General features: G+C 37.7%; 2 protein-coding genes across 2 annotated transcripts; one reads left to right on the top strand and one right to left on the bottom strand.

Annotated features, from left to right (window-relative positions):
• The first annotated feature begins 27158 nt into the window (after positions 1–27158).
• On the top strand, positions 27159–105467 carry VWDE (von Willebrand factor D and EGF domains). Its single transcript, XM_087820872.1, has 29 exons — positions 27159–27297; positions 28885–29069; positions 32076–32307; positions 40152–40217; positions 43272–43519; positions 44048–44137; positions 45699–45843; positions 47663–47880; positions 48128–48201; positions 49886–50156; positions 51905–52113; positions 52272–53227; positions 53593–53729; positions 56490–56618; positions 56734–56838; positions 58907–59021; positions 60932–61176; positions 62671–62890; positions 68444–68995; positions 70300–70395; positions 70476–70571; positions 71544–71639; positions 72478–72573; positions 74441–74536; positions 78128–78223; positions 78328–78423; positions 79150–79245; positions 82135–82238; positions 105381–105467. Exons 1-29 carry the CDS (start codon positions 27159–27161, stop codon positions 105465–105467), a joined length of 5295 nt encoding a protein of 1764 aa, XP_087676998.1.
• A 9745-nt stretch (positions 105468–115212) lies between these two features.
• TMEM106B (transmembrane protein 106B) lies at positions 115213–132613 on the bottom strand. Its single transcript, XM_087821186.1, has 8 exons — positions 132512–132613; positions 129616–129837; positions 126193–126256; positions 124695–124854; positions 123781–123921; positions 123491–123540; positions 122498–122551; positions 115213–121540 (listed from the first exon to the last, which is right to left on the bottom strand). Exons 2-8 carry the CDS (start codon positions 129833–129835, stop codon positions 121402–121404), a joined length of 828 nt encoding a protein of 275 aa, XP_087677312.1. The 5' UTR covers positions 129836–129837; positions 132512–132613; the 3' UTR covers positions 115213–121401.
• Positions 132614–144179: the final 11566 nt, after the last annotated feature.

Raw genomic sequence — 144179 nt, 5'->3', positions numbered from 1 at the left:
ATCCCCACTGTCTCCAAATGCTTTAAAAAATTTTGCTGAGTTTCAAACAATCTTGCACTTGTTACATTCATGCAGCTGCAGTTGGCAGCAAGGTCTGTGGATTATATAATTCTCTGTGAGATTTGAATTTATCCAGAACTGATTTCATTCTGAAATCCCTCATTCCAGCTCTCATTTGCCTCCCTAAACACACCAGTTCATTGAAGAGAAAGCTTGAATTTTCCAAGAACTATTCTAAAGATGTAATTGACGTTCAGCTACAATTTAGCTGGTTTGTATTTGCATTTGTGATTTTCCTGTCATATGCGGACTGTTTTGCATTTGTCCTATTGAATCTCATTTTGGAAAGAGAATTTTAGTGAAGAGCTCTTTCTTAGATCTGGGAAAAGCTAATGGAGAGTGATACGGTCTTGAAGTTAATAATTCATTGGCTTGTTTAGAGGTCTGGGAAAGGCGCTGGCCAAATAGAGAGATGATTTTCAAATTAAGCAATCTCTGAAAGCTTTATTTAAAAAAGAAACCACAATATCTACCAAGAGACATTGGATATTTATAATCCATTAAGCAAATTTCAATTTAGACAACTTCCAATCAATATATATTCTTCTAAATGCTCACATGAACCTTAAAAACAGGCATTCCTCCAGTGGAGTTTTTGTTTCGCTTTTCCTTTGAGTAACATAGTAAGAGTCGCCTGATTCTAAGATGAAGTTCATAAATTGCTCCAAAAATTAGGATGAACTTTAAATACTGATATGACCAGGTGTTTCCCCATGCACAGAGATCAGCTTATTTAGTTCCCATTGGTTTTAACTGTACAAATGTCTGAATTTTTAAGACAAGCACATTGAATTGCTACTACTTTCCTGTGCTTTGGTGCTTTATGAATTACTAAGATGACTGAAGCTTGTTTTCATTTTTTCAGTTGAAAATATTTTTGTTTGCTATTTTCCACTACTCTTGCTTAGGTATTGAAGCTTTGCAGAGAGAATCAGCTCTAAAGACTGAATCCATTATTGGGCCAAATTAATCCATTGGATTGGTTTATTTCTATGAAAAACACTCAAAATGTTTTTGGCCTTCTGTAAAGAACTGACTCAAAATTTCACTTACAATCTCTCTTGTTGTCATTATATGGTCATTGGAGGTATAAGGAGGAGTCTGTGTAGCTTTAAAAGATACCTTTTCACACATCGGCAGCATTTGGGCCACTCTCTCGTTGCTCAGACCAGACTCCAATCACTGAAGAAACAATGTTTTAAAGTCTGTGCAATATGTCTTCATGTCTTTTTATGTTCAGTGTAGTTCTTTTTTTATGTTGCGTTGATTTTGGTATTTGAATAGGTTGTCTGTGTGAATTTTAAGCTTGAAGACAATTTTTTTTATTTAGTCTCTGGGTTTCCTCGCCAAGTTTCTAGAATAGTAAGAGGTGTGTGACAGAGAATCAAATAGAGGGAGTGTCAGGCTCATAACCCTAGAGGTCAAATCTGTTTCCACATGTTTTATGTTGCATTCATGGGTTGTTTTCTGAAGGGAAAAAAAGTAGACACCAAATTCAAATAATAGAAATTAAGGGAATTTGCTAACCATCTTCAGGTTTGACAATAATATATCACTTAATTTGCCATAATATATGCAAATATATATTTTATTTTAAAATACATTTTAAGCATTGTTCTACATACTTACTATTATTTAATACTTAATGAAAAACTATGGAATTATCTCATTTGATGAACACCATGAACTTCAAACACTGAAGCTTCAGCATAGTGTAAGTAAGGATTTGGCCCTGGCTGGTTTAGCTCAGTGGTTAGAGCATCGGCCTGCAGACTGAAGAGTCACAGGTTAGATTCCAGTCAAGGGCACGTACCTCGGTTACAGGCTCAATTCCTGGCCCTGGTAGGGGAGTGTGCAGGAGGCAACCGATCAATTCGTCTCTCTCACATCGATGTTTCTCTCTCTCTCTGTCTCTCCCCCTTTCTTCCATTCTATCTAAAAAAAATCAATGGGAAAAATATCCTCAAGTGAGGATTAACAACAACAACAAAAATAAAGGATTTGAGCCCGGCTGGGCGTGGCTCAGTGGCTGAGCGTCGACCTAGGATCCAGGCGATCGGGGTTCGATTCCTGGTCGGGGCACGTGCCCGGGTTGTGGGCTGCAGCCGATCAATGACTCTCTCATCATTGATGTTTCTATCTCTCTCTCTCCCTTTCCTCTCCTCTCTCTGGAATCAATAAAGATATATTAAAAAAAAAATAAAGGATTTGAGTACAGACTCACCCTGTCCAGAGCCCACTTTGTTGACCAAAACACAACGGTATGTTCAGATTGTAATACTTTGCTTCACCAATATTGTTAGAGAGCACATGTAAAATCAGCTGGAGAATCCTTCCTTCCCTGTAGACATTAATAAAAAATTAATTATAATCCATTTGCTTAGGAGCACGTCAGTGAAGCGATGAAGCCATGGAGACCCTGTATTATTAGCATATCTGTCTGCATCGGTTGCCATGGAACCAAAGCAGCAAATAAAACCTAAAAGTAAGTATTCAGTAACTATTGTTATTGACTTTTCTATTTCCAATGAACTGGTACAACTCAGTTCATTGGAAGTTATAGAATTCATAAAAACCCTATTAGTAGGAGAAAGGAATCAGATTCCACTTCAATCATCCCAGTTTTATAGAGAAAGATATTTTGGAATCCTAAAGATGAAGCAACTTATTCAAGGTTTAAATGAGTAAAAACTGGTAGAACTTGTGTAGGTCATTTCACTTTTCTAGCGTTACATTTTTTCATAGGCAAAACATATATATAGGGGGGAAATATGAATATTTATCATTTTGATTTTGTCAACATTTCAGACACATATTCGGTCAAAACCTTGAAGCAGTTGAGCTGCCTTTGTATGAGTTATACCCCAGCATTTCATGATCCATTAATTAATATATTGAGTTAATGTCCTGCTTATGAGCCAACTCTTCTCAACTCCCCCCCATACCAGCTGATATCATAATGTTTATTATAATTCTACTTTAAAGACATTTGTCTGTCCACATTTTAATTTGTATTTCTAACAATCAGTGAATGAGGGGTGGAAAGAGCTCAATTTCTCAAAGAGACTTTAATTAAGGACTTCATTATCTCTTTACCACATCACTAAATTTCAACTTTCATTATTCTCTGGGACAGTTTAAACAAACAGGAAATTAAACATGCAATATTTTTGCAAGTTGCATAAAGATGCAAAATGTAAATTAGTTGCTATTAACTGCCTAAATATGACAGACATGTATCTAAGATAATAGAAGGAAGAAAAACTTGGGAGAAGAATATTTTAGTTCTTTTATTGCAACTGAGTAAAATATTAAACAGTTTAACAGATGCAGACAAAAGAAGAAGGGATTAGTCCAAAAGTCAGAGAAAAGCATTTAGAATGGCGTAGCAACAAACGTAAAACATATATTCTATTACACTTCCATACTGAAATGGACTGTGGCCACCTTCAGATGCCTGGCATTCCTTAGAACATGCATATACAGCAGAAAATAAGGCAATAGCATAGATGTACTCCCCCAACTGAGACTTTATAAAGTAATTTATAGGCTAATAACTAAATGGGATATAATTAGATGATACATTCTTTACCAAAATACTGAGTGCGAAAAGCTCATTTTACTTTTTAAAATGTCCTAGTATTTGTAGAAAAGTTCTCTCTATTGTCGAGATAGAAAACTATAGCCTTGAGAGGTTAGATAGCTTACCTAAATTTAACCAGACAATCCATGACAAAAGTAGAAATAAGTCTTGAGATCCATACACACAAATTGGTATTTTAGGTACACTAAGTCACAGTTTCTCCATAGTTGATCTATTTAATACGATGAAATATAAAACGAATACATCTCCAAATCATGGTTCAGAACACACATAATACAAAAAATAACAGGAAAGACGGCTATCATTTATCCCATTTCAAAGACCAAATAGTTTCAATAAATTTGAATAAACATGCAATGTTTAGATATTTTGAGCATTTTGTCCCTTCTTCAGTGTGTTTATATCCATCTTTTCAACATCTACTTCATATATGAGGTGCCCATATTCCAATGTAAGACCCTTTATATTTCTGGCAGTGCTCTGGGTTCAAAAATGAAAAGAGAGCAATTTGATGAAGAATGATATATTTGTACTATTTTCTTGATCTGCAAAGATAAATTCTTAAAAGGAAAGATCTGTAGCAGCTAGAGACCAATCAGCAAGCATTAAAATTCCAACGCCATCATTTATCTTCTTTAGCTATAGAATCATAGTTCGGGCTGCCCATAATTCAAGATCAATTTCTGTCCTTTGGGTTTTATTTTCCACATCCTTTGTTTTTGAGAGGTTTCAAAAGCTTATTCAAATGATTTTTTTTTTTTTTTGGACTGAGGTCTAGCTGATGTTACCTCGAGACAACATTTGTAGAAAATAAAAAGCTTTGTGCCCAATTTCAGTGATACTGACATTTCAGGAGAAATCCTGATGAATTGAAGTGGGAGCATATGAACCTTTCAGAAAGTCATATGAAGCAATTCATCTACAAGCGGAGGAAAAGTAGTACAGCCCCTCCTTGATTTACATATGGATGTGGCCAGGTGGGCCTTCTGTGCCAACGCACAGAAAAACAGATGATGGTCACAGCAATGTGTGTAAATTGAGCCTTTTCACAAAAGGTATCCACATATAAAAATGCCAACACTTGTAGGAGGCATATTTCTTCTGAGCCTGAAATACCAAGCTAGTATACTTATGACTGTGACATCTAAAAACTAGGGGATAAAGTGAAAATGTTTCCTCTTCCGAGATTACATTTTTGCGTGTGTGCAGCAGTAAGTATTCTTAGTACCATTCTGCTGATTCTGCCCTTGGAAATATTATAAGGATTGAAGGAAATAGGTTAACTCTGGTTGATTTTGAGCTTTGAAGACTGGATTTTTGGAATTGAATTTTTCATTTGGGTTAGATGGTTGGTTTTTTATTTGAAATGCATATATTCTGATTCTCTAACATTTTGGGATCACTGGTGATAGAGGAAAGTGGGGGAAATTCTTGGCAGACTTTCCTTTACATATTTATGCTAGAGCAGCTCTGTCTCCAAGTGAAGGACAGTGTGTGTCCATTCACTGTAAACCTTGCAAATTAACATACCTCTAACTGTTGTATCAAATCACTCAGTAGTTATCAGTGATCAGTCAAATAAATAGGATTAAATATGACCCTATTTTTTTCTAGGAAGTTTAAGAATATATGTGTTAAAAAGGTAACTCAGTATAACCATGGATTCTATTACAAAGATTCCTCTACAAAACTGAAAGCAAAGTTTATGGCTAGTGTCTCTTTATCATTTCTATTAATAATATGGTTATTGGTATTTTAAATTTCATCCCTGTGGTCACACTGTAGCTTTGCAAAGGTCTGCATTCAATCACCACATTTTGAATTAAGGTTAGCACCACATTAGCTTGGGAAATAAGCATCTAAATCTGGTTACAGCCTTTATGCAGGTCAGCAGGTATCAGCATGTTATACTGCTTTCTAAGTCCAAATTAGATTCCCTTCTGCCCTGGTCTGTCTCCTCAATGATCACTGGCATGGACAAGTTACTTATGAATAAATCTTCATATTTTGGTTATGAGAATGTTTTCTATTTTTCTAGCTGACAGTATCCCAAATGAAAACTAAATTTTTAAATCCAGGTTAGTCATAGTTCTAAGAATGTAAGCCCTAATATTATTAAATATTTTGTTGTTATAGATTAATGATTAATCTAGGTCTAGAATAACAATTGCATAAATTTTCAATAATCTTACATCTTATAAAAATTTATGTTTTTATTGATTTCAGGGAGAGGGAGAAGGAGAGGAGGGAGAGGGAGAGGGAGAGGCAGAGGGGGAGGGGGAGGGGGAGGGGGAAGGAGAGAAACATCTATTGACTGCCTCCTGCATGCCCCCTACTGGGAATGGAACCTCCAACCCAGGCATGTGCCCTGACCTGGAATTGAACTGGCAACATTCTTTTGAAAAGAATTAAGTTGTTATCATCATTCTATATACATTTATTGTAAAAAGATTCCATGTTTATATGTAGCACATTAATAACTGACAACTTAATTCATTGATACAACAGCTTAACTCTCTTCCCACTACATTGTGAACATTTCTCCCTAAACATTATCTCCAATAGGCAAATAAAATTGGATAATACAATCATGCAGTAATTATTCATAATTTGTTAGATGTTTAAGTTGTTTCCAATTTTTAACAATGTAATATTAAATAGGACATTTTTGCAGATGATTGTCTGATTTCATTTCAGATTCCTTAGATTGGGATGTATGAATGGAATAAAGTATAAGACTATTTTTAAGTTCTTGAAATTTATTGTCATATTGTTTCTAGGGAAATTGAACTAGTTTACATCCCATCAGCAGAATATGAGAGTTTCTGTTTACTGTACATCCAGCAGCATTTTGTATAATCTTTTAAAGATATTTTCTAATTTGATATGAAAAATGGCATTTACTTTTGATTTACATATTTAGTAGAAATGTGGTTGACCTTTTTTAGATATCTGAATTACCAACCTAAATTTTCTCTTCTGTAACTCATCTGTCTGTTTATATCCACTGCCTGGGTTTTTTTTGTTTGTTTTTTTGAATTGACAAATTTGGAAACTTCCTTTCATCTTTCTGTTCTAAACAGTTTCTTAATCAGACAGGCAAAGTTAATTCCATATTTAATTCTATATAAAGTTATTATGTAGTTACATGGCAGAATATAAACTCATTGCATAATTTGTAAAATCAATTCCAAAGCCATTATGCTTTGTTTTTTAAAATCTGTTTCAATACCTTTCAATACACTGTCTACAGATGGAGCTCAGAGTACACAGGAAATCTGATAAATTGAGAAGGGCACTTAAGGTTGGTAACATATTCTGTCAAAAGTTTAAGCTCCTCTTGCTTCTTTGGGCTTTATTTATATAGAACCTTATAGATTCATGATGTGAGCAGTGTTTTATCAAGTTCCTTCAAGCTCATTTCACTGTTTGTTAATATTAATATCTCTACTAGAGAATAGGGAATAAAAAAATGGTGGAATTTTGAACAATTCATTTTCTACCCCTGTAATACTGGTCCCTTAGGTGAGGAAAAATCTTCAAAGTAGTATCTAAAATTAAGTTTCTTGAATTATCTATAGATTCCATCAAATTTCTTTTACTAAATCAGAAATTTATCATTGCTAGGTGAAAAGAGTGCATATAATCAAACCATATTTTAAAAAATACATCAGTTTCTCTACTTCTCTTGAATTAAAAACAAAAATATACAACTTTTGTACAAGGTGTCTGCTGGTGCTTAGTGTGTTTTATGGTGGGCAACAGATTAGATGACTCCTGTTGAACTGCAGATGAGACTATGGATCCCAAGGTATGATGCTCTTCTGTTGTGGCAAATGGAGTGAATTTCCTTTCTAAGGACTAATTTGCTTTTCAGAAAAGCATGCTGAGGGTCAGTCAGAATGAAGATGAAATTAAAATATTGGGAAGGGCAGTGAAGCCATCCACATATATATGAGTAGAAACGGAGTGAGCTGAATACCTTATGGACACCGTAAAACTCATGTCAAAATCCTGTTTCCAAACTTGCAAATATACTCTTGTTTTTCTGTGCACTTTATTAATAAGAAGGTGCAGAGACTCCTTTTACTTTGGTCTTTTGAAAAATCTCACAGTAGGAACTTACTGAATTAAGCCATCTCAATGTCCTCTACTTACCCGGCTGGCATGGCTCAGGGGTTGTGTCGACCTATGATCCAGGAGATCCCAGTTCAATTGCCGGTCAGGGCACTTGCCCAGGTTGCGGGCTCCATCCCCAGTAGGGAGTGTGCAGGAGGCGGCTGATCAATGATTCTCTCTCATCATTGATGTTTCTATCTCTCTCTCCTTCTCCCTTCCTTTCTCTGAAATCAATAAAGATATATTAAAAAAAAGAAAAATCAATGTCCTCTACTTGTCCCAAGCAGTGGATGTATGAATAAGTTACAGAGAAGTAATAAAATGCTCTTAGCTATTTCAAGTGGTTTTAACCATTCTTCTTATATAGCAGAGTTCAGATAATTTCACAATATTAAAATCATATATTGTTCAACAATGAACAAACTTTTTTTCTCCTAATAAAACTACTTTTTAATAGTTTCTTTTTGGTTGAAGTGTATACTTATTTTAATTTTTTTTTAAATTTATCTTTATTGTTGAAAACATTACAGGTATCCCCATTTCCCCCCCCCCCATTAATCCCCTCCACCCTGCACCCATCCCCCCATCAGGCCTTCATCACACTATTGTCTGTGTCCATGGGTTATGCATATATACATAGAAGTTCTTTGATTAATCTCTCCCCACCCACTCCCCCACCACCACCTTCCCACTGAGATCCCTCAGTCTGTTCCATGCTTCTATGTCTCTGGATCTATTTTGTTCCTCACTCTGTTTTGTTTATTAGATTCCACATATGAGTGAGATCTTGTAAAACTGCAGCAGGAAGAATCAGAAAACCTGAATAGGCCAATAACAACTGATGAAATAGAAGCAGCAATAAAAAAACTCCCAGCAAACAAAAGCCCTGGTCTGGATGGCTTCACAAGGGAGCTTTCTAATTCTTTAAGTTGTAGGGTTAGATACTTTTACTAAAAATTTTTCTTGCTTTTTGAGGTAGGCCTGCAGTACTATGAACTTCCCTCTTAGGACTGTTCTCACTGTGTCCCATAGATTTTGGGTTGGTGTGTGTTCATTTTCATTTGTTTCCAGGAAGTTTTTGATTTCTTTCTTGATCTTATTGATACCCCATTCATTGTTTAATAACATGCTATTTAATCTTCAGGTGTTTGAATGTTTTTGAGTGTTTTTACTGTAGTTGATTTCTAATTTCATGCCATTGTGATCTGAGATGCTTGCTATGATTTCAATCTTCTTGAACTCATAGAGACTTGTTTTACATTTAAGGTTATTATTGATAGGTACTTATTTATTGCCATTTTAATTCTTTATGCCTATGTTTCTCTCTCTCTATTTCTACTTCTAGTTAGAGCAGTTCCTTTAACATTTCCTGCAATGCTGGTTTTGTAGTGATAAACTCCTTTAGCCTTTTTTTGTCTGAGAAGCTCATTATTTCACCATCTATCTTGAATGATAATCTTGCTGGATAGAGTAATCTTGGTTTCAGATCCTTGTTTTGCATTACCTTGAATACTTCATGCCATTCCTTTCTGGCCTGTAGAGTTTCTGATGAGAAGTCAGCTGACAGCCTTATGGGAGCTACTTTGTAGGTAACAGATTGCTTTTCTCTTGCTGCCTTTAAGATTTTCTCTTTGTCTTGAATTCTTGGTAGTTTAACTATGATGTGTCTGGACTTTCTGTGCCTCCTAAACTTGTGTGACTTTTTCCTTCACTAAGTTAGGAAAGTTTTCTGCCATTATTTCTTCAAACAGGTTCTCTAACCCTTGCTTACTTTCGACCTCCTCTGGCACTCCTATGATGTGACTATTGTTACATTCGATGTTGTCCCACAGCTCCCTTAAACTGTCCTCCTGTATTAAAAAAAAGTCAACTTTAAAAAGGCGTCAATTGTTAATACCAAGACTGATTTCTATGGCATACCTTCTGAAACTGATTTTTTTCCTGCAGGAAAGCATCCAGACACAATCATGTCCACTACATGATTATTAAAAACAGCTTTATGGTATCATATAACATAGGTTCATAACATTCATCATGCTCAGCAAGCAGTACAACAGAGCTGACTTATTGCTCCCTCAGTTAAAGTGGTATTCTGACTTGTTTTACTTGTTTGTTTGTTTGTTTGTTAACTAACACATTATCGATCTGTTTAGATGAATTGAACGTAAAAGTCAGAATGCTTCTTGTGTGTCTTAGTTTATAAAAGTTCTCATTTACATTTTGCTTGTACATTGTACTTGAAAGAAAATTATAATAATTATAATAATTTTTAGAACATAAAATATACATTTTCTTATGACTTACTACTTTTTTTGGTCATAATCCATGATAAAAATACAGATATTTTTATAATGAATTATTGTATTTTTCTTATTCCATAACTAATACAAGAATATTATTTTAAATTTTATTAGTAATTGGATCATAAAATAACTAACTCTGTGATATAATAAAAGAGATTAGTAAATTTTACATATCAAAATAATACTTGAAATTGCTGAAATGGAATATTTATAAAGATAAAATTATGTACTATGGTTTTGTTTTTGTCCTCACCTGAGGATATTTTTTCCATTGCTTTTCAGAGAGAGTGGAAGGGGGGGGAGAGAGAAAAAGACAGAGAAAGATTGATGTAAGAGAGACACATCGATTCGTTGCCTCCTGCATGCGCTCCGACAGGGGTGGAGCCTGCAACCAAGATACATGCCCTTGGCCTCAATCGAACCTAAGACCCTTCAGTCAGAGGGTCGATGCTTTAACCACTGAACCGAACCAGTTAGGGCTGTACTATGTTTTTTAACCCCACTTATCTAATCTTTATTTTGTTTAAAGGTACTTTGTATGTACAGGATGACACATATTTACATGAGGAAGGTTGTAGTTCCTGTTGTGTCTGCTTATACATTAGATCATAATACTGTAGGTAAATGCAGGTTTTCTTCTATGTAAATAAGTGAGATTATGGGCCTTTTTACTAAGCCATATTTACATGTATTATCTGAATTTTTACTAGTGACAGTGAATCTAGTTAATAGCTGTAGTACTTTATGGAAATGTATATTGAAAATTTAAAAATACCATATAAACAGAGGGAATTATTATTGTAGGTGAGTTACTATTTATTAGCAGTATTGTTTGCCCTCATTTTATAAACATATGATCATAATTTAAATGCTTTCTTAAACTTATAGTCCAATATACTGAAATACTGAAATAATCTTTGGTATTGAAAGAGATCTACTTAGCTGAGCAAATATTCATGAAACTATGTGGATGCTTTGTGCCACACAGCTTTGTCCATGTCTATGAAGAGTTCTCAATTTTGGGTGAGAGAGAAATTCCAGAAATCTAGCTTTTGGTAAAACAAAATACAACTCTCCAGGCTGAGGTGAATTTACCAGAAAGCTAATCAAGCACAAGCTTCAGAGCCTCTTACTATCCATGGCCATTTACTTCCAAGATCTTGTAAGGGACCCTAGCAATGCTGGGGGGTGTATATACTTTTTGTGACATTTGTAAAAGTAAAACATTTTACCTGAAATCCACTAAAACTGTTCTCTCTTACTTTGCCTTCTTTATACTTTCCTCATGATGGGTGGGACTGAAGTGACTACAGGAATTTTTGAGATCTGACTAAAGGAAATTGAGTTGGGGGTGATGCACTGAGATTGAATTTAATATGATGCAATTATGTGGTTCACAGCCTCTTGCGTGAACTCTACATCTTTGCTGGCTGTCTCTCTGTAGGGATGGCTTTCTAGCATCCATCATGCTGGTGTCATGTCTCAAGGATGTTAAGCAGCTGAGTAAAAGGCACATTACTTTACAAACATGTACAACAACAATCTGACACTAGAAGTGCAGAAATGGAGAAAAACATTGGTCTTGAAATATACATGTTCAAAAGCTCTGGAAATTTGTCCTAGCCTTATAGCTTATGAATAAAGGAAAGAGCAAACCTAAAACTTTACAAAATAGCCCTAATGGTGAGCTGGGAATGTGAAAGAAATTTTGAATTTTCTTTGAAAATGAGAAAGGTGGAGAAGGAAGAGTGGAGGAACACAAAGAAGAACATGGGAATACCTTTGATATACATTTAATATGATTAGAGTGACTGTATTTATCACCTGAACCATGGCATTTTTGAGAGGAAAATGGAGAATCTATAATAAATGCATCAGAACAAGAGAGCCATCTTGGCCAAAACAGGATGTCACTCTAATTGTAACAATTCTGTGATTTGGCAAGATAAAAATAAATGTTTAATGCAAAAATAATAATCAGTTGTGAACTATTTGCTTCTCTGTTCCAGCCTCACCACTGGGACAAGGAAGGGAGCATGGCCCTCCTGCTCTCCAGCCCATGTACATGCATCATCACTCTCCTTTTTCCACTACCTGGTCAAGTGGCATATGTTTTGCAAGGGGTACAGAGGTGCAAGAATGCCATTCTATCCACAGAGTACAGATATTCCTTATGTGTAGTAATTTGCTAAATTCTCCTATGAACTTGTGTAATTAAAGCAAAAGCTGGAAGATTCTCAACATATCCCAGCTTCTGGTCTCAGAACTCTCCTTAAGGCAATGAACACAGAGTAGACTATGTACTAAAATTCTGAGCAGATAAAAGGCAAGATATTAGAAGAAAGAGAAAGAAGATAGAATACAGTAAAAGTAATGCTATGTGTAATAAGCCAATAAAATAAGGGGGAAATAAATAATATTATTCTAGGTCAGTTTAAATCTTATTTTGTTACTTAAAAATGCTTTCCTTTGCTGTTTTCAAAATTTATAGATATTAACTAAAAATAAAGCAAAATTTAAAAGACTGAAGATACATTAACTAATTATACTTATTTTCTGTCTAAAGAATGAACAGATTAAAATTACTTATTGAAACCACAACCTCTTTGTGGAGCCTATTGACTAAATGGGTTTTTTTAATTTCTTTTTCTTTTTCAAATTAAATGTATTGGGGTGACATTGTTTAATAACATTATATAAGTTTCTAGAATATTTTAAATGAAAGAAGGATTGCCAATCTACAAGTAATATAATAAACAAAGGTGATTTACAGCATGTCACAATTGAAAGTATGGTAAAATAAGCCAATTGCATAGGATAAATCAGAGTAGGTCACAGGAGAGTCAGATGCCAGGTCTATAAGTTAACATGCTTCATCTTTTTATGGAGTATTTATAGATGTGAACTAACATCTGCACACAAAAACACAAACCTATTTTCTCCTTACTCTGTTCCATCTAATAGAAATGTTCTCAGATTTCACTGTATTTTTTTCTTCAGGAATAATTTACATTTATGATTTAAGCAATAATTATCAATCATATCATTAATAAAATAAAAGTATGACTATTCAAATCATAAATGCAAACCACTGAAAGATGATATTACTGCACGAGGTATTTCATAATAAAATGATTGGCAATGTTAACTCACCTATCAGAAACAAGAATCTAATGCTGATTTAATCAACTAAGATAATGTTAATACTTTGTTCTTCCAAGCAGCATTAGGGAGGGGAAAAGTCCTTGGTAAGAATTATGTTGCTGTTATTGCTGCAGTGTTGCTGTTGCTTATAACGTTGGTACTAAGTTATTACAGAGCCTCATTACTGCTTCTAGTGTAAAAGGAATTGGAAGAAACTTATGAAATAATTTTATGGATAATAAAATTTCTCAAATTCACATAGTATGTTGATATTGGAGAAAAAGCCTAAGGAGTAAGAAAGCTGGCCAACTTAAGTTTATTTACTGAAGAAATGATTAATATAGATAATTTGACAAATATAAGTATCTAGAATGTGCTCATTATGAATGTAGACACTGTAGCAGATATAAAGTTTCTATTTAAACCAAACAAATACTATATATGGAATTTTAACAGCAAAATATTTTTGTGCTTCTCTCTCCCTTTAGAAGAAAAGAATGCTCGTCACTATTTGATTACTGGCACCCTCAAACTTCATAATTATCCTTGACCTTCATCTTAGTAAACTATCTGTTCTTCTACCTAGACTTTCACTCTCTAGTTTTGTAGATTGTTTATTATGGAAACATTTTCTAGGTCTGTGATTTCTTTGGGGTTTTATGACAAAGGGAAAGCATCAAGTTTTCTTTCCTAGATTGTACCTATAATGGAAATTAATCAAAAGCAACAATAGGCTACTTGTGTGACCTGATTAAACAAAAAATTAATTCCACAAATTACTAATGAGCGGCTTTGACAACAACAATGTTATTGAATTAATTAGAAACAGCACCTGACTTTTGGTATAACAATTCTGCGGAATAGGCCTTTTGGTGCTGGGAAGAGATCTTGGGACCATGGAGAAAAGAATGATCCTCAGGAACTAAGTGAGACAGTTGCACTGAACATTTATTTGGTTTACATAACGACCTAACTCAAAATTTTTGCTTTGCACTATAATTGTAAACTAAAGCAGGAAGCCCTGAAGTACTCAAAGACATAGTCAAGGAGAAATCACTAACACTGCTTTTGTCACCGATCATGTCCGAAAGACAACCTGGACCACAAAAATGCATTGACTATAGTGAAAAGAGCGTAAGATTATGGAAACAGGCTGCTGATAGCAGAAGTTCCTTCTTTTTTCATCACACTGAAAATATACCTAAACATATACCTATCCATGTACATGTCAACTATACAATATCATTTTTCTATCTATCTATCTATCTATCTATCTATCTATCTATCTATCATCTATCTATCTATCTATCTATCTATCTATCTATCTATCTATCTATCATCTATCTATCTATCATCTATCTATCATCTATCTATCTATCTATCTATCTATCTATCTATCTATCTATCTATCTATCTATCATCTATCTATCTATATCTATCTATCATCTATCATCTATCTCTATCTATCTATCATCTATCTATCTATCTATCTATCTATCTATCTATCTATCTATCTATCTATCTATCATCTATCATCTATCTACCATCTATCTTTTTCTTTTTGTGAAACTAGTATTAAGAATACTCTTAATTTCTATCTAGAGCTATATGGAGTAAATATCCTTTGACATTTAAAGGTCTATGGTTCAAAAGAAAAATGAGTGAATAAGAAAAACGTGTGACATATGGGAGATTATCTTGATACTCATAATATTCCAAGAGTTCTTACGAAATGATAAGGAAGAAAGTAATATGACAATGGGAAAAAAAATATTAGAACTCACAAACAAGGAAACTCACGTGGTCAAAAAATGAAAAATTTCTTACCTCACCAGTGGTTGGAGAAATGCAAACTGAAGCAATGTGATTATGCACCCATCAGATTGGCAAGAGTTAATAAGAATTTTTCTTCCCGGTTTTGTCATGAAGATGAAGAGAGAAAACCTTGTGCGTTGGTGGTGGGAGTATATTTTTTAATGCCATTTTTAAGTGGACAACTCAGTAGAATTCATTACATTCAAAATGTTGTGCAACCATCATCACAATTTCCAAAAATTTTATCACCCTAAAGAGAAACTGCAGCCATTAAGCAAAAAATCCTGTTAACCCCTTCATCTAGCCCCTGCTCACCTACTTTCTCTCTCTTTGACTATGCTTATGCTAGATATTTTATTTAAATGGGATCATATAATTGCCCTTTATGCCTGGTTTACTGTGCTTAGCATAACGTTTTCAGGGTTCATCCGTATTATAGTATGTATCCCAACTCCATCCCTTTTCCTGGCTTCCCTGGCTCGTGGGCTGCATTTGGTTTAGCCAGTCCTGTGTCAGTGGGCCCTTGGACTGTTTACGCCTTTTGGCTCCTGTGAATGATGCCGCAGGGCACACCGGCGACAAGCATGTTTCTGAATCCCCGACTGCAATGCTTTCGGGTATAGTATGCCTAAACGTAGAATTACTAGGTCATGCGGTAATTCAATGTTTAACTTTTTTGCGGAACCACCAAACTGTTTTCCACAGTGGCTTCACATTTTACATTCCCACCAGCAATGAACAGGGTTTCAATTTCTTTAAATCCTCACCAACAGTTGTTATTTTCTATTCTTTGAGTTTTTTAATAACTAAAGCCATCCTCAGATGTATGAAGTGGCATCTCGTTGTGCTTTTGTTTTATATTTCCCTAATGGCTGATGATATTGAGCATCTATTTACATGTTTATTGGTCATTTGCATATCTTTTTGGGAACAATGTCTATTCAGATCCTGTGCCATCTAATTGAGTGGCCTTTTTGTTGTTGAGTTGTAGGGATTTCTTTATATAGTCTGATGTTAAACATTTATCAGATATATCCAAATATCTCCTCCCATTCTTTAGTTTGTATTTTCACTTTTTTGATAATATCCATTGAGGCACAAAAGTTTTTAATTTTTAAAAAACTCAATATATCTATTTTTAAACATTTTTGGTTGCTCATGCTTTTAGTTTCATACCTAAGAATGATTGCCAAATACAAGTTCATAAAGATACCCCTACATTTTCTTCTAGGAGTTTCATAATTTTAGTTTTTTTTTAAAGTAAGTTCATATATTTATTTTTTAAATATATCTTTACTGATTTCAGAGAGAAAAAAGGAGAGGGAGAGAGAGAAAGAGAGAGAGAAACATCAATGATGAGAGAGCATCATGGATTGGCTGCCTCCTGCACGCCCCCTACTGGGGATCGAGCCCGCAACCCGGGCATGTGCCCTGACTGGAATCAAATCTCGATCTCCTGGATCCTAGGTCGATGCTCAAGCCTGGCCGGGCATAGTTTTGGTTCTTATATTTAGGTTGTTGATACATTTCTAGGTGATTTCTTTATATGGTGTGTGGTAGGGGTCCAAGTTAATTTCTTTGCATGTATAAATCCAGTTGTCTTAGCACTATTTGTTGGCAAGAATATTCTTTCCCTATTGAATGGGCTTTGAGACCTTGTCAAAAATTAATTTAACATAGATGTATAGGTTTATTTTTGGACTCTCAATCCTATTCCATTGGTCCATATGCCTATCTAGTGCCAGTATACACTATTTTGAATATTGTAACTTTATAGTAAGTTTTGAAATTGAGTTGTAAACCCTCCAACTTTGTTCTTCATTTTCAGAATTTTTGGCTACTCATATGAATTTGAGGATCAACTTTTTCATTTCTGCAAAAGGACTATTAAAATTTTGATAGGGATTACAGTGAATCTGTAGTTCACTTTGGTTAGTATGGACAGGTTAACAATATTCTTTCTCGCCCAGCTGGGGGTGGCTCAGCGGTTGAGCATCCACCTAGGATCCAGGCAGTTGGGATTCGATTCCCGGTCAGGGCACGTGCCCGGGTTGCGGGCTTGATCCCCAGTTTGGGCGTGCAGGAGGCAGCCGATCAATGACTCTCTCATCATTGATGTTTCTATCTCTCTCTTTCCCTCTCCTTTTCCTCCCTCTGAAATCAATAAAGATATATTAAAAAAAACAAAAAACACACACAAAAAAACAATATTCTTTCACCCATGACCATGGGATGAATTTCCAATATTAGGCCCTCTTTAATTTCTTTCAACAATGTTTTGTTATTTTCAGTGTACAGGTCTTACACTCCTTTGGTTAACTTCTGTTACTAAATTAAAGATTACCTTGTATTATGATACAAATCCTTCAGAAGATTTAACTAATACTTTATTAGAAATTAATTAATAAATACTTCAGGAAGACCAAAATGAAAAGAGTGATAAAAACTTGTGAAAGAGCTGAAGAAAAGTTCTTCTGTGAAGAGGAAAAAATGTTACCCCAAACAAATCTAACCAACTTCACAGTTTCACTCAGCGACCATCAAACAAAAAGACAGAGGCCAGCATGACAGACAGACTCTAGGCAGAACAGTCTGGAAGGAGTGAGAAAATGAGTCTTTGTAGGTGATTCTGGAGATACTGAGTAATCAAGACAGAAAAGCACTCCCTTCAGGGGTCTCTCAGCTTAACAGGTTGTGTTCTAGTCCTCTTAGTATTCCTGGGAAATGAAAGCTTATGTAGTTATTTTTCATGTAAAGACTCAAATATAAATTAGAAAGTATCATTTTAAGCTTTGTGATCAATTATATCTATGCACAGACGATTTACCCCTTAATTTTAGGGCCTTTCTGCCACCTATGGGTAAGAACAGGGCACTACAGTTTGCATCAAGACTAATACGCACCAGTGAGTTATACAGCAGTGAATGTCAGAAGTAGCTTGAGTTTCATACATTTTAGATCAGTTCGATTCAGTTCAAACAATATTTATTATCAATATCAAATACTGAATTTGGCACTGGACATTTAGAGGTAAGTAAGCAAGGCTTTGATCCTTTAGTCTCTCAAGGTTTAAGTTGAGATAATTTGTAGAGTAAATAAAACAGCTTTGAGAGAAAGATGACAAAGACAGTGGGTTCCCCTCCACCTGTCACCCACACAAACACAAAGATACATGGCTATGCTCCAGCCAGACTCCTCTAGATTTGGAAAGGGAGAAGAGAGACAGGTGGGGGCAGAATCTTTAACAGAGTGGCTCAGGGCAGGTCTATGCTGAAAGGCCAAGGTCACCCTAAAGAAAGTTTCCAAATAGTTGTGGAGCAGCAGCAAACTGAGAGAACCAAAGGAGCCATGATGACCACGGCAATGTCCACCGCAGGGGATGAGCAGAAGAGCAGAGCCCCCACCCTGCCAAAGCCTCGCCACGAAGTAGGGCTCCTCTACCTTGACAACACCAAGGCATTGTACCACACACAATAAAAGCACTCTCCTGTCTTCCAAACCCCCTACGTCAAACACACACACACACACACACACACGTTAATAACCATTTTGTTTTATTGAGGGTGTCATTCCTCATTTAGCCTCACCCCCCCCCCCATCATTTAGAGACTTATTAGAAATTAGGCATAGTACCACATCCCTTCTTTGTCATTTCAGGTGAGAGTAATATATTGACCCTTTAGTTGCTGTTCTTTATTTTTACTGAGTTCTGTGAGCTATTCAAAATTTATAGCTATGTGTATTATCTCAGAATTTGCCATTTATTTGCTCCATATTTTACTAAATTTGGGACATATTTTTCATAGGTTGATATTCAGGAGTGAGGTTATTTGTGAGTTATATATTTTTTTTAATTTGTGAATTTTTAATGTCAGTACATAAAAGTATATAAACCTGAAGTATACAGGGACCACATGAGTACAAAGTGAGCCCCCTGTCCCAGCACCTCGGTCAAGAGGAAGATGCAGGGAGCAGCCCCCCTTGGACTCCTCACCCCTTGCAGAGCTGGAAAGCTTCACCACAGATAAGATTCTGGTTTATGTGTGTGAGTCACTCATGTGGCTGCTTCCTAATTCTTTTTTCTTTCTCCCTTTAAAATAACATAATTTTCATGCACTAAATGTACCCTCTTTGTGTACATAGTTCTGAGAGTTTTCATAAACATAATTAGTGTGCACCAGCTCTATAAGCAAGGTAGAGAACAGAAATCTCCCCACAAATATACCTTCTTGTCCATATGAAATCAACAGCTGTCTTGCGTGCCGTCCCTGGCAACGATTCCTCTGTTCTATGACCAGGCAGCATTGCCTTGCAATAGCGACATGCAAGCGGAATCACACAGTACGCAGCCACGTAAGCCTGTCCACTTTCACGTAGCTTGGTGCCACTGAGGCTAATCCTTATAAAAATGCCATATTTGCTTTACGGCTCTAGTACCGTCTGTTCAGCAGCATTTTGTTTTCCAAACACAGCCTGCCAATGTTGCTTAGTTACAAGAAATACATCATATTTAACATTGGGGAGAGACATATAAAGCTTATTAAAACAGCTTGGCCATTACGATGCAGCTATAAATGAAGATTAATGGGTGCAACAATGAGGGGGCTTAGAGAGCAAAGAATGTGACACTGTAGAGATGGCTGACTTTCCTCGGCAGGGAATTTATAACTCCCTCCTCACCGGGTGTGCTGCAGCTGAATCGTGAGGAGGGTCTCCCCAGTAAGGAATAGCGGGAAGGAAACGGGGCGAACAGGGATACGGCAGTGTGGGAACGTGCGGTACATTTCCACGTCACAGTGCAACACGGTGCAGCTACAGAAGGGAGTGCGAGCCAGCCTCAAGTCCTAATCCCAATACAGGTTGCCCTTATCGCCTGGTATTCTGTAGTCCAGGTATGATGCCACCAGGCTGTGTCATGCTAAGCAAGTGTAACTGGAATCGATTATGCTGTGACTTGAAAAACACCAGAGTCTTGAGAATGTGAGTAATTAACTCAGCGTTTTGTTGACCCGGTAGGCAATTAAATCCAATTGGAAATGCTTGCATGTCAGCTTCGGTTTTGTGTTTTGTTTTTTAAATATTTCCGGGGAAAACATTAGAGAACAAAGCAGGTGTTTTTAAGTAGGCTGTTTGGTGCCCTAATGGAGGGAAGCCAGGTCCCTGCCGGAGTTGCAGAAGCAACTCTGTCGTTTGAAACTAATAGAGGGCCTTCTTCCTAACTCTGCCACGAACCCGCTGAACAACGCCGTCCTCTCAGACCCTGGACCTGCCCTTCCTTAGCAGCGTAATTCATGCTTCTGCTGTATTCCACTTAATGCAGCAAGGACTTTCTGGTGTCCTCAGTGCCTCGGCCCCTGACCCATCCTCTGCGGATAACATGGTGACCCGCACAATCTTTTTCAAGGACCTCCCAGGTTGGTGGGCAGGTAAGGAAATAAGAATTTCATGCAGCCTTGGGGGGGGGGGGAACAGGAGCGGGGTGGAGAGAGTCAAAGGGGAAAAGAGGGGGGACATCTGTAATACTTCCAACAATAAAGATAAGTTAAAAACAACAACAACAAAACATCCAGCAGTGGGTAGAGACAAGGAGCCGTGAGAATGCTAAGCTAAATAATTCTGATTTATGTAATAATTTTTAGAGCTATGTATTCTATAGATCCAGAGAGACAAAAAATGCATATATGTGTATGTATAATCGTCATGTTTACCAAGGGATACTCACCAGTCCTGTATTTTCTTAACACCACATATCAAAATTTTCATTACAATCTAAAATTTAATAATAGCTCCATTTATCAAGTGATTATGATATACCAGGAATGAGCTAAGTGCTTCCCATTCACTATCTCATTTAATCCTCAACACAAACCTATGAGGATGCATTTATCTCTTTGTGTTACAAAGGAGAATGCTGAGACATAGCAGGGCCCAGAGCTGGGATTTCCAGAACAGATCTGCCCAACCACAAAGTCTACATTCTTAACCACCATATTATCAGCCCAGCTCTCTTGCCAAATCAAAGACAATGGATTAGTGAAAAGTGCATTTCGCTGGTGGGTGGACCAGGACTTCCACTCACACATTAGTGAAAGCCTTTGATACATACGATTTTCTTTGAATAAATTATCTTAGATAAGCTTAAAAACCATTAACCTAGATGACTTCTCCAGTTCTAGATTAGACTTATTTAGATAAAACTAGAATATATTTTTTACTATTTTTTTATGTAGGTAAGAAAACACAAATTTTAAGGTAGGTTTAAAATATTTTAATAGAACAAAAAATAAGATCCTACATTTAAACATTAAGGAAGAAAGAAATTCACTATGTCCAAGGCAAGTAGATAATAGCATATGTAATCTTTTAATTATCTGTGAGGGATCTGCAAACAATGGCCCGCAGGTGAAATCTGACTGAGTCTGTTTTGGAGGATAGTTTTGTAACACAGCCATACCCAATTATTTACATGTTGTCTACGACTAAATACAGTAAAGCTTTGGTTTTCTTTTGGTGTTCTAAGCAGCATTTGAAGTCTGAAAGGGTTGCTAATAGACAAATCATTCATGAAGAAAAGCAGCTGAAAATTTCAAGAAATATTTGCAATATTTTCAGGTGCAATATATATAAGAGCATGAGAACCTTTTCAAGATTGACTTCAAAAGGTGTCATCTCAATTTCACACAAACGAATCTTTAGGGGGTTTTATTTTACTCCATTAAATATCAAATAGAATGCATTGTGATTTTTGTGGTAGTTTTATAAAAAAATCATGGCTTAAGGTATTATAAAAGTTTGCCAATGAAGTTTCAAAATTAAATAATGGAAATAAACAGGAGACCTAATTTTTCGATCAAACAATTTCTGAGGGATTTTTGTTTAGAACTACAATAAATAAAATCTGAGAAGACATGTATGATATGCAAATTTATTTTCCCTCTTAAAGCAAGTTTGTTTGGAAAACAATATTGACATTTCTTTCTTAATGAAACAAAGACTTATCATATGACCCAACAACTCCATTGCTAGTAAAATTCTGACTTAGTTCAAATTGGATTAGGGTGGGTGTTTGAGACAGTTGGACGAAAACTATATTTACTGACATCCATTAGGTTGTTTTGTAAATCGAACTATTCATGTCCTAAATAACATTACTGCTCTAATAGTATCAAACATTCCTACTTTAGTTATAGAATTTAACTAATTATATGTTACAAGTTATAATTGAGGCTCAAAATGCTCTATGATTTAGAAGAGGATGGTAACATAAATCATATAAACAAAAACAGGAATGTCACACAGCTTTACCACCTGCTACAATATTTTATTGAAGGTAGCATTCAGGTATAATCATGACTCTTACTAACCAGCCATTTCAATTATAAAGGTATTTTATAATATATATTTAAGATGCAAACAGTATTGCTTATGTCCATGGATGAAAGGGAAAATATACTTGTTTCCAACTGCATTCAAAGGAACTTCAGTATTTCAATCTTATTTTAAATCATATTGTGAAGAATATTAAATTGAAACACTATATTAAAAGTTGTCTTTATTGTATAAAAATGACAGAAACAAAATCTTTGAAAAGTAACTTCTCAGCCTTCTGTACAATATTCCGATCTATAAGATGGGAACATTCCTTAGCTGGTAAAGCTTATGTCACCATGTTGCAATCTGTAGTTTTGCATGGCCCATTGACACGTAATCCGTTTGTCAACCTCTATGATTATGAATTTATGTCCCAAAGTAAACTTAATCAGGGGTAAAACCTTTCCTTGAGATCTGTTTATATAAAGGGCTTGCTTTCCGGCTGATGAGTAAAAAATTCATTAAAAAAATTCTTTCCTATTGTGGCAAAATATGCAGAACATAAATTTACTATTTTAAGCATTTTAAAATGTATATAGTTCAGTAGCAAAAGTATATTCACATTGCTGTGCAAATCACCACCATCCATCTCCAGAACTTTTTCTTTTTCTGAACTGAAACTCTGAATCCATTAAACAATAACTCGCCATTGCCCCCTCCCTCCAGCCCTTGGCAACCACCATTCTATTTTCTATGAACTTGACTGCTCTAGGTACTTCCCTTAAGTGGAATCATACAGTATTTGTCCCTTATTTTTTTTAAATCCTCACCTGAAGATATTTTTTCCATTTTTTTCAGAGAGAGTGGAAGGGAGAGAGAGAGAAAACAAAACAAAACAAAACAAAACATCATGTAAGAGAGACACATCTATTGGTTGCTCCCAGCACTCCCCCCCCCCAGGCCTGAGGATGGAGCCTGCATGTATGTGCCCTTGACCAGAATCAAACCCAAGACCAGACCCTTTAGTCCGTGGGCCAACACTTTAACCACTGAACCAAAGCGGCTGTGGCCTATTTGTCCTTTTGTAATTGGCTTATTCCACCTAGCATAATGTCTTCAGGGTTTATCCATGTCTGGAGCTTGTCAGAATTGCCTTCCCTTTAAAAGCTGAATAACATTCCGTCATATGTATATACCACATTTTGTTGGGTTCCTTCCATGCTTTAGCTATTATGAATAGTGCTGCTATGAACCTGAGGATAGAAAGATTCATCCTCATAGCCAGCATTCATGCCAGGCACGCAGCTCCCAGCTCCCAGCTTAGCCATATTATTTTCTAAAGGCATGCCACAATAAACATTATAAAATTCACAGTTAAAGGAAGTTCTCAATAAGTTTTCTCTAACATATCGAGTCTCTAGTTGGCTCCTCTTTTAACAAAAAGGAATATTCTGTTGCTGAGAGTGAAATGTCTGTTTCATTTAGTGTCTCTGGGAGCAATGGCTTCCCCAATACAAATGCCAGAGCCAAGGCATTAATTTGTGAAGCTCAAGTACTGAGCTTGAGATCACCCTCTTCCCTGATACCATTTCTATGAACCCCCAAAAAAGCTGTATCAGGAGAGCAAGAGTCTCTCATTCAGTAAAACACAGGCCAAGGAATTCCTGTTATAGAAACGTGTGTTTTCAGTAAGGGCACTCCAAATTATACTGTGTACTGTAATAGGACAATGCTGGAAAAGATACACCTTTATATAATAACAATGTATAAAAGAAGGTATAATTATTGGTATTGCACCTTTGTGTTAACAGCAAGCTATTATATGCATTCATGTTTCCTACTCTGTGCCAGCCGTGTATCTAAGTGCTCTTTCCCAGGCCCTTCCTCCCATCCCACCCCCCCCCCCACACACACACTTTTGTTTCTTAAACTCTATGGGGGAGGCGTTATTACCATGATACCAGAGTACAGACAAACGAGGTTAAAAGGAGTGAAATGTGCCATCCGAGGTTACACAGCCAGTAAAGAGGTAGCAGACCTGGGATTAGAAACCAGGTGTCTGGACCCCAGGGTTTATACACTTAAGTTGCTGTGTCTTTCTGCCCCCTGAATTTGGGGGTTTCGCCCATACAAGTTCATCACCATTTTGGAAATGAACCTGACAAGAGCGGAGTGATTTTTTCCCAAGGAAATCATCCTTTGAAATTTTCTCCTGATAGGCTTTTTTTTTTTCTTTTTTCTTCATTTAAGTTATATTGTACTTATTAGGTCTTTTCTTTTTCCCTCAACATTCTCTCTTGTTTCTCTTTTGGCGATATTTACTGCATTTTACAAGTACCATCAATATGCATAATTTGGATAGCATGCAGCTATTGTTTTTTTCCTCCTTTTTAAAAATAAAGTTAAACCCCAAATTTATGCAGACCCAAAGCCAGTTTACATAAATTTTCCATGGAGATTTAAAAAACAATTTAAATTGTTTTCAGTTTTTTGGGGTTTTTTTTCATCTTAACTCACTTACGTGGAGGAAAGTTGATTCTTTGCCTATTATATTCACCAACCAAGAGTGGAAGGGAAAAATAAGACCTGCTATAATTTAAATTGTATGCTCAGGGTTTGTTGGGAGTTAGGTAAGAGACGTGCTCTGAGAAAGTATAAACGTTGATTGCCTTTTTACAGATATTGCTGGACAACAAATTTACAAAAAGCCTGTTATAATTTAGTCCTGATTATAGCCATTTCTTTATTCCTGGTGATTTCACAAATAGACTGAGACAATTACTGTTTACTTTTCTATCCCTGTTTTATTAGGGCTTTATAAGCTGAAACAAAAGACAAGCACTAAAAATCTCTGTGACTTCATCCTTCCCACTCACATTAAATTGTTCTTCCACAATTGGATTTTAAGATAAAAATCATCTGCCTGCCCCCACCAAAGTTACATTTCATTTTTGTTCTAGAAGACTGGGTGCTTTCTCTGCATGTAAAAGGGGCATCCACACAAGTTTTGTGAACCACAAATAATTTTTTTCCCCCAAGATGGGTTAATGCTTCTACTTTTGGAAACAGTTTAAAAGGTTTTAAACTTTTAAATGGCAATTTCTCTTTCAAATAAAAATAATGATAAATGACTTTTAAAGTAACCCATTTCTGTATTTGGGCACTTCCTGTCTTTAGCACCATGTCTGGTCCAAGCCTCAGTCTCCAGATCCATGGGTGGAACTGTCCTGAACCCTGGCACCCAGTGGAGCCTCTGTTGATCGGTGTCTTCTTTCCCCTCGGGTTCAGGCTCTGAGGGCAAAGTCCCAAGTGGCAGATAAGGGGACCCTAGACCTGAGACTGCCAAAGGAAGACCTAGGGGAGGGAGGCTTTACTTAATAACATAAGGCAGAATCAGTTTGCTTAAAGTTGGGGACTCCCTCTGCAGAGGCCACCGCACCTCTGAAGAAAACTTCAGATTGGAGACCATCCCCAGGGCAACCTTGGGAGCCATGTGACCATGTGCTGAAGGGCCCCGAGTCCCTGGGTCACCATGAGACCACTGACAGGGCTCTGGGAATGTCAGTCAGCAAATCCACGACGACTGACACCGCGTGCTTGGACAATGCCTAAATGGCCCCTTCCCCTTTGACAGCCTGTCGCAGGGGGGAGGAAGGGAAGGACTCCTGCTGCAGGGGTCTCTGACCTTCACCTCTGACCCTGAGGTGGCAGGCCCAGCTTCAGAGCGGCATGCGCGCCTTTGGGGAGCAAGCAAGCCACCGGGGTTACCAGGTTGAAACTCCGCCGCAGGTGCGACCTGGGCACTGCCCCTTTCAGCAGGCCCTGGCCACACCTCCTTCACCAGAGGGGTGTCACGCCGTATCCCGGGAGTTCGCTCCCTGGACGCGCAGCGCCGCCGACCCCGGGAGCCCGCCCACAGCCGGCGCGGGTGGCGCCGTCTCTCCGGGACACGCGGGGCGGGCTCCTTGGCGCGCGGGCGGGAGCGGGGAGCCGGGAGCTGGCGCAGCGGTGCCCAGAAAGGTTGGCCGCACGGAGCGAGGACCAGCGTTGGCCCTGCCGGCTGAGCAGGGACCGCCCGGGGAAGTCCCGTGACAGGAGGGCCTAGGCGCTGCGGTCTGCCCGTCCTCGGTGCGCCCTCGGCGCGTTCGTCCCTCGGCGCGGCGGCGATGCCCGGCGTCGTGTGGGCGCTGGCGCTGGCGCTGCTGCTCCCGGGGCCGGGCACCGGCGGGCCAGGTAGGGCGCTGGCGGGGGGAGCGCGGGGCGCCGCCCGGGCCTCCGGGGACCCGCGGGGCGCCCTGTGCGCTTTGAGGGCTGCATCTGACTTTCGCCCCTCGGGCTTCTGCTCTGCCCACCTGCTGTCCTGGGCCACCTACAGCCTTGGCGCCCTTCAGTTTTCCTTGGTGCCCAGGAGCTTGCTGCCTCATTTGCTTTAAGACCCTCGGTTCTGGTTTTTATTTGTTTGTTTGCGCCTTTGTTTCCTGCTGACGTCCTGCTCCTGGAGGTCCCTTTAATTTAGCGTAGGAAACTTTTCCTGGACGGGGCAGGTATCCCAGCTGCACTTGGACGCGAATTATCCGAAAAGGGTTCAGCTCCAAACTGCACGATTTCCACCCGCCCCGCCTCCCGCCGGAATATTGGTGGGTGGGCACTTTATCCCCACAGGGAAGCAGCAACTCAAGTCTCGTGGTGATACTTTTGCATACCTGTTAAAATCCGCTTTTGCTGCGGTGAACGAGACCCCTGCGGGGAGAATAGCGCCCCTCCCACTTCTTTATCCGCGACAAAGAAAAGTTTAAAAGACAATGACGTTAAAACAAAATAGGCTCCACCGAAGACTGGACACTGCGTTTCCCCGGCCAGAGCTGAAACACGCAGACGCCGGGCAGGAGCCGCGCCGCGCGCAGCGGACCCGCGCGGAGCAGCGCAGAGCGACCTTGGACAGTCCCGCAGCCCGGCAGAAGGGGCGGGGCCGGGGCGGGGCCGGGGCGGGGCCGGGGCGGGGCTGCCTGGCAGAACAGGGCCTGGCCCGGGTAGCGTCACTGTCCTGCGGATTTACCGCAGCCGCGCAGAAGCGCTGTCCAGCTGTTCACAGCAGCGCTGTTTTCACAGCCAGGGTGTATTACGGTTGAGCGGTTTGCCCTAAATAAACTTTCCTTCTTCAGCACACCCCAAACTGGGGACTCCTGTTGGCCTTTAAACTGGAGCCAACCTTCTGTGGACGTTCCGCGGCTCCCAGCGTGGTGCTCTGGAGCCTGGACTAGATCTCCTGACACCGCCTGAGCATTCCCTGTGCTGGACTTGTGTTCCTGGCGGCACCTCAGGGTCTGGGGAGCTGTGGATTGTGGCTAATGGAATTGAACTTGAGACTAACTGAATATTTACAACACCCTGTTGGTTGGTTAGGTATCATTATCCCTAAGTTCAGAGAGGTTAAATATCGCTTTCAAGGTCAGCCGGCCTTTGAATGGGAAAGCCTGGGGTGAAGCCCAAAATTGTCCAATGCTCGTGTCAGAGTCCCTCTGGATAAGCCTGTTTTTCAGCCTCATACAAGCCCTTGGCATTTGTCGATGCAAAGACAGGAGGGAGCTATTGGAATGACGGTTGTTTAGTAGCCTTCAGTCTTGGGTAGAGGTGCAATGAGACCCTAGAATGCGAGGCTCTCGGGGGTAGAATTAACTGTTGTCTTCCCTTTGGGGATACTGAGTGTGTGATTCAGAGCTGTGAGAGGTAAGGTGTAGTTGATACAGGTAGCGATGGACTCCCATGTCACATGGTTGGGCTGCTTCTGATGGCCCGCACGTCTGTGCCAGGAATCACTCTGGAGCACTGAGAAACCACCCCACATGTTTGCCTTGGGCCACATTAGCAGCTAGAAGAGCAGACCATGATTAAAACTTTTTAGGATGTGGGAAGTGGTGGTAAATTCAATCGTATGGCCAACACCAAAATGCACCCAAGCAAATTTACTGCTCTATACATACTAGCAACCAAGACAGATTTACTTCTTCAATTACACAGGTGTGCCAGACAAACAGTATTTTGAAAAAAGTGAGTACTCTAGACAAAGGGACCATTCCAAACCCACTGAAATCTCTGGACACAAATTATTACAAACACCCAATATGCCAATACATTGATGCACAGCAGTAGCTTCAAACACACCAAACTCCTCGAGCATCCTGATTTTCTTGTCCAAAAAATCCACGTATATCCTGGGAATCACATGCCCACTTCAACTTAGATAGGGAGAAGGAAGACAGACTGGAATTTTTTTGAGGCCATATCAAACCAATTTATACATTAAGGACATCAAAAAGGCATTCTAAAGGGTTTGTTGATTGGTTTATTACATTTAAGAAAAGTTCGAGTTATGTCATCTTTGACTATTAAGAGACCCTAACATTTCAGGTGGTCTTTATGTGCAATTTAGGCTGATTTATTTTTCTTTTAGGGATTAGTTTTCATTGAGGACTGAACCTTTTTAATGAAGAACACACTTACATAAAAACACCTCTCTTTCCATCCTAGCTCAGGAGTGCTTTCCTGAGGGACACCGGTTACTTCAGAGCCCTCACAGAAGTGTCCATTTTGACTCATGGCACCTCCAGCAGTCAGCCACTCAGGACCTGATATGTGACCATTCCCTTGCTGCTGGGTGGTATCGATTTCTCATCTTTGACAGACCTGCTGAGATGCCAACCAAATGTGTCGAGGTATTTCAACTCGCTAAGAACTGTATGTGCTTTTTCTTATGTATGTTTTTCATAGGAGAATTGAATCTTATTACCACCAATTTATTTCTCATGCTGAATTATTATTTTAATTTTGTATCAAGATTAAATTAATCTGGAGTATTCCCATGTTCATTATATTATGTAATAAAGATAGTAATAGTTTATGCTATACTTGTGCAGTCCTCCAAGTATCTTTAGCTACAGTATCTTATATCGTTTTTACAGCAACTCTAGGATATAGTTCAATCATTATTATTTCCATCATATAGTGCAGGAGACATATATTCTTAGACATAACACCCCTAGAGTCACCCAGCTAGCAGGCCAACCAGCCAAGTTTTTTTTAAATTTATCTTTATTGTTGAAAGTATTACAAATGTCCCCCCTTTTCCCCCATTGATCAACCAGCCAAGTTTTTATCACAAGTCGTTATTCTTCAAGGCTCAAGGATTTAACCACAAGTAACCCCCAAACCTGCTTCTGTTCTTGTCAGTCATAAACAGAAGGCCCATGTTCCTTGTTGTTACCCACATTTTGTGAATTATGGAGAAACAGGAATTATTTTCCCTTTTAAGCATGTAACTAATGTGAAAAAAACTCAGGAAAGATATCCAAGTTTTAAGTTGTGACACTATAGCTGTCTTTTTTCCTTTCCTTAATTTGCTTGTCACTTTTGTGACATTTCACTTGCAATAAGCTAAAAAAAAGAGAAAATCAGAATTTGAAAGTAAAATTTGAGGAAATCTACTACGTCCTTAAATATTTGTGTTCTTTGGCTAAATTAACTATAATCGATTCTAGAAGGTCACACAAATGTGAAGGTGAACTGGATCTTCCCCTGGAGGTCATCTGTGCCCCATGGGGAAGTGTCCCTGACCCCATTCTTTCATACCCTCTTGAATCCAGCCTTGGGACCATTCTGCTAGACAATTGATAGAATTTTCCTTTTGTCTACAGGATAATACAAGTCTGTGTAAATAAATTTCTATTTATAATGTTTTAAGTAATTCATGTACATTATAGAAAACTTAGAAAATAAAGAACATTCATTCATAATCCACCCACACACTCATTCTACCATTGACATTTTGCTATTATTTCCTCTTATTTATAGTGTTTTGTGAGGTTCATGCTATATGTTCAGTCTCATAACATGTGTGGGTTTTTTTTCAGTTACAGCTATAGCATTAACATTTTCCTGTTGTTAAAAATTCTTTAGCCCTAGTCAGTTTTGCTCAGTGTTTAGCGCGTTGGCCCATGGACTGGAGGGTCCGGGTTGGATTCTGCCAAGGGCAGGTACCTTGGTTGCGGCCTTGATCCCTGGCCCCAGTTGGGGCATGTGTGGGAGGCAACCAATCAATGTGTCTCTCTCACATAAATGTCTCCCGCTCTCTCCCCCCGCCCCCTTCTGTTCTTTGAAATGCAATGGAAGAAATATCCTCAGGTGAGAATTAAAATATATATATATATTTTAATATATCTTTACTGATTTCAGAGAGAGGAAGAGAGAGAGATAGAAACATCAATGATGAGAGAGTCACTGAGTTGCTGCCTCCTGCATGCCCCCGACTGCAACCTGGGCGTGTGCCCTGACCGGGAATCGAACCCCAATCTCCTGGATCCTAGGCCGGCGTTCAACCGCTGAGCCACGACTGGCCAGGCAAAAATTTTCTTTATATCAGTTTGAAAATAATATTCTCTTGTATATACACCATATTTATTTAAACCATTATCATATGTGTGTACTTTCAGGCTTTCACTATAAGTGATTATTCAATTAGCAAATGTGCATATAAATCATTGTTTGATTTTAGTCTTTTTGAGGTTTTAAATACATATAGTTAAATTGTTTTTCAAATATATAATGCTAATTTTGAATTCTGGTAGCAACAGGTAAAAATACCTTCTCTAGTACTAAATATTCTCAGTTATTCATTAGACATTTGTATTTATTCTTTAAATTATGTTTGTGTATTTGTCCCATTTGTGATCTTACAATTTTTAAATGGATATTACTTGGTTAAAATAAAATAATAAATATAATAATGTAACAATATATACATAGTTAATATATACAAAATATAATGCTATTAACAAGTAATTTTCTCCTTATTTAACTCTTATTTGTCTTATATTTTTAAACTTATTTAACCTATCAATCTTTTCCTTTATGATTTTTCCTTTGCTTTTAAGCATGGAAATAATAATAATAATATTAAGAATTATAATCTGGCTAGTGATTATGGAGACATTGCTATGTAGAAGTTGTGCTATATACGTTATTTTACTTATACTTCACAGCATAGTGAGGTGGGTGCTACAATTAACTTAATACAAAAGCTAAGGATGTTAGTTGCCCACAGTCATGCATTTAATACATGCCTCAGTTCTTCCCAAATCACATATAGTCTCTTATTTTTCCTGGGTTAATTTTCTATTTAGTTCTTTTCTCCATCTGAAACTGATGTTAATAATCTGCTTCAAGTGAGGCTTTACCTTCATTTTTTCCATATTACCAACCAATTTTTTCCTCTCCCCTGATTTTTTTATGCCTCCTGAACTGTACATGAACTTCTTACATATACTATTTCCAGTAATTTTTCAAGAACTCTCCAAGATTAGCTTATTTTTGTGCTATATGTTAAGATGACTTCAGACTGACTTATTTGGTCTTAGAATGTATCAGCTATTTTACTAAGTTGTCTGATACTGAATTTCTCTTGTTCGTAATACAAATGTAGCAAATGGAATAAAGGTATTTAAACCAAATAAGATTGTATTAATTATGAAAACTCTACCTTTAAGTGTACTATTCCACAAAGTTACTTTTTCTTTTGTAGTACAGATACAAGTTATTATATTTTTAAAAATATGATTGATAATCAAGTATTTTAAAGATTGCTTAGAAAAAAATGCAAAATTGCTTTATCTGCCATATATAAAAATAAATTGGATTTTCAACTTTTGTTTTCTCTGACGTAAAAGATGAACCACTGCGGAACACAGGCTCCCATCTGGCTGTCTCTGGGAGACTCAGAAACACTGCCTGCACCTGGGGAGATCAAGCAACTGACAGCTTGTGCCACATGGCAGTTCTTGCTCAGCACCACGAAAGACTGCTGTCTTTTTCAAATCCCGGTGTCTGTAAGAAACTGTGGACAATTTTTTGTGTACTTACTACAACCCACTCAGGGATGTATGGGATATTGTGCAGAAGGTAAGAAAACATGGGTAATGCACATGATCTGCTAATCATGGGACTGGGTATGTTGGTGTGTTTGTGCCAGTCTCTGGATAGGTTGTATGGAGCTAATAAGAAGCTCAAGAGGTTTGGTTTACTATGATTGCTCGGGTGAAGCTAAATTTCTGCTTTAAATTGGCCAGATTTGTTTAGGATTCTTTGCCAAGATCTTAAAATCCTCAAAAAAATTTGTCGATGTGAAAGTATCAAAGGTTAACATCACCAGTGATAATGTACGTTAATGTCATTTATTTACTAATAATAAGAAAACTTCTCCTTTATGGTATTCTTCCTCAAAAGCCACAAGCCCAGTCTAATCATGAGCAAATTCATATGAAAGACTGCAAATCCTTGAAGATACTGTTATAGACCAGTGTTAGGCAAACACTTGCAAATAATAATAACTATATGAGTACCACCTATGAACATTTTCATCCCGAGGTTGTTAGACTTTCCAAACTAGGAAACCCCAAATAACACAGGTACAGCAAAACAGATGCAAAGAATTTACATATAATCACAAATTGCAATTAACGATATAGATGAAGAGATTAAAATTTGCTGTAGATGAGAATCCTGGAGGGGAGGGGAGGGTGCAATTTGTAATGAGATGTCACCAGCAAAAGCCTCTTCTGAGAACAGAGCCTTAACCCTGAGAGTTTGAGGGTAAACCGTCCTTGGTCAGATAGAGTGAGGGGAAGAACATCCCAGAGAGCAACAATACATGAAAGGCCTTAAGGTTATAGGACTGTGGTCTCACAAGAGTGAAAGCAGGACGGAGGGTGGATCTCCCAGAACATAATAGGATATGGATTTGGAAGGGGAGCAGGGCCTGACATGTAGGGAACTCTGCATTTTATTTTCTATGCATTGGGAAATCTTTGGACAATGATCCCAAGAGAGTGAGCCAGTAAATCTTCACATTTCTTACACAGCTGCTGGCCGGCTAACCCTGGCTGAAAGCAGCATGTTCAATACTTGAGTTGAGCATCTGCTCAGTTAATAGAGTGTCACTGAGAAGGAGAAAATCCAGAGAGATGGAGCAGCTTCACTGGGTGGCCAAGATGAGAGAGTTTGAAAAATGTCTCTTTGGTATTTCTCACTACTCTTGTCATAAAAAAAAAAAAAAAAAATAGTGAATTTTGTAAAATTTCAAATAATATTACCAAATGTTTGTAGAAAATTATATAGGTGTCTCAATGGAAAGAAATTATCTGCATTAGTTTAAGAAACAATGACAACTATTAAAAATGAAAACAAAACTTTCACACAAGAAAATACCATAAAATACAATAACATCAACAGAGATATTATTGTTTACATTAAATTTTAAAATCCAATGCTTAAAACGTGCAATTTTGTGACATGCTTTTAAAACTCAAAAAAATATTTCCTGTTTTGTAATGTCACTACTACCCACTAAATTTCTCAACTTTGAATAATCAAAATTATTTCTCTCTTTTACCTTATTTAAGTGCTCCTACTGGTTTTAGGGAGAGGGAATTCCTGGGAAGTGATTTTTATTTTCACTCTTCATGTATAAGTTATTAATCAGACATATATACATGAAATATCCTCTCTGATTTGCCAATAAAAACTTACCTTAAGATACCATTTAGAACCTGAATCGGACTGCATGGATAGCAAACTAAAGTGACAGTCACTTAATCCAATTAAGGATTTCTTTTTTTTCTTGCTTACCATGAATCTGGAGCAGATAGTCACTGCTGATGGTGATGTGGCCACTTTAAAATGTCAGGCTAAGGTCTTCATGAGTCTCTGGCTTTCCTTTTAGGGTGACGGTTTTAGCGTTCTTATCAGCATTGTAGAGAGGGTAAAAGGGAAAGCCCAACGGGTCAAAGAGGGCTTGCGCTGAGGGAAACTTAATTCCTCTTATGGAGCTTATTTGGAAAAAGCCTTATCACAGGTACTTAGAAGAATTTTCTGGCTCATCTCTACCTTCAAAGACAGTTTATGAAAGGTAGTTTTTTACTTGGACACATGGCTGCCCTCAACCAATCACACCTTGGTGGCTTTTGGAAAGACAACAATCAGTCACATATATTTTTAAATCATCAAAGCAGCAAAAATTAAAGAAAACATGTTACTTAGAAATATATTCTCATGATTTTTGTGTTTTTAATAATTCATATATTATTTTCATACAGTTTATTTACTGTCAGAGACTTCTAGAAGCCAAATGAGAAAATAAACATTAATTCAAGATACTTGTGATAAAGCCACTTAAATGAAAATATTTGTACATGCTATTTATTTAGAAGAATCCATGGGGAAATTGTTTTTACATTTTTCATATTTCTAGTTAGCAAGCTAGTTAAGCCTTTATGCTATACATGAGGAGGCATCATATCAAATAAATAAACCCCAGAGCACCTCCAAAAATAAAATATTATAGTTAATCAGCTAACAAAGAAGATAAAATGAAAGCATAACATATACTTAATTTTTTTTTTTAAAGATTCAGAGAAAGGTGAAAACTACCAATAGGACAAACAGAAAACAGATAGCAACATGATAAATTTAAATCTTAAAATATCAGGAAGCATATTAAATACAGGGGTAGCAAAAGTAGGTTTATAGTTGTGAGTATGTGAAACACAGAATTTATTCTTGTATTATTTATTAATTATTGTATTATTTTCCATACAAACACTGTAAACCTACTTTTGCCCACCCCTGTATATGTGGCCTAAATGCCCCAATTGAAAGTCAGATTGGATTAAAAAATAAAAATAAAAAGCAAGACCCAACTACAGGCTGCCCAGACAAACCACTTTTATAAAGAAAAATGAGGTTTTTAACCTCATATACTTTAAAGTATAAAGATAGAAAAATATATACCTAGGTAACATGGATCACATGAAATCTAGAGTGGCTATATCCATACCAGACAAAGTAGATTACAGAGCAAAGGATATTACCTGGAAAAACAAGGGTCATTTTCTAATGACAGCAGTTTCAACTCAACAACAGGACATAACAATTATAAATACTTATGTAACTAATAACAGAGATTCAAAATACATGAAGCAAAACTTATAGACATTTAAGAATAGACAAATCTACAGTTAATGTTGGAGATCAACACCCATCTGACAATAATTAATTGATGATGTAGAAAAAAAACAGCAAAAATGGAGAAAAATGATCAGCCAACAAGGTCTACATGACACTTACAGAAGATTCTCCCAACAACGGCACGTCAATATTCTTTATAAGCGCACATGAAACATTTACCAAGATAGAATATTAGAAAAAGTTTGAAGTTAATTTAAAGAAAACCCCACTAAACATCTATATTGGAAAATAAGAACGGTCACAGAGGAAACGAGATGGCGGCCCAGGTAACAGCTGCACCCGCCGCCTCCCGCAACCACATCAGAATCACAACTAAAGCACAGAACCACCGTCACTCGGAGCCTCCTGAGATCCGGCTGCACAGAAGCCCCACAGCCAGGGGCTGAAGGAGCATCGAGACCGTAGGAGGGGCGGAGACGCGGGCGGGTCGGGGCTGGATCCGAGACACGGCCTCAGGCCCACACCCAGGAAGGAATCTCAGCGGCGGGGTTTCCCAGAAGAGTGAGGGGTCCCAGCCCTACAGCAGCCCCCAGCCCAGGGCCCCAGGGCCGGGAAGAGATGCCCCCACAACTCCAGGCTCTGAAACCAGCGGGGACTGTCCCTGAGGGTCGAGGAGGCTGCGGGAGCCCCAGCAGCTCCTCCTAAAGGGCCCGGCACGGACTCACTCGGACGCTCCCTCTGAGCCCAGCGCCGGGCAGCAGCCTGAAGGGACCTGGGACACTCGGGGGGGAACTAACCTGCCTGAGATCCGGGCGAGAGGCGGAGGGCGGCTTCCTCCCGGGCAGAAGGGCTGGCGGAGGCCATGGCTCCTGTGGCGAGTCCTCCCCGCACACAGCCCGCAGGCAGGCGCCATGTTTGAGTCGCCAGCACCTGACTCACACCTTTGGCCCCGCCCCGTGATTCCCAGAGGCCCCGCCCCCCCCACCTGCAGCTCATCCAGGCCATTTCCAGGGGCTTTTCTGTGCAAGTGGCCTCTCGAGCCTCATGCTTAGGACTTTCCTAAAATCTCTCAGACAAGCAGCAGCTGCCCCACACGGCTTGATAAGGGGCCCCAGGCCTGGCACTAGCGGCAGCTGCACTGGCTCATAGCTTGGCCTCTCCTGGGCACCTCCAAGCCCAGCACAAGGAGCAGCCAACTACGGTTTGCTGAGTAGCTCATGCTGGGTGGCCCTGGGCAAGGCTCTGGCACAGGCTGACTTTGCACCTCCAGGGAGGCCCCAGAGACAGTGCACCTGGTGGTGAGACTCGACCACATTGGATTACAACCCGACCACATCCACGAGTGACACTCAAGGGGCGCACTTGGTGAACACCAAAGCCCCACTGAAGTAAATCCTGCTCCATAGGGGTGTCTCCAGCACAGCAGCCCTTTGGCTGTAGCTGCAGCTGGTCCTCACAGCCGATTGGCCTGGGGGTCAGTTCCTCCCAGTGATGCCAACAGCAACCAAGGCTCAACTACAACAGGACAGAGCACACAGCCCACACAGGGAAGCACCTAGAAGGCCCAGCTCAGGGGACTGGGGAGGCTGAGCCACTGGACCCTACAGGACACCTACTACTCAAAGCCACTCTACACATTCCAGGAAACATAGCAGCTCTACCTAATATATAGATGCAAACACCAGGAAGCAGCCAAAATGTGGAGGCAAAGAAACATGTCACAAAGGAAAGAACAGAAGAAATCTCTAGAAGAGGAACTAAATGAAATAGATCCAAGCAAGCCAATAGATACAGAGTTCAGAATTTTGTTTATAAGGATGCTCAACCATATTAGTAAGAGTTTTACAAAAATAACTGAGAAAATCGATGACGTAATAAAGTACCAATTTGAAATGAAGGCTACAAGAACTGAAATGAAGAATAATTTACAGGGAATCAACAGTAGAATAGAGGATGCTGAGAATCAAATCAGCAATTTGGAACATGAGGAAACAAAAAACACCCAACCAGAAGAGCACAAAGAAAAAAGAATCCAGAAATTTGAAGATAGTTTAAGGAGCCTCTGGGACAACTTCAAGAGGCCCAACATTCATATTATTTGGATGCCAGAAGGAGAGGAAAGAGACCAAGAAATTGAAAACCTATTTGAAAAAATAATTACAGAAAACTTCCCCTACCTGGGGAAAGAAATAGGCTTATAAGTCTGGGAAGCACAGAGGGTCCCAAACAAGAGGAACCCAAAGAGGCCCACAGTAAGACACATTATAATTAAAATGTCAAGGGTTAAAGACAAAGAGAGAATCTTAAAAGCAGCAAGAGAAAAGCAATTAGTTACCTACAAGGGTGCACCCATACCACTGTCGGCTGATTTCTCTACAGAAACTTTGCAGGCCAGAAGGGAGTGGCAAGAAATATTCAAAGTGATGAAAAACATGGAACTACAACCAAGATTGCTCCACCCAGCAAAGCTATCATTTAGAATTGAAATTCAGATAAAGAGCTTCACAGATAAGAAAAAGCTAAAGGAGCTCATCACCACCAGACCAGCACTACAGGAAATGTTGAAGAGTCTTCTTTAAGAAGAAGCTAATGAACAAAAGAATCTGATGAACTAAATAGATTTAGAGACACTGATGCAGGCAACAGACGATCATATTTCAGAGGAAAGAGGGAAGAGGGGTGGAGGGTGGGAAGAGATTAACTAAAGAAGTTATATACATATATGCATAACCCATGGACACAGTCAATAACGGGGTGAAGCCCTGGGGAGGGGGTGGGAGCAAGGTGGAGGGGGTCAATTGGGGGGGAAAATGGGACACCTGTAATACTTTCAACAATAAAGATTAAAAAAAAAAAAAAGGTCACATATATAAAAACTCAGCTTATACACATTAAGGGGCTAGAAGAAGAAGCAGAAATGAGACCCTGAGTAAGAAGATAAAAGGAAATAATGATCAGAGGGAAAACCAATGAAGCAGAATACACAAAACAGAAAATTAAAGAAAATCAAAAGTTAGTTCTTTCAGAAATTCAATAAAAATAACACTCTATCCACTCTCATCAGTAAAAGAGGATCAGACAGAAATGATCAACATCAGGAATTAAAGAGAGATACAACTACAGATTCTACAGATACCAGAAGAATTTAAAAAAGGATTATTGTGGAGAACTCTGCTAGTACATTTGACAAGTTAAATAAAGTGAACAAATTTCTTGAAATACACAGAAAACCAAAGCTCACTCAAAAATAGTTAGATAGCCCTGGCTGGTGTGTTTCAGTGGTTAGAGCATAGGCCTGCACACCGAAGGTTCTAGGGTTTGATTCCTGGTCAAGGGCACTGTACCTGGGTTTCAGGGTTCACTCCCCACCCCAGTCAGGGCATGTGGGGAGGCAATGAGTCCGATGAGACACATTGATGCTTTTGTCTCCCTCCCTCCCTTCCACTCTCTCTGAAAAGCAATGGAAAAAAATATCAGGTGAGTATTAAAAAATAATAATAAATAATTAGATAACCTATTAAAGAAATTGTTTTTTTCTAATTAAAATCTATCCCACTGAAAAACAAACAACAACAATAAAAAACCCTACCACCCCACCAAGCTTAGATGGCTTGGGAATTCTTCTAAACATTTAAGAAGAAAATAATACCAATTTTATACAGTTCATCCAGAAAAATAGAGAGGAGTGACTACTTCTAAACTTCTATTAGGTTAACATTATTCTGAAACTAAAACCAGATATAGACATTACAAGAAAAGTATGGAAAAATATCCCTCAAGAACATAAATGCAAATGACTTAATCATCTAGTTAGAAAATTCAGTGGAATCTACAAAACAGCTACTGGAGCTATTAAGTGAGTTTAGCAACACTGAAAGAAAAGGTCAACATATAAAATCATTTATATTTCTTTATACTAGCAATAAACAATCAGAAATGTAATGTAAAATACCAATAATGGTGCCAAATATATGCAATACTTAGCAGTAAATATGGAAAAAGTGTACAAGAACTATACAGTTAAAACTATAAATTTTTGCTAACAGAAATTATAGAAGTCCTAAAATAATGGGGCAATAAACCATGTTTGTGAAATCAACCACTCAATGTTAAGATGTCAATTCTCTTCAAAATGATTTATAGTTCCAAAACAGCCCTAATCAATATTCCAGCAAGTTTTAGTATGGAAATTGATAAGTTCATTCTAAAATGTATAAGGAAATAGAAGTACCTATAATCCCCACACTACTTTGACAAGGAAAAAGTTGGACAACTTACACTATGTGACTTTGAGACTTATTCTAAAATTACAGGAATCTACAGAGTGTTATGTTGGCACCAAGAGAGACAAATAGATCAATGGAAAAGAATAGAGTCCAGAAATAAACCAACAATGTGACTGGATTTATAAGTATCACCATGACAACTGTCGACACATTTCTGAATCCTGTGCATGACTATGGGAAAGACAATTCCCAAGGAACTGACATCAAACCAACTGTTGTATAAATTTCTGAAGAGTGTAACGTTTCATTACTTAGTGCAGACTAAAATTTAGAAAACAAGATGTAAAAGCTATAATTGTTTAAAAATACAATCCCAAGTTATCTCCATTTGATCCCATCCTGAAAAGGAAAAAAATTTATTATAAAAAAGGAAATGTTTAATCTGTATTAAAACATACTCTCTGAAGAATTGTCATCTCATGTATATCACATATATAAATATATTTACATCTTTATGCTCAAGTGGATAAGTGTAAAAGCCTCAATCTTTTGCAGCTATTTCTGATGCAAAATTACACCCATGTGGCCCTGACGAAATTGAAATTGAAGGTGACTGTGTTCGTAAGTATTAGATTTTATTTTTAATAATGTATTTATAAACTAATAATTTCAACAGGATTTTAGGTTCTGTGACTTACTCTAGATGTTTAATTGTGCTAATATTTGACAACATCCCAGTCTAGTGGGTATCAAAAATAAAAATCACTTCATCATGCCTTTAAGAAATAGCAGTGGAATCAGCAAAGGTGCAGAGTTGGCCATGTTCATACCCTACAGACATGTATGTATATCGGTAGTCATTTTATGAGAAAATTTGGCAGTTTATCTCAACAGTCTCAAAAATCCACATGTATTTGTCCCTAGCAAATTGACTTCCAAAAATCTAGTTTAGAGAAATATTTAAAGAAGTGTGCAGGTATAATTTTTATAACAGCATTTTTCTAATAATATGAAACAATTGCAACTATCCAATAACTGCTGATTGGTTCAATACATTTGATGTATCCATAATGATAAAATATTCTGTAAACAATATTAAAATGCAGGAATGCATTCTTTGATATTAGTAGATACTCATGGCATATTGTAACTAAGAAATCAGGTTAAGCACCACAATCTCATTTTTGTCTTCTAGGGATGATTGCATTTGTACCAAATAAGTCTTGAAAGATAAACAACAAAAGTGATAATGGTGGTCATAATTTTTCTTCTCTTTTCAATCTATAATTTTCATTTTCTAAGTTAAAATTTTTAAATTATTTCAAATATTAAGAAACCGCTTGCTATAATATCCCTCAAGACAAATCACTCTAAATAGATTGTCTAATAAAATTTATGATATCTTCCTAAAGGATGGGCAGAAATAAAAATTATTTATTGAAAAATTAGCCTTCTCTGGGACCTGTTGTCCAAATGTGATATTCTAAATGAATGTAGGATTATTGACATATAATTAATATAAGTAACAAAGATTTTTTATGGTGAAATAAGCCATAATGACAAAACAAATTAGGTAGATTATATAATATTCAGATACCATGCCTAAAAATTAATATGACTATTATAATAACCCTCAAAATAAATACTCTGAGTTGCTTTTCTATGCCCCATTCCAGTTATAAATGGATTTCCCAGTCCTCTTTTCTAGCATTCTTTCAACAAGCTAGTATTTTGTCTGAAAGTCTCAGTGTACTTAGACCCTGTGATTTAAGTTCTTAAGAGAATAAAATAATATTTCTAATAATAGTAATTTTAACCATAAAGGTGTAATAGATTTGGATTATCTTTATCACACACATATGTTGTAGTAAAATCACTTTTCTCCCTTGAATGAGCAATAATTTAAGCTACCTGTTATGCTATTCAGAATGTTTATGCAATTAACTGGAAAAAATGCTATTCAAAATCATACGCAATTTGGGCAAGTAACACATGCATAAAAATGAGTCAAAAGTTAACAGGTAAAGCTTTATGATAAAATAGAGACTATATTAATGTAACACTTAATATATGCTAGTAGTAGAATTGGCAAAGCAGTAATACTTGTGCTTTTCCTTTTTATTGAATTTATTGGTGTGACATTGGTTAATAAGATTGCGTAGGTTTCAGGGGTACGATTCTACAATACATCATCTGTACATTGTATTGTGTGTTCATTACCCCAAGTCAAGTCTCCTTCCATCACCATTTATCCCCATTTTACCCTCTCCTACGTGCCCCAGTCCCCTTTCCCTCTGGTAATCACCACACTGTGGTCTGTCTAGGAATTATGCTTTTCAAGTGGAAATAATTTACATGTCATTTTTGAAATCTTTAAGTTTTTTTTAAACAAATTTTCTTTGATCTACACTGTTGTGAGCAATGATCAGCTCACCCAGATAGTTAATGCTATTTAAAATTGTGATTCAAAAGTTTTAATTTTTATGACCTACTTACTTTTTCGTCATTTTTCACTTTATTCCTAACCATTATTTCTGCAATTAGTTTTTCTATGTTTAAAAAGAAATTCAACTTCTTTTTCCTAGTTTATTTAAGAAGAAATTTTAGCTCAAATACATTTTTTAAAATATCAGTACAGACTCATTACTAGTCTATTATTTCCTTCAAGACTTAATGTAATGATTTGGTCTAATGTTTAAAATGTTTGGCAAAATATTTGTTATTTAGATTAATTTGAAAACAATTGGTTTGTTATTGGAATTTTGTAATCTGATCTCTAACAAAATAACCCTTTAAAATATTTGTAAGTACATAAGTTTCCCCCCTTCTCACATTTAGGCTAAGGTTTCTCAGAATTTTTCAAAATCTACATTATAGGGCTGAAAATTACTATTTTGATTATCAAAAAATAGCCATGTATACCATAGAAAAATATCTGTACATTTTAGGACATTCTAAAAATCTTTTAAAATTTATCACTCAGATATTTTTTTCTTTTTCTAAAACAACAAAACAAATTTTAAAACTTATTTAGGAACATTTTAGATTCCCAGATTTCATCTTACAAATGCCAGAGATAAAAATTGTAAAACCTCCCTCCTGAGTTCCTGGAGGAATCTTCAAACATTTTGAACCTCAGAAAAATGAAAAGAATAAGGTTATTTTTCACTGGTATATTGCACTAAGACAGTGTAATCACTCCCATAAGAAACAGCTCTTTCAACCCAGAGTAACGAGGAGCTGAGTTATGAGTAAAACAGTAAGTCATCTGATTTTACATTATAGTGACTATTTTTCTTTATAACAAGAAATTATAATGTAAAAAACCTTAATTTTTTTTTGTTTGTTATATATTTTAGAAAAGGTAATAGCTGAAAAGGAGGTAAATTAACTTTTTTGTTCAAGAGCTAGACTTTTCAAGGGTAGACATATTCAGCATACATTAATATAAGCTTGATTAGCTGATTAATTTCTCTGCTATCAATATTTATGTGCTTATGGATCGAAATAAGAATGTGCTACTTTGCTGATTGCTAGCGAATAATTATTTTTCTAAATGTATTTTATTTTCCCTTAATGTAAATCCCTGAGTTACAGTCTTTGTCAGCTTTTCCCATAAGCCAGTCTCCATTTTTTTAAAATGCCCAACTAAAATTATGAATTTTCTCCCACCAGGTCAGCTGTCTGCCTCATTGCCACCACCACTTCCAGGAAGGCCCAAAGTTGTGGCGGAGCTGATTGAGTCCAGGGTTTTCTGTAGGTGTGCTTTTGATGTTTCCCCTACCAACAACTCAGTGGGATTTCTCATAGCGTGGTCTAGGCTTTCTGCTCAGGAAGTCAAAGAGGAGCTGAAGCAGGAGACCACAGTTCAGGCATTCTCTCTTTTAGAACTGGATGGCATAAATGTCAGACTCGGAGATAGGGTATGTTCAAAAGCAACCGCATTTTCTTCTCTTTTCCTTTCATGAATGTGTTAAATTGCAAAAATGATTTTTAAATCATATCCTAAAAATAGCTTTTGTCTCCATAAAAGAAAGCACTAATGTTTTTCTTTTTCTTTTTCCCTTGATTAATTGTGCCAACTCTAGTGATAACTGATGAGTCAGTAATCTTAGTAACTATGACTATCTGCTTCTAGCAATTTGCTGATTATTATAGATGAAACCTTGTAATTTTATGTCCCTTTCTGGTCTTAAAATGATATATTTTTATTCTAGAAATAATGTTTTCATTTCAATATATCTTAAATACAAAGTCTACTTTAATTTTGTTGAGGTTTGAGTAATATTTTATAAAGATAGAATTTTTCTCAATATTTAAGCAAATTCTTAATTATTGTCTCTTAAGTGCTATGTAACAAAAATTAAAATTAAGCACTTAAATATAATAATTTTCACATATTACCTCCATAATATTATTGCTAAATGATTATTTGTTAACAATACTTATAGATATTCTGTACGGCTTCCATCTTTTTCTTGGAGAAACCACATGTAAAAAGTTCAGCCATTGAAAGCCAAGAATTTTTTGCAGGCATTAAGGTATGTAGCAGTGGGGATGAATGAGAAAGTTTATTCTTCTGGAACTGTGTTTTTCATACTGTGATTTGTGGATGCTGGTTACAGGACCTCATCACAGACTGATGTTGAGACCCAAGAGTCTGTATTTTTGAAAAATAACCTCAATAATTCTAATGCACTGCAAAGTTTGAGGGCCCTGTTAATAAGGGCCCTGTTGGAATATACTTGCTTTTTCCCCAAAAAAAACTAGTTCAAGTTAGAATAAAGCATAAGTTCTATCCTCATAATTTATTCCATTGTGTAAGTAAAAGTTAGAGTATCAATATTTAGTTATCATGTATTTTGGAAGACGGGTACCAGGTCAAGTACTATAGCCTCTGGCTAGAGTAGAATTGGCCCAGAAACCTGGACTTAGGAACTGCAAAAATTGCGCTATCTAAACAGGCAATATCTATGGTGACTTCTGGTAGCACTGGGGTTCAAGAACTGATGAGCTATTCTAGGTAATGGCAGAGAATCCAGAGTGGTGGGAGTGGAGCAGTACCAGGAGATCTAGGCAGGTGAGCACTGCGCACCCACTGAGGTCTCAGCCACGGGACTGGAGTTTGACCTGGGCCCATCTCTAGTTCAAGAACAAGACTGGATAATTAATAGATTGTAAGAATAGGACTCAGAACCAGTACAAAGCCTGTTCTTAAATGAAGACCATTTATACACAACAGGGAGCAGGGAAGAGAGCAAGAAGAATGAACTAGGTTGTCAGAATGGCATAGTCACAGTGGGAGGGGAAGCAGAGCTCAGACCTTGTGAACACAGAACCTTTGGATCTCTATTGGTGAGAACTCAGTAGACTGTGAGGGCCAGTGGTCAGCCCTCAGGGACTGTTTCTGATTAGGCTAACAGCGAGAGTATTCTGAACTAAGAACTGTTTGTTTTGAAAGCTAACCAAGACCAGAGATTGTCTAAAAACTTCCTGCCTCAAAAAAGGATTCGCCTATGAACTAGAATAGGACCAGTCCTAGGTTTCGGTACTCAGCAACTCCAGCTGTGGAAAGCAGAGGCTGAGAAATAAGCTTAAAGTTGAGATATTTCAGGTAAAAATGATGTTTTGATTTATGTGTTAAAAATTATTTAGATTTCTAATTTATATCAGGGATAATATTAATCTCTAAGGACAAACAGACTCTTCCATTAGTGTGTCAGTAAACATTAGCAAAGCAATGGACGGATATAGGCATCCTTCTGTCTCCTCCATTCTCCAGCGCCCACCACAAAACCAGAATCACTGAGGCAGGCCCCAACCACTCTGACTACCGTGTGTTGGAAGACCAAATACCCAAACTCAGAGCAGTACAGCAACTCCATGTGTTCTTCTGTGTGTTGCTGATGTTTTTAAGGGCTTGGTTTTACTGATCTTATGTAATTAAAAAAAAATTCAAGTGTTTAAGTTATTACTAGCAGCTCATTTAGCAAAAGATGACCTGCTGAGAAAAAAACAAAAACAAAACCCCTTTAGAACTTATTATATCACAGAAATACATTCTGTTTTTACATGACTGTTTTACATATTTTCCCGTACCAGCTACAGCCTGAATCCAGCACTATATCAGAAGATGGAAAAGAATACCAGCTGAGGATAGAGAGCACAGTTCCTGTGGTTTGTTCTGAATTCAGTGAGCTTGATCAGGAATGCAAAATCTCATTAAAACTGAAAACTGTTGATCAAGGTAATATACTAAATCCATTCAATTTTATTATTAGATTTCAAACAATGACTAATGTTTTTCCCCCCTAGAATAAGTCACCGAAGCATACCCATATAATTCCTTGTGTTGCATGTTTACAGCAAATTATAGCTCAAGCATATTAATAATACTGAGCCAAAGGCATGATTGCCAGAGAAATCCACACTGAAGTCCACGCTTATGCCGCCTGGGCCCAAAGGCTAAAAATAAACCCAACATAATACTGCACAGCAGCCTCCTCCTCGCCTCTTCCCCCTCTAGCTCTTCTTTTTTCTTCTCTCCTTCTCATCTTCCTTCCTCCTGTTACTCTTCTCTTTGCTTAGTTTTCAAAGATTGAATAACATTAAGATTTTCCAAATCGTGTGAGTCAGGGGAGATGTTATGCTGAAGGTTTACTCTTGTCCACCATGGATCTCGTGCATTCTTTGCACTCCTCTCCCTAATGTAAGCTTATGTTTAAGATCCTTTAAAATTTCTATTTAAGTTACTAATTATATAGATTATATAATACATGGCCGCATACATGTCACTGTCACAACCATGTACGCACCTGAAATCCTTCCACAGAACAAGATAAACTACGAGGGGCCGAACCATGTAGAGCAGTGATAGGGTTGGTTGGGTCCTTCTGCCCTCCTGTCTCTGAACTAGAGACCAAAGCAGGTAAGAAACACATAATTTAAAATATAACCTTTAAGAGAGGTTATAATTCTGTCAGCATAGATTTTCACCATAAGACATAACATTTTATTTAGTAAATACACCAAATAAAATTTATCTAGGTCTTTATGTCTATATTATTTCTAATAAAATTAGAGAAACAAAAAGACAAAAATGTTATGGGAGAGAGAGAGGGGCTTATGGGGATGGTGCACCCAGGAAAAGAAACCAAGTGGAGGTAGAAAGAGGAACAAAGGCTAGTCCAAGATACTCTACAGTAAACAGGCTTAGCAGATAATGCCCAGCTACCCACCTAAACTTCAGGAGCACCATGAGCAGCACTATATTTTGAAAGACAGCCCACAAATATGAAATTAAACCCTCTGTCTCAGATGGTTTGACACAATTCTACTTCAAGCTACCTCTGAAAAGCATATTATGCAAATTTGGCTACAGGTTATGAGGCAAAATAATATAATTCAAAATTATATTAGACAAAGGTTTCCTTCAGTTACAAATAGAATTATTATATTTTGTTCTTTGCTCCATAGGCAAGGAAGCATCTTGAGGTTCTGAACATATTGAGACATTTGGGAGGTGAAAAGAGATAGAGTTTATTACTAGTGTGGAATTACCTTAATGTGTTTGAATTTTTCTATTTTTTAAGATGATGAACCCTGCATCAATAATAATTGCTGTCACTCAATGGATAAAACATGAGTGCGAACCTAAGGACTGTGAAGACATACCTAGATCCAAGGCCCAATTCTTAGGCAGAAGAAAAAAATCAAATTATGCTACTCAGTGCTAGAATTACCAATTTTTTTTTACAGAAGCAAAGATCCACTTTATATATTGCTTTTTAATTTTATCCAGTGCATATGTGTATAAAACCTTATTGGAAATAGTAATATGCACACACATATATATGTATATATTGAAGTTGACTAAGTATTTGTAAAGATCAGGTAGAGTTCAACGACTTTGCTTTTATTTAGACAAAAATTACAACCATATTTTTAAAGTAAGAAAAAGTAATTTAAGAATAATCTCTCAATGTAATGTTCCATGTTAATCAACTGATTACACACTTTGGTATATTCCCTTAAAAAAATTCTCATTGTATTTTTTTATAACATAGGTAAAGAACAGCTAGGCTTAAATTTGGCACTGTCTTCCTGTCACGTGGACCTTCACCAGACACCGTCCTGTGCTAACGGAACCTGTAGCCATGCTCTTGTGTACTACACTGCGGTAACAGATTTTTCTCGAGATGGAAATAGGGTTACAGACATTCTGGTGGAACCTATAGTTAATGAGGATTTCCTGTGGAACAGCTACATTCCAGACAGCATCCAGGTTGACAAATCACAAAAATACCTTTATAACTTAAGCCTTAAAAATGATATGTATAATTTATCACCATACCTTAAAAACTTTTCATTTCAAAATTTTTAAATGTTATTTCAATTTTTAAATTACTTTATTTTCAATAACTATGATAAAAATAATTAATTGAAAAGTTTTTAATTTGCTAAGCAATTTATTGTATGTCACTAAATAACAATTAATGATAATATTTACTGAAAATATTTTTGCTTTTAAGATCAGAGTAAAGGATGTCCCAACTGCTTACTGCTATTCATTTACTGACCCACATATAATTACATTTGATGGCAGGTAATTTCCTCTAAGTTTTTTCCTTTAATATTTTGTGTTTCTTTTGGATTTTGTTGTTTTTTTAAAAAAATTATATGTATATATATACACATATATATATAATTTATATATATATATATATATAAAATGTTATTTTTCTCAGTCCTATTCCCTGAAAGATTAAAAAGGTAGGCATGTATGGACATCACTGGCTAATTTCGAAATACTAACTTATTTGTGTGGAATGTTTTTCCTTTAAAATCTAGTTCTTAGTAAATATATTGATTAGCTGTGAGATGGAATTTGTAAAAATGAAGATTCTACAAATACAATAATTTTATCTTGACTATTTTTAATAATGATATTATTTGTTCTAGAGATATATACGGTATTACATTTCTATGTGACACTGAGATAATCTTTAAGGCTTAAAGCAAGATGATTAAACAAACATGTGATAATTATTTAAAAATCTAATCCCTTCTAATTCATGGCAAGGATATTCAGGGGAAAATCTATCGCAGTCATCATGAATACCTGGATATCTGCCTCTGATCTTAAAGTAAAATAGACAAAATGACCAAAAAGAAATGTAAACTCTCTTACTATTAACATATGGATAGACGGATTTAAATTCCGTTTTACTGTTCTGGGGAATTCATGATTTTAAGATGTCCCTAAAAAATGATGTGAACACTTCAGTGTTGAATCAAAATCTTCTTCATGATGTGAGGTAATGTATTCTTTTTTAAAATTATAATGTGATCATTGTCAGTGAAATTATTCAATATTAGTGCATAGATGCACGTCCCCTCCAATAATGAATGATACTCCAAAAGTTTGCACAAGTATGAAAAGTTGTAGGAACTGATCCCACATGCAAGAATCCTTTATGGTCATAATTAAAAACTTAAAAGTTTTGCCCTAGCCAGTTTGACTCAGTGGTTAGAGAGTTGGCCCAAGGATGGACGGGTCCTGGGTTGGATTCCAGCCAAGGGCACGCACCTTGGTTGCAGGTTCAATCCCTGCCCCGGTCAGTGCGCATGCGGGACGCAACCAATAGATGTGTCTCTCTCACATCGATGTATCTCCCCACCCTCACCCCTCTCCCCCTTCCACTCTCTCTGAAAAGCAATGGAAAAAATATATTCTCTGGTGAGGATTGGAAAAAAAACACAAAAAATACTTAGAAGTTTTAGTGGGAAAAAACTTCAGGAAAGCACAGTGGTGACTAATGTAATCCACTGTAATCCAACAAGATTAATTGTGCAACAACTAAGTGACAGACCATATTCTAAGTACTAGGGGGCATTGCAGTGATAAGACAGGCAAGCCTACTCTACCCTCAAGGAGCTTACCTTTGAGGTATACACAGTTAATAAACAAAATATATAGTGTATCTGAGCAAGATAGGTGTTATGAAGAAAACTAAAGCAGGGGCGGGAAGAGAAGACTGGAAGCAGGCGTTGACAGAGCAGTGCAAGGGTAGAAAACAGTGAGAGATTTAGGTGTTTATCGCTACGTGTTTCTTTCAGTGCTCTGCGAGAAAAAGCTCATGATCTATAAACCTATTAGACATGTAGACTTTTCATTCTTGCAGCAAAGTGTACTGAATGCATAAACTTAGCACACACCTTTGGTTTATAACATGCTGTTGGGGTGTTTTGTACCAATTCTTAATGCAGCTGACGTTTGTTAACGACAGGGTGTATGATAATTTCAAGACCGGGACGTTCGTGCTTTATAAGAGCCTGTCGCGTGACTTTGAAGTCCATGTACGTCAGTGGGACTGTGGGAGCCTTCACTACCCCGTGTCATGTAACTGCGGGTTTGTTGCCAAGGAAGAAAGCGATGTAGTTACTTTCGACATGTGCGGTGGTCAGCTGCGTGAGTCACGGCCGTACTTATTTCTAAAGAGCCGAGGTGAAACCAGCAATATCAAGATAAGCGAATCTTACTTAGGAAGGAAAGTCACAGTATGTATGATTATCATTAAAAGTATTGGTTTCTTTACAGATTTGGGATTTATTCTGAACTTTTTATCTCTATTAAATTAAAAACTATCATTTTCAACATTAGGGTTTTGTTTTCAAGAAAATAACATTTAGATTAGCGCTGATCTTAGGAGGAGTAAAACTTTTTTCACTTACCGCACACAAACGGACACAATTGTTAAAACTTTGTCAAATCTAAACTGCCTTATTTAAGATTGCGATATGATAATTTGGTGGGTTATTCATAAAAAATATTTTTGGCAGTGCCTAATAAATGGTATATTAGACAGAGGTTAAATATATAATTAAGAATAAATATTCAGGAATAGCTAGCCAATTTTTGAAATAACACAGGTGATTCTGCCTCAGGAATAGGCTCCTAGATACATGGAAGAGATTAGAAAATCAAGAAACATCGAAGATTGCATAGTTATTAAGATACATCACTAATGTATGATCAGAACGTCAATTAAACTGAGCAATTAAACAGGCAATTCATAAAAGAAGTAAAATTGATAAATATGTTCAAAAGTACAAATAACCAACAAAAATATAAAAACTTCAACTTCCCTAATAATCAAAGAAATGCAGATCACATATTTCTCATACAATATTGGCAAGAATAAGTAGTACAGCCTTTCCAGAGAACATATATATGTTGAACTTATGCATGACATTTTCCAAGAAGTTTTTTACTTCTGAAAACTTACCATAATAAAATAATTAAGGATGAGGAGAACCCCAGTAATGTTCATTGCATCTCTCCTTTTAAGAGGGAAATGTTACAATTAATTAATCAATGATGAATGAAAGAGTTTAATGGAAACCCTAAATATATATCAATGTCACATAATGAACACTTCATAGTCATTAAAGTTGTGGCACACATGTGTGGTTATTGACAGGAAAAGAAATTAATGAAATACAGGAGAGGCTTTTAAAGAATATGTGCCAAGATCCTAACATGAGCTACCTCAGATTGAGTAGTAATATGAGCTTGATTTGCTATTAAAAGAATGTTCTGTGATGAACACTTACCATATTTTTCTAAATGCAATTTTTAAGTCTAAAAACATTAAAAGGGGAAGTACAGTCAGAAGAACAGACAGACATGTTGTATCTTCAGTGATTCTTAGAAGACAGAGGTTCTCAACACGTACATCCAAGCATCTGATCTGGGAGGGTGATGCTCCTGCGAGCAGGGTCACTGTTAGATGACGCAGGCTATTAGGACGATTCAACAGACCCCTGCTCTCATTCCCAGCTCCCCAAGCCATGTTCCAGTTATAATTGGCCTTCCGATTCTGTTTGCCTCTTGGCAGCAAGCGAATGCTGATGAGGAATATGTACCCTTGTGGAATTACATTTACATGTGTAAATCAATTACTCGGCAGTCTAAGTCAATATGAAATAATTACTACCAGAGACATTACTTGGTAAACATTATTCTCAACCTTTATAGCTGTTTTAACTGTATAAAATGTCTCACTTTAGTTCAAATTATTTAAAGAAAGAAGTTTGAACAAAATATCTCAATAAAAGGATCTATGCAGACATCAAATTTTAAGTCAGCAAAAAAAAGTAAAGGTGTAGTCTAAGAAAAATCAGTATTTTATTTTCCTTTTATATTGAGGGAATAAATAAATTTCTTATTTTTTTAAATGCTGTAATAGTTTTTTTTCTTCATCTATATTGAATAGTATTTTAAATGACTTACTTCTCTATTTCAGATCTGGTTTTCTTCTGGAGCATTTATCCGTGCCGATCTTAGTGAATGGGGCATGAGTCTAACAATCAGAGCCCCTAGTTTAGATTACAGAAACACTCTGGGACTCTGTGGTACCTTTGATGAAAACCCAGAAAATGATTTCCATGACAAAAATGGCATCAAAATTGATCAAACTTTTAATAATTGTGCTGCTTTTATTAATGAATGGAGGTAAGAAAGTAAATTATGTTCACTTGTTATTGTATTAATATTTGACTTAAAATAAGTGATGACTCAATATTCCGCTTTTTTTTTTTTTGCAATACCTTACTGGAGGGACAGAGTGTTTTCGTCCAAATTACTGTTCTTTTCTCTTTTCCATCTGGAAGGATTTTGCCAGGAAAAAGCATGTTTGACACAAAGCCAATTTCTCTGCCATCGCCTGGAAAACGACCCTATTGCAGCTGCTCCTTGGACACAGCTTCACTGAATCATCTGGTCGGTGTCTCTCAATCAGACATCGATTCTGACTGCAAAGACCTCACACATATTAAATCCTCTCCCTTGATACCAGAACTAGATGTCACCTCTAAACATATTAATTCAGAAGCTCTTCTCAGAGGGATAAACAAGCATACATCTCAACGAGAAAATAGTTCGAATTTCTTTCCTCAAGAAAAAAAGCACATGAACCTAACCAAACTGGACTTCAATTTACAAAAACATCCAGAGAATGAGAAACAAGATGCACCAAAACCTTTGGACAACGGGACACACGCAGGGGACCAGGTTAGCCACAGCCAAGCAACAGGGTGGCGTGGACAAAACAGATGGAAACGGCAGAACTTTCATGAGTCTCTTCCTTCGTTTGCTTTCCAAAGTCTCAGCCAGAGTGACCTGGAGGGGTTGACTTATTTTTTCCCCGAGGACCACGCTGAGGATGTCCAACAGGAGTTCCCCCCCACGTGGCCCACGCCCTCGGGCCTCTCGGAGCGCAGCGCCTTGGCGCTGTGTCAGCAGGCCCTGGCCAACTCCAGCATAGGGCGGCACTGCCTCGGCCTCCTCGGTGAGCGGCTGCACAGTGCTGTGGAGATGTGCCTTAAGGATGTCCTCCTAAAAGATGACCTCAGCTGGGCAGACGCGGGGGTGGCCCTGTTAGAAAACGAATGTGAAAGGAGGATTTTGGAAGAGGGGAAGTATAACACAGAAGAGTATGGCAGATGGATGGAAGACATCCTCTTGCTATTGAAATGCCCTAACTTATGCAGTGGCAACGGGCAGTGTATGCAGTGGGGATGCATGTGTTCCCCAGGCTTTAGGGCCTATGACTGCAGTGATTCACATGGTAAGGAATGCTCTTCGACTGTGACATTGTGAATATTTTTTTATTATGAAAATATCTTTATTCTTTTTTACCTTCAGTATTTTAGCAGGGTAACACTAGCCTGTAATTGCTATCAACATTAATTAAACTTGTATATTTAGGACTGGTGGTATCTGTAATATTTTTATTGGTTCAATGATAGTAAATAACACTTTTTTTTAATATCAGATCACTCTTAACATTTAGTAGTTTAATTAATGTCCTGAATAATATTTGGTGTAGACTTTGAAATATTATTTTACATGTTTTTAATTTGGGCATTGGAAATAATTAGTTTTGATCTGGAATTAAAGAAAATATGTCTTATTTTGTTATCTTTTCCAAAGACAAGGCTCCTGAAATTATAGAGCTTGAGAATGCTGGATTCTGTAATGTTCGAAAATACGATTGTATGATGGTAAGAGTTTTTGGTCAAGGCTTCAAAGAATCACCTTCATTTAAATGTGAAGTTACTAAACTGCAGGTATGTTAATTACAGAGTTAAAAAGCAATTTAAGCCATGGACGGCTTTGCTTACTGGTTAGAGCGTTGGCCCGTGGTCTGAAGGGGCATGTACCTTGGTCACAGGCTTGTTCCTGGGCCCTGGTCGGGGCCCCTGCGGGAGGCAACCAGTCAATGTGTCTCTCTCACATTGATGTTTCTCTCTCTCCCCCTTCCACTCTCTCTGAAAAGCAATGGAAAAAATATTCTTGGGTGAGGATTTTTAAAAAAAAAGAAAAACAAGATTATGAGTTACTCAGATTAATTTTATTTTGGATTAATTTGGTGTATCAATTATCAACACAATCGCAAAGACGTCATATCCATATATGAACAGGAAAATAATTAAGTTGCTTAACCTTTAAGCTTCCATATTTGTTAACTCTAACTATTTTAAATAATTAAATAATTTTTATTGTGGTTTTGGCTCACTGTTTCAGTCATAATAAGAAATATCAAGGTTAATATATAAGCTTCTTAAAATGTAAACACATGAAGAATGGAGATCATTTTTAATATAAGACATCCTGCATGAATTATAGGATATAGAGATAGGAACAATTCCATTTGCAAACCACTCACCCTTATATTTCCCTGACTGTGAATTTCATACTGAAAAATTACAGAAAACAAAACAAAAAACAGTGTTTTTCTTTCTTGAGGCCACAAAAAAATGAACATGATCACTGAGTTTGCATATTTGTATATCAAATAGTACCTTATTTTTAAATGATAGTTATACTTTCTTTGATTCTTGATTATAGTATTAATAAAAATATGTTTTATTTGTCTATTTCCTCTGTTACCTCTTTTCTAAGACTATGCCCAGCCCATACAGATACTCACAAAATATTGATGACTACAAAAGGACTAAAACTCTGTTTATTCCTCATTTTGGGTAGGCTCCTCAAAACAGATGGGTGGAAGTAATCCCTGCACTCCCAGTCATTGGCTAGAGTCTTATTTCAGCACACAAAAGCAAAAGATCCTGTATCCACCTAAGTGTCGGTATCATGACTACCCCGAGACAGTGCTGTCAATTCCCCTCTACTAGGAGGCAACTATCTGCTAGGCCAGACTGTATTCCCCTTAATTATGGAGATTTGTACTGAGGCCCACTCTCAGTACAAATGACCAAATCTTCAGCAAGATAGTTTCCACTAGCCACAGCATAGCATATCCTTGCCTGCCTTCCCTTTTCCTATTGACCTACAATACTGAAGTAGCAGTAGGCCCCATGACCATTTCTGAGTGACTGAAAGCATTCTACAGTCATAAATTTTAAAAAAGTCTAAATCTAAATTTTGGCAATAAAATATATCCTTTTAGTTTTCTATGTGGTTACACTACTCAGAAAATTATTCTGCTTTTTCTTCTTTAGACAACATGGCATTTTCAACGCTGAAAAATAATTCTTAATGTGTAGGCTAAGCATGATATACCACTGAATTATTAAATAGTGTGAATTAGCTAGAATTTATTTAGTTTCAAGTTACAAAAATTTATGTGAACTAACTTGAGCAAAAATGTTTATCATGACATTATGTTTCTCACAGAATCAAGGGTAAGAATACAGCTGAATTCTCAGGGAAAAACTTGAACTTGGGACTTGAACACTGTGAAGACTCAGCTTGTGTGTCTTGTGCATGTGTGTGATATGCCTGTTGGTCTCAGTTCTGCTTTTCTCTGTCTGGGGACTTTGTTTCTCCATTTACTAGATACTGGCTTTCTCCACATAGTGAAAAACATGGCCACCAACAGCTCCATAGGTTTGTGTCTTGCTACTCAAGCCACCAGCAGTGGACTGGCCCAACGCCCTCTAGTACAGATTTAAAATATTTCAAGCAAATAAAATAAAATAAAATAGACTAACTGAAATGGCTCAACAATTAGCAAAAATCATTTATATGTGAAATAAAAAATGTAAGAATCGATTTAGGAAAATAAACATTAAGAAAAATATTTAAAAATAAAAAATAAAAAAAATATTTCAAGAAATCTCAGCGTTGGCTCGGCTTAGTTCACTTCTGGAGCAATCAAGTGTAGTCAGGGAGGCATCTCATATAGGAGCAGGAGAGGTCCCATGGGAACGCGGTGATGGAGGGCCAAATGGGCAGTTTCAAGTAGAGGCAGAAAGCAGGAGCTTCTTCAGGAGAAATCAGGGAGTTGGTGGGCAGAAAATCAATCCACTGTGTGTCAACTGCACAGTCAAGTGTGCTTCCTCTGGCTACAAAAGTCATTACATAGCGATTCATTATGTATGGGCAATACTAGTAACTGCTTTGATTTGAACTGCAAGCAACGCATGAGTGATTAGAAGCAGTTTACATCAACTAAATATGTATACATTTTAAAAATATATATATGTTTTTATTGATTTTTTAGAGAGAGAGGAAGGGATAGAGAGTTAGAAACATCAAGGAGAGAAAAACATCATCGATCGGCTGCCTCCTGCACGCCTCCTGCTGGGGATCAGCCCGCAACCTGGGCACGTCCCCTGACCTGGAATCGAACTGTGGCCTCTTGGTTCATGGGTTGATGCTCAGCCACTGAGCCGCACTGACTGGGCAAGACGTATACATTTTTAATTATTCTGAAAGGAACTATCACTGTCACTTTTGTTTATTCAGTATATATTCCATTATAGCAAACGTGTGTGTTTTTTAAATTTGTATTTTGATTGTATGTAATTGACTAGCAAACCTTTCCCAAGAGGCTGATTCCTTTCTCACTGTGCCTTCAGCACAATGGCAGTCAGTGGGTCCTTGGAGAAGCCGCGCCTTCCCGTGCTGTGTTTCTAAACCGCAGAACGGCCGACTGTCGGCTGCCCGCCCCCACGGGTGAGCAGCCACTTGTGAAGTGGCAGTTAAAGGTACAAAAGAAAACATTTCCTCATGCTTATAAATAAGTAAACACATGTCACAATCCCACAGTTTATGAAGGCACGTTCAGAACAAGGTACCTTATTATAGAACCGCATCTTACAGGTATCTAATGACGGCTACAGGTTCAGTAATCCCAAAACAATGGTCATCTACGATGGGGCATGTCAAGTGTGCGGTCTCTATGGAAAGGACTCATGTACGGCAAAGGTATGTATCTTTTCACTTATTTTCACCATCTTCATGTGTCTTTATTTCCCATGCTGTTGGGGTATTAATGTAGTTTTTAAACCTTTGTGTCAGAAGTATTAATACAGAAAATCTTTTCTCAGGTTTATACAAGATTAATTAAAATTGTTACTCTGCCCATAACTCGTTTTATTTATTTATTTATTTATTTATTTATTTATTTATTTATTTATTTATTTATTTATTTATCTTCATCTGTGGATATTTTTTCCATTGCTTTTCAGAGAGAGTGGAAGGGGGAGAGAGAGAAAAGAACATTGATGTGAGGGAAACACACCGATTGGTTGCCTCCCACATGTGCCTGGATGGGGGCTGGGGATCAAGGCTGCAACCAAGGTGTGTGCCCTTGGCTGGAATTGAACCCAGGACCCTTCAGTCCACAGGCCAATGCTCTAACCACTGAGCAAAACCTGCTAGGGCCCCATAACTCTTGTTTTAAATGGCAAGGAAGAGGTTTCTAACTTTAACATTTTAAAGTGGCAGGTTGTTTAATCCTAAAAAAAAAACAACACACAAAAGAGGAGGTTCAGATTGCATTTGCATTCTTACATACATTGTTTTTAAAGTGATAATAATGATTTTTCAATAAGATACTGATTCGCAATTGCCTAATGCTCTTTGTGGCAAGTTTCATGCATTGCATAGAGTTTGTAGAAAGTGTAAGACTGGAGCTTTTATGGGGAATTTTTTTGTGTGTGTGGCAACTAAACTCATTGAGCCATGCAAATACCTACCACTTGGGTTAAAGAACAGCACAGCCTGACCTGAATCCTCACAGCCACACCCTCTTATCTATATCTAGTCTATGGGTTTATCTCCCTCACGTGTCAGTTGCTGATTTAACAGATGACATGGATCTAATACCATTTGATTCTTCAAAACTGAGGAGCAGATCAAATAATATTTATGTATATGAAAATTAAAAGTATTATTATTCTAAAATTTTTTTTCTTGATTAGCAATCAGATCCTATCAATAAGTTTCTCTTCTTTGAGAAGTTGATTTTTATTTTCCCTCAAATATTCCATCTCCACATGTCCTACAATAAGTACTTTTGAAATGTTATCTGTGGTTGTTTTATCCTATTGGGCTGTTTTGTTCTTATTTTTGTGCAATGTTCCGAGTGATGTCTTAGGTGATTTTCTAAAGTGAGCTAAGTTCTGCCTGGCTGATGTGGCTCAGTGGTTGAGCATCCAGCTAGGATCCAGGAGATCCCAGTTTGATTCCCTGTCAGGGCACATGCCCGGGTTTCGGGCTCAATCCCCAGTAGGGGGCATGTGGGAGGGAGCCTATCAGTGACTCTCATCATTGATGTTTCAACTCTCTCTCTCTCCCCCTCTCCCTTCCTCTCTCTGAAATCATTAAAGACATATTTTAAAAAATAATTTAAAAAAGAAAGTGAGCTAAGTTTATTTATGCTGAACAACTTTTGGTCTTCCAAGATTAAAAATGATTGTTACATTAATATTATTTCTGTGCACGTCAGCATCTCTTTCCACTATTTTGTGTAATATCCATTGTGATTTATGGATAATTATGCTATGGGTCTGGTGTAGTGTGCTGTGTACACAGGGCATAGTGGGCTCCTACAAGAAGAGAGGATAACTATAAACTAATGTGATTCTATAAGATGTGTTGGGCAAAAAGGTCTGTTTCATTTTTTTTATAGATAAAGCATTCCTAGCATGAATTTAGCAGTAAAAAAGACCAAAAAAAGAGATTTTCTTTCATGTATTGATAAGCTGTAAGTTATAATTCTGTACATACAACTATAAGTATTTTCTTATTTCCTCCACATTGATCCATTCCATAAGCATTAACACATAAAGGAAATTGTCTGTTTTCTAGCATGCATTTATGACTAGAAGATATGAAAAAAGATTTCCTGATCAAAAGATTTATAATAGAATTTCATTGGAATCATCAATATATATGCTGCTATTCTTCTTTGTACAGGTTTTTCCCCCTATTTACTATAGCTATAACTTGATTGATGTTTTCCTTTAAATGTTTTTAAATTTTCCATTAGGAAAATGTTTGCATTATTGATGGACTCTGCTACATTGACGGGGCTAAACATCCTACCAGACCTTGTTTGATTTGTAGGCCTAAACTTTCAAAATTTACTTGGTCATTTTTAGAAAGTAAGTTATTCTTTATTAATACAAATATTTCCTCTACAAAATATTTTTAAAGCGATTTTAAATCACAAGTTACATAAATGTGCTTAAGATGAACAATTGTATTTTAATTTAACTTCTTTCCTAACTGAATAATTTACTTTTCTAGAAGAAAATATAAGATACAATGTTTTTATTTTATATAATCTCTGTGATTCATACTATAATAGAGTACGGGCTTTTTATTTTAATATTTGATAAGGAAAGCAAATGTGAAATATTAATGGAAGAAATGGGGAGTTTAATTCAGCTACACACAATTTATGCAAGTCAAAAAACTACTGGCAAAATAGCCACTTATGCACCACTTAAGTAATAAAATGTCCATCAGTCAAGGTCCATGGGTTTAGCGGAGAGAGAGCATTACTTTGACACCAAAGGTTTAAATCCTATTCTTAGCCTTTCCTCTTCTCAGTTTTGTGACATGACATTTAACCACTTAAGTTCCAATAGCCATGCATTCATCACCTGTTAAATAGGATTATCTGGACTTGATAATCTATAAAGTACCTTCCAGACCCACCATTCTGTGACTCTCTGAGTATAATATTGGATACAAATAATTTCTGGATTCTTTGTTCCACCCCCAAAATACTCTAAATTGTAGATATGTACTATATAATTTCTTTGCCTCCTTAAATACAGCTATGTGATTCCATCTGAGTGTTCTTCACATTCTTTTTACTCAGTCAAAAGACCAGGCATCACAAGATACAAGATATAATTACTCCCTGGCCCCATGTAATTTTATCTAAGGGAGTCCTAAAACCTTATATTTATACAGTGCTTTGTAATATCACTCTATATGTCATTGCATGTGTACATTTCATTACTATGTTAGATCATATGTCAGATGATTCATTGTTCAGATGCAAGACTCCTGGGATATTATGGGAAGACAATGGAAATTTGGGGAGAAATTTAGTGCAAGAGATAATTGGAAACAATATAACTTCTGACTTGGTGTCTATGTTGTTAATGGCTTTGACATAACTGATTCATCACAGACTCACAGTGTTCAAAGATATAATGGGTCTGGCAGTGTTATCTGTTCCAAACCCTTTGTATTGAGGGTGAAAAAATTAAAGTCAGTAAATTGTATAAGAATATATATTCAAGGGCAGAATGGGAGCCAGAACTATTGTCTCTTAGCATCAGTGCTTTGCTAATGCAAAGTGTCTGCGCCCAGTGTAATGAGTTGAGGCTATTCTTTCTATTTACTAAGCATGTGGGCAAGAAAGGAGGACATTTTAAGATAAAAGACAACACAAAATATGTTTTAAATCCTTTCATGAGCAAAAGGAGAGCACTCCTTGTCCCCTAAAATAGCTGCCATTCCAGTGTGTGAGCTCACTAGAAGGACTTCTGAGGAGGAGATTGGTAATGACTAAATGGCTCCCATTGGAGAGGCATGTACAGCATAGAAAATTCAGGGGAGCCAAATAAATAATCCACTCATGGACAGGAAGCGAGAAATAAAGGAAGGGAGATGTAAAGAGGGAAAGTAGGGCTGAAAAGGACAGATGGCAAACAAGAGCTAGTGGAAGAGCAAGCAATGAGACTGTCAACACTGAGTACTCTCAGACAGAAGAGAAGGTGCTTCCAGTCTGGGCAATGAAAATGTATTTTATGCTCTATTCAAGGTGTTTTCAAACTCTCATAGCAAAGTCTGAAGTTTGTACCTGTCAGTTACTTTTACATTTTCTACGAATGGAATTGATTTATTCACAATGTTTAAAAAAAAAAAAGTGAAGGCAGGTAATAGAAATTTTACAGAGTTCAAACTTGATCAAAATGCTTGTCTCAATGGGCTCTCTGTATCAAAATTTTCCTTTTTTACACAGGTATAAAAGTAATTGTTTTCTCTATTACAGACAACCAACCCCCAATGATCCAAATACAGCAAGACAAATTACAGACATTTTATGGGGAAAACTTTGTGTACCAGCTCATGGCCTTGGATCCAGAAGGCTCTGACATCCATTTTACCTTGTACTCTGGTCCTGAAGGAGCAAATGTTTCCTCTGCAGGACTTCTTATGTGGAAAGCACGAACTCCCCGGCCATTCACTCTACACATTAGCGATGACTGCAATGCTGAAACTAAAGTCACAATTGAGGTATTTTTTATAATTGCATAAATGTAACTCAATTAATTAACAATATTAAAAACTTTATTATAAATTTGAAATACAATTTATAGTGCTAATTTATGAAGAGTAAATTATTAAACATTTCATGAAAAATAAAACTGCCAAAATTTTGACTATTTTGTAAGAATTTAAAACCTTCTGGAGAGTCTCAAGTCTAGAGCACAGATCTACATTATTAACTCCTAAACCATTTTCTCGGCACTGAACTATGACAAGGATAGAGAACTCATTCATGTCCATCTTTGTGAAAGACCTGTGATTAATGTAAGATTAATACCTGTCAACAAAAGGTCACTGCCATCCATCTAATGCCAATAGGAGTCCCCAATCCATAGGGTGGTAAAAGGAGACACTTTATTCAGGTAAACAGTTTGCAGACCAGGAAAACACAGCATGCAGAAGAATCTGAAAGTGCTCTCTGCCAGACAAGGGAAGGTCACTTTTGTAAGGTAAGTCGTTGTCCCCGCCCCCATTGGTTCCATTCTATGCAAACACTGAATCCAAATTTGCCCAGTCTGATTGGCTCAAATAGCACTGCCCTGATTGGTCAGAACCATGTGTTCTGATTGGCCATTATGGAGCAGCTCTGATTGGTCAGGAAAGATGAAAATGAGGCTATAGCTGTGCAATTCTGATTGACCAGGGCTGGTCTCAGTTCACTGGGTGAAAAATGATTCCAGGAACTCGCTTGTAAGGCTCAGCTCAGATGGCAGGAGCTCAGTGCTGGAGGCTAGCAAGTCAGTCTGCAATTTTTTCCCTGAAATGCAATGTGCACAGGAGTCCTCTACCCATAGTGGGGTCTCCATTCTGGTTATGAATTTGAGTCCATTTAACTGCAAGAAGCCCTTCTTGGCAGGTTACTCCTTCTAGGGGTCAACATACCTTTTTCCTTCAGGTGAAGGAATTTTAGATGTTGAATTATAAATCAGAAATATAAATATAAGCTTTGAAATAACTAATTGTGTTATATTTTCTCATTTAAATTGATTATTATTTCGATTATATCAGTTGTAAGCTCCCAATACTGTTTTTTGTGCTCTATATTTGCTCAAAACTTGAGACACACTTTCACACAGTAGTGTTATGAAGGGCAGTTTGCACTATGTCAGTTAAACATGGTAATTCAAGTGTTTGCTTACTCTCTAGATTGATGACTACCAGCTTTCCACCTTAAAGATTTTTTTTTCTAGTTCTGCTTGCATTACAGAAAACTGATCATCATGTAACTTTAAAAAAATATATTTCTAACATTTATATTTGGCTATGCTCTTGAGAATGGGCATAATTGCCTTATTAAACTATTTTTAAATACTATCGTATATTAAATATACATATATTTGCAAAAATGCATGATCTGGCCCTACTTGCACATAAACATACATTCCTATCATGATTTCTGGGACGTAAACTGAAGATGACTTAATTGCAAATAAAGCATTTTTGTTGTTGTTTCTTTTTCAGTTGACTGTAAAGTCTTGTGATTGTTTGAATGGTGGATCATGTGTGTCTGATACAAAATTTCCTCCAGGAAGTGGAGCATATATGTGTATCTGCTTGCCTGGCTTCCAGGGCAGTCTTTGTGAAGTAGATGTCACTGAGTGCCAATCAAATCCCTGCAGCCTTGGTAAATGTGTTAGTGGTTTTCACAGTTATTCCTGTGATTGTCCACCTGAGCTCAAAGGTAAGTTTGGGTTCCTCATGAACAAAATTAGTATATGAACAAATAAGAAAGAAAAGCTCCTTGGAAACTTCATGTACTCAAGCAAATGTATTATCTTAAATATTTTAACATACATTTAAAAATTCTAGTAAAAGTCATCACAAATAAATTTGTTATCCATATTTCCTATTCATTATAAATTGCTTATATGTGTACTATTACAATTTTACCCATTTTTATCATTTCAATAGAAATATTCTGTTTTTACATCATGTTTTGCATGTTTCTTAACATTTCTATCTGTATTTGGTAGGTAGAAATGTATTAACACATATTACTATTAAAATATAATATGGAATAAAGAAACTTGCCATGGGAAATATAAAAATTTTCATTCAAGAGAGGTTTTATTAATTTATTAACTTGGAAATATCATGGTATAAAATTAGAGTTGAAGTAAATTGAAATGTTAACATACTTGTTAACTCATTAATGGTCCTTAAATATCTGATTTCAGAGGCCCCAAAGAAGTATATAACTGACAATCTTTAACCTCCCAAGGCTTTTTAAAAACTCCTACCATATTTAATTTAATTTAAATAGATGTAAGTATTAAATGAGTAAATATGAAGTTATTGAGCTGATATTTCCCTTGAAGGCATCTATTTAATATTATAATAGGACTAAGAAGGTGCTTTCTGGTTTTCTTCAGCTTTTTAAAAGAACAATTTTAACATTTGGGACTCTTATGTTACACACTACACTTGCAATAATTCAAATATTGATTGCCTCATGAGTTTTTACTGTAAGAGTTACCACCCATTGATTACTATAAATTCATTCATTTAAAACAGTAGTTACAAAGAGCAACACTTCACCTCAAAACATTTTATTGAGGAAAGACTGACTGTCCTGGCATAGTAAAATGTTCATAGGTTTTCACAGCCAGTGCAATAACTGGACTGAATAAGTTGTCCTTAAGCTAAGCAGACAACCATTCTAATAACTGTTGTTGTTTTTGTAAAATCACTGAATTTTTAAACAAAGTTTAAATTACTACTATAATATGGTAATTTTTTTGCCTTAAAATATTAATGGTGCATATATGTGTGTCTGCTTGCCTGGCTTGCAGGGCAGTCAAGTAGATGTGAAGTAGATGTCACTGAGTGCCAATACTAAAGTCTTCTTATTTATAGGATAAATCTTATTTAACTGAAGGGTCTGGTTTAATGTTACATAGAATCTAATTAATGACTTTATCTTTAATTATATAGTAAATTATTTAACCAGTATACTTCCTCTTCTTAATGTATACCAACCTTTTTGGAGTTCGGAGGACATACATAAAGGGTAAAAGAAATCAAATAATGAGCACTTGATTGGACATATATTGGTTTTCAAATTAAATAATTTGAACTCTCAATCTATATTTCATTTAGGCAAAAATTGCGAGGAAGATGTTAACGAGTGTGAGTCCAGGCCTTGCTTCCCAGGAGTAGAGTGCCTCAACACCTTTGCTTCTTATCATTGTGGTTCATGTCCTAAAGGATTTTATGGGGATGGAAAAATTTGTCATGGTAAAAGTCCCTATTTTCTGCCATAAATGTTTTTTGCTGAATTTAATTAATGCAGATCACTCAGTTCCATTCTCCTTTTTACTCATGCATTTATTCAGTATATATGCATTAACTCGTATGCTTTGAGCTAGATGCAGAGAACGCAAAAATACAAGAATGGGGCAAAAATAGGTTTATAGTTGTGAGTACATAAAACACAGTTTATTCTTGTATTATTATTTATTAATTATTATATTATTCTCCATAGGAAGAACTGCAAACCTGCTTTTGCCCCATACTGCATATAAGCGATGTCCTCTGACGTGAGGGGTTAGAGTATAACAACACGGAACATGACATGTGATCACGTAGTGCGATAGGCGCTCTGTGTCTTTTGATAGAAGTGCGTAGAGAGAACAGCAGGGGTACCACCCAGGGGATCGTGTCCACCTGGAGGGATGCTGGAAAGTTTCCAAAAGGCAGTGTCTTCCTGTCCTCCCTCCTGCCTTCCCTCTGAGACCTGTCCGTCTGTCTCATGCTTCCATGTCTGCGGTCCTGTCTTGTTCTTCAATTTATTTTTTTCCTTAGATTCCACATATAAGTGAGATCATGTGATATTTGTCTTTCTCGGACTGGCTTATTTCTCTTAGCATAATATTCTCCAGGTCCATCCATGCTGTGCCAAAGGGTAAGAGAACATATACGCACAGCCCATGGACACAGACAATAGACAGGGGAAGAACTGGGGAGTGGTGGGAGGTGGGGGGAGGGGTAAAGGGGAGAAAATGGGGGACATCTGTAATATTTTCAACAATAAAATAAATTTTTTAAAAATGTCTGGGGATTCATAAAAAAAAAAAAAAATGCAGTGTCACTACAGCTAAATCTGATGTGTTGGATCCAGAAAGAGAAAGGCATTCTAGGTAGAGAAAACAGCAGGAGCAAAGGTACAGAGGCGTCACACACAAACGTCCCAGCACACCTTGGGCACTGTGAGTAATTTGGTATGCCCGAAGTATGGGAGAAGGGAGGGTGCTACCGGGGTTGAAGCTAGAGAGGCAGCCAGTATCTGGACCACTAAGACACTGAGAAACAGGGTAAGGTTTACACTTGAGAAAGTCTATTTAAGAGCGGTATAGAGGATGGACCACTTGCAGGTCAAGAGCTGTGTAAGTCTGAAGATGGAAAGAAGGGTTAAGACAATATCACAAACATATAGGAGAGACATGAAGATATTCTGATCTAAGTGAGGGAACAACACTAAAGAAGAAAACTGATAATACTTGGTCAGTGACTGAAATCAGGAGTGGGTCTTTAATTTTATCAAATGGTTTTGCAGTATCATTTATTAAGTTGCTATGATTTCCTTTAACATTTTCTTAGACTAACTTATTCAGAATGTTTTGATGTATCAAATTACATTTTTAACATTATTTTAAATTATTTTCTTCATTAATATCTTAATGTGACTATGTAATGTAATTACATTAATAGAGATGCAAGTCTATTTAATCCCAATGCAGAAATATAGAACCACACTGCTACATTTGATTTACTAGTATTTTAATTGTTTATGCATATTTAAAAATAATATTTAGTATAGGATTATGCCACTCTGATCAAATGTCTGTAAAACTTTTCATCTCTTTCTGTGCATTGCAACAATTTTGTAAAATATTCTTTCCTTGGTCATTTGGTTAAAGTCTTCCCGTTAGATCATCTGTCCTGACTTCGTTTTGAGAGGTGATTTTAGATTATTTTCTGTTTCTTTCATGGTAATTATTATATCAACTACTCAATCACTTTTCCAGTCAATTTAATCATTTATATTTTGGGGGGAAAAAATCATGTTTTTCATCAAGATTTCAAATTCTTAGTTTAAAATCACATCTAGTATTCTTGTATAATTTAAAATTTTCCTTATATTTATAGCTTTTTCTCTTTTATCTCCAAAGTTGTTTAGTTTTATCTTCCCACTGTTTTTATCTGGACAGAGCTTGCCAAAGGTTATCTATTTGTTTTTGTTTTTTTATATACTCATTTAGATTTACTTCTCTGTTGTCTGTTCATAACTCCTATTTGACTTGTTGTTGATTTGTAATAGTAATTTGCATCACATGTTCATGAAATTATCTTATTTCAGTGGCTTACCTTTATGTTGTCTTTTTACGCAGAAATATTAAAATTTTATGTAGTCAAATACAGGTATCTTTTATTACAATTTTTATTTATAGCTTCCATTTTCAAGTATTTAACTTCCAGTTATGCATATAATCTTTTCAATTTTCTTATAGCTATTTATTACTTTGTATTATTTTATATTTTACATTATAATGTCCATCTGGAATTTATGTTATGAGTTAGAGAACCAATATTTTTTCTTTGGGATAAATAAGCAGTTATGTATTATCACTCATTAAAATAAGCCATTCTTTCACACTGAATTTAAATACCATGCTTTTTATATTAAATTCACATATACACTGAGATACATTTCTGAGCTTTCTATTATGTTTTTATTACCTGATGGGCTTTTTCTATGCCAATAATGCATTATTTTGATTAGTGTGGCTTTATAACACACTTTAATATTGCTAAGGTAAATAGCCCCTCACAATTCTTCTACTTTGTAATTTTTCAATATTTCTAATGCATACTTTAACATGAACCCTAAGATCATTATAATAAATTTCAAGAGAAAACAATGTATTTTACTAACGTGCATTTGCTAATATGTACTCCTCCCTTGATTTCTTCTACTATATTTTTCATAATCTGGAATTCCAATTTTTCTCTACTTTTTCCTTCAATTCTAACACCAAAAACTCTCCTAAGAAGGTGATTCCTCTGAAGCAGTTTGGGTCAGGAAGGAGCCGTCCTTCAGTGTAGAAAGGCTGGGGAATACACGCTAACTTGTCTTAGATTTTTAATCAGTTCACCCAAGGATTGATCCAGGGTCCTCTTGACCTTTGTACTTCGATGACTGCTTGGTCCTTACTTTTGTTTCGGGCTACATTTGGTATACTCTTGTTTCTCTATTAGTCTGAACCCCTATGCTTTCTGTGTTTTACAAAGTCCTCAAAATTACCAAAAACCTTTCATTGCCCTTGTTTTTGTTTGTCAGTTATGTTAAGGATTATTTTTTATTGTTGTTTTTGTTTGTTTTCTTCTGTCTTTTCCTGGTTTTGATTTGTTTTCCCCTTTTTTCATATTGTAAGGGATTTGAGAAGAGCTGTGCATGAAGACAATGGAAAAATTAATTCTGAACTGACAGTAGAAAATATAAAAGGGAAACATGTCTAATCACTGCTTAAAATTATCCAATATTAGATTTTTCCATACCAAAGAAACTTTTTAAAAGAGTTACTGGATAAGCAAAATAAAGTACCTTGGAAGAGAGAAAAAATGATGTCCCCTCCCCCTTAAAAAGAACACACACAAATGTTTAATTGGTAAAATGATTAGAGCCACGGTGTTTTGTCTCTCCTACAACATAGCATTTATGTAATTATCAATTAATTTTCATATAAGCATTCCATTTCTGTCCTCGCTTTACCAGGCAAAATAAGCTGTTCACTATTCCATGGTCCTATCGGTTCCATAGCTGTCACTCTTACAGTAATCAAAGGTCATTAACATGAGTTGCTGGCATGTCTGTATCCTTGACAACACCAAGTTTCTCGGGGATGGAGCTGTGCTTTCTTTTGCTTTGAGTCTCATGTATTAGGTGGTAATAAATGTTTGTTGACTATTTCTAACTCTTCATAAAATTATTAGTTATTATTCTTTAATTGTTATAGCATTTAACATTCTGTGGTACCTTGTTTAGTCCAATAGATTTTAAGTTTCTTGAAGGCAGGAGTTGTGGGATGACTCCTCATTACTGCACGGTTCCTAGTATACTGTATACATGCAATAGATATTAAATAAAGGAATGAATTACTTAATATTAAGTACTGTGGGTAGAGCAGACCCTTAATAAATATTATTGACTAACACTTCTTTTTTTTTTTTTTAGATGTAAATTTTCAGTCACCGTCAACAGAGCACTTACTAAATGGTGCAAGTTTTACCCACAGTCCAGCTACTATCAAAACCAGTGGCATCTCCTACTTCTCATTAAAATCAGTTACAACTCGAATGAAAAATTCGAAGGCAATTTCTCATCAGATATCAGGGGTGAAACACGTGGCTCACACTCTGAGCACAGATCTCAGTCTGGGGGAGTTAGAAGTTGCCATGCACAACCACCGGTCTATAAGTATTAACCCAAACCACCCCAGCGAGGGAGTGAAGGGCGCTGCCCAGGGCACCATCCAAACAGAGGCAAGAGGATCTAGCTCTCCAGTTTACAAGCCTGCCCAAGGCTACGCACAGCATACGGGTGGGTTTGCAGCATCCGTTATTAGAGCCATCACTGTTTTGCCAGAAAAGCCCGAGTCCACCAAAATAGCAAGGTGTGCAGAATCGCCTTGCTTTGTGGGTGCTTCCTGTGTGCCAGCCACAGGCAGCCACTTCCCATGCGGCCGCTGCCCCCTTGGATATTTCGGAGATGGTATCAGTTGCAGAGGTAGTGTGAAAACTCTTCAGAAGGTTCAAAGAAAACTGTCTAGTTCGCATTAAAGTAATTACGAAGATGTTTTCTATTTATTAATTTCTAATTACTCCATATTTTTTTCATACTTAGAAAAATTAACATGGGAGTTTCTGGGTTATTTTTTTAAAATAACATTATTATTAAACAGAATTATCACTATCTAATATATTTACTGAGTACCTACTGTGTTCCATGGTCTGTGGAAACATTATCAATTCTGTCATGTAATCTACAAGGACCCCACAAACGGGGTGTTGTTTTCTCATGATACAGATGAGAAAGCAGAGCGTTAGGGGCTAACCCACTTCCCTAGAGTTAAGCAGCTGCAGAGATGAACTAAGGGTGTGAACAGCACTGTGGGCTGGGTTCGTTTCAGTTCACAGTAGGCATATGGCCCTTTCAATGACTAATTCTGGAGTATTTGCTTATTTGTATAAACTAGGCTTCTCTGTAATTCCTCCAGCTCTCAAGAATAAAACAAGTTGGGCATCACATTAATTCTGAAAAAGTGTTTACTTTGCACAATTATCAGCATTGTTTTCTCTGATTCAAATCATATTTTTGGCTTGGACAACATGGAAGCTATTTTTTGTTATTGTTGTTTGGTTTTGATTTGCTTGAGACCTACTGAAACAATAACACTGTTAGAGTAGTCCTTTGTTCTCAGTATCCCGAAAGGAACTCTTGTTTTGTTATATTTTGTTTTCTGTAGGAGTAATGGTAGTAATAATCTTCAATAATTGCATGTGTATAATACAAAACCTATTTTATTAACAAATGAAGCAAAACAGCTTCATGTATTTCAGTCACCTCAGAAGTGTTAAATGCCTAATAGAATATATCAGGTAATTATAGAAGCTTAAGGAGTACAAGCCTGCAAGTTTATTATGTATCCCTGGTATCTTGCTCTTTGAAATTTTGATTATCCTTGCCATTCACGAACATTCACCTGATTAGTATGTGACACCTCCTTGCCCTCTGGAAAAGACTGTAATCCCATTTATGGTTAGCAGCCATCTCTAACATCAGGTTTTGTTATGGGAGGAATTACCCATGTGATTCTTCTTTCTTACCCTTTTCATCATTTTCCTGTCAGTCTAGTAGTAAAACAAATATAAGGGGGGAAAGGATCTCATGGATAAATGTAGTGGTTATTATTTAGTAACAGTATCAAAATTTTCAAATTCCAGAGAATTTTACTTTTATTATGACTAAGTCAATGGGCAACATGTACATACTGTGTCAACAACTCAGCCTTTTATCCTTGATTTTTGCAGCCATTTGTAGACACCCATGTGGAAAAGGGAGGGAGTGTGTTGCCCCAAACATATGCAAATGTAAACCTGGCTACACTGGTTCTAACTGCCAGACTGGTAGGTATAGCACTCCTTAGTTTGCAGAATTAATTTAATTGATAATTGATATTTCTAACCGTGAGCTTTATTTTATACAGCTATATGCCATCCTGATTGTAAAAACCATGGAAAATGTATTAAACCTAACATTTGTGAATGTCCGCCAGGACACGGTGGAGCAACCTGTGATGAAGGTGGTAATTCAAGTTAAAAATAAAATAAAACAATTTTAAAAAAACATTTTTAAAGATAGTTTTACTGTATACATACTAACATATATTCATTAATGCTGGTGAGGGAGTCAAAATTTTTAATGTTTATTTAAAATAATCTATTTAAAGATTTTAAAAACTTAAATGTCTAAAATCAGAAATCCAGCCCTAGCAGGTTTTGCTCAGTGGTTAGAGCATCAGCCTGGGGACTAAAGAGTCCCAGGTTTGATTCCAGCCAAGGGCAAGTGCCTCAGTTACAGGCTCGATCCCTGGCTCCCCGGTTGGGGTGCGTACAGGAGGCAACCAATCAATGTGTCTCTCTCATGTTGATGTTTCTTTCTCTCTCTCCTCCCCTTCTACTCTCTCTGAAAAAGCAATGGAAAAAACAGTCCTCATCTGAGAATTAAAAAACACACACCCAGAAATCCAAAGAGCAATAGCTTATTTGTCCTTGGTAAAATTATCTTCAGAAACATTTTTTTGAGATTTAGTTATAAGTTGCCATATCCTTACAAATATTTTACCTTCAAGCAAAGGACACCTGATTATTGAATGACTTGTAGAACATGGTTCCAAAGAACTGTGAAATACCAAACAATTAGAAGATGTCGGGTAGTAAGAAGAAATCTAAAAAGCAATTTTTAAAAAACATGTCTATAAACACATAATTTCATCGTTCTGGTTGAAATCTTAAGTGGAGAGTTTATAAAATGGTATTCCTAAAGTGGATAATATTTTTAAAACATTGTTATTTTGAAAATAATACTTTTAAAGAATATATGTTGGTAGATGATACTATTAGTGAACCCCACAGAACCAAATTTCATAGTAAAAGAGAATTGAGTTTATTATAATTTGCTCTTACAAGAAACTTTTATTGTGGCTGTCCTTCATAAACATAAACTGACTTTGAAACATTGCGAGCTGACTTAATGACATAATCTGTGTCTGCAGAATACTGTAGCCCACCTTGTCAACACGGTGGCACCTGCCTGGCTGGAAATCTCTGTACTTGTCCTTATGGTTTTGTGGGACCAAGGTGTGAAACAAGTAAGCAAAGCTCTCTGGGATCTCGTATAATGAAATTGTTTCTTTGAACAGTTTATGACTTTAATTCTAGCTGATATAAACCAAAACCCTGAGTAAAAACCACACACTCATGATTCATTAAGACAGTTAATATTCTGCATACTGCTGGGAGTGCTGGGTGCCAATACTAAGACAAAGGAGTTTCTTCTTAGAAGCAACTCTCTTGTTTACCTTATCCATGACCATTTCTTCATTTTTATTTTTTTTGAGACAACAAGAATTCAGTTTGTTGAACTGCCCATAAATTTATCTCATTTAATTTATACCTGTGATTACTTTCATTAGTAAGTAATAATTCTTTCAAATGGCCATTTCTTGTTTAACATTCAGCTCAATGGTTTTCTACTTTTCCCATCTCAGTGGGCAAAAAAATAAATAAAAATAATTGAATGTGGCCCTAGACAGTTCTGTTCAGTGGTTAGAGTGTTGGCCCGTGGACTGAAGGGTCCCAGGTTCGATTCTGGCCAAGGATATGTACCTCGGTTGCAGGCTCGATCCCCAGCCCCAGTCGAGGCCCATGTGGGAGGCAACCAATCGATGTTTCTCTCTCTCTCTCTCTCTCCCTCTTTCCCCCTTCCATTCTCTCTGAAAAAGCAATGGAAAAAATATCCTCAGGCAAGGATAAAAACAACAAAACTGAATGTGAGAATGGGGGACCATTTAAAGCCAAAGGATAAATTATTTTTATCTTTCCGTCTGATCTTATTAATTAGAAGATGTAATAGTCAGGTAATAACCAATAATATGACCAATTCCAAGCCTAATCTACTTTTCTTTTATTTTTGTCCTATGACCTTAGTGGTTTGTAACAGGCACTGTGAAAATGGAGGTGAATGCCTTACACCAGATGTTTGCCAGTGCAAGCCTGGCTGGTATGGACCCACCTGCAGTGCAGGTAAAATCAAAAATATTTTTAATAAATGTCAGTTAAAATAAATTTTTTTTTTATTATTATTATTTTTTAATCTTCATCCAAGGACATGGTTAGAGAGGAAGGGGGAGAGAGAGAGAAAAACATCGAGAGGTTGCCTCCCATACCAGCCCTGAGCTGTGACGGGAATCGAACCCGCAGACCTTCCAGTGTGCGGGAAGACGCTCCAACCAAGAGCCACACTGGTCAGGGCCAGATATATTTTTTAAAACCTATCTTTCATCTTAATTCTTTTTCTTCTTGTATTAGACCATAAACTGTATAAGAGCTTTAATAGTATCCAACCCAACCAATCCTTTTGTTTTTAATGGTGGAGACAGATCAGTGTAGTATCTTCTAGATCCCTTTTAAGGTTTTTTGTTGTTGTTGTTTTACCACAGACATTCTGTTTCATTAAACATTCAAGCAGTTCTGAGTTAAGTGGGCACCGTCACATGACTCCATTTATTTATCACAGTATCAGGCTTACTTCTTGGCAGCAGTGTTTGCAATTATCTATGTCTAATCTAATGTGTTGTGATCTAATGACTTTTCTCAACATAGATCTAATTCAACGTTGATAGCTTGCCAACTATGTGTGCAGCATGTTGCAAAGGGAAACAAAGATCAATTTGATATTGCCCTGATTTTAAGGAGGATATCACGAGTGAAGGAGACACAGGGTACAATTATAAAAAAGACTATGATACAAGTTGAATTATAATAAGCTATGTAATTAATGAACAGTTCCTTAGAGGCAGAGAAGAGAAAAATTGATTTTGGCAAGTGCAGTTTGGAAGAAAAAAAGTATTTGAGGTAGACTTCAGAAAATGGATAAAATCTGGGTTAAAAAATGGATAAGGGTTTCACTCATGTGGGATATAAAACAAAAAGCAAGAAACGAACAGACTTGCAGATACAGACACCAGAATGGTGATTACCAGAGGGGAAGGGAGGTAGGGGAGAATGAAGACGGTAAAGGGGGTCAAGTACATGGTGATGGAAGGAGACGAGACTTTGGGCGGTGGGCACACAATGTAATATATAGATGTTGTATTATAAAGCTATGCATTTGAAATTTTATAATGTTATTAACCAATGTTATCCAAGTAAGTTAATTTTAAAAAAGAAAAATGAAATTGGGGGTATCTTTTAAAATGGAGCAATGGTAAAGAAGAAAAACAAAGACCATTTTTGAGTGTGCTAGGACTTGGGTGCAGTGCTCCTTTTTGAATTGGGAAGGAGACCCATATATGTTAGCAGATTGCAGACCATCCTGTTTGAGCTTTTCAATTGTCGTCTCCTAACTTCTAGTCATTCTTTCAGCTTACCAAGGGCGTTCTGAACTCTAACCACAGTCTCCACATTCGTATCTTGGTATTATTTGTAAGCTTAAAGAATAGACTTTCAGCCCTAGTCACTTTGGCTCTGTGGTTAGAGCATTGGCCTGGGGACTGAAGGGTCCCGAGTTTGATTCCAGCCAAGGGCTCATACCTTGGTTGCAGGTTGGGTCCTCCGCCCTGGTCAGGGCACATGCAGGAGGGAACCAATCGATGAGTCTTTCTCACACTGATGGTTTTTTTTTTTCTCTCTCTCTCCCTTCCACTCTCTCTGAAAAGCAATGGAAAATTAAAAGTGAAGATTAAAAAAACACAACAACAGACTTTCAAAGCTATTAACCAGTAATTTCATTCCTCTTATGTTTGGCAAAATCTAATTAATTATAGGTTATGGGTTTTACTTGCAGTAAAAATAAAATATTTCGTTATGCACTATGTTGTACTTTCTGTGCAGCTTCCATTTTTTAAATAATAAAACTTTTATGGTCTCTCTCCCTCTTGCTGTTCATTAGCTTGGTGTGACCCTGTTTGCCTCAATGGTGGTTCCTGTAATAAGCCAAACATGTGCCACTGTCCCAGTGGATTTTTTGGTGCACAGTGTCAGAATGGTAATTATTCTTTTTAAAAAAATAAAAAGGCAAAGGAAAAGTTAGATATAAATAGAGCTCTGAGTAAATACAAAGAGACAAATTCTGAAGGGAAGATGCTATTCAGTTTTTTTTCTCTATTTCTTATGAAGTTGCAGGTTTGGCCACCAAAGGATCACACCAAATATATCAGAGTTATGATACATATATTAGGCTCACAACCATGGAAGTTGTCTGTGCAGTTTTGTAGAACTAAGGTGTAAAACAAATAAGCAAAGTTTTCTTGCAGTCTATTATAATGAAATGGTGCCATTTTTGTTGCCTTCACAGCAAAAACGTTTGACTTGTGGTCAATCTAATGTCTACTATTATTTCATGATCTCTCTTGACTTTAGTTTTATTTTTATTTTTTTAAATGTCTTTATTGATTTCAGAGAGAGGAAGGGAGAGGGAGAGAGAGATAGAAACATCAATGATGAGAGAGTCATTGATTGACTGCCTCCTGCACACCTCCTGCTGGGGATCGATCCTGCAACCCGGACATGTGCCCTGACTGTAAATTGAACCACGATCTCCTGGATCATAGGTCGATGCTCAACTGCTGAGCCACACCAGCCAGGCTCTTAACTTTAATTTTATTAAACATTTATGAAGAGCCAGCTGTGCGCAGCACTGTACAAGGTGATGTGGGAACATAAAGATGCATCATTTTCCCCTTTATGACCTATTATTTTAACACTTCCCTCATAATGTTCATGCTACAGGTTTTTTCAGAATAATAGGATGTCCTGAAGCTATCAGTGTAGGCATGAATTAATGTCAATAAATAAAATTTAAAATGTATTTTCTGATCTTCATATTTTTGAACTTATGCAAAATGTAGGGTAGATTTTTTTTTTTAGTAAAGCATATCAGAACATGTCATAATTTAATTTCTAAAATTTATACCTTATTTTCCATGTTACACTTTGATTTTATTCCAATTTTTCATTTGGAGGTTGGCTAGGAGTCTTAGGTGGCAATTGAGGCAGAGAAAAAAGCCACTGTTTTAATACCAGATATGTGCATATAGGAAATGAGTTCTTATAATTCAGATTTCCTATAAGAAATCAGAGAGCAAAATAGAAGAAAGTAAAGGCAAAGTTAAGGCAAATCTTGAAAACTAGAAGACTATGTTGAAACCCATGTTTATGAGCTATAGTGTTGAGTGGAGAATATAAGAAGGGAAATGAAAAGCTTACATCTCTTATACTACTTGAAGTAGATGTAAGATACAATTTTAAAAGTTCTCTAGCCCGGATGGCATGGCTCAGCAGTTGAGCATCAACCTTTGATCCAGGGAATCACGTTTCTATTCCCGGTCAGGGCACATGCAGGGTTGTCGGCTTGATCCCCAGTAGGGAGCGTGCAGGAGGCAGCTGATCAATGACTCTCTCATCATTGATGTTTCTATCTCTCTCTTTTCCTCTCTCTTCCTCTCCCTGAAATCAATAAAGACATATTTAAAAAAAAAAAAAAAAAAGTTCTCTAAAATTTATATGCCAACTGTATAACTGGGAGAGAGGGAAATCTCTAAATTATCAAGTAGAACTAGTTATTATCTATTGAACATAGGTCATGTTAGCAGGTTTTGGAATTAGCTGGTCTCTACAACTCCCTAGCTGACATAATTTTGGAAATTTACTTAAAGTTTACTTACAGGGTTCAACCATCTTAGCTTTCAAGTTTGAACCAGACAGTTACTGTGAGGCATAAGTGAGACATACAGTCAACTACCTGCACATAAAAGCAGCCAGATACTATTAAGCAATAGTGTTATTGTCATTAAGACTTGTTACAGAAATGCAGAAGAAATAAAAACATGATCTTTATTTGTATTAAATCACATGCATTATTGAGCCTGATGTGAGCCCAGCCGGCAGGAAGGAAAGATGGTACACACATCAAAAGTCATTGAATAAAATTAGGCAGACTGTGGTTAAAAGTAAACTATGAGCAGTATATATTGTGTGTTCTATGGGAGTTCAAAACTGAGCTAGAAACATCATGAAAGAGTTAAACTACACTATTAATAAGCAAGGCTTAAAACGTGTGGCTGGAGAGATGGTTAAATACATCTTCCAGTTTCCTTCATCCTTGAATGCCATAAACCTGATCCGCACAGAAGGTGAGGCCAGATTACTTGGCTCACTTTGGAGTTTGATGGAAAATTTATCTGAAGCCTAGAGAATGTCTTAAATATTTATGTGAAGGTGAATTTTCTCCTAAATCTCCTTTTCCTAAAATGGGATTTGGGGTGGGCATGACCAAGCCTAACTTTTATGCCGTCCATTTCTCTATATTACTTATATTAGATATACTTTTTTGTATAACTGTAGTATTTATCTCTAGACTCAAGTTTTGTGGAATGGATGAGTATTGATTATAGCAAGATTACCCATCATAGATAGGTCTTCTGTTCACTTAATTTCTTTAATTTTAAATTTCTAACTCTAGGTGTTTCTTATGGTGTTTTTGTAATAAAAAGAATACATTTTTTTCTTTATAAATATAAATAATCTTAAATTGTATAAAGATTAAGAAGCAGAAAGTATATGAGTATTTCTCCATAATAATAATAAAAAAGCAATAATAATAGCAGAGAAAGTAGACTCAAGCATTAACCAGAAAAAGCTCAGTCTAAAATAATGAAAATTATTCATTTGTTATTCAGTTATATTGTTTTTATACATAAAGGGCTACATTATTTTCATTTATAAACCCACTGGAAATCAGTTAAATTTTTCTTATAATGTTTGGAAATTAAGATAGCAGCTATTTAAGATGGATCTAATTCAAATGAGGAGTCAAGTCAGCAACATCCCCATTATCCAAACCAATTAATTTGACATTAATTTTTGAAACACAAACTAAAATTTAAAACAACTACATTTAATTGTCATATCTGGAAGAAACATGAAACAATAATAATCCTCTCATAAAAGATGATAAATATTAGCTTCAAACTTCATAGAACAGAATTATATATATAGAAGATAGTGTATTCAAGATTACTCAGTAAATATTCCTAACAAAGCTGAGGATTTATCATTAAAAAGATTTTTACCAAACAATCATAGAAACATCACATATAAAGCTCTGCATTCATTACCTCAGTAGGTATTTAAAATTTAACCTAAAAGTATTTTTTAAATATTATGTGAGGTTATTCATATTTTTCTAATTTCCATAGGAATAGATATATTCTTACTTTGAGCTAGGTTTTGACTTATTTTCTTGGTTTTGACCAGATCATTTCACTCTTTACTTCCAAGTATGGTAAAACATAAGATTAAGTTCATAATATCTGCACTATAATACCAAAGACTCCATTGTTATGAACACTTCACCAATACAGTGCAAATTGTGCTAACCCACTAGCAGCTTATAGCTCTAAGGATTGTATTGTATGATTTAGAAGGGTGATTTTAGTGACTTGCAGTTGTGATCTTTTATTTTAATAGCACATCTCTCTGCCTTAGGGCCCTATAGATAGCAAGCTCATGATGCAATATGTAATATATAATAATTGAATATGTAATATTCACAGATTGCTGCCATGTATTCTTTTAGCTATCTGTCACCCTCCCTGTAAGAATGGTGGCCACTGTGTGAGAAATAACGTGTGCATCTGTCGTGAAGGATACACTGGTAGGAGATGCCAAAAAAGTAAGACACCACTACGTGTATTTGCCAACTACAGGTAAAGCAAACACATAAAATAACAAAACTATTACTATTTAAGAGCTGACATTTCATGTTTTTACCTTAAGGTATCTGTGACCCCATGTGCATGAACGAAGGAAAATGTGTGGGACCAAACATCTGCTCTTGTCCTTCTGGTTGGAGAGGGAAGCAATGCAACACACGTAAGAGGAATACTCAAAATGCTAAGGCCTGTGTTACCTTGTGAATGTGAATCAGAGTTTAAGACAAGTAGCGTTTTCCTTGTTTTTGTTTGTTTTTACTTTTGTTTCTTTGTTTCTGTTTCAGGTGATATCCTTTTGAAATAGAAATCTGAGTAAAATGCCAAGTCCTTTCAACTCATTCTTTCGATTGAGCAGAAAAGGAGAGTATTCTGTATTTTCTAGTCTGTTCACTACAATTGCCAGGATAAATAGCAAATCTTTAAGTCCTGGTTTCCTAGTCTGAAGTAGGAGTCAGGGGAAGGTTTTAAAAAATTACCGATTCCCATCTCAGATCGACCAGTTCAGAACCTCCCAAGGTTGGGTGCCACTGCTTTCAAAAATGATGGCAGCTCTCCTCATTCAAATGTTTCATTTTTCTTTTTATAAATTATTAGTTCAGATTAGCAGCTAATATAATGTATTGCTCAAAGAGAAAAACAAGAAACAACATAAGTGTCTAACATTTGGAGGGAAGTTAAATCACTCTATTAATGGAACATCACACAACCATTAAAATCATGTTTTTCAAGAATAAGTTGTGACAATGGAAACATTCTGGATAAAATGTTAAGGGAAAAGATCCTTTCATCAATGACTTTTAACTGTCTTTTTTCCTCTAATGAACATTTTTATGGCTTATGACAGGATTTTACTAGTAAATTATATTTTTAACATTTCTATTTGCAGCAATCTGCTTTCAGGAATGTAAAAATGGTGGTGAATGTATTGCTCCCAGTATATGCCTTTGTCCTGCCACCTGGGAAGGAATGCAGTGTCAGCTACGTAAGCCTACAGCATTTTTTTTCTACTATAGGTTCTGAACCTCCATCTTTTAAAATTATTAGCTGGAAAGCAGGGAAGAACCAAGCAGCCACCTTGGGTTTCCTATAGCCCCTACTATTTGTTGAATTTACAACCATTGTTTACCCATACAATATACCCTAGAAGTTTCCATCACTTATTTTGCAATACTTCCCATGCAATTTTAAATATTTTGAGGTGTTCCAGGAACCCTCTTGAAATACCACCAAGTTATTTCTACATATATTGTGATTTTAACCTTTAAAAATCTCAATTTCTAATTAAAACTAAGTAAGCAACTAGCATTCTTTAACTTGGACAGTTTATAACCTCTAGAAATATTATTTATAGACCTAAAAGTCAATCATTAACATGGAATTATTTTTGTAAATCCTGGGCAAAATAAAGACATGTCTTTTCTGCTTAAACCAACCAAATGTAAGCTAGCTTTGATTTACTAAGAATTAATCTTAGATCACATGAACTTGAAAAGCTTTTGTTAGCTTCTTTCTGAGAATTTTAGAATACCCAATTCTCACAAGCCCTTGCCTTTAAATTAAATTTGTTAAGTTTATTTTTTATCGTTGACATTATTGCAGATGTCCTCTATTCCTCCCTCCCCCTCCCACCACCACCACCACTTCCCTCCTCCACCCACAATACCATCCGGAGATAGAAAATTATCTCACATTTACAACATAGGCTGACACAAACAGAACCCTCCTAGTCATGAGAAAAACTCACCAGTTTATGAAAGAACAATTAGATCCAAATTTTCCCTGGAGGCATTTACAACTTACATGTGTCCTTGACAAGCCAAGTTCCAAATGCCCCCCCCCCCCCCCCTTTAAAGCTAGGACAGACCTTTCTCCCGGGCTCCAGGAGGCTGCCCCGAGATTGGCTGTGCTATGCAGTGCACTGTGCCCACCTCTGCTGCTTGGACTCAGGGGTGAGGTCTGAACTGTCCTCACCCCTTTGGCCCTTTGGGTTGGGGAAGCAGCGTCCTTTCTCTTTGGGAACTAATGAGAGTTCAGTCTCTCATGTAACCAGCAACACTTTTGCTCAGACTCTCAGCAAGCAATCCAATTAAAAAGTGGAAATGAAAAGCGGCCACCTTTTTCTTTTTCTCTCCCTGGGCTACCTCAATCCTTAGCCACCTTGAGGATTTTCTAGGAACAGCTTAAATAAGCCATGGCCTGCTGCAAGGAGGCCCACAGTTCCGAGAGAAACTCATCGAGCTCACTTGCGAAAAGCAGGAGGCCGGTGTGGTCCTGGGTGGCCCGGGCTTCTTCAGAATCCTGACCCACTACGTCAATTCAACGACGTAAGAAACATCCAGACCTGTAGAGAGTTTTTATGAGTTTATTTGAGCCAAACTTATGACATATGCAGGGAGCAAGATGTCAAATGCTCTCCCTTTATGTGTATTTTTAGAAGTCCCTTTCCTCAAAATGCTTTATTTTCAACTATCCAGAAACTGTCTAAATATTGATGACATTATTTGAGCAAGGTGTTCTACTGCCTTTTTCTGGAAAATTGTTTAATAAGTATTCAAATCCGTGATGTCAGTGATGCAAACGAACAGTGCTTCCTCAGCTATGCAGTTTTGCCTTACACAACCTGCCCAACCATACACAACAGTCCTGGTGAAAACCTAACTTTTAAATGTTGCATTTATACCAAAAGAAATATTACCTTGAATTATACCAGTTTCCACTATGAGCTGTTGAAGCAGATACTTCTCTCATGAAAAATAACTGTATTGTTTATAAATTTATATTATGCTTATTTTCACTCAATATAGCTTTAAAACGTTTCCATGTCCTTAAAAACATAACTTTAAATGATATATTAAATTCCACAATACTAGTACTATAATTCACTTCACCTTTCCTTTTATGTGGAACATTTTAGTTATTTAGAAGTTATTGCTATAATAAGAATTTTCTCTCCATAGGTGGGTATATAGATAGATGACAGATAAATAGGTAGGAAGGTAGGTAGGTAGGTAGATACATAGACAGATAGATACTGAGATATAGTGAAATAAGGATATTTTTAAATTTCATTGGGAGAGATTTTAAGGAAAAAAAAAATTCTAGTACAGACAGTGAAAATCTTTAGATTGTTTCCAATAGAGTTGTTTCACTTTAAATTTCTAATGATGGTGCCCGGCCAGTGTGGCTCAGCGGCTGAACATTAACCTAAGATCCAGGAGATCCCAGTTTGATTCCTAGTCAGGGCACATGCCCAGGTTGTGGGCTTGATCCCCAGTATGGGGCATGGAAGAGGCATCTGATCAATGACTCTCTCATCATTGATGTTTCTGTCTCTCTCTCTCCCTTCCTCTCTCTGGAATCAATAAAGATATATTAAAATAATAATAATAATAAATAAAATAAAGGGCGGAGTCCTTGCCTAACTTCAATAAATAAATAAATAAATTTCTGATGATGGTAAATAAAATTGTCTGGTTTTTCTTACACTGGCCTGTACTGAATTGTCTTTTTAAAATTTTTGCTAAATTGATAAAAAGCAAATTGTGAATGTCATCTTATATTATTGATTTGAATCTCCTCTCTAAAGATACCAAAAAGATATATTTTAAGTACTTGAAAATGTAGTCAATGACAATTTTGTTTACTTTAGTAATATCTTTATAGAATTGTAAAACTGTTGTGTTGAGTTTTGGGTGGTTTGTTTTTGGATGTGTGTGTCTGTGTGTGCATGCAGTATGGTTGCAGGAAGACAGGAGTGCAGTTGGTCATTCATAGATTCTTATGACTATTTTTGTAGCGGAGTTGTTAAATAACCTAGGACCACAAGTACTTGCGTCAAAAAATGGTGATTATAAAAATTTGTGTATTGCAGCAATTTGCAATCAAAAGTGTCTCTATGGAGGCAGATGTGTACTTCCCAATGTGTGTTCTTGCCGTACTGGATATACTGGAGCCAAATGTGAAAAGAAAATACAGGTATTTAAATTTTAAAACAGAAAAGAAATATTAGATATTGACATTTGCTATCTACTTAGTAACTGATACCTATCTGTTAATATTTTATTTCCAAAATAAAAAACATACAAGGATTTACTATTTGCCTTTAAATCTAAACATATTATTTTGTGTCATTGTAGAGTTATCTTATTATACAAAATTTTGATGTGCACTTAAGGAATTTCAATATGTAGATACAACCATCAAATGTTATGGAGTATTTTATGGCACTGGAGCTGAAAGAGAGGAAATATTCTATAATACAGATTTAAGACACCATTAATTTATATGTTCGTCAAATATTATATAAAAAGACAGCTCTCAGGGGCAGTGTGTTAGGGGGCTGAGTGAAAATGTGAAGAGACTAATCAAAACAGTAACAACAAAACTCATAGACACAGACAATGGCATGGTGGTTACCAGAGAGAAAGGGAGGTAAAGGAGGTAGAAGAGTGTAAAGGAGGGATCAGTGGTGACAGAAGACTTGACTTTGAGTGCTGAACACATAATACAATATACAGATGATGTATTATAGAATTGTATACCTGAAAAACCTATGTAATTGTATTAACCAATGTCCCTCTGATTCAATAAAAATTTTTAAAAAAACCACATATGACCACCCTCACTCCTCTCAAAAAATCTACCACTTTTAAATCAATCAATCACTATTCATTGATATGAGGGTGGCCCTAAACATTTTCAGTGGATCATGTGCCACTAATGACTTGTCAATCCTTACTCTTTTCCCTGACAGTTCTTTCTCTTTATTCGCTCCCTATTAAAATCCTTTTCAGGAAAAGCAATAAAAAACCTCTTTGCATCACAAAAATTAGGATTTATTTGTATCTCAGAAATCAAGAAAGCCAAAGAAGAATAGAAGCTTTCTTAGAGTTTCTGAAATTGCCCCACCCTTACTTATAAGGCCAGTGCTATATAAATATCTATTTTAACATTTTCTGTGATTATATCTATAAGGTTAAGCTTCATTTTGTTTGGTCCCCAGTCTTAACTTTCTAAATATTAACAGCTGAGATTAATTTTTCAGTCCTAATTGCTACACATACCAGGGTGACTCTAAATGAGTACAACAAAAATTGCGGCATAACTCTCAAAAATTGCTTAAAGTTCTGAATGTATTGGTTTTCATTTTAAAAGTAATTATATTCTATTTAACACTTCAAAAAGCTAAAAGGTTATAAAGTATGCTGGTGTACTAGAAGTTGAAAAATAATAAGCGCCTTTCTTTTTTGTTGGTTTTTTTTGATCCTCACTGGAGGATGTTTTTTCCATTGCATTTTAGGGGGGGGGGGAGAGAGAGACACAGAGAGAGAGAGGGAGAGACGGAGAGAGAGAGACATCAATTGGTTGCCTCCTGCACTCACCCCAACCAGGGCCTGGGCTGGAGCCTGCAACCAAGGTACATGCCTTGGCCAAAATCAAACCTGGTACCCTTTGGTCGGTGGGCCAACGCTCTAACCACTGAGCCAAATTGGCTAGGGCAGGACTTTTCTTTTTGAAGGGTGATGCTGAATCAGCCTGGCCTAGAGACAAAGTGGGTATATATGTGTGTGAGTGTATATATATATATACATATATATACGTTTTTCTACTAATGCTAGTGTTCAGCCAGTAGGACCCCATTTTGAAAAACACAAGATCATAACACTACCATGGTTTGAAAACCAGAAAACAGAAATTACTGAGTACTTATTTGATCAGCTATTGTTGAGAAATATAAAACATTGATTTCTCTCCTTTGGAAGACAGATTAAATATATGTATTATTTTATTTGAGACTTTTATGGCACAGAAATCCCTATGACCTCAAAAGTTTTCAACTCTAATTTGACATACTAAACTAGGTTACTTCTCTATATTCTAATTTTATGCATTTCTTTACCAACTTCATCCTTTCTCATAAGATAAATGGCAAATCATCTTCATCCCCATTAATATTCTAAGATGGCAGCTGGAACCATATTAAGAAAAGAGAGAACAGAGGTCTTGGGAAGGAAAACAAAAAGACTAGCTCAAGGACTGCATGTCCTGCGTTACCAAAACCTGCTCTCCCAAGTTCTTTTTTTTTTTTTTTTTTTTTTAATATGTCTTTATTGATTTCAGAGAGAGGAAGGGAGAGGGAGAGGGAGAAACATCAATGATGAGACTCATTGATCGGCTGCCTCCTGCATGCGCCCTACTAGGGACGGAGCCGGTAACCTGGGCATGTGCCCTGACCAGGAATTGAACCTTGATTTCCTAGATCCTAGGTCAATGCTCAACCGCTGAGCCATGCTGGCTGGGATTTCCCAAGTTTTTTAGTTCAATTTTCACTCTAGCTTTATTCTATTGCTCATTGGTGTTATCAGTTTCATTTGTTTTTAATATTTCTTTGGCTCCTAGAAATAGAGGGGGGAAATAGAAGAAGACCAGGAGGTGATTTAGCCAGCCTGATCTCTCCTTTGGGATGGTAGACAAGAGAGGAGCAGGAGAGGAAATAGCAGGAAAAAACAACAACCAGCATTTATGGGCATTCACAGAACCATTTCTATTTCCTTTTCTGCTCCTCTCTTGTCCACCATCCCAGAGGCTGGCTAAATCACCTCCTGGTCTTCTTCCAGAATTTTCAGGTCATGGGTGAAAAAAAGAAATGGAGGATATTGATTGGATTGAAATCAATGAAATCTTTCAGTGAAAAAGACAGGGAATTACTGGCTAGGAAAAAATGACACAGAGAGAGGGGAAATGGGCAAGAGAGGAAAGAGAAGCTGAAGAGTGTGGGCTGATAAACAGCTTTGAGGCTCATAACCTGCTAACTGCTAACCTACCATTGGCCCTGCCATGTGTTCTCTTTGTGAACAAAGCATTGGACCCCTCTGTTTCCTCATCTGTAATATGGGGCTAATAATAATTAAACCTAATCATAAGGATTAAATACATTAATATATGTGAAGTACCTAGAACAGTGCCTGGTATGCAGAATAGTACATGTAGTATTCAAGCTCCACTAAGTCACAACTGCTTTGATCTTTAAATATGATTTTGATTACATCTGATTTATGAAAGCAGTATTTAGTCTCTAGCAGCAAATAGAACCTGCAGAGCTTCACATATCATGTCATGAGTAATGGTTAAACCGTTTTCTAACAGTCACTAAAATTTGATTTCCCTCTTCCTTCTACAGATAAAACGCCATTGAGTAATATCAAGTATATGAATTACAAGCCTATGCCTTAAGAACATAAATTTTTATTCAGAGAAAGATAAAGATAGATACTTGAAGTTTATTTGAACATCACTTCAAAATCTACTTTAAGGATTGAAAAAACTAATAAAATATAGAATGGTCTTAGTTGTTATTGTTAGAGAGAAGTGAAGAAGAAATCCCAGTAATCTAAATTTGACTTTGAAATGTGATTTGATATTTACACATTGAGATGATGTATCTGATGGTCCAGACATTCATGATATTTAATAAACTATTTTCCCAATCTTTACTGTGATGGTGTCTTTATCACCAGGGATTAGTCAGCAAAACAGAAGCCACTTGATGTATTCACATATAAAGTGTTTAATGCAGAATTAGGAATTTGCAGGACTTTTGAAAAAGCTGGGGGCGAGAATTGGGGGATTAGGGGCTGGGGTGGGTTAGAGGTCAGGAAAGCAGCTGCTGAAGGTCAAAGTGTTCGACAGTGAAGACCTCAGTGCTTTCCAGAAGCTTTCCTGGAGCTGCTGCAATACTTGAGAATCTTCAAAAAATGCCACCAAGTATCTCAGGCAATGTGGGTCATTATCCAAAATTTGCTGAAAAGCCACTATGTACCATTTTCTGGAAAAAATAAGAAACTAATAATAATGGCTTTCTATTCAGTTCCATCTTCTAGCACTCCGGAAAGCTTTTCTCATTGGAAACCACCCCAGAACCTCACAGAGGAGGGGATTCTGGAAAATTTAGTTCCCGGCCTTAGAAGGAAGCACGACTGGTGCCAAGGGCACAACATGAGCTAACACACGACATACGCAATGCTCTGCATCTTACTGCTTTGGCCCCTGTTCCTGAGAAAAGCCAGGGGACTGGTTAAAAAAGGTGAAGGGATTAAGCAAAAACAAAATAACAAACAAACAAAAGTCACAGACACAGACATCAGTACTGCGATTACCAGAGGGGAAGGTGGGGGTAAAAGAGGGTAGAGGGGGGTAAGTGGTGATGGGAGGAGACTGACTCGGGGTGGCGGACACAGTGGATACAGGGGATGTACAATTACACACCCGAGACCTATATAATTTAATTGACCAATGTCACCCCAATGAATTCAATTAAGGACAAAGAAGAAAAAATAAGACACAGTCACTGTGTTTATATAAAAAGAACCTGAAGAGAGAGAAAACAAGACGGGGGCGCAGGTAGCAGCTGCCCCCGCCTCCCGCAGCCACATCAGACTCACAACTAAAGCACAGAACCACCGTCACCAGAGCCTCCTGAGATCCGGCTGCACAGAAGCCCCACAGCCAGGGGCTGAAGAAGTGCTGAGAGAGGGAGGAGGGGCGGAGACACGGGCGGGTCGGGGCTGAATCAGACACATGGCCTCGGGCCCACACCCGGTGCCTCGGGGTAAACCCGGGAGGGAATCTCAGTGGTGGAGGTTTCCCGGAGGAGGGAGGGGTCGCAGCCCCACAGCAGCCCCCAGCCCAGGGCTCCAGGGCAGGGAAGAAACGTCCCCACAACTTCGGGCTGTGAAACCAGCGGGGACTGTCCTGAGGGTCGCGGAGGCTGCGGGAGCCCCAGCAGCTCCTCTAAAGGGCCCGGCGCGGACTCACTCGGACGCTCCCTCTGAGCCCAGCGCCGGGAGCAGCCTGAAAGGACCCGGGACACTCGGGGAGGAACTAACCTGCCTGAGATCCGGGCGAGAGGCGGAGGGCGGCTTCCTCCCAGGCAGAAGGGCTGGCGGAGGCCGTGGCTCCTGTGGCGAGTCCTCCCCGCACACAGCCGCAGGCAGGCGCCATGTTTGAATCGCCAGTGCCTGACTCGCACCTTTGGCCCCGCCCCGTGATTCCCGGAGGCCCCGCCCCCCCCACCTGCAGCTCATCCAGGCCATTTCCAGGGGCTTTTCTGTGCAAGTGGCCTCTCCAGCCTCATGCTTAGGACTTTCCTAAAATCTCTCAAACAAGCAGCAGCTGCCCCATGTGGCTTGATAAGCGGCCCCAGGCCTGGCACTAGCGGCAGCTGCATTGGCTCATAGCTTGGCCTCTCCTGGGCACCTCCAAGCCCAGCACAAGTAGCAGCCAACTACAGTTTGCTGAGTAGCTCATGCTGGGTGGCCCTGGGCAAGGCACTGGCACAGGCTGACTTTGCACCTCCAGGGAGGCCCCAGAGATAGTGCACCTGGTGGTGAGACTCGACCACACTGGGTTACAACCGTACCACACCCATGAGTAACACACTCAAGGGGTGCACTTGGTGAACACCAAAGCCCCACTGAAGTAAATCCTGCTCCATAGGGGTGTCTCCAGCACAGCAGCTCTTTGGCTGTAGTTGCAGCTGGTCCTCACAGCCGATTGGCCTGGGGGTCAATTCCTCCCAGTGACGCCAACAGCAACCAAGGCTCAACCACAACAGGTCAGAGCACACAGCCCAGACAGGGGAGCACCTAGAAGGCCCAGCTCAGGGGACTGGGGAGGCTGAGCCACTGGACCCTACAGGACACCTACTACACAAAGCCACTCTACACATTCCAGGAGACATAGCAGCTCTACCTAATACATAGAAGCAAACACCAGGAAGCAGCCAAAATGCAGAGGCAAAGAAACATGTCAAAAGGAAAGAACAGAAGAAATCTCTAGAAGAGGAACTAAATGAAATAGATCCAAGCAAGTTAACAGATACAGAGTTCAGAATTTTGCTTATAAGGATGCTCAACCATATTAGTAAGAGTCATACAAAAATAACTGAGAAAATCGATGACATAATAAAGTACCAATTTGAAATGAAGGCTACAAGAACTGAAATGAAGAATAACTTACAGGGAATCAACAGTAGAGTAGAAGATGCTGAGAATCAAATCAGCAATTTGGAACATGAGCAAACAAAAAACACCCAACCAGAAGAGCAAAAAGAAAAAAAAGATTACAAAAATAGGAAGATAGTATGAGGAACCTCTGGGACAACTTCAAGAGGCCCGACATTCATATTATTGGGGTGCCAGAAAGGGAAGAAAGAGACCAAGAAATTGAAAACCTATTTGAAAAAATAATTACAGAAAACTTCCCCTACCTGGGGAAAGAAATAGACTTATAAGTCCACGAAGCACAGAGGGTCCCAAACAAAAGGAACCCAAAGAGGCCCAAAGCAAGACACATCATCATGAAAATGACAAAGGTTAAAGACAAATAGATAATCTTAAAAGCAGCAAGAGAAAAGCAATTAGTTACCTACAAGGGAGCACCCATATGACTGTCAGCTGATTTCTCAACAGAAACTTTGCAGGCCAGAAGGGAGTGGCAAGAAATATTCAAAGTGATGAAAAACATGAACTACAACCAAGATTACTCTACCCAACAAAGCTATCATTTAGAACTAAAGGTCAGGTAAAGAGCTTCACAGATAAGAAAAAGCTAAACCACCAGACCAGCACTACAGGAAATGTTGAAGGGTCTTCTTTAAGAAGAAGCTAACGAACAAAAGAATCTGATGAACTAAATAGATCCAGAGACATTGACACATGCAACAGACGATCATATTTCAGAGGGAAGAGGGGAGGGGAGGTAGAGGGTGGGGAAGAGATTAACCAAAGAAGTTATATGCATATATGCATAACCCATGGACACAGTCAATAATGAGGTGAAGGCCTGGGGGAGGGGATGGGAGCGAGGTGGAGGGGGTTAATTGGGGGAAAAAATGGGACACCTGTAATACTTTTAACAATAAAGATAAATTTTAAAAAAAGAAGAAAAAAAAAGAACCTGAATATATCTGTTTCTTCTTTTTGTTCTTTCAGGATCTTGATCAATTTTGGTGTAGAAGCAAGAGAGAAACTGTCACAAAATCAAATCCTGCTAAAATATCAGAGAAGTGTATGCTTAATAAAAACAAAATGAAAAGATGTGAATTGTTAGGGAAGTGGGTAATGTCAACAGGGAATATACATATAATTGAAAGATTTGTCTCAAGAGATGCAAATAATTGTAGATTAGAGTTACAAATCTTTTTCAGTGCTCTCTCACATTTGACTTCAAACTTTTCATCTGTCATCCAAAGAACATTTCATTTTAGCTTCAATATACCCATTTTAAATCATGTGGTTTGCAAAACTCATTTTGTTAGTTTCAGTAGAAAGAGTACGAGTTCCTAAGAGCCATGTCTAACTTATATGATAAAGTGAGACATTATTGGAATAAGATTATTGCTGACTTTGATAAGAATCTGTTAAGTAATAGCATTCAGTGTTAGAATTAACAAGATTTTAATTTATCATTTTATATTTGCTAAAAGGTAGTTTTAAAGAATTATTTATGAGAATATAATGTTTCACCATGTTTCATTTTTGTTACCAAAAATATAATGCAAAATAAACCTTTAATAATTAGTCTATACTTAAATTTTTAAGCTCTTGTGAAAATATGAGTACTGGAAAGAAAAAGTACTCCAAATAAAAATAAATACTTTCTTAAAGTTAATCATTGGAACTGAAATTTCTACTATGAAAATAGATATACTTTGTATATCCGTGTCTTTGCCATCTTTGCTTGGTATACAACATAGCAATTTAATCAGTAACCTTATTTAATAGATTTTCAGTATATACTTTTTATAGTTAAAAAGTTAAAATTGCTCAGGGATTGATTCTTAAATGTCTAAACCATCACTTTAAATCTTTCATAAACATTTCTTAGATCCACACCACAAATCCCAAGCTTTAATTAAAGTATTAATCTGTAGACTATCCACTTAAAATAGATTTAATAGACCTTTATATGCTAATAATAAAGAAATGCTATGGTTTATAGAGTTTATATAAAAGCACTTCTATGAAAGCTAATGACTCATGCAAAAGAAACTAATGTTTTAGAAATATAATGTGAGTTTAGAAAAGCAAGTAATTTAATAAATTTATGGGAAATAAATTTAATTTTTTTTACTTACTTCTTGGTGATATTTTCACATCTATTACCTTAATTTTTTTTTTACCCACACTACTTGGAAAATACTTTGAAGGTAATGAGTGTTTGAGAATTTAAGCAAAAGCATTTTTAAATGTTTAACTTTCCCCTTGGCCAGTTTGGCTCAGTGGATAGAGCATTGGCCTGTGGACTGAATGGTCCTGGGTTCGATTTCAGCCAAGGGCACTTACCTTGGTTACAAGCTTGATCTCCAACCCAGTCCGGAGGCAACCAATTGATGTGTCTCTCTCACATCGGTGTTCCTCTATCTCTCTCTCCCTTCCACTCTCTCTGAGAAGTAATGGAAAAAATATCCTTAGGTGAGGATTACAAAAAAAATAAAAGTTTAACATTCAATGTTTACCTTATAAAACATTTTCCAAAAAAAAAAAAGCAGATTATAGGCATATTTTTAATATGTTTGGCCACTTTGTGTTTATTCCTATTAAAATTTACATGAGATATTTGTGTTATCAAATATTCTTATTTCTTCTTTGACCCTCTATCTAAAATACTCTAAAATGTGCCTAAGAACCCTTGTTCTAAAATATTAAAGTATCATAATCTTTTTTGATAGAATTCTAAATGTTGTGGTTTTTTTTTATATTAACAAGTTTTAAAACTTGTCCAAATTGCAACATACATGATAAAATTTTAATTTTTAGGTTAGAACTATTTAGGGATATTTGTAGCTCATAATGGAGACATATACATTATACCCATTTTATAAACACCATTATAACTGTGAAAAATTGTTTTTAAAATATTTATGGGCTAAAGTTTAAACCATATATATTTATATTAACTAAATTAAATGTAATATTTTGCTTTTCCTTATGCTACTTAATAATTTATTTTTTATGATATACATGCAAGTTATTTCTAAAATAAAATGAAGTGGCCTAAATATCAAACACATTAAATAAGGGAGAAAACATAGTAAATACAGAAAACCTAAAAGGAGAAACTCTGTATTGCATCTCTATAATCTTTCAAATTATAAATAAGAAGTAAAAAAAAAAAAAAAAAAAAAAGATGTAAATAATAGATGCCCAGCTGGCATGGCTCAGCAGTTGAGCATCGACCTATGAACATACAATTAATAAGAACCAGACTAAAAAGGCTACACGCAGGTGGCATACAAGGACAAATTTTCTAACTGTGGGTACCAAGTGATTTACAAGGATTAAGTTGCTTATGTCTCTTGATTCTGTGGTCCTTCAGCACTGAGCAATCAGCCAGCCAGTAAGGCCTTTGTGGGCTCTAGGCACTTGTGTCATCCCAGGCCCCTTTGTCCACTTAGAAACATTAAAAATGATATTCTACAAGCAGGGTTGGTATATTTATATAATATATTAAAACATTTTCTTTGACCTAGAAGTTCATTTTTTTTCCTGATTTTAAAAGAAATTAAAACATTTTCATGAACCTTTAAAAGTATTGTGGACCCTAGATGCTGTGGCCCCTGTGCCTGATCAGGAAGGTGACCCCACCTGCCAGTGTGGTGCCTGAAGCATACCACGTGGTAGACCACAGTACTCCCTAAATATCCACTGTGGGCACTCTGAGAGAAGAAAGGAAAAGGAAGACAAACTAGATAGCATTTCAATTTATATTGTTATTGTAAGGACAGCCTTCTCCATCATATGGAAACAATTTTAACCTCAGTTGTAAAGCGTTTGTGAAAGTAGCAGATTTTCGCCTGCAGATGGTGCTAGATACTCAGTTCCCAGGTAACAGGCCAGAAATGCAAAATTACCACTTTGGTAAGAGAGTTTATTGAATATTTAATGCAAACATGACATTTTTTCAAAAATAAAATTCTTCGTTAACACAACATGAGTCTTTTCTGTGAGCCTAGAAGCCTTCGTTACACCTAGTGATTAATCAATAACTATAGCCACTTTGCTGAGCGCAGTTAACGACTAATTCCCATTGTGCAAGTAAGGATGTTACTTTCATTTGAAGATCTGGTGCATTACTCAATCCATATGAGATTAAAACTATGGTGAGTGGTATTAAGGTAAGCAGAACATTCTGGTTTCCATATATACATTGAACTTAGAAAATTCTAGCAATTAAATATTCTAGCCATTACTTTCAGGTATTTCAAAATTTCAAAATCCTGTCTTCTTTTCCTTGTCATTGACAAATAATCATAGGTCAGTAGGCAGCACACCCTGAGAGGAAAAGTTCTTTGTAAAGGATATTGCTTTCCTGAATATGCTCCTTCTTGGCACCATGATTTTGTCTGAAGTAAGGAGAGTCCCCCTAGCTATACATCTTGTACATGGCAATACCTGGAGAATATTTGACTTGGGACACCATGAACTTGAAAAAAATAATAAGACTTTCTCGGACACAAACACAATAGTGAGAATAATCCCAATGTACAATAGCTAGACAAATAGATATAAAGATCAAACATATATAAGAGTGCATTCTGCTATTCAGCTTCTAGCTTCCTCACCAAGGAATCGGTGGTAATCCTTACTGGTGTGGCCAAGCAGTCCTCTTATGGTTCAGTTTGGATTCTCATTCTAGGACCTCAGGATCTTCATTGGGATTTCCTTCACTTCTTTGAGTCAATGCTACTTGAGCTGAGATGTTCCTCTCAGGTTGAGGGATCTGATTAGGAAATTCTTAGGGTTGCCTTTTCCATGGCCCCAAGTTGTCTTTTAGGCACCAACACCTGTCCTTTATTTCTAGGGAAGGCTACCTGTCCTTTCTTTCTAGGGAAGACTTTGATGATGACTCCCATATTAGTTAATGGAGATGACAGCTGCTGGATGGCTCATCCCCCTACTCTGACTGCTCTCTGCCACGTCAGTGTTCTCTGCTGATGCTTTCTAACTGATGATTGACAATTTCTGAAGACTGTGGAAATGGACAGGATTTTTTTAAAATCCCTTCTTGTGTTAATAGTCAATTATTTCTTTGGAGTTGACCTGAAACCTATCTCCCCTTATCAGAGTCCAGCCATTTCTAGTGCAATGCTGTAAGCATACCCTGTTACAGGATTACGAGTGAAATAAATAAAGCATTAGACATGATATGTACAGTCTGACCAGCTCATTTCCTGCACAGTGGCCTACGTGGAAAAGTACAATATTTCAATCCAAGAAAAAATTGCAAGGCAGCCCCAGAGCTTGGTGGAAAATGTGGGCACCTTCCAGAGAAAATGTATCATGTCTCACATGAGTCAGACCAACATTCAGAAAAAAAAAAGTTTTAGTTTCCTTTTTTCTCCCCATAAAATAAGAAATAGCTGTAGAAAACGGAAATTTGCCTTACCAGAACATAAAACCTGAATTGCTCGTTTTGAGGGCTGGCATATGGTTGTGTGCCTGGCTCTGCAGAGAGATTTTTCTACAGCCATATGGTTGAATCAAGAAGGGCAATGGGCTAGAGCAGACAGAAGGCAGTTTACATACAGTTAATGATAAAGTCCTGATGCATAATATATTTGAAAAAGCTTCCAATCTTAGATTCACATTAAAAAGGAGGCAGCCAAGAAATACATTGTTTTTTTCTCCTGAAATGAGAAAACAAAGATACCAGACAGCTCTGCTTAGATGACCTAACCTTCCAATCACTGTGAAACCACACTATTAAGAAAAAATTCCTATTTTAATTGTTTAAACACCATTATAGCCTTTCCAGTGGGTAAATACTGAGTTTCAGCTAAAACACAAAAATCCTTTACCAACCCATGTGAGCACACAGATTACAGGCTCAGCGAGTCCACATCACTAAGCACTACTGAGAGAACTTGCTAGAAAGAGAGAGTTAGGTTCCCCAACCCCCAGGGAAAACTAAAATGACAAGCATGGTTGACACCAAAATGAATAATCAGTCTGTAACTTCCGATGGACTGCTCATGCTGAAAATATTACAGATGAGATTTTAACTAATTAGGCCCCAAGCTCCTTGTAAAAGCCGCATTGAAATTAATTAAGGTGATTGCTACTCATTATTTTTTTAAAAAGCAAATTTTTTATTACATGTACAAAACTATCAGAGAAAAGTAAACACTGCTGCACTACCGTATCGATAAAATATTTAAAACTAACTTTATTTTTTAAGCTGTTCATTCAACTTGCAATTGGTAGACTATTATGAATTCTTTAGCTAATATGTAATAATAATTGAATTAACAATGAAAATTAAATCAAGATTTGTAACCTTTTATTGAAGCCCAAATTTAAAGCGTTATAACATCCACTGTTAAGAGCAGTACTATGAAATGGGAACCGTTAGTGGAAATTGTGAGAGTGACGGCAATTTAAGGTAAGACATCAACATTTGAAATACCATCTGATATGTTACTCTTCTAATTATTCATTTTAATTATTAGAATAATAATTTCACTGCTAAAAGTTCATTGTGCCATTGTTTTTAATACTAAAAAATAAAAACTAATACATAAAATATTTAAATCATCAACAGAAAAATAGTTAAATTATCAAATATCGAGCTATGGAATTTCTATACAGTCAATAAAACAGTAGAACTGTATCTTATAAATACAGCTATTATGCTGTTGAAAAGGCAAATTTCCAGACCATAATTATAATATCTTCTTGTTATAAAATATGAATGTGCTTACATATGTGTAAACACATATATGTTTTTAATAACAGAAAATTTCTAAAAAGATAGACATTAAATTGTTAAAATTGGTTACCTCAGGGAAGTGGGATTAGGAGCTGAGGTTGGTTTAAATAGATTTTACTCATTACTGCATATACATTTATACTGCTTAAAATTTTATAGTGGTCTTAAATTATTTTTGTAATTTCTGCTTTTGCAGAATTTCTCATTTGCCTCCAATAATGCAGCTTTCTTAAAATACCAATTAAAAGACATTCCAAATAATATGAGTTGAAAAGTCAAAGAACCACTGCATAGTTTTTCTTAACTGAAAGGGGGGAATAAAAATTAATTAAAAATGTAATGTTATTTGTATAAAATTTTTGTTGTGAAACATAATCATGCTCTTTTCAGAGTAAAGGATTTTGCTAACTCATTATTGCATATGTATTTAAGTTGGAAACCATTGTGTTTAAATTAAAGAGAATGGTTTACAGTCCCATGAGTGTTATCATAAGATTAAAATTAATTGCTCAGAATTTTCATATGAGGCCAAACTGGACAGGTAATCAGTCATAGGCTAATGTTATTAGCTTGATTCATGCTGTCGAACTATATTTCTGATAATACCAGGCAAGGGGATAGATGAGAGAAAATATACTACATAGCAAAATGATGGAATCAAGTTCTTTTGTTTGCATTAACTCTACTATTTAGAGGTCACATTTACAGCAGAGTTGAGTTTACTGAATAATTCAGGCACAAAGCTCACATTTGCCTAAATTTATGAAAGCAAATACACCACAAAGTAATTTTTCTCCTTATAAGTTTGTAGAGTGCCTTTAATGCTTTAATGTGAAAATTTTGGAAGCTTTAAAGGACTGAATGAATGATACTTTAAAAGGAATTCATGAACATTTCTTTTAAAGAGAGAATTAAAACACACTATTCATTTTATATATATATAACCTGAGGTATGCAGGGGTGTAGTGACCTTTCCCAAAACTCATAAATCTGATGAAATGTAATGGTTAATTTTCAGTAGGAACTAAAGTAAAATATAATATATATATTATTATATTATATTATATTATATTATATTATATTATATTATATTATATTATATTATATTATATTATATTATATTATATTATACAAAGGAAAATAGTATTGGGATGGGGGAGTGGGTGGGGAGAGATTAATCAAAGAACTTATATGCATATATGCATAACCCATGGACACAGACAATAGTGTGGGGAAGGCCTGGGAGTGAGGCAGATGTAGGGTGGAGGGGATCAACGGGGGATAAAAAGGGGGACATCTGTAATACTTTCAACAATAAAGATAAAATTTAAAAAAAATACCAAAATGAATACCTTCAATTCAATTATCCCCTTTAGAAATACGCCAGTGCCAACATGGTCGTACCTTTAGTCTCTTACAACCCTGCTTCTCCTCACCCCAAACCGCTGGCCTGCATCCTGTTTATTGCTCATGCTAGGCGACCTCTAAGATGAGCCCCAGTGACCACCGCTTTCTGTTACACCCTTACGTAATCCCCTTGCTTTGAGGGTGGGCTGGGCTTGGGGATTAATTTCTAACGAATAGAATGTGACAGAAATAATGACGGTCACTTAGGACATTAGGTTATGAAATTACTGTAGCTTCTCTCCCCCCCGCCCCTCTCTCTCCCCCCTCTACTCTCCTTTGCTCTCTACTCTTGCTCTGAAGAAAGCCAGTTGCCATGCCCCCAGCTTACGAATGAAAAGTTCTCTCTATACAAAGAGCTGAGGGAGGCCTCCGACCAACAGCCAGAAGAACTGAGGCCCTGGGCCCAGCAGCCCAGGAGGAACTGAATCTTGTCAACGAGAGTGATTAGGGAGCAGGCGTCCACAGATCAGGCCCTGAGATGACCAAAGCCCAGGCGTCATTCTGACAGTAACCTCCAGGACCCAGAGCCAGAGGCAGTTTGGAACATACCTGAATATCCGACCCGGAGCAATGTGACATAACAAATGGGTGTTATTTTGAGACACTGTATTTCAGAGTAATTTGTTAGTCAGTAGTAGGTAACCAATATCTTTGCCTTTAATAAAGTTTTGATAAAGATTACAGAGTATATTAATTTCTGTTAAATTAAACATTCAGGTTGTGTATTTTTTTATTTTTTTTTAATAAGCCTTCATTGATTTCAGAGAGAGGAAGGGAGTGAGAGAGAGAGAGAGAGAGAGAGAGAGAGAGAAAGAGAGAGAAATATCAATGATGAGAGTCATCAATCCGCTGCTTCCTGCACCCCCCCCCCCCACCGGGGGACCAAGCCCGAAACCCCGGCATGTGCCCCAACCGGGAATCGAACCTCAGTCCCCTGATCATAGGTCTATGCTCAACTCCTGAGCCATGCTGGCTGGGCTGTGTTTAACCCTTTATCTTGCAAATTTTTCATCTGCTTAATCTAATAATTTAGAAAAGTATTGAAATCTCTTTTTTATCATTTTTGTATTTGCCTACTTCAACCTGTAGTTTTATCAAATTTTACTTTAGACAGGGAAAACCATGAATAAATGTCTCTGTCTTGAAAAATACATAGCTGGGCTCAGCAAATGGATACTTTTAATCAATTTTTAAGGGTGCTTGTAAAGGGAATTTTTCACCACACTTTCCTTCCCCCCTCTGCCTTGTAGTTTTAAAAAAGTTCTTTGTTCCTTCTGATTAATTGTCCTGTTTGTGCATTCTAGTCCCAGAGTCGTAGTTAAGGGGACAGCTAACATTAAGGGACTAAGGAATAGTCTGTCTGCCTTTGCCCCTTCAGTAAAAGGCTGCTATAAAACAAATGAAAAATGAAGCATCATTAAGAATAAATTTTAGGTTTTGAGTATGTTCCTTTATTCTCAAAATGGGTTTTCTTTTTTGAGAATCATCTCCTTCCATTTGAATTGGCTTGTATTATAAGCTGATTGTGGCATTCTGTTTTCATCGGAGTCTACCCAGATGTTCCTTCCACTTACAGGAAAAATTTCTATTTCACATACAAAGTTCGGTATTTTTAGGCCCCATCTGATGACCTAGGTTTCAAACTCCTAGGAAAGTTTTCAGAAACTTACAGTTTTTTTCTTTGAATCTATATTTTGCTTTTCAATTTGAACACTTGTTGACTTTTTGTTTTGTTAAGCTTCGAACATTTTCTTGCATTTTACCAATCAGTTAAGTTTTACATTTCAAAGCGGCACTTTTATGTTTGAAAAAATGTAACCTAAACATTAAGCTCTAAATGTGTCTCAATATGACAATATAGGGGAAAGGAAACACCACCAGGTAACTTTAATTGCTGATAGAAGACTCATATCATGGCAGCAAGCGCTACACAGGGTATGTCAGCAGGAACAAGAGAATAGTGAAGACTCTGTAATAGCCCAGCCACCCTGTTGCCATAGTCAGTATTCCCGCAGATCATGTCATCCCAGCTGGGTGACCGCTGTCCTCTCCAGGCTTCTCCTTCCCCAGGCAGCCTGAGCACCTGCATGCCCAGAGCCTTGTGCATATTTTGTCTCTTACACTCCATTATAAACTCCTCGCACCATCACCAGGCCTTGTGTATAGGAGGTAATCAAAAAATGCCTGGAGCATTCATGAAGAAATCGACAGAGCAATTTAATTCTATTTAAACTATAGACTGACACAGATTTTTAAAAATTAAATTAACACAGTTAATAAGCACTTGGTTACTATAATAAATTGGTGCTTATCTTAAGGGGAGCATGTTTTTTTAGAAAACCTATTTTGAAACTAGCTGTAATTCCTACAAGAAAGAGTATAAGTGATTCCAATATTAACTCTTGCTGATTGAAATGCTGTTATAAATTTTAAAGAGAGGCAGGGTCCTCAGTTACCTAGTGCAACTTGTCAGACCGTCAGTTTTCACCACACTGAAATTTAGTAAGCATGTAGAATTTTTGCCATAAAGAGGCTCTGTGGCCAAATTACATGTCACTTTACAAGAATTGTGTTCTCACTGTGACTCAGAAATATTTCTTAGAAGGGACATTGTTTAAACTCCAACATTTTTTAGATACAAAGTGTTAACTATAAATCAGGGGAAACTGAACTTCGTTTCTAGGTTCTGAGTTACCCAGGAGTGGACAATTATGAAGAGAAAATACCAAGATTTTCATGTGTGCAAAGCTGAGTCTATACTGGGAGAGAAAATAATTATTTTGTATCTTCGAAATAGATTTTATAGAGTTAGAGCATTACCCCAGCCATATTTATCGACATGTTATTTTTTCTTTCAAATTATGCTGACACATGCACGACTTTTATGTTTTAGTGTGGCTCTTCCTTGGGATTTCTTTTATTGCTTTTCCAGTGCTAAGATGAAAGAGACGGCACAGAGTGGATTTACAGGAGGTGAAGGTCTTTTTAAATACTTTTCCGCTTTTTTACTATACAGTGATTTGAGAATTGGATGACCTAACGTTGTTCTTTTCTTCCTTCCACAACTTAATGGCAATTAACACCAACCAACCAACCCCACAATCCTTATAATATTGCACCCCATATCTCTCAAGTGCCAGTGGTATTGTATAAGCCTAGGCATCACTTGCCACCTGTATGTCATCTCAGTTCACCACAGGTGAGAGAAGGCCTTAGTGATGCTACAGCATCCCAGGGACTATTATACCTTATTCACCACCAACAGTGGGGCTCAATTGGCATTTAACCAGTGAGTGATCCAATTCCATTATCATATTCCAAAGATTTACTTTTGTTACTGTCTTAATTCCATTTCTTCCTACCCCAGGTAGACCCTACAACAAGGATCTGAGTAGTTTTTGGAAGGTGACCACAGGTAGCACTTGAAGGGTCATGGGAAGATGAGACAGAGAGGGAAACAAAATCAGCTAAGAAATTTAATACCGTGGTCAACTGGAGACTGGTCTCACACAGAGTGATAAAAATCTGAGGGGGCGGTGGTATTTATCTACAAATTCCCACTAGTCATTGTTTGAAGGATGTTATGAGGTACTAGGTGGCAAGTGGTCATTACCTGGCATTCCAATCTGCATGGGCAAAGTGGAAAAACCAGAAACATTCTTCTGGCAAAGAGCTGCATGTGTGTGTGTGTGCTGGGGGTGAATTTCCTTCTGCCCTTCTAATTTGTTCTGGCTGGTCTAATAACCAAGTTGACATGAGACAGATTAGCAAAAGAAAAATAAATTAAAGTTAATAGCACGTGTACCTCCTGTATAGATGAGAGAGACACAAGAACACTGAGTAATTCGCCAAAATGGTCAAAGCCACCACCTGAAATACTATTCTCAGCTGAAGACAAATGATGTGAGGTAGGAGAGTCAGTTATGGGAGGAAAAGTGCAATAAACAGGAGGAAGGTGGTTATGTAGATTTAAGTCCCTGCTGTCTCCAGTGATAGAGTCACCCTTTTCTTCCCAGTACAGTGAGTGAGACACCCTTACGTGTGGAGATTTTCCTTATAAACATAAATGTCTTTCACAAAGGTAACATCTACTTGGTTTTCAGAGCATCTCCCAGGTCTATTTGTTAAAAATAACCAGACAAAAATAATCCTTATGCCAAACAGACATATTTGGGGGGGGGGGACAAATTCTGCTACCCTACATGCACTTGATGATTAGAAGTAGGACTTATATATTATGGTAGTTCTAGGAGCAAAATTGAGGGGCAGCCAATAAATGCACTTCTTGGCTTGTATAAACCTAAAATATCAAAAGCAGGTGAGTAGAAGGCTGAAATTCTTCGAGGACTGGTTTTTATTGTTTTTATTGACTTCAGAGAGAGGAGGGAGAGGGAGAAACAGATAGAAACAATGATGAGAGAGAGAGAGTCATTGATCGGCCTCCTGCACACCCCCTACTGGGGAGCAAGCCCACAGCCCAGGCATGTGCCCTGATCGGGAATCGAACTGTGAGCTCCTGGTTCATAGGTCAATGCTCAACCACTGAGCCATGCCAGCAGGGCTTCAGGGATTGTTTGACACAAGGTTGAGTTGTAACTGATATTTAGGCCCCATTCCATGGTATAGGAGGTTCAATAGAGAACATATATCAATGGACCCCGCTGGTCCTACTCTCTCTCTACCTTTTCACCCCAAAGCTGCCGGGTTGATAAAATTTTGGAATGGCCTCTTCAACCCGGCTGAAGCCTCAGCATGAAGATGATACCTGGCGTGGCTGGGGGTTGAGATGCTATTTTTTCAAGATGCAGCTTTTCAATATATGAAAGGTTCAAACCTGTAGAAAATTTTTATGTTTATTTGAGGCAAAATTGATGAGAATTGCCAGGAAGTGAGATCACAAATGCTCCTGAGAATAACAATTTTGCGGTTTCTTTTATTCATTTGGAATTAAGGGGGGAGCCAAGGAAGATTACATGAAGGTGGGAGAAAGCAATGTGGGGATTCGATTACAGGCTAGTTAAGAGTATTACGTGCTCTCTTGAGGACGGTTATTTCACAGATATGTGAACTTAGATCAGTGATTTTCAACCTTTTTATTCCATAGCACACATAAACTAATTACTAAAATTCTGCAGCACACCAAAAAATACATGTTTTGCTGATCTGACAAAAAATATATAGGTATAATTTTGATTGATTTACAAAAAGATACATAATAGTAATTACCTACTCTTTTTGCTCCAAAGTGACTTTTTTAAAAAAATCAGGTGCCTAAACCAATCAATGACTTTCATCATTGATGTTTCTATCTCTTCCTCTCCCTTCTTCTCTCTGAAATCAATAAAAACATTTAAAAAAACATCAGGTGCCTATACTTGTACATAGGATTTCTGGTACCAAGAATTAATCAATAAGATGCAAAGCTATTAGATGACCTATATATTTATGGTTCAAGACAGGGCATTCACACTAGAAGACTATTGTTGTGTTGACTGTTGTCATTTTTTATTTGACAATCTAAGGGAAAAGAGGCCAGTGCCCCTGACTAAATAGTCAGGTATTGTGTGTTTTAAAAATACGGTTGAAAATCGCTGACCTAGATGCACAAAAACAAAGAACAGGGCTTCCTTAAGGCAAAGATAAACTTTGATCTAATAATCAAATTGACGGGAGGCAGATTAGCAGGAGAAAAACAAATTAAAGTTTAATAAAGTGTATATCTCTTGTTTACATGGGAGGGACCCAGGCACACTGAGTAACTCACCAAAATGGCTAAGACCACCACTTTAAATACCATCCACAGTAAAGACAAAAGCAGATGTTGGGAAGGGGGGGGAGTCAGCTGTGGGAGGTGACCAGGAAAAGCACAGTAAACAAGAGGAAGGTGACTATGCAGATTTAAGCCCTTGCCTTCCCTGGTGATAAGAGTTTCTGCATATAAGGTCATCTAACTCTTCCTGGTACAGGAAGGAAAACACCCTGAAGAAGTTATAGGCCTGGGACGTGACTACCCAACATGCTCTGTCCAGTTAAGAATTTATAATCAGGTCACCCTATGAGGTTACTTGCTGTAGAACTCCTTTTTCACCCACAAATATATACTTAAACCAAAAGCCATTATGTGGTGATATTTTCCCAAATGCTAGAATGCATGGGGCTGTGTGCAAGGCATGGGAGTGGGGATGGACTCTCTCATCATTACTCTTGCTGACATACCTGGGTGTTATAGGATAGTAGGAAGCTTGGAAAGTTCTGGGACAAGCAGAATAGGGAAACTGAGACAGATAGTTAAACAGCAGTTTGCAGCCACCTAGTAAATCCTACCTTCCCTAAACCAAGGACACCTAAAAGTAAATGGTTTGCACGTCTCCTCCCCAACCAGAGGGTAAATAGCTTAAATCACCCTATTCTGGGAGACTGGTAATAGAAATCCAATTAGTGCCATTTGCCAGCCACACCCAAGGATAGACAAATTAAGAGAATAAATCTCATTTTGGTCCATCTGCATAAAGCTGATGAATATTCTATTGATTCTTCCCTAAATGCCCAGCCTTTAAAACCTCTGAAAATGAAGGTACTGTGGACCTCTTCCTCCAGGGACACTCCAGTGCCATTTCCTTCCCCTTCTGCCACAGACAAGAACCCAGGTGTCCCCCTAGCCCGTTTGGCTCAGCAGCTAGTGTCAGCTCGTGGACTGAAGGGTCCCAGGTTCAATTCTGGCCAAGGGCAAGTACCTTGGTTGCAGGCTCCATCCCGGGCCCTAGTTGGGGCATGTGCAGGAGGCAACCAATTGATGTGTCTCTCTCACATCAATGTTTCTCTCTCTCCTTTCCACTCTCCCTGAAAAGTAATGGAAAAAATGTCCTTCGGTGAGAATTTAAAAAAAAAAGAACCAGGGTCTCATCTTCTCACTAGTAACAAGGGGACTGTGTGCTTACCTCTCCCACAACTTTAGGCTCTGCTGGATTAGAGTGCTGGTCTGGAGAGAGGTATGGGGTGAGATGCTTTCCAGCAGGGACACAGTGAGGGTTTGCAATGAAACCTAAAGCTGTGGTTGCCACCTGGACATTTTGAATTCCTGCTACCAAAAGACAAACTGGCCAAAAATAAGAGTTACTATGCTGGGAGGGGTAATGAGACCTTGATTATCATGAAGAGATAATGTTGCTGCTAGTAACAGAGGCAGGAAAGAGCATGCCTGAAATTTAGATGGTTCTATTAGCTGTCTCTTGCTGCTTTGTTATCCCCAGTGATAACCGTAAATAAACAATAAACTATACACAATCAGTTACCACAGTGATAAAGAAAAAACTCAGCATTGTGACGCTGCATTAATATAAATAACTTTTAAGGTACTGACAAAAAAGCAGTGTTTAAATTCAGTTGAAATTTAAAGAAACTTAATTGTTATTATTTTTTCAGTATCCTTTATCATATGGAATATGGTAGGGTATTTATTTTTATTTTTTATCAAATATGTTTTTATTGATTTTTAGAGCTAGGAAGGGAGAGGGATAGAGAGAAACATCTGTCGGCTGCCTCCTGCACGCCCCCTACTGAGGATGGAGCCCGTAACCCAGGCACGTGCTTTGGCCTGGAATTGAACCCTTGACCTCCTGGTTCATGGGTTGATGCTCAACCACTGAGCACACCAGCTGGGCAAAACAATATGAAATTTTTCATTTTTAATTCTCACCCAAGGATATTTTTTCCATTACTTTTCAGAGAGAGTGGAAGAGAGAGAGAGAAACATCGATGTGAAAGAGACACTGTTCTGGGGTGACCCGCGACAGACGACCACCAGAGTTTGTGTTTGATTTTGGAGCCTTTATTAGCTGGCCAGCGGCTACAGTTGCAGCGTCTCACCCATGTGAGAGCCGAACTGCAGCCCCGACCCTCAGTTCTTCCCTCATTTTATGCTCAGCAACTACAAAGGCACTGCGGTAAAGGGGTTTCCAAGAATTTGTTAGTTTGTCAGCTTTTGCCACAGGAAACAAGGGGGGACATTTAGCAACACAAAAGGGACGATTTAAACACAATGTTTTACAATGAGTAATGGCGTTATGCTTGGCCCGAGCGTGACTGGTTTGTTCCCTCCACAGGAACTGGGGGGGGGGGGGGGTAGAGCCTGGGCCAGCCTGCTGGGCCCCGTCCTGTACAACAGGGATCCTGCTCTACCCCCACTGCCAGTTCACCGGGTATATTCTTCTGGCCACGGCGGCCAGAACAACACCTCAATTTGGTGCCTCCCTCATGCACCCAGGCCGGGGTCAGGGATCGAACCTGCAACCAAAGTACATGCCGTTGGCTGGAATCGAACCCGGACCTTTCAGTTGCGGGCCAGTGCTCTAACCACTGGGCAAAACCGGCTAGGGCTATGGTCGAGTTTTTAAATTAGAAAATAGGTAATGGATAAAGTACAATTAAAAAGATAAGGCTGTATATACAAAATCCATTTTCCTCTAACACCAAAACTCATTTGAAAAGCTGCCGTGTAATAAAACCGCCACTGAAAATTGAGAAGGTTAACCTATTTGTCAGAGAACATCTATTTCTAATTTCAAAGGTTATTAAAATCAATTGAGAAACTCTTGATTCTGTATCCTTCCATTCCACTCCGTGGCACTCATATCGAACCCCAGGGCTAGAAAAATCATGCCAAGCCGGTTATCGTTCTAAAGTCTGTTCGCGTATAATATAGTCATTGAGAAGATTGATTTTTTTTCTAGAGTAATTTTCATATTTCTGATTAAACCTTTCCATGGATTTATTTTATAAAGTTGTGGGACACATCAGAGATGTATGACAAAGAAATGAAGCCCAAGGTGAAACCTCATTTAAACCACGATTTTATACTTTAACAAACACATTTAACTCATTTGCTCCTGGTAGGGAGTAATTTTTTTGAGATATGTGTTTATGTTTTGTTTCCATTGCTAGGCCGACTACCTTCTGCAAGCAAATACCTTCCCCATCTTTTCCAGCCAGTCCGTGCCCCAGGATGCTGGATCCAGAACGCATCAATGACTCACTTGCCCACAGGCTTTGGCTTCAGCCAATGGGACAAAGCCAGGAGTTTCGAGGGAGTGGGGTGATTCATTCTTTCCTGTTGCCCCATGTGACACCACCTCCGGTTGTTCCTGGTCCGCTGACATACCACCTTCTCCACAGAGCTTTCTTCTCTTGGGAAACACTCACCTGAATCAGAAATTTCCTCTTCATCCCATGCCAAAAATTGTACTACCCAGGAAAGCCATGACTGCCCTGCTCCATAATCAGGTCCAGCCTGTCCAAATATAAAAATGTCAACGTAAGAACATCCAAACCTGTAGAAAATTTTTATACGAGTTCATTAGAGTTTATTTGAGCCAAACGGATGGAAGCAAGATCTCACGGACTAAGAAAAATGCTTCTGAGGATGACAGTTTGCAGTTTCTATTAAGCATTTGGAATGAAGAAGGGAATGTAAGGGAAACTCCAAGAAGGCAGGAGAAAGCAAGGTTGGGATTGGATTCCAGGATAGTTAACAAGATGCTGTGCTCTCCTGAGGGTAGCTCCTGAAAAAAAAAAAAAAAAAAGGCATTTCAAAGGTGTTAACCTAGATGCAAAGAAACAATGGACAGGGCTTGCTTAAGGCAAAGATAAATCTTTTATTAAAAAAGTGGTTTGCCTGGGGTGTGACTGTCCTCCATGACTTGTCCAGTTAGGAATTTCTGACCAGATCACCATGTGAGGTTACTCTTGGTTACAGTGTCCTTTTCTCATTCACAAAAAATGCAATAAACAAGCCAACAAATTGCTAAATATAATATTTTCTACTTTTTAAAAATAAATACAGCTTTAAAACAAAATTTAAAAAAATATATGAGTAAAGAAACAGTAAGATGGATAACACAGTTTCAAAATCTGTCTCAAAGGCTTTAACATTTGTCTTTACCCAACCTGGTCCATACCTGGAATCCTCTGCCTCCTCCGTAATCCCAGGCCCCATCTCTTGGACTCGTTTTTAAAAAGTCTTGAGAGATGCTTGAAGCTGGAAGGCCAGGTTCTGACTGAACTCAGAATTTTCTTTGTTCTACAACTGAATGTGGGTGTTCTGGCCACCATGGCCAGAAGAATATACCTAAGGAACTAGCAGTAAAGGTAGAACAAGATCCCTACTGTACAGGACAAGGCCTGACAAGCCAGCCCAATAATCACCTCCCCCCGAGTTCCCATAGAAAGAACAAACCAGTCACACTCCGGCCAAACATAACTCCATTACTCATTGTAAGACATTGTGTTTAAATCGTTCCTTTTGTGTTGCTAAATGTCCCCCCTTATTTCCTGTACCCAAAGCTGACAGCCTGACAAATTATTGGAAACCCCTTTACTGCAGTGCCTTTGTGGTTACTGAGCATAAAGTGAGAGAAGAGCTGAGGGTCAGGGCTGCAGTTGGGCTCTTACATGGGTGGCCACATGCCCTTGGCCCTGTGGGGAGTGACATGGTGAAGGACAGACAGCTCCAGCATCTGCTGGGGAAGTGGCCCCTGTTGTCCAAGCCCAAGAGCTGTATTGACCATAATGCTACTGGAGTGACAAAATGTAGGATGTTCAACATAAAATACGGTTAACTGGGTTCAAACAATGCTGTAAGTAAAAAGCAGAACACTGGCAAGACTATTCAGTGGATGGAAAATACGATCGGAAGCACATGACTCCTGATGCTTACCGGCCGTCGCCTCTGGTCCTGGGCAGAACATAGAGCATGTGGGTGTCGTACTGATGTCCTCAGGCCTCCCTGTGAGGAAGCTGCTCTACCTGGAGCTGTCCCACTCAGGATTACTCTCCATAAAGAGGTGATGTCATTATTTTTCTTTTCCTTCTCACCCTGAAAAACTCCCTTTGTCTTAAGGCAGGTGATGCCAGCGAGGCGAAAAGGGGGAAAACAAAGAGCAGTTTCCTCAACAGAATCCTCTCAGGAGGTTTTTCATTTTAGAGCCAGTACTCACTGGCAGAAATGTGTCTTCCACTGGTGGAGACTGAGGTATTACAACAAGGCTTGTTGAAGAGATTGTGTGAGTCAGTGTATTCTACCTTTGGCTACCTCAGTTGAAATGAGGGAAGATATCGCAATCACAGCTTCGCAGTTTTTAAAATGTAATAAAGATATAAAGGGTGGTGAGAAGATTTTTTGTGATAAACGAGAATCTTTATTTCATTATTTTCCATAGACTTACTGCTGGCACATCGAGAAAACAATTATTTTTGGTATATTTTGTATATGGTTATATTGCTGACCTCGCCTATTCATTCTAAAAGTGTTTAATTTGATTCTCTACATTTGCATTTAGGCAACAGAGAGGTTAGAGTAGATTCTAGGAGTGAAAATGTGAAGATTTTGTTCTAACCTAGGACTGCTATATTTCATATAAAATGTTAGTGGAGGAAAGGATGGGAAGGCAGAATGAAAGATGCAAAAAATAATGTATCTGATTCCCACTAAGTAATAAATTAAACAGAGAAAACATCATTACAATTTCTTCAGTGTGAAAAAAGCAACCAAAGTCTGTCTCCACCATAAGAAAAAAAAAATTTAGCAAGTGTTTTTTTCCAACTCTTTATAGACATTTATGTCTTAAGTCTCTATTCCAGATTTTTATTTTCCTACTTCATAATCTAGGAATGACTTTTTTGAGGTACAATTAATGGCTCCCTTCTCTTTCACTAATATATAATTTAATGGGAAATCATTGCTATATATTATTTTAGACTTTATTTCTTCTACAACTTTAGTCTCATATAGTGCCTACCTTAGAATACATTATAAGAAGAAATTATCAGGAGTTAATGCAGAAATAACAATGGTATATGATGTTCCTACTTATTCATTTATGTTTATATAACTTTAGAGGTTCCACAAATATTGAGTCATCAAATCTTAGTACCCCTGTGAGGTGCACTTGGCTGTTATCATGGTAGCTTATTGTAATTCAGACCGATCAAGTTTCCCCTGGAGTGTTGAATGGCTCTTGCAGAAAGTGTTGGCTTTTCAATATTCTGCATCTGAGAATAACATTTCATGTTGATAAAATTAGCTCATTTTTCCTGGGATTGTCTCTTGTGAGTTACCAGCCGTCATCCATTTCAGGTAGCATAACAGAAATAGTGCTCACCCAGCTTTTAGAAAGCTTTCAAGTTGAAAAGCCATTTTGTTTCCTCCAAGAGATACTGAGAAGAGACAAAATACTTGAGTGGTAAAAAGTAGTCCAGCCCGGCCGGCATGGCTCAGTGGTTGAGCATCGACCTAGGATCCAGGAGTTCATGGTTCGATTCCCGGTCAGGGCACGTGTCCGGGTTGCAGGCTCGATCCCCAGTCGGGGGCGTGCAGGAGGCAGCTGACTGATGACTCTCATCATTGATGTTTCTCTCTCTCTCTCCCTCTCCTTCCTCTCTCTGAAATCATTAAAGATATATTAAAAAAAAAAAAAGTAGTTCGTGGATGGTTTGCTTTCCAACACCACCAAACAATGCTCCAATTCTCAAACGTCTCTAACTGGGTATCCTAAAATTTAACTCAATTCTGACACTATCTACCTGGAGATAGCTTCAGATCCCACAGGTTAAGGGCAGGTTAAGGGCTCAGTCCCACAAGGCTACCCCCACTTCAGACACCAATTGCAAGTTCAGGTTATCACCTGCACTTCTGACCCACTGGCTAAAAACTGCAATACCGCCCTAGCTGGTTTGGCTCAGTGGTTAGAGCGCTGAGCCTTGGTCTAAGGGTCCCAGGTTCAATTCCAGCCAGGAGCACAAGCCTTAGTTGCAGGCCCCATCCCCAGCCCCCGACAGGAGTGTGTGGGAGACAACCAATTGATGTGTCTCACATCAATGTTTTTCTCTCTTTCTCTCTTTCTCCCTCGCACTCTGCCTGAAAAGCAATGAAAAAAATAATAAAATAAAATAAATAAAAACTGTGGTACTCATGACCCCTTCCTTGGATTCAATAATGTCTCACAGAGCTCATTTGCTTTCATTTACCAGTTTATTACAGAGGATATTACAAAGGATATAGACAAATGGCCTGTTAAATTGGTATATTGGATGAGGTCCAGAGGGTCTTGAGTACAGGAGCTTCTGTGCCCATGGACCTGAGGCTTACTACCCCCCAGCCTGTGGATACATCCATTTACTTGGAAGCTCTCCAAACCCTGGTGTTTTTTTTGTTTGTTTTTATGGAGGCTTTGTTACATAGGCATGGCGATTAAACTCCATCTCCAGCGCCTCCCCTCTCCCGAAAGGCATCAGGAATAGGGTTGAAATCCTTGGTCACTGGTGTCCCAATAGCAATTCCCATCTCTTCCCTTTGCTAAATGGCAGTATTATTGCATTCATCCTGTATGTTGCTTGTGTTGGGAGAAAACACTTATTCATTTTAGCATATAGGTCACCAGAAAATGAGAGAAGTTAATTCTGGACCTGATGGAAAAGACTCTCCATCCCCTGAAGATTCTGGACTCCCAGCTGTATGCTGGAGCTGAATGAGGCTGTGGAGCTGTCTGGGGTTCATTTAGTTTTATTCCCCCTTCGAGTAACTCCATAACATTTGCAATCCTTTTGCTACCTCACACGCTCTTTGACACACCGTGCTTTCCTTGTGACTCTAAGGGACTCCTGGCCTCCAAGGGTTTCTTTCTCAGCAGCTTAGCCATGTAATTAAAAATATTTTTCTAGTGTTTTTAGAGTTTCTGTACCCGGACGGTCTCTCTAGACACCTAACTCACCATAATGCTGGAAAGAGAAGGCCTGACTTTTGAAATAGATTCTTAATAATCTCTGCTTTATTACCGTGGTCTCCACTCTATCATCATAGATTCTGTCTCATCCTGTTTTCCTTTGGGGCTATTTTGTTCCTTTTTTTAATACTAGTTTTGTGAGTTAGAAATACAGATTATTTATTTTCAGTCTTTTTTTATTTTCTAATACATGCATTTTAGGATATACTTTTTTCCTGTCACTTTGGATATATCTGAAAGATTTCAAAATGTATTGATCTCAGTTCAGTTCTAAGTATCTTCCATTTAATTTTCTATTTGTCTCATGTTTTATACCTTTTAATTTTCCAGCTCTATGCAATTTTATTATTTTTATTGATTCCTAGTTGTATTGCATTCCGGGTGAGTGAAAGTTACCTATGATCTCCCCATAGAGCAATGTTATGACAAAATTTTATGTGTTTGAAAAGAATGTACTTTCTAGTTTAGAGTACTTGTCTTCATTTTTTTACCTAAATCTTTAATAGCCTTAATTTTCAGTTTCAAGGAAAGACGTGTTTAGTTGCCTATTAACATTGCTTACTTGTCAGTTTCTCTGTATCCAACATCCCTTTTTGCTTTCTGTATTTTGGAGTTGTTTAGTTTGGTGCAACAACTCCCATTGTTTTGTCCCAAGAAGGTCACATCTAAGTTTCCCTTGGACCCGCTCCTGCTCCCTTTCCTGCCCCTTCCGGGCCCCCCTTTTAGAATGGTATCGTCACATGCACTGTATTCTCCCTTTAATATAATCCTCTTTTTAATTTTTGTTATTTTCTAGTTCACAGAGCTTTCTTCAGTTACTAGTCAATTCTAAGTTCTTGTTTTTGAGCAGAGCTATTTCTTTTCTTTAAAAAAATAATTTGGGTTAGGGAGAATATACTGTAGTGTTTCTGTTCAAACTGTTCAGAGTCGGCCACTAGGTAGATACGAGCTGGGAGAGGCAGCTGGGGCTTGGAGGAAGTAAATGTGAGATGTGACAAGCTGAAAATAAACGAGGGGGTGGCAGCTCTCTATGTGAGCAGAAAAGAGTCAGAGCCCCTCCAGGATGTGGTCTAATCCATGGCATGGCACCTGGATGAAGGAGCCTTTTAGCTTAAAGATACGCTTTTTTGAGACATGAGGGAGGGAGTGACTTGCTCCTGGCCTAGGGGCGTTCCAGCCTAGGGGTATAAACTGAACTCCCAAGTATGGGGCACTCGCTCGGTTCAGGCTCAGCCCCCTGAGCAGCCCACTCAGGGCACTGGGTTTGGTTTCGGCCGGCTGAGTTGCCGGCTCAGGTCCTGAGTGTATTGCTTTTCTACAAATAAATCCTCACCTGATTTTGCTGCCATTTGTTAGCTTGTTTGAATTCATTTCTACAAGCAAAACAAGAACTGGGGGTGCAGAGTACTGTCTCTAGCCAGAGGTTATCTCCAGCCAGAGACCCCCTTGAACACTACCATCTTAAAATTCGAAATCCACACCTTTATCTTTTCTCATGTAAATATTCCAGAGAGAAAATTCTGAAAGCAGGATTGCTGAGTCCAGGCAAACGTGCATTTTAAATGGACAGATAATGACGAATTGCTCTCCAATAAGGCTATGTTCCGGCTTCTGCCAAGAGTACACAGTGAAGACCATTCCCACTCTTGGCCACCAATGGTCAATATAAAACTTTGTGCTATTTTCCATACTGAAAGGAACAAGAACACGTTTTATTTGCATTTCTTTATTTGTGAGTTCAAGTGTGAATTTCAACCTAGACACTTTGATTAGAATTGATTTCTAAAATAAATGAATTTGAGTTACAAAGGATGGGCTTGTATTAGCCTCATCTTTAATTTTTATTTAGTCATGAGATCATAAATTTATGAGTGGGCTGGAAGTCATGCCCAAATAATCAGTTCATTACATTATCGATGACATGAAATAGAAAATAATACCCATAGAAAGAGTAGGCAGACATAGTTACTAGGCTGCTATAATGTTCCAATTTTTCAGCCACAAACTAACTGAGCCTTGAAAAATAAATACAGTGAGCACATTGGTTATTTGCACCAGAGTTCCAATTAAGTCTGGATACAGCCAAGTGGTCAGGCTAAATATCTGCAGCTCAACTGGAATCCTCTTAAGAGTGAACTGTCCAAAACTTTAAACAGGTAGTTTGCAAAGCAATTCAAAGCTGGATTTGGTCTACGGCTCTAGATAAACTAAAGAATGCTTACCCCTGAGAGCAAGTCTCCTTGAAGACTGCAGTTTTATACTTGAAAAGTGAAAAGAGGATTTGAATTTAAAAAGCTACGAGCTTTAAATGAAAAATCATGTTTCAAAAGGCATGTTGTGATGCATTCTACATACCATTTTGACCTAGATTTGGTATTTAAGACAGTTGTCCTCAGAATTAAGAATATATACAGCCCTGTGCTGCTTAACAACAGGGATATATTCTGAGGAATGCATCGCTGGGTAATTTCACCACTGTGCAAGCAACCGAGTGCACTCACACAACCCACACGTACACAGTCTACCACACACCTGCGCGTATGTGGTCCCTCGCTACCAAAGGCGAGTGACTACATGCTTCTTTGCCGTCCATAAATCATAAAATGATAAAAGCAAACCTAAGTTAAAAGCCAGAGTTGATTTAAGGGAATACATTAGTACTGCAGGCTATTCTAATGCAAGTTAGGAAATATGCCACATAGTTCCTGTCAGAGTTATTAGGATTAATAAAGAGAAATTATTTTGCTCACCATCTCCTTAAAGCACAGGGCTTGCCAACTTTCCCCCTCCATGGCATTCATAGGAGATACTTGTTCAGCCAATTAGGACAAGCCAGAGGATGCTTACAGCTTGAGATGACCCTGCATCCTTCTGTAGTTTACTCCGACTATCCCCCCCACCAGAGCTGAGATGGACACTGAAGAATAAAGGGTAAAGTGTGCAAGAGATAACGGGGGAGGGGGGAGGAGGATACTTTATTCATAACCACTAAGCTGTCTTTTTTTGAGGTTGGGACTGTATCATTTTCCTGTTCATATCCCCTATCGGACCAAATACAGTGCCTCATACTTACAGGTAACCTTGAAAATATTGTGGGTTCCAGACCATGCAATAAAATATCACAATAAAGTCACACTAATTATTTGGTTTCTCAGTGCATATAAAAGGTAGGTTTGCCCAGCCTGCAGGGCTCAGTGATTGAGCATCGACCTAGAATCCAGGTGATCGGGGTTCGATTCCCGGTCAGGGCACATGCCGGGGGTTCCAGGCTCCATCCCCAGTAGGGGGCTTGTAAAAGGAAGCCAATCAATGACTCTCATCATTGATGTTTCTCTCTCTCTCTTTCCCTCTCCTTCCTCTGAAATCAATAAAGACATATTTTTAAAAGTGTTATTTGAATATTTTCTTTCATTGATGGGTATTTGAATGATAAGTGAGTGCTGAAGCAGTCAACAAATAGGATTCTCTGTTCTCATGTTTACTACATTCTAGTATAACTCTACATATAATAAACAAGTAAATACACATAATATTTTACATAGTGATAGGTGCTATGAAAAAATAAAAGGCATGAAAAGAAGAATGTAAATTCCATGGTGTTGGTAGGGGCGTTGAAAGCATTCCTATATTTTTTGTTTTTTAACCAGGCACAAGTTTAAATAATCAGCTAGTGTTGTAGGAAGAAAAGATATTGGTTGAGGAAGGTGAGGTTTTTAAAGTAAGTGTAATAAATAATATGAATAACCAAATAATGTAATTTTAAGGGAATTCTGTATTGCTTAACTTAAAAAACACTATAGTTATCTGGTAAGGACAAAATTAAAAGTATAAACAAGTAAGGGCATAACTTTAAAAATTACAATTTATATGTGCACAAATAACTTCTGGGATAAAATACTTTTTACTCAAATTAAACAATTTCAGATACAAAGTTTACATTTGAGTAAATACTATAAGAAGTCTGGCCTGCCCGGCCAGTGTGGCTCAGCGGTGGAGCATCGACCTATGATCCAGATGTCAGTTTGATTCCCAGTCCGGGCACATGCCCGGGTTGGGGGCTGGATCCCCAGCAGGGGGCATGCAGGAGGCAGCTGATCAATGACTCATCACCGATGTTCCTATCTCTCTCTCTCCCTTTCCTTTCCTTCCCTGAAATCAATAAAGACATATTTAAAAAATAAAAATAGAAAATAGGTTTCACGACCTAGCCGGTTGCTCAGTGGTTAGGGCATCGGTCCACGGACTAAAGGGTTCCGGGTTCAATTCTGGACAAGCGCACATACCTCGGTTGCAGGCTCGATCCCACTCCGGTGGGGGCACGTGCGGGAGGCAACCAGCTGATGTCTCTCTCACATCGATGTTTCTCTCTCTCTCCTTTCCACTCTCTAAAAGCAATGGAAAAAGATCCTCAGGTGAGGATTTTAAAAAAAATTTTTTTTCACAACTTAAAATTTTCCCCTTTATTCTACCAGGATATACATATAATTTTTGTCACAACTTCAGATCATGCTAGTAGATATTCAATTTTTAAAACCATAATTAAGATACTAACTCCAAATTAGCACAATATTTTTTAGTTCAAAACAAAAAGTTTTGAGTTCAAAAACAAAAGAAAATCTTTGACATTGGGCGATTCTTTTAAAAGTACACATTTGGAGGAAAATGTCACCAAATGTTTTAGTAAGTTTGGATGGAGAGAGGGGTGGGACATGTCAGCTGGGCACTGAAAGAGACAAGATCGGGGGATTAGAGATATGGCAAATTATTTTATAGAAAAGCAAGACTTCAAGCATGAGAGTGATTCCAGAGATATTACAGAGGTTGAACAGATAGAATTCAGTAATTGGCTAGAAGCTAAGTGGACAAAAGAAAAACCAAAGATCATGTTAACATGGAATGTGGGTAAAGGCTGCAAGGACTTAAGAGCTTTAAGCTAAAGGACTTTCAATATCTATACTGATTTATGTAAAGAGAATTTCAAAAGCATAACCAAGATATTTGGCTGATACAACTTTTATTTTTCATGCTAAAATTTTTACAAATTTTATTGTGTCATACATAATTACAGGAGTTAACAGTTACAAGTGAATAAAAAAAATAGCACTTGGGGGCACTTTTATTCATTTTACTATTATAAGCCTGTTTTGTTACATGAACAGCAACAATAGTCATAATTACAGAACTGCTTGACTTGGAAATTTAATAAGTGTGTTATGATGGAGGCTAATGCATAATATAAACAGAGTAAGTGCCCTATAAATATAGTCTCATATTCTGTATTATTCTTTATTCCACAATTAGAATCATGGGTTAGAATCTACCCAGTAATGCCACCATTCAAATATTTGACCAAGGAGGTCAAGTCAGCAAGCACTTCAAATTATTTTCCAAAATCTTAGTTCTACAAGGAAATATACAACACAACACACAAAGCATGGCTTGCTGATATTTTATGCCAAAAACAAACAATCACATGATGAATTTATGCATGTTTTGCAAGCTGGCATATGTTCCATGTCACACGATAATTAAAAGACGAACAGTACTTAGACAGCACTTAGAATCATCGAACTACAGCTGAAATGGCACCTCCCAGATTTCTAGTTTCTAAAATTCTGGGGGAAGTGAAACAATTTGAACTGTAATAGTCTACATGGTAGTTAATACTACCTCTTGGCCATTGGTCCAATACTAATCCTTTTAGATATATTTTTTAGTATACAAAATATGCTGAAAACATTTCTCTTAAACATATTCCATTTACTGTAATTAAACAGAAGACAACAATTTCCTTCTAGAAGAGTTATATTTAGCTATGAAAAACTTACGTTTGTTAAATTATGAAATATTTTTTGGATCAATACAGACCACAGTATATTTTTAAATTTAGAGCCTGTGCTAAACACATGTAAAAAGAACTATAAACAGAACCAATCATATTAGTAGTTTAAAAAAAATTAAAATTACCATTCTTTCCCAAATAGTAACTTTATAAATATATCACTTGCTTTCATCCAAATTAAGGATAAAGTTCAAAAATCCACTGTGAAATTTACATTTTAAGCAGAAAAATACACAGTTCTAATCAAATTTCAGCTGACAAGTGAAAATTTTTACTTTGAAATAAGAGGGTCTGGGATATAGAAGTGAAATTTGTTTGAAGCACATTGTAAATATATTTTGTTTTCATGTAAAAATAAAATTTTTAAAGAAATGTTTGTCTTTTAACTCTACCTTCTCAAACATTTTTTTCCTTAAAACAAAACTGCTTAAGATAAACACCTCATTTAAAATATTTTACAAAAGAAATCAAATTAATTATTCTTAGATGTATTTGAGCCAAGGATTTGCTGCTTCCAAGATGTTATAAGCTAAATATGACATTATGGTAACAACCTTTGGCTTGCAACTTAGTAACTTGAAAGTCAATTTATACTGCTCATCAACGAAGGTTGATATGTATTTGTAAATTTAAAAATTTTTCATCTTTTAGAAAAAATAAAATCCTAACAGATAAGTATGAATATTTTAAAAATCAATAAATTTGTATTATACCACAGATCTACAATATAATAAAGTATCCTAATAGTATTTTTGAAGATAGTTGCTCCTTGAACACAGGTTTGAACTGCAGAGACCAATTTAAACCCAAATTGAACTGCGCAATTTAAACCCGTACTGTTCAAGGGTCAACTCTGTGGTTAGAAATCCCCAGATGCAGATGACTATATTTAATACGATGATTATCGACGGTGTGGGAGGTCTGTATCCCTAACTTCCCCTCATTGTTCAAGGCTGAACTGTACTATCAAACATCTCAAAGTTTTATATTAGGTGCAACCACCAATGTATTTTTACAAATAAAACTTTCAAAGACTGGAGAGAAAATATGCCAATTGTAAAGAACAATAATGCTTGAGTCACACAGACTTGTTACGAATCTTGAATCTGCCAACTTACCATCTTCACCATATTTTTTTACTTCCCTAAAACTCAGTTTTCTCAGATATAAAATGGGAGGTAACAACAGTATTCACCTTAGAGGGATATTCTGAGGAATAACACAGTGCACACAAAAGATTAATACAGTATGTGACACAGTTAAGTAACCAATAAATATTAGCTATACCGAGCAGTGGCTTAACTTTGGGGTCAAGTACCTAACAAATTACTTTCCTACATAAGATGTAATCATTATATCAAGAATTGCTTAAAACCTTTAAATAAAAAAAGAGTGTGGCAGAGAGCTGGGGAATATGCTCTCCAAAGAAATATCCAGAATTATATTGCAATACAGTAAGGCTAAGAACAAAGGATTCATTAGACTAACATTTGAAGTCTCCTAGGTTACTTTTAGTGTGTTTTGGCAGTCATTTCCTATATATTTTAACACTGCACTGTGTCATTTCCAAACTACAATTCAGAATATCTGAAGTGAATTTTATTTTCTTGTCATGAATTTTTGGAGAAAAGAATTACCTCATTGGCCTAAACACAAAAGAGGCATAGAAAAACTGTACACAAAAACAGTCTTTTACATGTTATGTACTATACAGTAACCATTTTACCAATTTCAAGTAATTTGTCTGGTATCTAATATTTTCATACTGTTCATATTTCAAATCTCAAAAAATATTATAGTCTACTCTGATGACATATCAGTCATATCTTCATTGGAATGATCAAGGAGTACTAAATTTTACAGGAATAGTAAGCTATAGATTATGCTCCAAAATATTTTACTGGTGTTCAGTTCCCATCTAAAATATTCCAGGTACTTACTTACCCAAATCATGGTCGATCAATATTATTTTGATTGTCACTATTAAGTATGTGAACGGTTTCTCTAATTTTTTATCATGCTAACCTGAGTCAACAGAGCTTTCCAATGGGTATTTTAAGTGATAGAGCACAGATATGGGAGACAGAAAAACTAGGTCTGACCCAGTCAAACTATTTACTAAATATCTAAACTTCTGCAAGTCCCTCAGCTTCTCCATGCCCCTCCTTCCTGTTCTAAAAGACAAGGATCCTACCATCCTCTTTTGTCTAACTCACAGGGCTACGGGAAATCACACAAGAAAAACATGAAAGTGCTCTGAAAAGGACAATGCTATATACATGCGGTATCGGCACAGAGGCTTGATATAGTATTATATTTTGTTAGAATGGCCTATTTATTAAAGGTGTAATTTAAGGGAAAGTTATCCTTATAAACATCAGAAAAAAATCTGGAACATCTTTACCATGTCCTTGGATAAAGGTCTGAGAGCAGTTTGTAAAAATGCATTTATATCTATCCTATTGCCATGTAAGAAACTACACTGGAAAGTGACCTAAGAAAGATAAGCCTCATTCATTCTTTCCAGATTTTTTTAAATGGCTACAATTTGGCTTTACCTGAATGTGTTTCTGTAGTTTTATTAATTTACAGCCTGCTCTGTTTTAGGCTTATTCTGATAATTACTTAACCCTCTCTGAAATTAGTCATAGGCACCCTTTCCTCTACTACTGGGTGTTTTTTTACTTATTTTAAATTCTAGTTTTCTTCTGACTTAAGCTCATAGGAAGTAGGTATAATAAGTTTTTAATTTAGAGAATGAAGAAAAAAATATTCAAAACTAAGTCACTAAAAGCAAATGTTCCCTCACTTTCCTGCCTCTTCAGTTGATACCATGAATCCACTCTAAATGAATATTAGAATCACAAATCAACAGAAAAATCTGTTTAATTTACACTGTATAATTTTCCAAGGTTAAGAGATACAACGCAAGAAAACAAGTCAGGACTGATTTTTGAACAAGACATATCTGATGGAGGATTCTGAAGAAATGAATGTGATTTTGAAGGAAATAGGACACGAAGACAAGGTGAGAACAAAAAATGGTAAGATTTTGTAAAACATTTTTTTAGTTTTACACATAGTCACTGAAACACTATTATCACTAGGTAACTACCTACATGAGAAACTAGTTGGGGGATGGTCAGGTATGTAGAAACAGATTTGGAAGCCTTAATATAGATGATTGTTGAAGTCACAGGAATAGAAATTATGGGGCAAAAGAGGGTCTAGATAATACTTGTTAAAAGATGTCAAAAGAACCTGGCCAGTGTGGTTCAATGGTCGAGCACCAACCTAAGAACTGACAGGTCAGGGTTTGATTCCCAGTCAGGGAACATTCCCAGGTTGTAGGCTTGATCCCCAGTCGGGGGCGTGCAGGAGGCAGCCGATCGATGATGATTCTAATCAATGTTTCTAGCTCTCTACCCCTCCTCTTATTCCCTCTCTAAAAATCAATAAAAACATTTTTAAAAGGATGTCAAAAGATAGATAATGAGGGAAAATGAAATGACAATGATTTGAAGAACACAAATAGAATCAATACAGTAGAGAAGTGTGCGGTTTTAAGAATGGGAGTAGTCAAAAAAAGAAGGAAAAAAATTAAAAGATTGGGTTTGACCAGAAGTCCATAATAAATGTCAAGGGCTGATTTTAGTTTAGCAGTAACAATGGATAAGTTAGCAATAAATTAAAGGAAGACAAGTCAGTGCATTCCACTTATATAAAATGTTCACTCAGGAAAACTTGGAGAAAATGATATGGAAACAGAGGGGAGACCTGAGTGTGTTTAAAGGCAGAAAGGAGGGCTTCATAATTATTAAATAATTACTAATAATTAATTAATATAAATAATTATTCATCTAAATCATTAAATACAGGATATGTTTTAGAGTTGAGTGTCAGGCTGATAATTAGGTATGTTCAGACCTAAGTTAGGCACTTGGGGGAGGGGGCGGGGGAACCTGACTCTTGTTACTAGGGAACAGAAAGAAACTAATCTCAAGACGCCCCACTTTTTTGGTATCATATCAGCCCCTACTCACTGGTATGTATTTAAAAGGTACTTAGACCTTGGTGAGGAGGCAAAAAGCCCAATGCTGGTAAATGGTATTGAAAGTATAAAACAACAAAGTCAATAATTTACACTAGAAAACAATTTGAAATAAAATTCAAACCAAAAGTAGAAAACTTTAAAAATGTAACTGCTAGAGGCATGACATCCATGTGATATGCAAAGTGATTACATTTTTAATAGCATAATATAGATTTTATTTTTATACAGCCACCATCATTTAATGACAGGATTTCTTCGATAATTTCAACCAGGGAAATAATTTTCACCCCTAAAGCATTCATAAAATTGAGAAGTTTGGTAGCTAAGAGTTGTGAAGTGTCATCACATCTGGTATGAAAAGCAGTATTAAAAAGAAGTGGAGCATGAAACATCTTATTTCAAATCTACTTTATGCCTGATCTAGTACGTAAATGAAACATATTCACATTCTATAGGTTTCTGAATTTCACTTCCTGTTTTATTTTTATAAGCAACTTACTTTATTTTGACTCTGTATCATTTTATTTGACATTTATTAAAGCTGTATAAAAGCCATGCACAGTTTATTTACAATAATGTACATTATTATGTTTGAAGATTACACGGAAATTTCACAAAACTGTAACTAAAATGGAAAGACATGTGAAACACATTTAGAGACTTTAAAAATTTTAGGTACAGAATTTTGCAAAATATTATTTTGGTTTATTTATAAGTGTTATTCAAGCACTGGCTTGAAATAAGATGGATAAAAAATGCAAATGAGTAGAATTTCAACAAATGGAAAACTAAAATTGTTTAGCTAAAATACCATATAGTTGAAATACTTCCTTGTAGCAATGGGAATTTATAAAACAGGAAAAAAAGGTTATTCCTTAAAAGTCTTTCATAAAGAATAGGCTATCGGTAGTGAGTCTATAAAAACTTCCAGAAATAAAGTTTCTTGAATTACGTTCATCATCAAACTTATGTTTTTAGCAGTGACTGGAGCTTTGAATTTTAAATATTTATTGTCCTGTAGGGAAAGTCTCAGTTTAGGGGTTGGGGGAAGAAGAAAACCAATCAGTAAATTTAGATTCAAGTAAAGATCCTGGTACAAATATCATGAACTCAGAGTGGAGAGCTGCAGAAACTTGCAAGTCCACATACTTTTAGCTGTATTCTTAAAACAGGTGTGTAAACGTTAGGTTTGTTCAATTTAAGATCTCCTATCAGAAAGCAAGTACCTCATCCTTCAGAGTTTAAAAAATACCAACAGGTGTTTCTTCTCCTCCAGATGCATCTCTGTTTTTACTGTTGTGGCTGAAGCACATTCAGATATTCAGACTGCCCCAGCTGGTAAGTTGTGTTCCTCCCACAGTCGACGTACTGGTACCTCTCCTGGGATATCTGTTCAGGGTGTCCAAAGTATGTTGTTGTCACAGTGACTCTAAAAATAAAATAAATGAGGAGAAACACTGAGTAGTTACATGTAAAATCATACAATTCTCTCATCACAGAAAAGGTGTTAATCAAATGTTAGCTCATGGTCCAAATTCCAAACCTATAACCTACAATGTGTTAACAGCTTAGGATAACACGCTATCTACAAACCAATAACATTACTTCTCCTCACTAATGCTACTGATCATTTACCACAGGCAGCGAGGAACTGGACGCTGAGTTCAGTCCTCTCTATCCCAATCCCTGAAATTTTCCCACGTTCTTGGAAGGTCCAGGTTCACTATTCAGCAGCATGTGATCTTCTACTACTTCTTGATCTCCTATTTCCTCATTTGTGAAGTGGGATAATATTTATTCAACATCAGAACACTCTTTAAGCCTTAAAACCCAAGCAGATGGCATTGTAAAAATGTTGTGTATGCTCTAAGCCAGCGATTTTCAACCTTTTTCATTTCATTGGCACACATAACCTAATTACTGAAATTCTTCAGCACACCAAAAATATAGTTTTTGCTGATCAGACAAAAAACAGGTATAATTTTGATTGATTTACAAATAATAATTACCTAGCCTTTCTGCTTTAAAGCACTTTTTAAAAAGTCAGGAGCTTATATTTGTATATAAATGTTTCTGGTACGAAGAATTAACCAATCAGACACAAACTTATTATGCAACATGACCAATAAGATGCAATTTATGTGACCTATATATTTATGATTCAAGACAGGGCATTCACACTGGACAGCTATTACCTTGTTGGCTGTTGTCATTTTTGTATCTGACAACCTAAGGGAAAAGAGGTCAGTGTCCCTGACTAAAAAGTCAAGTATTGCATGTTTTAAAAATTCTTGGGGCACACCAGTTGAAAATCACTGCTCTAAGCCAATGTTATAAATCTGAAATTTAAACAAAGAAATATCTTTTTCAAAAAACTCATACTCACTGCATCATGAGTACTATGTTATGCACTTTGATGGATGCCAGTGTACAGAAATCACTGTTAAAGAGAAAACAATGTGAATAAATGACACCTGTGACATTATAAATTTAAAGTTTAATTACAATTATTCTTCCTGTGTTAAAGCTAATACAAACTACTGAGATATAATAAGCAGTATTGGTTGAACATTTTCTAGATCTCAAATAATGATTAATATATTCATGATTTCTTATTCTAAAAACAAATATGCTTTCCTACTATAGCAGTTGTAGAGTTGTGTTAACATGGGCCATGATTTACTTTTACTTTTCTCATAAATGTTTCAATTGATTTTAGAGGGAGGAAGAGAGAGGGAGAGAGAAAGAGAAAGAGTAGATGTGAGAGAGAAACAGCAATTGACAGCATGCCTCCCATAAGCACCCCGATGAGGGGCGGAGTGGTGGGGTGGGATCAAACCGGTGACCTTTTGGCACTTGGGACAACGTTCAACCAACAAAGCCACACTGGTGAAGGCAATTTACTTTTAGTTTTTTTCACCTTTTGAAATTTCACTAACTAGTTTGTTACTCACAATTCTGTATCAGGCTGATGTCAAAAGATGATGAAAATTTATCACTGTTTTACTTAAGAGAGTTAATCATTTAGAATGAATTTAAAAGCTTTAGAACTTCAAACCAATACATTATTCATTTTCCTACAATAAAACATCAACAAATAAGACAATATATGAGAATATGGCTTTCTTAACATAGTAAACAGAAAGTGACATGGTATATATGATTCTAATGCTGAAATATAAAAGAATTCTTTTATGTGTATAGACGTACATAAATGTCATGCATGTTACAAAGGGAGAAAAACAGAGATGAGAAGCCAGAAGGAAGATTCCAAAATGCGGTCTTGTGACTGCTATGATTACGGGAGATTAAACATACACATATTTAATCCTTCATTCTTTATAATTTAATGAGAAAATTAATAAAAATGAGAACTTACTACATATAACTCATTTCCTCTGCTATGATAGTAGGTACTGTGTAATCAATCTGAAAGGCAAAAAATAAAATAAATAGACAGGATCACAAGTATTTCAGATATATTTCGTAACTTCAAAGAGTTCAGAAATCTCTCTAAGAGTCCGACAGATGCTAAGACTTTCTCTTATACATTCATGGAATACATCTCAAGGTCAAGTTTTTGAGGAAACCCCCACCTCCCTCAAGTTAGTACGATAAATAATCAAGACTCATTTAACCTCTCCAAAGTATTTCATGGCTGAAGCGTACCTGTTTCATATCCAGGGGACCAATATTTGTTATGTTGTTTAAGCGTGACTTTCCAATAACTGTTTTTGAAAACTGAACTTGTGCAGTGATGTTTTCAACTTCAACAGAATAATAGTTATTGTTCGTTATATTTAGTGTGTTCTGCAAAAGAAAGGAGGCAGAAAATGTACAAGTTACCTGAAAATAAGCAGAACAAACATGTGTTCAAACTAATTAAAAAAATGACATCAGTTGTGGCCATGTTTCATTATTAGAAGAAAAAAAAGTTTTAACAAAAATGTCAAAGAATAGTAAATGAACCATTATTTGGTTTTATGCATGAGCACTATGTATACAATATGCTACAATAAGCACAAAATGAAAAAAAAAAAAAAAGGCCCAGAAATGGTATAGGAATATAGAAAAATAAATGTTAGAAAATGTATTTGTGACCTTAGCAAGAATTCAATAAAAATAATTTTTAAATTTCATCTAAATTTTTACTAAATATTAATATAGTAAGTGAATTCTTATTCTAATAAATACAAAGGTGGGCATATAAAATGTTAAACAGTACTTTACTTAGGTAACAGCTGGTCCCAACCTCTCCCATTCTAATTCACAACCGTCTCAAATTTGGAAACAAATGTTGAAAAGTAAAGAGATTGCAAATACATTTTTTGCTAGTAATTGTTTAATTCATTTACCCTCCTAAAGGCATCTTCAAATGCTAAATGATTCTATATCACGACTGCCACTATTTCTTATTCGCCACTTTCAGCAGAACCAGAAATGATGGAGAAAGTCAATACAGCAGACATACAGAAAGCAAACCAACCAGTGTCGCATTTAATATTCTCTCAGCAGGGACAAAGGTGCTGCTTAACACCATAAAGAAAAGAAGGTAAGTACTTTTAATATAAATTTTTACTTACTGTGATATTTAAATATATTGTACGCTTTTCCACGTCATAACTGACGTATGCTGACTTCACTCCAATGTATTTCACGTCGATAGAGCGAGGGAAAAGGAAAAATACAGCCAACCCGGAAATCAGCAGGCACACAAACACAGAAGCCATCACATACAGTTTTCTGCAAAGGAAAATGGAGTAGGTAAGTATATGTGCATCAAATACCGCATAAAGAAACATTTAGAGAGGATATTTTCAACTTGAAATTTCCCACTATTATACTACCAGTATAAGATGTATTTTATCAACTTTTTACATTATAAAAGTATTGAGAGTAGGGTTGGGTTTAAAGTAGCCAAAAAAAATGCCACTTTCTTATAATCACGTTCTTCTTGGTGTTAAAATGTTGTCCTTAGAAGATGTATTTACCTTGTTGGAGACTGGGATTTCAGGCTTATTACAGATGTAACATTACTGCAGTGATCCCCAAACTGGGCTGCACATTAAAATCACAAGGGAGGACACCCTCCTGAATTCACCAAAGCAGAATTTCCACCTGTGAATTCTGCCACTGTGATTCCCTGGAGCGACTCCTCATCAGAACCACCTCTGAAAAGCTCTTTAAAAAATGTTGACGTATCTACATGCTCATCAATTTCACCCCATTCGGAGCTATCCTGCTGCTATATGAGGTATCAAAAAGGATGGCCACGATGTGCAGCACATCCACTTCTACAGTTCTGAGGTGGTTTCTCTAGTTTCTGAGCCTTTTCTTCTCTCTGTCCATATCCTTGCCCTATGCAAACTGGATTCTACCCCAGCAGGTTCTTCCTGAGGATGTGCCTGTCCTTTTCTAAGAATTTTTACTGAGTTCCCCTCAGGTCTTTGAGGGCATAGGATGGACTGGTTCCTCCTGCTCTCACGGACCCTTTGTGGATCTTTCCGGCCGCTTCTGCACTCTCTCCAGGCTTGAGCATGAGTTCTCCCATTTTACCAAGTTATTCTCAGAGGTATTTGCTGGAAGTTCCCTGAGTGGGTTCCTCTTCTTTAGAGGTAAGGTGTTTGCTTTGGGAATCAGGGGTCTTCGGACTCTTAGGAACTCTTTATTTGCTTCCCTTCACAATTTCCACACAACTGCTCAGCATGTTAGGTCCTTGCTGTCATCATGGTTTTACTCTGTGGCTAGTAGGAATACCTAACATCCTTTTTTTGTTTGTCTAATAAACACATTTTTCTCCATGCGTGTTTCCTACTACTATTCTAGGTTTGTGTTTTAATAAATGGATTTGTGAAGGTTCAGATACTATGTTGCTTTCAAGACCTTACTTACCCTAACCAGGACTTTTTTTATTTTTATGAAACAAAGCATATGAGAGCATTACTTAATAACCTGATAGTATTTTTTCCTTTTAATAGTGTTAACCAGAGTAATTATTATACATAATTTGAAAAGAAAAAAAAAAAAATACAAAAATAAAACACCCACCAAAAAAATTGCCACTTTCTTATAATCACTTACGTTCTTCTTGGCCTTAATCTCTGATCACTATATGGAATCAATGCCACCAGCTGGTTTTCTTGCCCTAAAAGTTAAAGTTTAAAATTTTATGAACATGATTAATTAAAAATATAACGGCTGCTCAACAAAGTCTGCTTTGGAGAGACCAAAATACCATGTAGCTCCCATCACATTCTTTTAGTAAACTGCTCTCAAAATCTTTAGAGAGCCCAGCGAGCGTGGCTCAGCAGTTGAGCACTGACCTATGAACCAGGAGATCACAGTTCGATTCCTGGTCGGGGCACACAGCCTGGTTGCCAGCTCAACCCCCAGCAGGGGGCATGCAGGAGGCAGCTGATCAATGACTCTCTCTCGTCACTGATGTTTCTCTCTCCTCCTCTCTCTGAAATCAATAAAGATATATTTTTTTAAAAACCTTCAGAGATTACCCAGTAGAAGTTGAGTGACAGAGCCAATAATTGTTTTTTTCATACTTAGATGTTTTGCTAATTGGAATAGTACAAAGAATGAGAAACAGTAATTCTTCACTAGGAAAAAAAAATCTGGAAAGTTCCAGCTTTTTAAAGACCTGAATTTACCAGGCTTTCCTTCAACCCCATAGTTTTCCATTAAGACTGATTTGGTTACCTGGATGAAAACAAAAGAAACATATTGCTTCCTCTGTATCCTGAAACCCCTGCAACAACAAGGGTGCCTACACCATCTCCGCTGAAAACCAAAATTCACCCACACCGCATCTCATGCTCCAGGAGCCCCCATGGAATGAGCCTTCCAGGACTCTTTAAGGCCACATCATTCTGTATTAAGTTACTTCAAAGTCCATCATTTATTTCTTGGGTTGAGCTAAATCTATATACTTCAATGGCTAAATGGATCATTAAATGCCAATTTTCCAATCTATCAGAATTGGCTCTTCGTATTAACTATTAAAGCACCATAGTCAAATTCTCTTTAAAAGGCTTCCATAATGCTTCCAATATTCCTCAGACCCCTCCATAACTCTCCCCTCATTTATACTACCCCAACACACCCACATATAAATAAATATATATATTATGTATATATGTTTCTTTGTGTATATATACATATCACATCTTGTTAGAATTCATTTGGCTAAACTACAATCCTGGTTAAAACCAACCCATTAGCTACTATGCCTATCCACACAGTTAAATGCAGATAGCAAAAAAACATTTAATTATGCTCACTGGTCTCATTTTAGATCACTAATCTCAAGGGGCCCTTAATGATGCCCACAATCACACTATATTTCCTTAGTTCACACTCTCAACCTGACACTCTGAGACACAATTTCATAACTTCAGCTCTCTTTTGAAACGTCCAATACCTTCTTCCCCAGAATCTCAGAGCTCATGTGACAAACTGAAGAGAACTTCCACAAGTTCCTACCACCATATTGACCACCTATCTACTTCTGCGTCCACACACTCTACCTTCTCTCCTGTTACTTGTGCACTAGATCTAATAATTCCCGTCTCCTGCAACATAAATGCTTTCTCTGTGGATCATTCTCATTAGCGTACAAACAGTTTTCACTCCATCTTAAAAATCTCTCTGATCTCTCACAGCTATACTACTACTCTCCTTTTCTACATAGTAACCCCCACCCAAAACTCTCTTACCACTATGTAACTTCGCTCCTATGCGCTCTTGATCCCACTCTATACACACTTATACAGGCTACCAAAACTGCTCTTTAAAGGTATGCAGTGGTCTCTACATCACTAAATCCAATGGTCAACTCTCAGTCCTCACGTTAATTGATCTATCTATCAGTAATATCTAACATAGTCAACCACTCTTTGCCCCTTGGTATATGCTCTACATTTACCTTCTAGGACACCGCAACGCAGATTTCCTCCTCCTACTCTAGCCGCTCTTTTCCAGTGTCTTTGCAAATTCTTTCTCATGTAACTGACCTCAAAATGTAACGCCCTAGGGTTCAGTGTCAGGGGTTCTTCCATTTTCTATTCACACCATTGAACTTGGTGTTCAAGTCACCTGTGAGAGGACGATACCTCGGTCCTTGTCTTCTTGAGGAAAGATTGCAATCGAGAGACAAAGTGTAGAAAAGCAAGCAAGAATTTATTAACCTTAGCAAAAACACTTAGGAAAAGGAAGGGCCTAGCATAAAAGTAACAGGAGAGGCTAGGCTGGGCTGCTTGGCTCACTGGGAATTCAGAGAAAACGGGGCCTTGGAGACAGGTTCAGGGGATTAGATCAGGACAAGCTGCTACTGCACATTGCTCCCTGGTTGCAAATCTCAAGGGGGTCCTTTAGGGTTTAGGAGATGCACACTTGTGGGGTGAGGGAAGGAGAGGGGAAAGGGAATGGCATGAGTATGCTCCCTGGAGGGAGAGCACACTGGGACCTTCGTTTTCAGGGGTTTTAAAGGCTGGGCGTTTAGGGGAGGTCTTACAGGAGAATCAATAGAACATTCATCAGCTTTATGCTGGTGTACCAAAATGAGATCTCTCTTAATTTGTCTGTCCTTGGGTGTGGCTGGCAAATGGAACTAATTGGATTTCAGTTATCTGTCTCCCTGAATAGGGTGATTTAAGCCATCGAATCATTCTCAGGCTGGGGAGAAGTGCAAACTATTTACTTTTAAGTTTCCTTCGTTTAGGGAAGACAGTATTTAATCGAAGGCTGCAAACTGCTGTTTAACTAGCTGTCTTAGTTTCTCTAATTCCACTTGTCCTGAAATTTTCCTATCTTCTTACTATCCTATACCACTCTACTCTTATTCATCTCAGCTACATACATAACTAAAATTGAGCTCCTGAGCTCTCCCCTGACATACACACTCAAACCTTTCCTCTATCCTAAAACTACTTCATCCTTCCAGTTGTTCAGATGAAAAAATGCTTTTGGAGTCATCCTTGATTTCCTACTATCCACTTCCGGGCTGCTAAAAAAGCCCACTGACCATACCTCAAAAATATATCCAGGTAATTCCCCCCCCCCCCACATTAATCCCTTCAACTAAAAGAATCCTTTTATCCTCAAACAGTTACTATCACTGCAAAGACAAAATCATCACAATCAAAGGCCAACTCAAATATAAACTTCCCCTACCCTAGGCATTTATCAGAGACTCTGTGAGAACTTATATTGCCCCTGTCCCTCCCTTGGGGCTTCTCCAGAGTCACATTATCAACTTTGACTAAGCAGAAAACAAAAGAGCAAAAAGATACTTTTACTATTTCCACTGTTGCCACTGCTCCCAAGGTAGCCTGCAAACAGCACTTGGGGATTATTCCCTTCTGACTTCCCCTACGATATGCCACAAACTGATTTTCCCCCCTATTTGACTTCATCATCATGTACCACCCCTCTTCGTCTAGTTCCTCTTGAGCAAATGCCTGGAATCTTTCTTTAAAGGGAAAACAATGCACATACCCCTAGGAATTCTTCCTGTTCCTTGACAAGTGGGGCAAGTGACACTATCTCTTCCTGTAAATTCCACATATGGAAACTGAGAGACATCTCCACTTCTTCCATCTTCATTATGGACTTCACTATGAACCAATCCATTCCTCATGTTGTCAGTTGATGCAACTCCACCATAAGCATCTTCTTTATTTGAATGCAAAGGCAAATGGGAAAAAGACTTCCCCATGTCTAAAGAAAAAGAGTAATTTTACAGTAAACGTCACACAAAAAAATGCAGACTCAAGAACATTATGGGGGGGGGGGAAGGACATTATGGGATACTTTTACCAATCTAATTAATTTAGAAAACTTCAGGGAATGTTCAAACAGACTACTTCGGGGATTCAAATTACATTCAATCAAAGTAATGTCTGAAACAAGGGAGCCATTTACTAGAGTCCAAAAGTGGTTTTCTAAGGAAATTAGTATCATATCAGACTTGTAATGAGAATGGGCTTTCAAACATTACAATTTAACAAGTCTACACTTTGGGTTCTCTGAAAAGTAACACGTGGGCTTCACAGTTTCTTAGAATAAAACACACATTCTACCTTTAAACCAATTAGCACTGAAGGCAAAAGTTGCTTTGGGCAGATAGCTAGGTGTTATATGTACTGCTAAGTAAATTCAAAGTGGTATTTTTCATCCTTTTAAAATTCATGCTCCTGCCCCAGCCAGTTTGGCTCGGTTTGGTTAGAGCATTCACCCGAGGACTGAAAGGTCCTGGGTTTGATTTCAGCCCAGGGCATGTACCTCGGTTGCAGGTTTGTCCCCAGCCCTGGTCTGGGTGCGTGCAAGAGGCAATAGATAGATGTGTCTCTCTCACACCGGTATTTCTCTCTCTCTTCCACTCTCTCTGAAAAGCAACGGAAAAAAAATCCTCAGGTGAAGATTAAAAACAAAAAAAATAAAATTCATGCTCCTTTGTGATAAATAAAATTTACAATTCCTCTCACCCACACATTTCTTGCTTTAAATATTTAAACAATTTCAGCGAAAACAACTAAAAAAATGAATTGTACAGGCTTTTCTCTCAGTAGTTAGCAGAATTAAAATTATGAAATTAACATTCCAAAATATTGAATATAGCTTACCCACATAAAAGAGCAAATTAGAATATTAATTTCAAAATTTTAGGATGACTATCAAAAATAACATGGGGAAAATTAAATGTAAATTTAAAGCCCTTTCTATATGTAATTAGCAGGAGTAACTATACAAAAGTAACCTCTGCACGTAGGTAATGCAATAACATTGCAGAAAGGTCACAACAATTTTAATGAAAAGAACTTAAGTGATATAATTCGATCTGCTGATACTGAAGGAAAACTAATAAAGAGAAAAAGCAAAATTTTAAAATAAAATTATTTCTTTCTAAATTTTATCATATGCCTTTTATCAGTTCCAAAAAACAGATTACAGACATTCATATAAAGAGATAAATGATGTTTTTTAAAAAAATTCTCATTGATTTGAATAAGGAAAATTGACCCTCAAAATAAGTCAATCACTTTTTGAAACTGACATGCCACCCTGGCCGGTATTGCTCAGTGGTTAGAGCCTCAGCCAGCAGACCCAAGGGTCACGGGTTCAGTTCTGGTCAGGGGCACCGCCTTGGCTGCTGGCTCCATCCCTGGCCCGGGTGAGGGTGAGTGCGGGAGGCAACCAATCGATGCCTCTCTCACATCAAAGTTTCTCTCTCTCTCCCTTCCACTCTTTCTGAAAAACAATGGAAAAAATACCCTCAGATCAGGATTAAAAAACAACAAAGAACTTGGCATGCCATCCATGGGCTGGGGTTACTCAACACAGTGTAAACCGCAGGGTAAAAAAAAAAACCCAACAAGCAGACAAACTTAAAATTATCAAAGGATGAATAAAAATGCTTATTTTCGCTATTTAACTATTTTAAAAAAATCTATGTGTACATCGTCCACGTAAGTTCAAACACATAAAACTACTTATGACTTCTGCAAATGCATTATCTTCTCTTGATTTGTTTCAATGACAGCAAATCCCAGCCAGGCCAATACTCGCCAGGTTCGGGGGTGAATTAACACCGCTGTTCCCACACTGGAACGTCTTAGGGGTAGAGACACAGACGCAAAGCCAGGGGCTCTCTGCCTGGCCCTCATCTCACAGGTGCCTTGAGAGAGCCTGCCTCTGACAGGTGCCTGTTTCAAGGCTATGGAAAGCGCCAGACCTTGTCAGGTACTGGGCATCCCTGCCCTTTTCTACTAAATTGTACTCAGGGCACTTACGAATTTAACCATTTTTAATTCCTGAAGGCTGGTTTGTGTAGAGAGAGATTCTAGGCCCTTGCTCTTCCTGTGCTCAATGTCTGTGGGTTTTTTTTGGTGTTTTTTTTTAATCGCAGTCTTTTAATTTACTGAAAACCAACATGGATCTCAGACTCAGAATGTAGAGAGAGGGAAGAAAAAGTACAGCGCTACATCAGTTTCCAGGGGTCCTGACTTCGGCGATCACGAAGGGAAGGAAGCCAGTCCCTTGCAGAAGCTGCGCAAACAAAACAAAACGCGGCGTGCAGCCTCCTCGGGAAAGGTTGCCATGAGACCCCAGCAGCCGCGCGCGGAGGCGCAGCGCCGGCCACCCGGGGGCCACCGGCCCGCGCGAGGTGTGGGGCGTGTAGCCCACCCCGTGCGCCGCGCGAGGGCCGAAGCCTGAGCCCCTCGCGCCTCTGCACGGGGCCGGGGCCGGGGCCGGGGCCGGGGAGGCGGCGGCGGCGCGACACCTTCCACAACACGGCGCTGGGCTCCTCCCCCGCGCCCAGCCGCCCGGCCCTCCCGCGGCCTCCCCTCCCCGCCTCCGGAGGGGGACCTGGCGCGCGTCGGGGGTCGCTCACCGGCACGCGGGGCGCTGCGTCGTCCGGAGCTGCTCCGGCGGCGCGGACAGGCCGCAGGACAGGGCCGCGGAGTCCGCTGTCAGCGACGGGAGCGACCGGCCTGCAGAGGGGTGGCCGCGGAGCCAAGGGGAGGGGCAGCGGGAGGATGAAATCAGCTGATGCCCGACCCGGGGGCAACCTGCGGCCGCGCCTGCGCAGAGCGCGCTCGTCCGCGGCGAGTCGTCCGGCGCGCGCCCGTGACGCATGCGTCCTTCCTCCGCAGTCCCAACACCCGGAAGCGCAGCGACCGTGAGTGTGCGCGCCGGGGGTGGTTGCCCCGGTCCCCCAAGATTTACAGGTAGAACTTGGCCGCCCTGGCCGCGGAAAATGTAAAAATAATAGCGTGCCCCGCCCCCAGTTAGGCCATTTCCTTCCGCAAAGGGAGGAAACGTGCGTTGTCTGCCTCAGCCCTCCGCTGAGCCGGCTTCTGGTCCCGGCGCCGCCGGTCTCCCTGACAGTCGCGGCGCCGGAAGGGGGATGCGCGGGCGGATAGGCTCCCGTCTAGTTTAATATCATTAAGTCGCATTTATTTTCGCTTAGAGCCTCCTGTTCAGTAGAAGGGGGAAAATGTAAGCAGGAAGGGGTCCTGTTTGGGCTCGCTTCGCCTGTGGTCTGTGTGGCTCCGGTTGGTGTGGGTTTGCGCTGCGCTGTTGCGCGGTGCCCGCCCCCGCTGCCCCTGGACTCGGGCTGGGTAACGGGCGTGTGGGCCCCGGCTGGGCCCCCGCGCTTCAGCCCGGCGGGCGACCTGGGTCCTCTCCCCAGCGTCGCAGAGGGTGGGGCCTCCTGGAGAAAATGAGAAGCGCGGTGCCCAGTGGCTCTGAGGGTTCAGTGAAATACGGGGAATAACCGTCCGGCGCAGACCAGACAGACTCATGGCTTGCAGAAAGTTTAACATTTAATGAATTTAAATAATATATCCTCCTAGTATTTATACCTTAATTAGTATCTCCTGTATTTGTATGGTAAGGTTGTGTATTAGTGTAACTAGACCAGCAGCCGCAGGTGAGACAGTAAGTGAGCCGGGAGGCAGTTCGAGTTGGAGTTCTAGTCATTGGAGGGAGGGGGAAGTGACATATTTTTCTCATCAGAGACCATAACGATAGCTGAAGTTGGAGAATTATAAGCAAGTTTTATGTGTTCAGCTGGGCAGTGTGTCAAATCCAAAAGGTCAGCCCCGCCGGGAGGTAGTGCATTCAGATGCCAAGGTTAGACAGGATGGTTAGAATTAAACAGGTTTCAGGAAGAGCCTGTCCTTAGCCCAGTAGGGAAAACCCTGAACAAACAGCCAACATAATGCAAGTGAAAGTTCTAGGCAAAATGTTTGAGCAAAACACCTACGATAGGTACTGATTCAAGAATGGAGCTTAATAATAAAACAAGGGCCTTCAAGGTTAGTTCTGCTGCTATATATCCTACCAAAGGTCAGAATTGTTCTCAAGGTACAGGGAGACCCAGCTGTGCAAGGCAGCGAGAAAGGAAAGCATGACTGGGGTGAGGGGCTCAGGGAATGAGACGGCCAGAGGGAAAAGTCACCAGGGGATCAGGTGGCTTTTTACTACTACACTGATGGGAGGAAGAACAGTAAGTAAAGAGGAGAGGGGAGAAAAGGAGGAGTATTTTCAGTCTTTGAGTAAATGATTGTCACAACTGCCGAATAGCGGAGGATTGGGCCCAGAAACCCTGGAGGAGGTATTCTGAAACTTTTGTAAGATAAGAAAGTCCTATCAGGGTTTATAAAGTTACAAGAGACTTGCTCCACTTCACAATAAGCACAAGCCAGAGAAGATTGTTAAAAATCAGTTAAAAAGCTTATCAGAGAGCTCAGGGCACAAGGAAACTTTAATAAACTTAAATCCAGAAGGTAATGAGAGCTTCCTAAGAGAGAAGAGAATGACAGTTTCTTTCATTTCCTACAGAACAGTGTATGGTACATCAAGTAACTTTTACTAAGTGAATGCACCGTAAACCGGTAACCGGAAACCAGCCAAGTGTTGAATGGCCGTGTGTGGGTTGGAATGATAGATTACAAACTCATGGAGCTCCAGTCAAAGAATGGGTCTTCTGCACCCACTCTCTAACTCTGTCCCAAAGGCCGTAAGTGCTCAAAGGTAGGATGTGAGAGGCAGGATTCCTGGGAGCAATCCCTTTGAGGATTCCAGGTTTTTGTCAAGTGTCTTGCAGTAACACTGAAGGTTGGGGCAGGGCAACAGGATGGGGAGAATTCTGCTGAGGCACAGGAAGGCAGATAAGACTGAAAAAAAAACCCACAACAAATATCCATCAACATAGTAAAACAAATGATTCACAATTCATATGGAATACTAGGCAGCAATAAACAGGAACAAACTACTGATAAAAGCAACATGGATGAATCTCAAGAACATTTTGTACAAAACAATCTAGATACAAAAAAAAAAAGTATACAGTCACAAGGTGATTTCCAAGAAAAGGCAAAACTAATATATGGTTAAAGAAATTAGAAAGTGGTTGCCTCCAGTAGAACTAGAAATGGACAGGAAAGGGGACATAAAAGAACTTCCTGTGGTTATATAAATGTTCTTTGTTTTTTGGCAATAGTTAAAAGGTTTCATGCAACCGCCCAAACTCATTGAACTGAACACTTAGAAATTTCAATTTGTTATATGTAATAACACTTCAATAAAAAACTAAAAATTCATACTTAATAAAAGAAAAAAATGTTAGATGAACTTATTCTTTCTTATCACATTACTTCATCTTCCAGCCTGGAGGTTCCTACTTGTCTTGGCTTTTCATTAACTACTGACACTCAATACTTCATACTTTTTCCCCTGCGACAATAGGTCATAAATTCAGTTTGTTAGTTTGGGGCCCTATTTGATGATGATATTCTATACTTCCCATTAATATTCAGAGTTGGCCTCCAAATTCCTGTTATACAGAAGGTTTATTTTTGTCTGGCCTGTGTTGCCTAGTCTCTGCTTCATTTTCTTACCTTGTTGCCCAAACTGTTCTCCTGGATTTTGAACCTATTGTCACTTCTGACCTTTAGTGCCTGCATGAACTTTAAAGCCTCCTCTGTGCCTCTGCATCTTTATCATTCACTGCACTATCTTTGCAGTGCTGCTCCATGAAATAGAGGAGCATGTTGGTTTTGAAATAAATGTTAACATTGCTTACTATAAATTTGAAAGAAATTACTTTCATGAAAAGTAAATTAAAATAATGAGGGTGAATAATAAATAGGAGTTGACACTTTGACTCTCTCTTTGAGTAGAAGCATTTTCTCTTGTTCACCTGGCCTGATCTGATCATAAATAATTTGAATGAAACTTTTAAATTTAATATAAAATCATTGTATATTACATATCTTAAACTCTCATATTTACTATTAGTTATTTTCTGATTTATGTTTAGGATCTTATTGGACAGAGGCTAAGAAGAGTAAGAAAACAGGCATATGTGATATCCAGAATTTTGAAACAGACTATAGATATTGAATCCTATAAACCAAGAGTTGACAGTGGCTTTAAAGAGCTGATATGAGATGATGGTAGCACCATGCCATTTGCATTTCATTCTATAGAAGGAGTTAGAGAATGTTGTCAGATACTAGAAAAAAGAAATAACGCCCCAACTGTTTTGGCTGAGTGGTTAGAGCATCGGCCTGCGGACAGAAGGGTCCCAGGTTCGATTTTGGCCAAGGTCACATGCCTCAGTTGCAGGCAGGATCCCTGGCCCCATTCTGAGCGAGTGTGGGAGGCAACCAATTGGTGTGTTTCTCTCACATCAATGTTTCTCTCTCTCTCCCTTCCACTCTCTCTGAAAAGCAATGGAAAAAATATCCTTGGGTGAGGATAAATAATAAAATAAATAAAATAAAATATAAAATAATATAAAATAATAAAATAAATAAAATAAAATAATTAAATTAAATTAAATTAAATAAATAAAATAAAGATGTTCCTTAAAAAAAGAGAGAATTGTGTCCTGCAGAGGAGGCTGGTTAATTCCACACCAGTGTGCCCTTTTATTCACCTGGTCGCATTGTTGTCACTTTTTGCCCCTCAGGGTCTGGCCCTGAGCATGTGGGCTGAGTGTTTGCTAGTATGGCTATTTATCAGTATACCGATGCCTTCAAATGGAATTCAGGTGCCCACACTTTGCCAGGACACTACAGTACTTGCTCTTCTGCATTTCCTGTCTTGTTCTTCCTGCCACTGTGGTTTCATTCCTGCTTGGCTTTTTGCTTGGGATGTGCTCATAACCTTCCAGTCTCAGTTTTACATGTTTTTACTGCTTAATCATTATTTCCCTGCTAATGGTAAATATACAGTATATCATCAGTGCCTTACCTTTTTTTTTTTTTAGTTAAAAGGATGTTTATTAAAGCTGGGGATAGCGAAACAAGAAAGGGCTGTGGAAATGAGCCAAGGCCTGTCAGCTTTGGCTCACTAAGTCAGAGAAAGGGGGCCTTGGGGACAGTTTCAGGGGGTTTGTCTGGGGCGAACTGCTGCTGCCCATTGTTGCCCTGGTTGCAGGCTTCTGGGGTCCCTTAGAGTTTAGGAGATGCATGCCTGTGGGGGAAGAACGATGAGGGGGAGGCTAAGGTGTGCTCCTGGAAAGGAGAGCACTGGCTGGGACCTTTCTTTTGAGGGGTTTTAAAGATTGGGAGTTTAGGGGAGATCTTAGGGGAGGTTCTCAATAGAATATTCATCCGCTTTATGCTGAAGTACCAAAATGAGGTTTATTCTTGCTCTTTTTTTTTTCCAGTTGATTTCAGTGAGAGAAAGGGAGAAGGGGAGAGAGAAACGTCAATGAGAGTCATTGATCACCTGCCTCCCTCACCCCCCTGCTGAGGCTCTAGCAGGCAACCCAGGCATGTGCCCTGACCAGGAATCAAATCCTGACCTCCTGGATCATAGGTCGATGCTCAACCACTGAGTCATGCCTGTTGGGTGAGGTTTATTCTCTTTTAACTTCATCTGTCCTTGGGTGTGGTTGGCAAATGGCACTAATTGGATTTCTGCTGTGTCTCCCAGAGTAGAGTGATTCAAGGTATTTACCCTCTGGTTGGAGAGGAGAAGTGCAAACCATTTACTTATAAGTGTCCCTAGTTTAGGGAAGGTAGGATTTACTAGATGTCTTCAAACTGCTTGGCATCTAGATTTTCTGGATGACTACAAACTGCTGTTTAACTCTCTCTCAGTTTTCCCCCTTCTGCTTGTACTGGCTTACTGGCTGTCTCGTTCCCTCCTCAGAGACTTCCATCCCTGAAATCCTTTAGGGGTGATGAGGGGGGACTGTCTGTAACTGCTTGCTGCTGATAAGGCCTGTGATCCCTGCCTATATAGAGAATGGAGGTCTCTATCTGTACTTTACTTTTATTATACTTATTGTTAAGAGTTAACCATCTGCTTGGGAGTGCTTCCCCTCCCCACTTGCTTGTAGATTTACTTGAACTTTTTTAAAAATATAATCATTTTTATGACATTTACCAACCTATCTTCATTGAAATATTTTGGAAAGCTCATAGAATACTTGGAAGCAATACTTTGAGTCTCAAATACAAAACTAAACAACACGGGGAACATTTGAACAGACTTTGGCACCAGCCAAGTAAATGAATTGAAAGGCAATCTGATGCTTGAATCTAGTATCTGATGATGAATGGAAAATTACAGAACCTCACTTCTAACCTTGACATTCCTAAAAGGTTTTAGTTTCACAAGAGATCAGGCATGCATAAATAATAAGTAGAACACCCAAACAAAAATAAGCCTTGCCCAACCAGCATGGCTCAGTGGTTGAGCATCGACCCATAAACCAGGTGATCACTATTCAGTTCGATTCCCGGTCAGGGCACATGCCTGGGTTGTGGGCTTGATCCCCAATGGGGGTTGTGCAGGAAGCAACTGATCAATGATTCTCATCATTGATGTTTCTATCTCTCCCTTTCTCTTCCTCTCTCTGAAATCAATAACATTAGAACACACACACACACAAAATCATCTGTGAGAAGGTTCTACATATTTTGTTTTTCCTACTCCTGGCACTAGAACTTGACTAGAGTAATAATGTAGAGGTCATTGTTGCAGATGTGCCTGGGAGAATTGTTTTATTAGGACGTTAAGAAGACTTTATGTTTAGAATCACTGAACTCTATGGAATGAGAACTATATAAATTGTACCATGCAGTCAACTGTTCCCAGTTTTATGTGCAATGGACAGTGGGTTTACATACAGCCTTTTCCCTAAGAAATTGCCATAAAATTTATCTGCGTCTGTAAAGATATCACTTTTTATTTTTTTATTTTTTAAAATCAAATCAGAGTTCATTTCTTGTAATTTCCAAATATGGTAAGTTGTGTTGTGTCTCAATGCTTATGTCCCTGTTGGTTTTGTAAATTTTTGTAATTCTTAACTCCAAGTCTTCACAGTTTGTTTCAAGTATTGTGTTTATTAGTTATATTTTTTTAAAGGTAGACATCATTCTTATATCTCATAAAATGCATAGTGTCAGTTTCATAGTTCTACATACAATGTATTTTTATTTTTAGAGAAAATGTGTTGCAACTACCTTTTCTTCTTTTATGGATGTCTGTGTTCTCTGGGTAGCTAAGTGGTTTACTCATAAGAGGGAACAGAATTCTACTGATTCTGAAGTAAAGAATCCAACTTGAAAAGAGCAGAAATGTACTCACCATACCTTTTCTTGTAATACCACAAAATAGACCCTGGAATGTAATTATAAACTATTTTATGCTGATATCATGTATATTATATACAAGTAACTTTGAACATTGTTATACAGATTACTGAACATCAAGATTTAAGTCCACAGTATCAGAAAACAGGTGGCTTAAATTAGTCTTAAATAACAACAAAAAATACTGAAGGATTTATTCATAAATATTAAGACCCAGGTGCCAATAGATGATATGGTTTATAATAATTGTCTGCATACTTAATTATATAATTTTTTCTTTTTAATTAATTACATACTTTTTACAGTGAAGAAGAGTTTCATTTCCTCTTGGCACCATCATTCTGAAGTTCCACTGATCTGTTTTCTGTATTGAAACCTCACATAGAACCTAGCTAAAAAATGACAATACAGTATTTTCAACTATTCCTCCAACTGATTTTTTTCATATAATAAATAGTAAAAGTTAATTTCATTTTGACAAATTACCTTTGGAAAATTTTTGATCACCATAGTGGCTGTAGACCTATAAAATTGTTAATAAGATATATAAGTAACCTAGACATCTCTCAGGTATGGCAAAGGGGCAGATCATGCGTTCTTCCAACGTAAAAATATAGCCTTATAAGAATAGTTCTCTGTTTTCCAAATTAACATGTTTGAATTAAAGAATTCTTCACATTTTTAAGTTATGTGGGTGTTCTTTTGTTACAATGTTTCATTTACCTTTTAAGTTTTTCACTGGTTGAAGTTGGAAGGTGTAATTGCAAAAGGTAAGGGACCTAAAGTTCACGTTTATCAGAAAGTTTAAAAAGTAACTTTATCGTCCAGACCACGTTTCCAGAAATATCATAGGTCAACAATAAATATTTGTTGAATAAATGTCAAAGAAGGAAAAATATTTTACTATAATTTGAACCATATATATTTTTACTCAGTTAAATGGTACTAAGGGCCTGAGAAGTGCAAAACTAACCACCTAGCTCCACTAAACATCATTATTTAGTCTTTCATTATTACTAATTATCCCCATTTGTGTTTGCTCATTTATTGTCTACACCCTCTTCACCAGTATCAATACTTTGCCCCCCACAATTTTTTTTTTACTGCACCGAGCTCTTATGAGCATTTGAATTCTCTGTCTCTCTCTCTTTTTGTTAATCTTCACCCAAGGATATTTCTTCCATTGATTTATTTTTTTAGAGAGAATGGAAGGGAGATGGGGAGGGGAGAGAGAGAGAGAGAGAGAAACATCAATGTGAAAGAGACACACTGATTAGCCGCCTCCCACACCCACCCCAACCCAGGATCCTGCAACCCAGGTACATGCCCTTGACTGGGAATTGAACCCGCGACCCTTCTGTGCACGGGAAGACACTCTAACCACTGAACTTGCTGGCCAGGGCACATTTGAATTCTTTATAAGACTCATGAAGGATACTCTAAATAAATGAAGGAGCCCTGGCCAGTGTTCTCAGTGGTTACAGTGTCTTCCCGAGCACAGAAGGGTCTCGGGTTTGATTTCTGATCAAGGGCATGTACCTGGCTTGCAGGTTCGATTCCCAGGTTAGGGCAGGTGTGGGAGGCAACCAATCGGTGTGTCTCTTTCACATTGATGCTCCCCCCATCCCCCCGCCCCTTCCACTCTCTCTAAAAAGCAATGGGGGGAAAAATCCTCAGGTGAGAATTAAGAACAACAACAAAAAATGAAGGCAGTAAGGAACCAATTACAAAATGTGGAATGATAATAAAACATTATGTAATAAATAAGTTGTCCATTTAGGAAGTGTTAAAGTAGCCCAGACACGAGGTGATAGCTTGTATTAGAGAAGTAGTGGCAAATGGACAGGTTTCAGCTATATTGAGAATCAGTAGGGTTTGCTGATAATTCACACATGGAAAAGAGAGAAAGAGGGCTGACTCCATTGTGTCTTTTTCTGTTCTCTCTTAATTCTCCTTTCTTTAGTCATCCACCCTCCTCAATTTCCCCCCATACGGTCATTCTTCTGTCTCTCTCTTTCCCTCTCACCTACATCCGACTCTCCTGAACTTTCTCATCTCTCTTCCACTTCCCCCTCTCCTTCTGCCTTTCTGTGTCTTCTCCCTTATCTCTCCTTTTTCGTTTTCTCTCTTGCTGCCTCTTATTATTATTTTAAATATAATTCTTTTTCTGTATCAAATGCATTATAGGGAGCCAGAGCTGGAATACTTGTAGGAAGGCTTTTTATAATCAGGATGGTGAACAGTATATATGATAAGTGGTTAGATTTGGGACTTGAAAGTCGAGCTAACTATACTCACTGATGGATTGACTATAGTAGGCGGGGTAGGGAGGTAAATCATGGACAATTCTGAAGATTTTGCCTTGAGGAAAGTGTACATTGTATCATCAACTGAAATTTCAGAAGTAGGTTTGGTTGGGGGTCATGAACAGGGATCAGGCTTTTTTTAAAATTTTTACATGTTCACTTTTACATACCTATTCGGTGTCAAGTGGAAATGCATGGTAGCCTAGAGCCTAGCAGAGAGATCAAAGCTGGCTACATTTATTGGGTCATTGTGGCAGACATACCCTAGGGGGCCCCTGTGGAGTCATGCCCTTGTAAAATCACTTCCCCACTTCCTCCTGACAAACAGATCACCTGACACAGGTTATGGAATGCCACTCTCATGATTATGTTTTGTTACGTAAGATTGTCTTAGCAAGCTGAAGAGAGAGACTCTCTTGCTGGCCTTGAGTAAGCAGAGTCAGGGTGTGAACTGCCGAGGCATCAGGGCCGCCTGGCAGGCAACCGAAGATGGCTTCTAGGTCCTAAAAGAATCCTTCATCCAACAGGCAGTGAGAAGGTGGGTCCTAAGTCATACAGGTGCAAGGAAACCAATTCTGCCAAAAACCTGGAGGAGCTTTAGAAGCAGATACTTTCCGAGTCGAGTTACAGCTCAAGAACATAGCTGAGAACACAGCAGGCTTGGCAGACTTGTGAGACTCTAAGCAGAAGACCCAGCAAAGCTGCGCCTGACCAACTTACAGACAGAAACTGCTAAGTGTGTTGTAATTTGTTATGCAGCAATAGATAACTAATACAGTTGTCATCAACCATAGAAGGTATTTAGTACATAGAACTGCGTGAAATCACTTAGAATATAATGTTCAACAACTATCACACCAATACCCATTATAGGTCACATTTTACCATTTTTTTTAAAAAAAGACTCTAACTGTTGTATCTAAGCCGAAAACCAAGTTCTCAGGAAAGAAAATCTTATTTTATAAGCTTAGAGGAAATGTCTACCCATGAACTAAATAAATATTACCAGAAAGAATTCAGGGTGTCTAGAATAAGCACTGTCTAGGCCTACATCTATGTGGGTAGGGAAGTAGAGAAGAGAGCGACAGCCTTGGCAGACACCCTCACATTTGTCTGTTCTGTCTATCTGAATGAATGTAGAAAGATACTTTTTATTTTTTGTATTTTATTTCTTGGCTCATTTACTAAGGGACTGTACCAATTAGAATACTAGGTAGCAGTTTTTCTTCTATGTGACATTTTTGAGGAAGTCAAATTGGTTAAAAACACACCTATTTCTCATAGCACTACATATCTGGAGAAACTTTGTATTTATGTTTTGAAAACTGTATGAGAGAACTGACATTCTCTGACATGTAGTATTTTTTATTTTGCTTAAGTGTAGGGATAAAGTGCATGGGCCAGATAGGGAGCTGGCCATGTTTCTTCCTCCTTGAACCATAAACAAAATGATCAGGCTCTCTTAATAAAATACACTTGAGCCTGGCCAGTGTGGCTCGGTTGTTTGGAGCATCATCCTGTGCACTGAAGGTTCGTGGGTTTGATTCCCAGTCAGGGCACATACCTAGGTTGTGGATTCCATCCCAGGTGAGGGCACGTAGGGGAGGCAACCCATCGATGTTTCTCTCTCTCATCGATGTTTCTCTTTCTCTCTCCCTACCCCTTCCTCTCTCTCTAAAATCAATAAAAACATATCGATGAGTAAGGATTAAAAAATAAATTAATCGGCCCAGCCAAGTGTGGCTCAGTGGTTGAGCGTTGACCCAGGAACCAAGCAGTCATGGTTTGATTCCCATCAGGGCACATGCCTAGGTTGGGGGCTCGATCCCCAGTGGGGGCGTGCAGGAGGCAGCTGATCCATGATATTTCTTTCTCATCGATGTTTCTATCTATCCCTCTCCCTTCCTCTCTCTCTAAATATCAATAAAAACATATTTTTAAAAATTTAATTAATTAAATTACACTTAATCTTCTAAAATGGTGGACACGAATAAAATACAGTAACACTCTGAACTTCTAAAGAGATCAAAGAAAAGATAATTATTTACTGGTAGGACTGGCTGATATTACAGCCCCATCTTTTTGAAGATTACCGTGATTCTATTTAAGGTTTTCTAACAATGTCATTGGTTCTCTGCCCAAATCTTCTATGAGAATTTTCCCCTTGCCCACAACCCAGGGAGGGGCAGGGGCACGTAACCAGGAAATTCTTGCCTCCTGGCCTCTATGATATGGTCCTGAAGTATGTTTGTAACTCTGTCTGGGTCATTCCAATTTCCTCTTGGGCCAGTGAATGGTGGAAGGTTTTGGACTTGCAATAAGCAGTGACAGTTGATTTAGTTAGTTGTTGGTGCCAAGGAGGGATGCTATAAGGACTTGGTGCTGAGGTTACCCTTTCCGGATGGCCTCACAGACTCGGATGATGAAAAAGAGGATGCTGGTTCATGGAGAAGGCTGATGCACTAGTGACGTGGAAGTGGTGGTGCTGAAGCAGAGATCAAAGTAACTTGTGTCAGAGAAAGGAAGCAGCTCCTGACCAAGGAGAGAGAGCCGCAGAGGGTGTATGGTTGGTGGTCTAATCATTCTTCATCTTATGAAACAGATCTAAAAAAAAGAGATTTTACTTACTATATAC

This window comes from Miniopterus natalensis, chromosome 10 (assembly GCF_054644295.1).
Source record: "Miniopterus natalensis isolate mMinNat1 chromosome 10, mMinNat1.hap1, whole genome shotgun sequence".
NCBI classification, from domain to species: Eukaryota; Metazoa; Chordata; class Mammalia; order Chiroptera; family Miniopteridae; genus Miniopterus; species Miniopterus natalensis.
Note: the sequence above shows the minus strand (reverse complement) of the source record. Positions and strands in the feature narration are given on the sequence as shown.

What these genes read in the sequence shown, in the direction of transcription:
- TMEM106B (XM_087821186.1), bottom strand. Translation starts at nt 129,835, where the DNA reads ATGGGGAAGTCTTTTTCCCATTTGCCTTTGCATTCAAATAAAGAAGAT. An exon ending in CAATATATTTAAATATCACA is followed by an intron (nt 123,922 to 124,694) that starts GTAAGTAAAAAT and finishes TTTCTTTTGCAG; the next exon opens with AACACACTAAATATAACGAA. An exon ending in AACATAGTACTCATGATGCA is followed by an intron (nt 121,541 to 122,497) that starts GTGAGTATGAGT and finishes TTTTATTTTTAG; the next exon opens with AGTCACTGTGACAACAACAT.
- VWDE (XM_087820872.1), top strand. Translation starts at nt 27,159, where the DNA reads ATGACGTTAAAACAAAATAGGCTCCACCGAAGACTGGACACTGCGTTT. An exon ending in ACTGAAAACTGTTGATCAAG is followed by an intron (nt 45,844 to 47,662) that starts GTAATATACTAA and finishes TTTATAACATAG; the next exon opens with GTAAAGAACAGCTAGGCTTA. An exon ending in TGACTGCAGTGATTCACATG is followed by an intron (nt 53,228 to 53,592) that starts GTAAGGAATGCT and finishes TCTTTTCCAAAG; the next exon opens with ACAAGGCTCCTGAAATTATA.